This window comes from Cibotium barometz, chromosome 57 (assembly GCF_041138505.1).
Source record: "Cibotium barometz isolate CiBa-2024 chromosome 57, ASM4113850v1, whole genome shotgun sequence".
In the NCBI taxonomy this organism is placed as follows: domain Eukaryota; kingdom Viridiplantae; phylum Streptophyta; class Polypodiopsida; order Cyatheales; family Cibotiaceae; genus Cibotium; species Cibotium barometz.
Genome location: NC_141102.1, coordinates 29,019,211 through 29,163,389, shown reverse-complemented (window position 1 = coordinate 29,163,389; position 144,179 = coordinate 29,019,211). Strand labels below are relative to the sequence as shown.

The window sequence follows — 144,179 nt, the reverse complement described above, 5'->3', positions numbered from 1 at the left end:
GGGGTAATTCCATGAAATGGTCTAAGGTCGTGAAAGTGCAAGCCATGAACGTTGAATCCGTGAAATGGGGTAAACCCATGAAAGTTAAATTCGTGAAATGGGGTAAACCCGTGAAACAGAATTCGGTGAAATGGGAGAATTCCATGAAATGGAATTCCGTGAAATGGGATAAACCCGTGAAAGTTAAATCTGTGAAATGGGGTAAACTCGTGAAATGGAATTCCATGAAATGGGATAATTTTGTGAAATGGAATTCCGTGAAATGGGGTAAACCCGTAAAATTATAGGTTTTGGCTTTGAGCCGTGAACTTGTAAGTTTTGTACCTTGAATTAGTGAAGTTGTTTTCGTGTTTGAATAACTTGTTTTCATGAATGCATGATATGATTGGCCCATAGAGCACGAGGTTTTTTTGCGAGGTGAATGCATGAATGCATGATATGATATGATTGACCCGTAGAGCATGAGGTTTTTTTGCGAGGTGATTGATATAACAAATGAGATTGAAGACAAGGAGGAAATCAATGATTTCTAATCATGTGATTTTATGCTTATTACGAAGAAAAGTTTTGAAAACATGAAAAGAGAGAAAACGCAAAAACAAGGCACAAGCTCCCACCTCAAACCCGTATATGTCAATTTTACACCACTCAATGAAGGAAGGAGGAAATCAATGAGAGCAAAGCTCGATGGTTGCATTGTGCACACGATGAATGATGAATTCAAAATGACAGAAAAGGAAGGAATTCTGATTTTATGGCGTAGCCGTCGGACTGGGCAGTTGCCTTAATGAAGAATGCCATGTGTCTTCCTACGATTGGTCGAGAAAAAGTAACCGTTTCACGGTGTGAACCCTTGAGGACTAGTTCACGGCGTGAACCTTTTAGGACCAGTTCACGACGTGAACTGCATAGAATGTTTCATGACATGAAGTGTTTTGTATCAGTTCTATGCAAGATTGATACCCTATATTTCTGTTCATGCTCAAACACTCAACCATTCATTTAAAGATTGGATGAAGTGAATGATACCCATTTTTACCTTGTATCCATTTTTTAGTATAATGGATACCTTCATCTTTTTATTGCCATGGAAACCAAGGTGGTACTTTGGTACTTCTAGGCAGGTGTTATTGTTGCACGCATTTTAACTCCGTGTGAGAGTGCTTGATTCTTCCCTCCACCCAACTGAAGAGTGTTTCTATTGAGTCTTGTGGATTGGGGTTTGTATCGGTGTCTACTTGTTGCACCTTATTTTTCTTCTTTTCAATGACCTTGTCCAGCTGCTTGATCGTGGTGGGACAGGTATTGGTTTTGTTATGTTTAGCCCATCCTGTTGCATTGGCTTCTTCCTACACACCAGTGTTTGTGTCCTCCTAGCATTTGTTTTAGTCGGGAGAGCTGGTTCTGAATGCCTTTATTGCCCTTTTCTTTGTATTTGGAGGTATTTGCAACAACAACAACAGTGGCCACTGGGTGGAGTTTGGGGCACCCATACTATTGTATTGCCCTAGTAATAACCTTGTGCCATTAGCAAGTCCTTTCGAACCCACTGCACAAGGGCTTTGTGGAGTGTTGTTTTGTTTGGAGTACTGCCAGCTTACATGCGAAGAACATTTCTATTCCTTGTCTACTTTGTGTACCTTTTTCCTTGACTCCTTATGAACGCCCTTCTCATCTTTGTATAGCTGGTTTCCAAGTTGACCCTTAGGCACCCACTGCTGAGTACCCTATGACTTGGGTTGCTTTTTGCAGAGGGATGGCAGAATTGATGCCTTTTCTGCTACTTGAGCTAATGTCACCGTGCTTAGTGTTTCTATATCCTCAATCAGGGCTTGCTTCCCCTATGTTTATCAAGCTCCATAAGGGTATGGAAATGACATTGTTGCCCTCATTCAGGAGTGTTGTCCTCTTCTCCCATTGGATATTACAATTACTGAAGCTCGTCCCAAGATCATTTCCTCCTCCATCGAACCTGCAGGCATGACAAACACCTTTCCCACCAAGGAATTATTTCTGATGTAAACATTAACACTTAGAAATCCCTCAACTTTCGTAGTTGTCAAGTGCACATTGCATACTTGTGCATTGGTGGTCTCAAGGTGCGGTTTATCTAAAGCTACCCATGTCTCATATGAGATCAAGTTATGACTTGATCCCGTATCTATCAATGTAATGCTTGTTGTGCATGACATTTAGTAGTAGAGATTCCCACCCTGAGCCCTGCTGGCTCAATGTTTAGTTCATCTTCATCAAGGAGAGTTAGTGAAGCCATGTTCACATGCAACATTCTCTTCTGGAGTATCTATTTGGCCTTGGCCTTCTTTTCCTTAGCCTCTTTTTGAGCTTGCTGGATTTTTTATTTTTCAAGCTCCTTCCATTGTTTTAAAAGATGTTCTTGAAAGAGCATCTCTTGGGTCAGTGGTCCAAAATATTTTTAAAGTCTGCTTCCATTGACGTAACCCTCTATTTGTATGCCCTCAATTGTCTCAATTCTAATTGACCCCTGAGGTGTGATCTCGGACACTTGGAAGGATCCTAGACCTTTGTACTTGAGTTTCTTTTTTCTGGTGCTCCCTACACCATATATGAGGACAAGGTCCCCTGTTTCTAGTTCTTTTTGTTTTAAGTTATTGTTGAACCAATGTTTTCTTCGTAGTTTTTTGACCATAAGTCCATTTGATGCAATTAGTCTGGTTTCATCAAGCTTCTATAAATCGATTAGCCTTTCAGCTAATGCATTTTCCATCAAACGTTATTGCACTATAATTCTCAAGCTTGGAACTAAGTATTCCATAGGCATTACAACCTCAACATCATAAGCTAGACAGAAGGGAGTATATCTCGTCACTACGTTGTACAATGTTCGATATGCCCATAAGGCTGCTGTTAGCTTATGTTCCCAATCTGTTTGACTTGCTTCTAATATTTTTGTCAAGATAGTACACAAAATCTTGTTTGTACTCTCCGCTTGACCATTCTCCTGTGGATAATAAGGTGATGACTTCCGATAGACTATAATGAAATGTGAACTGTGATCACTGACTAACACTAATGGGTAGCTGAATCTTGAAATAATTTGCTCATATAAGAACTTTGCTGTTTTTTGAAAATCAGCTCGCTTAGAGGCTTTGGCTTCTGCCCATTTTGTGAAATAGTATGTGGCCCCACGATCACATATCGGGCTTGTGAGATGAATGCGCAACTGGACTAATAGGTCCAACAAAATCAATTCCCCATTGTTCGAAAGGTTGTCTTACAATATTAGGGGTAAGTGGCATCCTGTCCCTTTGCTGCGGGATAGTAAATCACTGACATTCTTGGTATCTTTTGACAAACTCTATGGCATCCCCGAACAACGTAGAAAACCATAGTCCTACTTGAAGCACCTTGCGAGTAGTAATCTCTCCAGCAAAATGTCCTCCGGCTATCTGTGAATGTTCTTCATCCTGTAAGATTCCTCCCTAACCCCTCAAGATGTCTAGTATCTTTCCCTGTAACCAAATCCCTCTTCAAGAATATAAAAGATCTTGTTTCTACTTGTTTTTTGCCTAGAGAGAGAAAATATTCTAGAGAGAGATTATTTAGATTTTAGATATTTTTGATGGAAAAATATATCTTCTTATTAAAATAAATTTCCATGAAACAGAAGTTCAAAAAGATTTTCAAAAGGTGCATTAGAAATCAATTATAATTTGTTCAAAAGGCCTTATCCTAAGGATCCGGATTTTTGAAAAATTTTAAATTAAGATTCTGAGGGGCCAATGAGATTCATCCAAATGTAGGGAGGAGATAAATAGAAGAAATGAAGAAAATCCTCCCAAAAATGAGTAAATACTCACATAAGATGAAGAGTGGACTAAGGACTAAAGGAAATACTAAAAAGCCTAAAGACTTCTCTGATGAATAGATCAACAGCTCATTAAATTAGAAAAAAAGCATTGATTCCTTCAAGTTAATTAAAAGCCTAAAGACTTCTCTGATGAATAGATCAACAGCTGATTCAATTAGAAAAAAGCATTGATTCCTTCAAGTTAAGTTTGTAATAGTTTCCCTTCTATCTGATTTAATCAGATAAAGGTTAGTTCAGTATCTTGACCTCGTTAGAGAAATTCATTAAGAAAATAAAAATGGTGGAATCGTCCCCGTTTTTTGGGTAGGAAAAATTTTCCCGGTTTTGGTTTTCGAAATGACCACCAGCTTAGTCTCATGCCCGGACATTTGAGGGCAAGGCCCCGACGAGTGAGAAACCTTGCCCCGCGAAAGAGGAAGCTACTTCCGCTGTTACCATCCGGGAATCCGGTGCGCAGAGGGGGCAGTGGGATTCTACAGTTAGTATCAGAGCCCTGTTGTTGTGAATTTACGTAACAGCAACAGAAATTGCTAAATTTTTAAAGTAAATTTAGAAATAATATTTTCACTTGTTAATATTATGTTGAATGAACTTTAAAAATTGAAAACTCATAAATTGAATTGGAAATTTTACCTCGAATCTATCTGGCATTCTTGAACTCTCCCAGAGTCAGGATATGATAGCCTTTGCATTCGAGCACCTCATCAACTCTGCTACGACCTGAGTAAGCAGAGTGAGACTCGCACGTCATTTTGAGAGTCTTTACTTTCTTGATCCTCTTGAGTGACGTCGGTATATGTGGTTCTATGGAGGACGATGTATTAATGTTAGTACTAGTCATCAGCGTCAGAGGCTTAGGCAAAATATTTCCTTAGCCATGATTCTGATAAGGCTAGGGCTTGTTCAGCATGTGCAACTCTTTAATCATTCACCCAGGAACTTCAGAATTTCATGCCAAATTTTTAGGCTTCTTAGCCACTTTATCCCTAGAAGTAGAATTACTGCACCTCTTTCTATAATGAATCATGTGTACCATGGCATGTCTCCTTCGTAGTTTTGCTTCTTTATGTGTATACGATTGAGGCAGTGATTTTGGGAGCCGTGATGCTCTATGTATATATCGAAAACTTTTGATAATAAACGATGTTTTACAAAAAAATTCCAAATTGTTTTCATGATTGTGAATGGTTAATAAAATTATCAAAGTAAGTCTTGTTTCATGAAGTATGATGAAATAATTATTTGTTTAAAGAATAAATCACAAAAATTAAATAATCATAAATCTGTTGTCAAAGTTAAGTTGACGAAAATCTCGTTTTGTCAGAGTCATGAGGCATGCGGCCCGTGCAAGGCAACCGGATCCTCTAACCGATGACAAAAAGTTAGATCCAGATGTTCGAAAAGCCCTGCACAGATCCCAACCTGGTCCCTTAAAGGGTGAAGGGGAGCAATTAGGTGAAGTAGTGGAAAAGTGGATTGAGGCAATGGAGGAATACTTTGATGTAACTGGCTACAATGAGAGAAGCAAGATGGCTCTCGCCAGGTTAAAGATTGTGGAAAAACGACCAGGGTCGCTTGGAGGAACCACCGTGAGACTATACCATCTCGACTAGAATACCCAGACCTGGACCAATCTTAAAGCTTACCTCAGAAAGAGGTTTTATCCTCCGAGCTTCCTTGGAATGAGTTCTTGGAGAAGTAAAGCAGGATAGCTGGACAATTGAAGAGTACCATCAGGCTTTTGCCCTTCTCCTTAAATATTCCCCACAATTGGATGAAGAGCAGCTCATGGCCAGATTCATTCGAGGAATGAACGAGCCATTGGACACCTTAGTGAAGAATGCCAAACCTCTCAATGGCCGAAGCAATAAGAATGGCAAAGGACTTTGCCAAAGCCTTTGTAGTTTAGGTCCCGCCGAAGCCTGCACCATCTAATTTTAAAAGATTCCAAACCCCAGGAAGTACTTCAAACTTTCCTCCCCCAAAGAGATAGCAAGGCCCAAATCAGAATCAGGATACTGGGAGATTGAGAAGTGAAGGAAGACCCTTCCCATAGAACACTTTCTCAGGAGCCCCACCTCTGTCAAGGATTTAGAGGGATGAGCTCAGAAGTGAGAACCGGTGTTTTGGATGTCAGGGTTTTGGTCACCAGCTGACTACCCGACTCCTGCCATGTCAAGGGGACAAGGAAGTCAAGGAATGAGAGTGCAGAGACCAGCCCCTTCCTATCAGTCAAATCAGGGTCCATCTCGTCAAAATCAGGGCAATCCCAGGAGAATTCCAGCCAGCCATCTGCCTCTGTCTAGAGTAGCCTCAGAAATCCTTCCCAGAACTGGGGAAACCAAAGAGAAAGAGTTCCACCTCAGACTGCAGCAGCCAGAGCAGTTACAATAGCAAAAGTAGTGGAAGAGGAAAGAGGACAGATTTATGTAGCAGTTGAGAACCAAGGGCCAAATCACCAATTCTTAGTCATCCATACTCTAGCTGAGTATCAAGGTAAGCCTCTTAAGCTTTTGATTGATTCAGGCAGCAGTACTCATTCTTTCATTTTCCCAGGATGCTTGCGTAAGCTATTCTTAGAACAGAAATCAGGGAAACCTATGCAAGTTGAATTGACCCAATGGGAAGATTCTTTTCACTCACCTTGAGACAGATCATATTCAGTTCAATCTAGATGGAAATTTAACTGACTGCTGTCAGTTCAAAGTTATACCTTTGGGAGTTTTCGACGGGATCCTTGGAATGGATTGGTGATATTTTTGGATGGAAAAATATCTCTTCTTATTAAAATAAATTTCCCTGAAATAGAAGTTCAAAAAGATTTTCAGAAGGTGCATTAGAAATCAATTATAATCTGTTCAAAAGGCCTTATCCTAGGAGTCCAGATTTTTAAAAAATTTTAAATTAAGATTCTGAGGGGCCAATCAGATTCATCCAAATGTAGGGAGGATATAAATAGAAGAAATAAAGAAAATCCCCCCCAAAAATGAGTAAATACTCACATAAGATGAAGAGTGGACTAAGGACCAAAGGAAATACTAAAAAAAATAAAATTTTGACACCTCAGAGTGGGGATTCTCCCTCATGAAGGAGGCGCCTATTTCACATGTGTGGTGGAGTTTTAAATCCTCAAATATTGAGATATTTCATCTCTCCTCTCTCTTAATTCAAGTCTAGCTCCAAAAAGTAAGCTAAACTGACCCAAAAATGGTCAAAAATTGACCAAAGTGATCTGGAAAATTCTAGAATCAGTTTGCTTGGTTAGAAGCTCACTTTTTCCTATAAATAGAAGCCTCCCTCTTTGTGGAAACTTAATAGTGTTTTATGCACTATTACTCTACTCCTCCCTAGAGCCAAAAACTATGAATTTCTTAATAATTTATTAGTTTTTGACCATTCCTCTTCTAAAGAATTGGTGGCCACTCTTGTTGCAAACAAGAGTAGATCCCTCAAACCATTAAGCCAAAGGAAAGCTCTCAGAAATTCATGTAACTAGAAATCCTACTTTTTCTTTATTCTTTTTTAATGGTTTTCTAATTTTTGTTTTCTTTAAAATGTAAAATGATGCTATGCCTTGTTGGAAAGGCTTTCCCCCTCTCTCATTCTTAAATTCAGCCTTTCTTTATCCTAGATAAGTAATCTAATTGTTGGAATTAAACTTTTTATATTATTTCTCTTTTAAAAGTGAAATTTGACTAGTTTAGAATGCTTTAAACCATTTGGGGATAAATTTTAAGTGACTTAAGGATAGGAAAATTTGAAAAATGATCAGCCATACAAAGGAGGTTATGGTAAAATTTTCTTAAATTTTATGAAATAAGTTTTATCTTTTATTATTCAAAAAGAGTAATCCCCACCGTTTGTGTATTCTAAAAGTGTTATATTCATTCTAGGCATAAAAAAATGCATAGTAGAAATATTTTTATTATAAAAGTGTTATTTTCATTAAAATCAAATTCTATACATAGAAAGATGTATATTGGTTATTTTTTTTAATTATAAAAGAGTGATTTTCATTGGATTTAAATTCTATGCATAGAAAGATATATATTGGATATTTTTTATTATTATAAAAGTGTTACTCTCGTCAATATTGATTTTTATGCATAAATAGATGCATAAAAGAAATTTTTATATTATAAAAGTGTCACTTTCACCATTATTGATTTTTATGCATAAATAGATGCATAAAAGAATTTTTTTTATTATAGAAGTGTTACTTTCATCAATATTAATTTTTATGCATAAATAGATGCATAAAAGAATTTTTTTATTATAGAAGTGTTACTTTCATCAATATTGATTTTTATGCATAAATAGATGCATAAAAGAAAATTTTTTAATTATAAAAGTGTTACTTTCATCAATATTGATTTTTATGCATAAATAGATGCATAAAAGATTTTTTTTAAATAAAAGTGTTACTTTCATTAAAATGAATTTTTATGCATAAAAGAATTTTTTTTGATTATAAAAGTGTTAGTTTCATCAAAATTGATTTTTATACATAAATAGATGCATAAAAGGATTTTCTTTTATATAAAAGTGTTATTTCCATAGAAGTTGGATTTTATGCATAAATAGATACATACATAATTTTTTTAAATATCAAAATGAGAGTTTGTTTAAATCCCATGAATATTGGTAAATGAATAAGTAAATACTCTATGAAGGAAAATTCTACTGTTTCATGTTCTCTAGGACGGTAATGAGAAAATTCAGAAGATTTATCGAAGGTCACAATTTTAGATAAATGATTAATTTATTTCTCATAGGAATACATGTTTAGTTTTGAATTCAATTAAGCAAAATACTCAATGAATGAAATTCACTAAAGTAGTAATTGAAATATTACTCTTCGAGAAAGATAGTTCAGGGAGAACCTTTCCAGACTCGAACCCTGAATCAGACTATGACCAAGACTTAATCTCCTTCGTCAGTTTCAAGAAAAGATGATGTGACCAGTTCAGAAAAATTCAATCAAATTACCCACCCAATGTGAAATTAAATTGAGACCTTTGATTTTGATTTGAGGATCAAGATTACAGAATTCGAGGAATTCTGCTTGGGAATCCAGACCTGTGATCTAGAAGTCTTAGGATACGGAATTAAGATATACTCATTGTATTCAAGAGAAAAAAATCAAAACTGAAAACTTGCATAGAAACCCTGTTTTCTTAAAGGACTGTCTTATGCCAGAATGCTGGAGGGAGCATTTGGTATATGTGTTTTTCTGAAGGAAGTTCGGTTGCAACAATAGCTGTGGTGGGGAGTGTTCAAAGGACGGCTCACGCGGCAAAAACCTGCCCAGGTCTTGACCAACCTGGGTATGGTGTGCTTCCGGTACGATGGGCGAGGGCCAACGAAGCGGTCCCTGAGTGAAGTGCCAGGACACCTAAGGAGGATCATGGAGGGTTCTGACCAGGCGTTGCACGGGCTCGCGGTGCTTAGGACACCCATGCGTATGTCGTGGAAGATATATATATGTATGATGATAAAAAATTATTGTAATTTATTACTGGATCTCATTGTTGACCTGCTGGTCTCAACGGAGAGTCTAGAGTGATACTGTTTTGTGAGAAACAAGGATTAAATGGAAATTTTGAGTTATGACATCTGTAACCAATAATTGTTTGTCAATGGATTGTTTTAAAAGTTAAAGTTTAAAGAGGAGTGTGTGCATATCTGTATTCTAAAGCAAAAGTTAAGAAAGGCATTCAATTATGGGTGGGTGGGTGAGTACTTATTTGGGTCTACCAATTCCAGTGGTTAGGCGGTGGCTAACCCATGGGCCGAATAGGGTTAGGCTAGAATCAGTAGAGTTTTAATAATAAAATTGATCAATAGGAATATGCTTAGAACTCGAGTAGTTAATTAAAAGCTTGAAGACTTCTCTGATGAATAGATCAACGGCTATGCCTGATTCAATCAGGAAAAAAGCGTTGATTCCTTCAAGTTAAGTCTATAATAGTTTTCCTTCTATCTGATTTAATCAGATGTAGGTTAGTTCAATATCTTGACCTCGTTAGAGAAATTCATTCAAGGTAAGTCTGTTATAGTTTCCCTTCTATCTGATTTAATCAGATATAGGTTAGTTCAGTATCTTGACCTCGTTAGAGAAATTCGTTTAAGGTAAGTCTGTTATAGTTTTCCTTCTATCTGATTTAATCAGATGTAGGTTAGTTCAGTATCTTGACCTTGTTAGAGAAATTCGTTAAGAAAATAAAAATGGTGGAATCGTCCCCGTTTTTCGAGCAGGGAAAATTTTCCCGGTTTCGGTTTTCGGAATGACCACTAGCTTAGTCTCGTGCTCGAACATTCGTCGAGGGTGAGGCCCTGAGTGAGAAACCCTGCCTTGCGCAAGAGGAAGCTACTTCCGCTGTTACCGTTCGGGAATCCGGTGCGCAGAGGAGGCAATGGGATCCCACACATTCAATATCGTGATGAACTCATCTTCCCTCACGCATCTCCTTAGGACATTGTCCTTACCTAGCTTGTATAGTTCTCCTGCAATCAATTGACAAGGTGCAGCAAGCTTAACAAGCCGCCATATTTTATCTTTGTTCAAGGGTCGTTCTTGTGGAAAACCATGAGCTAGATAATTGGATATTTCCTTGCTCCATTCGGGCACCATGTCCAGTTTGAACAACAAATAAGCATCAGGGAGGTCATCACACCAGTTTTTCGGTTCTCCATTTGGAAGTCTTGACATATGATCAGCCACCAACACATGCTGTGTCCCCTTTATTCATGAAGTATAATAAGGCTTGATGGTCCATAAAGAACACAAATTTGTCGGCTAATAGGTAATGTCAATACTTCTTGACTGCATAAACCATGGCCAACCCTTCTTGCTCAGTGGTGGTATAATTCACCTCTGCACCATTCAATTAGCGACTAGCGAATCAGACTGGGTAGTCCAATTCGAACTCACAAGGCTATGCCAATACACATCCAATAGCAAAGTTCGATGCATCAATATGCACGTGAAATATAAGGTCCCAATTAGGTAGTCTTAGAATTGGTACACTAGCCAGCGCGCTTGCTTCAATCTATCATATGCTTCCTGGCATTCTTCAGTCCATTCAAAGACAATGAGTAGCTTATATAATGGCCTGGCAATTTCAGCATAGAAGATTATGAAATGGTGATAATACCCAACGTGGCCCATAAATCTTTGCACACCTTTGTAATTAGTGGGTGATTAACTTGACCTTGCTGTCATATGTAGATATACCATTCTTAGAGACAATGTGTCCCAATATCACATAGATGAAATCCACAGCAATGAGTTTATCAATTTCCTCCTTTACAATCACCGCATCTTTAGGATTCATCTGATATGGTTTTTGCCTGGTTGGTCTTGATCCATCCATGATTGGGATCATATGTTGCACCACCTCAGGTGGTACTCCCTTCATCTCTTTGTAGTTCTAGGTGAAACAATCCTTAAACTCTTTAAGGAGAGCAACAAGCTCATTTTCTTCAACCGGAGCGATATAAATAGGTTTGGCTTCCTCCTCGGGTTTAGCAATATCAACTTCCTTAACTTCAGCTTGGCCATCGTATGATGTGGACAACCCATATTCCTTAACTCTTTTTGCCCCATCAGTCGAACCACCTTTTGTTCGTCAATTGTGTAGGTTTTGAAATGGTCTAGTACTAAAAGTAGGTCTAGTTTATCCTCATTCTCACTTTTTGTTTTAGCCATGACTTTCCTGGCCTCTCGCTCAGCTTCTACCAAAGCTTTATTCCATTTTCAGCGCTCAACTTTGTAAGCTTAGGCATTTTCGGTTCTTAAAGGATGACTTCCTCCCTATGTTTCCCTTCAAGGAATATCTTACTCAATTCCTCACCCCAATTCTTAGAAAACTCAGCTTCTACCAAAGCTTTATTCCATTTTCGGCGCTCAACTTTGTAAGCTTAGGCGTTTTGGGTTCTTAAAGGATGACTTCCTCCCTATGTTTCCCTTCAAGGAATATCTTACTCAATTCCTCACCCCAATTCTTAGAAAACTCATCGTGTACCTTAGTAGCTTCGAGGTATCTCAGCCACCACTGGGCATCCATGGGTTTTCTTTCATAGAGCAAGGCATTTCATCGAGCGATATATCGTTTCTGCTTTTGCCATCTTCTAAGGTGTTGGGCGTTGGTACGGCCTTGTGATCTAGCCCCTTCTATACTAGAGACCTCCTCTTCTAATTCCTCATCAATGGTTTGCCAATTGACCATACAAACAAAGGTAGTGGGAACAGTTCCAGATTCCACATATTAGGTTCCTTGGGGTTGCATCACATCTATGGTAGCTAGCACATGCATCCAGTTTTCACTGAAATATTACCGAACAGCTGCCCTTCTATGGGGTGTGCTCTCCATGTTCTCAGATCTATCTTTAGAATTTATGAATCCCTATACGAGCGTACATATGGTCGAATGCCCAATCGTGCACCAATTTGGATTCCCTCATGAAGGGTCTCTCCAATATTATGTCATATGAGTATGGTCTGGTTCATGAGGGAATCCCTATACGAGCATACATATGGTCGAATGCCCAATTGTGCACCAATTTGGATTCCCTCATGAAGGGTCTCCCCAATATTATGTCATATGAGTCTGGTTGGCGCAATTACTACAAATGTATGATGGTAGCGAAACCTAAAGAGTTTGAGTCTCGCATTCTCCAACAAAAGCCCAATGGGCCTTGAAGATGTTCCGTTTGACATTTTAATGAGATAAGATTTGCTCCTTTCAGATCGGGGTTTCCCGAGTTTTCCCAACACCGTTTCGTGATGATGCTAACCCACATCCCACCATCCAGGATGGTCGATGTGGGTGCGTAGCATTAGTGTCGTCACTTTTGTAATAAAGCCCCAATTGATTAACCGGTATCTTGATGACTTTGGTTGTTCCTTGTGTGTTTTAAGGCTCTTTCTACCACAGGTGATAGAACATCCTCTGTAGTGCTGGCTGGCCTTAGTCTGCCCTCTACCCATTCCTTTATGTCTGCCCATAATATTGGTGAACTGCGTAGCAGCTGTCCCAATGGCATTTGCACAGAAGTGGACAATACAACCACGAGGTTGCCTATGTCTTTGGTTTCTCTGACAATTGAGGGTTCCTTCCATGTGTGCGCCTCGGATCCATCCCTAGGGAATGAATGGATGAACTCATCCTGTGCATCTTCCTCAAACATTCTTGACATGAGATCCCTCTTTCGTCTCTTCTAGAATCGGAGTAGGTACGTCCAATTCCCTTTCCCTTGGTTTGTTTCTTGGATACATTGTATCCCTGACTTGGTTAGCCCTTAACTTGGCTTTGTGAAGTTGTTGTTGACACTCTTTTACTAGGGCCCTTGCTTCTTCAAGCTTCCTTATCTCCTCTTTGGGCATTTGGGTATTCAACGACTCCTTTAGGGGTTGATGGTCTTTCCCCTTGCATCTCTTGGTCAGGCTCTTTTGAATTGACCGCTTGATCCCTCTTTTCTCTTTATTGAGTGGATCTGGTGTCAATCGTATGTTCTTCATATCCATCTTGGATTGTGACCCTGGTGTCACCCTTACCCGCTTTTTTCACCCTCCTTCTCTTCCCAGTTCTGGAAGTGGTTGCATCTGCTAGGTTCTTCCCTTTGTCCCCCAATTGGGTCTGGGCTCATGTCAAGACATTGAGTGGCATGATGTTTCTAGGTTGCACACACTAATAGTCCGGACAGTGGCTTGGTTGGAAGTGGAAGTCGAACCAACTACACGGTATGGACAATCTTTGATCAAATGATCAATCCCACATTTAGTACAAGTACTGGCATGTCATTGGGCAAAAGCTGTCAATTGTTGAGGTTGGTGCGCATGAACCACATTCTTGTTTGGACATTCAGTGATTTGATATGGTCCAGTGCAACCAAAACATTATAGGCGGTCCTCTCCTCATGTTTGAGTTTATGTCCTTACCCTTCCACTGTACTGTGGTTTAAAACACATGTACTAGCGTGTTATTCTGTAAGATAGAGAATTCTGGTGTAATCTTCGTAGCTTTCTCATAGTACTCACACCAACTGATTTCTACTTCACGCACCATATCCATATCTTCTGATGGCTCTTTAATAAATAATTCATTGATTTTAGCCTATGGTGGTAGAACATGTGGAAGTAGAGGTGAAGTGTCGTGTACCCAAAACATCCCCCTAGGTAAATAGGAAGAGTTTGCATGTCTTGGAGTTGTAGTGATTTGCACAGGTGGTGTGCTGGTAAGGCCAATGGAGCTCTAGGTGGTGTCGGCACAACTGTGCTAACATTTGGAACATGTGGAAGTAGAGGTGAAGTGTCATGTACCCGAAACATCCCCCTAGGTAAATAGGAAGAGTTTGCATGTCCTGAAGTTGTAGTGATTTGCACAAGTGAATAGGGTGTGTGCGGGAACAAGCCCTTAGCAAGAGGTTGTAAAAGAGAATCTGTAAATGAGTGAGGAGCTGTGAAAAGGTGAAAGGTATCTACTGGGAGAGAATAAAGGGCAGCATGAGAAGATTTCGGATGTGTGGAGATATTCTGGGAAAAGGTGGAGAGAATCAATTGGGTAAAGCCTTCCCATAAATAATCTCAAATGGTACACGGCCCATAGCTAATTTAGGTGTATTGTATTGTTATAACCAAATTGAAGAAGGTGAATGTATTTATCCCAAATTCTAGGTTAGGAGAAATATAAACTCTAAGTCTAGAATTGTATTATACTAACTTTTTCTTGTCCACTAGAGTATGGATAAAATAATGTGATCACGAAATCCAACTTAGTGTCTAAGTTCTCAAAGAGTATAGTCCCAAAATGACTACAAAACTTAGAATCATAATAAAACACAATAACGTAGGTAAGCCATGATAGAAAAAGCTTCACTTGATAAATAAAGTGTTAAGTTGCTCTTAAATAGATGAAAGTTATGGAATTTTCCCAATGATAGATTATTTAATAAAACATAAAGGTTAAATGATAATTTTTTATAGAAAGAGAAATAAAGTAAATAAATGGCTTATCTTTCACTCGAATGATAGAAGAAAGATTTGTCCAGCCCACCTTAAGTTGATTTACCCTTTAAAAAGATGAGTTTCACTCTTTGGTCCCAAGGTAAGATTGGTGGTGTAGATACTCTAAGTGATATGATCCAAGCGGTAGAAAAATCAGAAAAGTTTTCAAAACACTTGAACAATGAAAGAAATCAGCCTTCAAATCAGCATTAGCAGCCAAGATAATTTGGTAGCTTTCTGGAGATGTTTTCCCTTATTTGTCGGGTGTAGCATTGAGAGTATGCAATAATTTTATGTAGGAATAGCCTCTTGAGGTTGACATGAACCAAATAAATTAATTGCAAAGTATTAAACAGAAAGCATAAAATAGAATAAGAATTACAGATTGGGTCCAATTCGCCCCCACACAAGAGTGAGTCCACACTTTTTCTTAGTGTATTTAAATATATTACTTGAAATAACTTGTGGGGCTCAAAATAGTGTTCTCTTACAAATATATCCACTTCTTAAAAAATAGCTTGCTTTCTTAGACGTACAAGCTAATTTACTACTAAAAAATTAGATGTAAACCTAAAACCATATAAATGTACACATCTCTTATAAAATCAAATATGTATAAGGGAGATTTCTCATGTCCCAATAAATACATATATATCATCAATAAATATAGATGATGCCCAAAATCAAAAAATATTTATGGACACTCAAAATTAATTATCTCAAATCTTTTTGATCCTTCACCAGCTTGCCTTCATTATCCAATCCAAGGATTTGCACTTACATTCAACCATGCCAATTAATTAATTAATAATATAAATAACTATACGAAACTCATAACATCAAGATAATGCAAGCAATACTCCCGTGTATATATGGATTCACTCGCACATCTATAAAGTAAGCTAACATCGCTGGAATTTATAAAGGCATCTCAATCTAAACCTGTCTAGGAAAATTCATAAATAATGAAAAATATGGGATTATAAATATTCCATGAATGCCCTAAGGGTGACAAGCAACTGTTCTCAATTGTCACAAAATCATTAATAATCATCATGGACTAGTGTATGAACATAAGATGCAATTGTCACAAAATCATAAATAATCATCATGGACTAGTATGAACATAAGATGCAATTAAGGACCAACAGGTAGTAAGGGTATGATCATGTAGCTATTGAGAATCTTCGATGGGGTGGCCTTTATACTTGACTAAATATCTCTGACAAATATTTCTTTTTCTTGTGGTTGTCGTAATAGATTTTCTACCAACTCATCCATGCTCATGTCCTTGACCACCAGGACTCTAGCTAGTATTGGTTGGGCACCCTTAGGTGTTAAGGATTTAGATGATGTATCCCCTATCTTTAGGTACGTATGGATAACTTCTACATCCTTGTCTTGTAGATTGTCTACTAATTCTATTGGCAGCAACGGCTACACTTATCAAAGATGTAGTGTCTAGAACTATGGAGATGGTCATAAATTCTCTTACTTTTGAGACCGATCATAAATTGATCAATGAGAAATAAATCATCCAGTCTTTCATGGTATTTCATAAACCACTCTATTTTTTGACGAAGTTCTAGTGAAGGAGCAAGAGCAAGACTATGAACCTCAAGGTTTGCTTTCTCAAAAGTGGTAAAACAATGTCAGACATTAGAATGTTTTAAACATTTGGTGCTGATCTAGAGTTGGGTTATCCCAAGAAGTTGACCACCACCATGACCAACAAACAAGTAGCCCAACAATCACAGCTGCATCAATCGGGACATATCTTCTTTATCATACCATTAGGAAGGACAAGTGTTCCTCAAAACACACAAGAGAAATAACACACAGTGCAAGAAAGAGTGCCACTTTCCATAAGAGCTCATTATAGAAACTTCTTCACCACAGAACCATGTTGAAGTTTATAGAGCCACTTGGTGAATCTAGAGCTCAAAGAACTGTGGTGGCTCGTGTTTCAAGGTGTTTCTTTGTTCCTCCACTCACACTTGCATTTGGTTGGCTCATCTTGTCCCCAAGGCTCCTCACTTTAAGGTGGATCCGAAGGAGTTTTTTCTTCTTAACACAAAAGCACTCTGTTAAGTGATGGTCATTTGTTGCATTCGAAGGCTATGTGGGTTTGAGGAAGTGTGGTTTGATGCACTATCGTCGACTATATTGCTGTTTCCAACAATTAGTCCAGATCGTATTTGCATCAAGTGTTTCACTCTGATGAAACTATCTCTTGTGCTCCTTGAAGCATATCTCAAACTGATTTCAGGCACATCTGTTCTACTCAGGATTTTTTTTTCAATGTTTTCTTTTTTTGGTAAGACAAAAAAGTAGGCTTTTTTTAAGTTTAAGTTTTTTGGTTTTTTGAACCTTTTTTCTTGTTAGGCTCACGTCTCTAGCTCACGTGTCCGGACTCTGTACTTTATTTTTATAAAATAAGCCTACCTAGAATACTGACTTTATGTAATAAGCTTATGACAGGGTAGGTGTACAATTATTGGATAATAATTATACTCTAATATCCTAATAATTACAAAGGACAAGAATTTTCCTTAAAGGACATGAGTAGGTATATTCTTATAAGTCTTTTTTAACGTTACTAATTAGATAGTATAATATTAGAAATACCTACCTCTAGTTGGTTGACTCACATCTCGAGACTCACGGCTCATGTGTGTTCACTCATGTCTTTTTTCGTGGGACCATGGGCTCTCTTCCAACCCGAGAGCTCATTTGGCTTGATTTTTAAAGTTTTTGAGGTTTCTTAAACTTGATTAGAGATGATTAAGGATCCTAATTCTAGTTAATAGTAGTTATGCAAGTGTTTCAAGTATTTTTAATTGTTTTTTTGTTAGTTTTGCACGCTTATAAGTTACCAATTCAAACAATGTATGAAAAAATATGAAATGCATGCATAAAAATTATGTTTCACTCTAATCCACACCTAAAAGAGCTTAATGCTCATGTTTTCAAAGTTGATTACACTTCTAAACATAATTGTTTCTAAGGTATGAAAATAGAATGCCCAAATATAAATATACATTAAAAAACAAGAAAATTAACATATCGAAAGATAAAAAACCATTCGTTTTTTGAAGTGCGACTTCCTAATCAACCGTATCTTTAACACAATAATAATTGATTGGTACAATATTAGATATACCTACCAATAGACTCATGTCTCCAAACTATTGTTAAGACTTATGGTTCACGTCTCCAAGCTCACATCTAAAAGCTCATGTTTCTAAACTCACAACTCACGTATCCAGATTCACGGCTCACATCTCTAGACTCATAGCTCACATCTCCACACTCACGTGTTTAACTTGCGTCTTTTTTCGTAGAACTATGAACTCACTAGGACTATGAACTTATGTCTCCAAACCGGAGCGCTTGTTTGACATGATTTTTAAAGTTGAACTTGGAGGTAATTAAAGATCCTAATTTTAGTGAATGATGGTTACATAAGTGTTTAAGTATTTTATTATTATGTTTATTGATTTCGTAGGACTATGGACTCGCGTCTACAAACCTGAGCGGTTGTTTGACCTGATTTTTGAAGGAGGTAATTAAAGGTTCTACTCCTAGTTAATGATGGTTATATAAGTGTTTAAGTATTTTATTATTATGTTTTATTGATTTTACATGCTTCTAAGCTACCAATTTAAACAATGTACAAAAAATATAAATTGCGTGAAAACAAAAATTACATATCCCACTTTAATCCACATGTTTCAGAGTGGATTCCACTCTCAATCACAATTGCTAAGCTGTTCCTTGGCGTAATGCAATGAAATCTAAGTCTTATGGGATCCAAAATCATGCAAATTACTAGGAAACCACAACTTTTTCCTTCCAAGGTATTGAAATAGAACATCCTAATGCAAATAAACTTCAAATGATAATCAAAAGCAATAAAGCTAACACATCCAAGGCTCCAAAACTATAGGTTTTTCGGACTGACTTCTTCATCAACCGTATCTTTAAAATGGAATAATAAATGGTTAAAACAATATTAAGCATACTTACCTCTAGACTCAAATTTGACTGACTCAATCGCTAGACTCATGGCTCATATGTTAAGACTCTAGCTCACATATCCTGGCACATCTCCAAGCTCGCGTATGTTGACTCCTGTTTTTTCATGAAATTATCGACTCATATCTCCCAACCTGAGAGCTTGTTTTGTCTATAAATACTGAACCGTATCATTGGCAATAATAATTAGTTGATACAATATTAGATATACCTACCTCTAGACTCTCATTTGTAGACTCACGACTTACGTGTCCAAACTCGTGGCTCAAAACTCCCGACTCACGTGTTTGCCTCACTTCTTTTTTCACAAGATTGTGAACTTATATCCCCTAATCCAAGAGCTTATTTAGCCTAATTTTGAAGGCTTTTAAGATCTTTTTGACTTAATGAGAGATGATTAAAGATCCTAAACCTACTTAATGATACAAGTATTTAAGTATATTTTCATTGTTTTTTTTTTATTGATTTTACATACTTCTAAACTATTAAATTCAAACAATGTATAAAAAATATTACAAAATATGAAATGCATGAATAAAAATTACATCACACTAATCCACACATAATGAAACTTAATGCTCATATTTTCGAAGTGGATTCCACTCCTAATCACATTTGCTAAGCTACTCCTTGAAAGGAGAGCTCTCTTTACCTAGATGGAGATAATAAGAAAGTCTTTCATGGTGGTTCTCTCTCCGAAAAGATAGAGCAAGAAGACAAAACTAATTTTTAAAAAAAGAAACCTACAATGAACCCTATCTAGCATGCATCCATCAAGCAAGCAAGATTCAATAGCATACATACAAATAAAGAGAAGAAAGTGAAAACCTCATAAGTATTCTATTGCAAGAAAATGATGTGTATTGCTTAATGTAAAAAATGACTTACATAGAAGTGACTAGTCTTCACACAAGGTTGGCCAAACTTTAAAATGGTCTAACCTCTACTACTAGTCTTAACCAAGTATGTACACGAACTCCTTAAACTTCCTCTATTTGATATCAAGCACAAGATAAAGCTGGTTTATATGTTACAATGCCGTCTTACAAAAGATAAGTGCTGTTCAAATGGATAAGATGGTGAAATGCCTTATGGTAGGTCGGGCGGATAAAACCATGTTAACATACAGAGTGGTTAACACAACCAATATGGCATGAGACAATCATCATCAATCTATGCATCTTGCTCTTTCCCCCCATCATCTTTTCTAACAAAATCCTCTGAATTGCAAAAACGTTTCTAAAACATAACAATTTAAATAGACAAACATTCCAAATTGTCTAATGATCAGTACTATTCTATAACATACTGAAGATTATGCAATACCAACATCATTTCTTGCTCCACAACCTATGAAAAATTAACACCCCTACAAAGTCTCATGTACATATTCACAAGGAATAATTACCCACAAGACTTTGCATGAAAACCAAAATACCACAGCATTGTTTATTGTGTGACGATCCACAACAAAACGCTTGAACCAAAATAAGAGTCACACTCTCTTTTTTTTTTTCCGAGAAAAGATCCTTTCATTAGTTAAATAAAAACGCCCGTAGGGCTACAACAGATCTCTCCTGCTCATAAGAGAAACAGAGCAGTGAATACAACAAGGCAGCCCGGGAGACTCTCCCTAGGTGCTGCAAAATACAAGCATCAGTACAGAGGACTGAGGACTAAATCATACAATAGGGGGGGGGGGGAAGCCAAACAGGTGGCCTGTAATGCCAACGGGGGGATCCCGTGTGTAAGGTATAGAAGGGGCCTCTACGCCAGGTGGTGTGAAAAGCCTGGCGCCGCAAGATCGCCTCATCCGAGTCACCCCGGATACGGTCATACTATCCTCGCAGGGTGTGGATCAACTCCTGCCAAATCCCCCGTACAGTCTCTGCTGGTGGCTCCAGTCTCCCCTCAAAGGCCATGAAACACCGGGCCCTCCAGGTGAACCAGATGGTGAGGCTGCTGAGGAGCTCCCATCGTAAATCCCTCTCCTGTGTCCAGCTGGCGGACGAGAAATCCGGTGCCGGAACCAGGCGAGGCTGGCCCCTAATGAATCTGATGGCCTGACTGTCCTGCTCCATCTCAAAGCCCATAGCAGGCCCTGACGAAGTCGACCAAGCAGCGGCACCCATGTAAACATACCCTCTGGAGAGAGGGGGGCCAGAATACGCAGCATCCGTAGCCAAATCTGCTGCGCCTGAGGGCAATCCCAAAGGCAATATCTCTGTGTCTCCATAGGGTGGCCGCATCGGACGCAGGCAGTCGGAAGACCGCTGTAAACAAGCCAGGTGCCAACTGCTGAGCCCCTGTGGACGACTAGCCACTGGAAAGTCGAGATCCTGCGGGCCTGTCGACTAGCCCAGAGCCGAGCCCAAAAATCCTCCAGGAACTCCTGTGAGAGTCCCTGTAGCCGCCAATGCCCGGTGCAGCTGGAGAGACCATCCTCCTCGCCGTCAAAATATGCCGCCCCAGCCGAACAGTATACTGGAAAAAGGTGATCTCTGTGGCCTCAAGGGATGCATAAGGATCATGCCACTTGTACTCCCCAGGGTCCCACTGTAGCCGGGCCAAGGGGCGCGCTGCATATGCCCATATGTGCCAATCCGGGAGCACATCAGCAGGGTCGGGGTCAATATGCCACTTCCGAGAAGCGGCGACCACAACCCGTATCCTCTAAAAGGTGCACTTTGCAACCAAAGGCGACTCCACCTCCACTCTCTGAAGTCTGCCCTCATCCTGAATCTCATAGTAGAGGCATCTACCATCCTCAGTGCAAGCTCTGACAGCAACCAGGATCTCCAACTGTGTAAAGGCTCCCATCCACCGTGGGGTCACTGGCTCGAAAGGCGTGAACCACTCCTCTGTGAGTGCCTCCTGAATATCATCCCTCATAATCAACCCCCCTCTGAAGTGACTCAGCCTCTCCACCTGGATCTCCTCTGAGACTGCAGAAGGCCTGCCAGTCTCCAAAACTACGTGCTGGGCCTGCTGCTAAAGGTCCCCAGGCTAGACGAGGCCGAGAACCCAGCATATGACCCTGCTCTGTGCGAACCGTTGGGCTCCAGATGAGCGGCTGTCTGGCCCGCTCCTAACACAAGAAGGTCACTGAGAGAGCCCCGGTCTCAACAGCTCCCAAGCTCTCAGGATGCTCAAAGCAAATCTATCCTCCCATCCTCTACTGAGGCCTGTCCTCCTCATCTACATGAAGATCCAGCGAATCTCTGGTGCCCAGGTGCTCCCTGCTGGGGGAGCCCGAGCCTGCAACCGCTGCAAGAGAAGCTCTTTCCAAGGCTCAGCGCCTAGAAGCAGCCCCCGAACAGAAAGCTTCCCAATAAGGCTCTACTCTGATCGACTGGATCTATAATGCCCAAGCCTCCCTGAGCCAGCGGAAGTGTAATAACTGCCCATGCAACCTTTGCCCGGGCTGGCTGACCGTCCCGCCCAGACCAAAGAAAGTTCCTGATCAGCCTCTGTACCTGGCTGATGCAAGAGCTCGAGAAGATCCAGCAAGACATAATGTACCACATGGTCGCTAACAGCACCTGATTTGCCACCACCACCCTCCCGGCCAAGGATAGTCCAATACAAAAGCTTCTTCCGAATGCTCAGAAGAAGAGGGGCAATCTGCTGCTCAGGTGAAATCTAGTCCAATCTGGCATCCCAAATACCGCACTGCTGTGCCAGGAGGAATCTATCTAAAACCGGGGTCCGGGCTCCATGCCGGAGTGGGAGCACTACTGATCCAAAAGGCCACTGTCTTGCGCCAATCGATCAATGCTCCCGAAGCTGCACTAAAAACCTGGAGCGACTGCTCTACCCGAAGAAGATTGGCCTCTTGGCCATGCAAAAATAAGCCCGTGTCGCCTGCAAACTCAGCATCGAGCAAGTCCTCCCCCCGGACTGGGAGCTGGAGTCCTCTCAAACCAACCTCCTCTGCCGTCAAATACATGCTCATAGCCTCCGCAAAGAAGAGAAAAAGAAAAGGGGCGAGGGGACAGCCCTCTAAGAAACCCCAATCAACTCTATCGTATGCCTTCTCGAAATCGAGAAGCATCACGACCAAGTCCTCGCCAAGAAATCTAGCTCGGGCCGTCGCCTCCCAGAAAGTAAAGATGTTGTCAAGGATACTGCGTTCCTTGATGAATCCTGTCTGGGTAGCATGAATCAACTCCCCCAGGAAGGACTGGATCTTCAAACTCAAGGCCTTTGCTAAGACCTTGTAGACAGTATTGAGGATCGTAATAGGCCTCCAATGCCGAATATCATCTGATACTCCCTCCCCCTTGGGGATAAGAAAGATCAAGCCCTCTGAAAAGCTCTGTGGCATCGCCCCAGTGTCCAGAACATGCTGAAAGCCCCTGCAGAGGCCTGGCCCCAAAAGGTCCCAATAGCGCATAAAAAAGGCCGGCGTCAGTCCGTCCTCCATTGGGCAACTATGTCGCGGCAGGACCCTCAAGGCCTCGGCAAGTTCAATCTCTGAAAGAGGCGCACCAAGAACTGTACGCATACGATCTGTGACCCTCCTCTGCACATGGGCCCACACAGTCTGTCTGCAAGCATCTCGATCCTAAGTGGCTGGCTCCGCTGAAAGCAGGTCTCTATAGAATGCAGTGGCAATGGCTCTGATCTCCTCGGGCTCAGTAGCTACCGATCCATCCGGTCTACCAAGCTGACGGACTCCTGCTCGAGCATGGCGGGGTCCAGTGATCTCAAAAAACTCCCCAGTCACTCTATCACCAAGCTGCGTCCACTGAGAGGCCTGGCGACGATAGTAAAACTCATGTCTCTGCTCCTCTGCCTCTCTAACCTCCTGGCGTGCCTAGCTCAGCTGTGACGCCACCCACTCACATGCAGGCTGCTGCTCTTGAAGGCACTGTAGCGAAGCAAGGCTGCGTCTCAGCCGATGCTCCCGCTCGCGAATCTCTCCTAGCCGTGTCAAAGCTGCAGCGTGCAGAAAAGAGCTAAGCTCGATGAGTCCCTGGGCACACTGGCCTGCTGCATCCTCGTCAGAGCACTGACTATCATGCTAGATCCTCTCAATGTCCTCAGCGAGACTGGGATCTGCAAGTACCCTCTCTGGGATCCTCAACTGCAAGCTGGGCTCCCGTGTCCTCTCCTCCAATGTCAGAATAACTGGCGCATGATCTGAAAATGAGGTGCCAGCGAGAATGCCGACGGAGCCCCCTCGCTCCCCTAACCAGTCGCCCACATAAAAGCGATCAATCCGTGATAGGTTAGTCCCTCCCTGCCGGCGATCCGACCGAGAGAAACTAAGACTGTCCTGAGAGCGGGAGAAGGCCCCATGCTGCCATGCATTAGTGATCCTCAGTGACATGCAAAACCGGTCCCAAGCTGCAAGCTCCGTGCCGTGCACTGTAACATGACTGCCTCCCACCCTATCGGCCGGGTCCTCAAGCATGTTGAAGTCTCCCCGACACACCAATGTGCAGCCTCTGGCAATGCATCCGTAACCTGGGTCTAGAACTCTGCTCTGGCACTAGCATGATTGGGCGCATAGACGTTGAGCACGCCCAATAGCTCATCATGCATCCTCAGAATGACATACTGTGCTCTACCAGGCACAATGATCCCTCGATCCACAATGGCCTGCCGCCATACATCTGCAATGACCATGCATACTCCTCCCTGTCCACCCGAAGGACCAAACCCTGCAGACCAAAAGGTGTCCCATCTACCAGGCATCACCGAACCATATCTCCGGATCCTGCTCTCACCCAAGTGGTGCTCCTGCATCATCAAAATATCAATGCTGCCACCAACCAGGCATCTCTGAAGCTCCTGCCTCAAGCAACCACGATAGCGTATAAAATGTGCTCCGCCAAGGCCCTGTACATTCCATGAGATGATCCTCATGGATGACCTGCTGAGGTAGATGCTGTCTCAGCCGTACGGCGGGCCTTCGCAAGCGGCTTGGATGGAGAGTAGTCCCCATCCGAGCGGCTGCGAATCTGCCCACCCGGTGTACTGCAAGAATCCCGGATCAGGCGCCAGTGGCTGTGGCCCATGGCGACTGCCTCCCACTCTGACAGAGCAACCTCGTGTATACATACATATCCAGGGTCGCGTGCTAAGTCTGCCACTATGCGAACGACCAAATGTCGAATCCCTCAGGCATCCACACTCCCGGGATCCAAGGAAAAATGAGCCGACTCCCATAGTCGGCCTATCACATCTGTCACCTCCAGATCGCTCACATGTTGAGAAAACTCAACTACCTGAGTCTTCAAAGTGCTAAGAGCGAGCTCTAGAGTCCACTCCCGGTCGCAAGGGCCACATAGAGGGAACGAGAAGGCCACTGCTGAATCAAGTGCCTCCTCCCCGCGGGCCGGAGGTATCACCACATGAACTCGGATGGGTGCTGGCTCATGGGGGCCCTCTGCTCCAAAAAGCCGTGTGAAGGCATAATCAAAAGCCTCCGAGCGCTGTCTAATGCCGAGGCGACTCAACCAACTGCGGATAGATGATATCCGTGAAGCTCGAATCGGCATGGTAGGTCTCCTCTGTGGTGCTCGAGCGAGGTCGGTGCTCAGCGCCCTCCGGACTGCAGGTGAGCGCCAGGGGTTTGCCAGGGCCTCCCGGGAAGGTGAGGCGGGCGGGGGGGAGGAGGGGGGGGCGAGGGGGGTGGAGAGGGAGCCGCTGCCGAAACCGGAGCGGGGATGGGAGGAGGCGAAGGTGGAAGCGAGTCGGTGGGGGGGGGGACGGGGGTGGGGGGGGTGAAGGAGGGGGTGCTGGCATCTCCTGGTCCTCAGTCGTCGCCGCAGGGGTCTCCTCCTGGAGGGGAGCAAAACTGTTCCTCACGGGAACCCAGTGAGGCTGAGACTGTGGCTGCTGCTACAGCGGTCTCTGGGTGTGTTGCTGTGGCTGTCTCCCTCCGCGGCGCCCCTGTCCAGGCTGCCACTCCGAGGTCTCTGTGGCCTGAGCAGGTGTCCCGGAGGCAGCCTACCGAGCCGCATCTGTGGACGGGCCATCAGGGGCCTGCTGCTGTGGTGAGGGTCGGGGTCTCCTGCGAGGGCAGGCCTTGGCCAGATGACCGACCTGCCTGCAAATGAAGCACTGGTTCGGGAGCCCCGAGAACTCCACTCTCTGATCAATCCATCCCTCCCCTATCCTAGGTAGCTGAATGACCTTAGGAAGGGAGGAGATGTCAGACACCAACACTCTGACCAAAGGTAGCCCAGCTACTCTGGCCACCACTGAAGCTGCTGTGGGGCCAGTCTCTAGTACCGAGCCCACCAATGCTCCTAGCCTAGAGAGGAGCGGAAGATACTCCCGGCGGAGTCTAGGGAAGCAAACTGTAACATGGAAAAGGCGCTCTCCCTGCTCAGCCGCTGCTGGGTCAAAGCCATGCTGCCAAGGTCTGAAAAAAGCCCGAGCACCCCTGATGCCAAGGGGACTCATGGCAAGGACCTTGGCCACGCTCTGGGCGGACTCGAACTCGATCTGGTAATGTCCACAGCCCAGTAGCTGTACGTCCAGGATCTTGCCCACATCTGCAAGAAGGCGGGCCTGGAGAAGATCCCGGATCTCCCCTCTGCTGGGGCGAGTGCCGACTATACGGCAGATGGTGGAATGTGCCTGAAGGCGTTCCACCTCTGCGGCGAGGCTCGCTTTCTCTTCTAGCGAAAGAGAAAGCCTAATGGGGGTGTCCTCAGGGGCAGGCGAGGGGGGCTGCGGATGAGTCCCTTTGAGGCGGGGCGGGAGGAACCTCCATCAGAGTCTGAAGCTGTGTCGAAGGCGGAGCGGAGACGGAGACGGAGAACCTGCACGAACCGAGCTGCACACGAGGGTGGGGGAAGGCGAAAAGTAAAAAGGGAAAAAAATAAAAAATCCCTGGGGGCGGAGAAAAACAGAAAGAAGAGGAGGGGGGGGGTAGAGGCGGCGAAGACGGATCCCAAGGGGGGGGGGCAGCAGCACGAAAAGGCGAGAGAGGGGGAACGAGAGCTGGCGAAGGGGGTGGGGCGAGGCGCTGAAGAGGAGGGGGGGTGGGCGCGATGGCGAGAGCTACGGGAGGGGGGGGGCGACGGCGAAGAGCAGTGGAGGGGGGGGCGCTTCAGCGCAGGCTAGCCAGGCGAAGGGGGGGGTGGCGAAAACCTGAGGGCAGGCGGAGGGGGAAAACGCGATGGCGGGCAGGGAGAGGGGAGTGCAGACAGCAGCGCGAGCAGGGGGGGAGCGTGGAGCTTCAGCGAGCAATCTTCCCCTAAGAGTCACACTCTCTTACAACCACTGGATCAAATTATGTACACCTGACACCTTTTGTATCAGTAAAAGCTTTTTAGCTGGAAACCTTTGAACTAATGGCAGACCCTTGACCCTTGTTTGGGTAGAGCTATGAGATACATAACACCCTCACTGAATTAGGCAATAGTTGACAACCTCAAGTAGGCGTCTACCATGTAGAAGACAGAAAATTGCTACATATAGATGTGCAGCTACCTTTTTACTTTTTCAACTTATTTCCACTGTTTAGTGAGAACATGGGAGACATCAGCAAGATCTTGCCTCGGGAGTGAGTTCAAATGCCAACGACACATTTACATGTTTATTAATGAGTAGATACAGGTTAGAATACTAAAACTAAAATTGAGGGTTTAAGACCAAAAAAAGAGAGGAGAAATTGTAGTCTAGAAGCCATATTGTCCACAACAAAAATGACCAAAATATTTATACCAGAAGAGTTGGAGAGGTTTAAGAGTGAAAAGGATTACTGATCCAAGTACTCGTAAAGATCTATCTTGAAACTACGACTTTGATGGCATACAAGTCCTGAGTAACATAGGTCGATACGACACCCTCCCCTCACAATGACTGCCTGGATGATTCTCCTCCATGAACCTCTAAAGAAATGGCTTAGCTTGACCTAGTTCTTGGTCACATAGCCATCAAAACATTCCATTTTCAAAAGAATAGTTCTCCCAATTCGCCTCTGTTAGGCAGCAAATAACTGTAACCCCAGTTTAAGGAACTTCAAGCCATCCAACTCTACTCTCAACAATCAAAATTGGTTAAGTATGAATGCCACCCAAGTAACAGCACAGGCTGTAGAACCTCTCCATCCAAGAGAAGTGCCCAAACACCACATCCTCAGACTCCGCAATGCTTTCACATACACCCCGAGAAGACTGTACACGAGAGTGTGCTTATGCATACAAGAGTTCAAGGAATCAATTACGGTTTAAAGAGTATGAATAACTCTTCTTATCTATAACTAAGTTCACAATCCGTGACTGTGGAATTGTTTAGACAGAAACCTACAAACACTGATAACTCCACCCTAAGTTGAAAGATCCCAAAACCTTTGATTACTATACCCAAAACTATTTCTCTTCAATGGAATTGGCTAGAAGAGATGATGAATATACACATATACACATCCCTCAAGGGCTCATAAGTTATTATTCACTTTTCTTCTCAAATCACTCAATTCCTTCTCAATCTCCACATCCTTAAAAGGGTAAGAGCCACTGCTTACTGCTGACCGACCAGCCGGAAGCTCGCTAGGTCTCTGCAAAATACACACCAAGACAAAGTTTTCAAAATTCTTGTTTTAAAATAAATGTTTTATTGACTAGCCATTGTGTCCAAAATCGTCCTCAATACCTTTAACATTCCATGTACAGCTAGAGATATCTAAAGACTTATGACAAGGCAGTTTCAGATACCATGTCGACTTCCTCAACCTCCCTTTGTATATCATCCTCTTTCTGAATCACCTTCCAAGTCTCTTCAACCTGGTAGTTAAATGTATGTTCAGAAGATCTGAATTGTGCCACCATGATAGTGGTGCACCCATTGTGGACATAACGGTAGATAGTCAGACTCATTAGCTTCGCTTGAAAAACTCTAGTGAGCTATGCAATATGTACACATATAGACATGCATATGCATGCACGCTCGCTCATGTGTCTATATAAATGTATGTGTACATACATACATACATACATGTGTGTATGTATTTAGATATGCATCTATATATATGTGGATGTGTGTGTGTGTGTACCCACACACACACACACACACACACACACACATCCACATATATATAGATGCATATGTAAATATATGTGGATGTGTGTGTGTGTGGGGGGGTGCGGGTGTGTACACACACACACACACATCCACATATATATAGATGCATATGTATGTATGTACATATCTATATATATGTGGATGTGTGGGTGTGTGGGTGTGTGTACCCACGCACGCACACATACATCCACATATATATAGATGCATATGGAAATACATGTACACACATACATACATGTGTGTATGTATGTATTTAACACACATATATAGATACAAATATACATGCATGCATACATATGTATGCATGTACGTATGTATGTGTGTGTGTACATACACGCATATGTATGCGTGTATTTATGTATGTATGGGGGGGGTGTGCTTATGACACATAAATGTATACATATATATGTATATGTATGAAGACAAAACAAGGTTAGGGTTAGGGTTTACAGAAAGCAAACAGGCGTGGAAAACCAAGGAGAGGGAGTGAACACGACTGCTGTATATCTCAATGATAGAAAGTGAAGTACAAGCCACATGATAGTGACCCCTAAAGGATAAGTGTTCACATGTCCGGCCATAAATGTGCCGGGTGGACCAAAACACTTATAAACTGCATATAAGTGAAACTGAACTAAACTGGGGGAAAAAACCTCCACTAACTGAAGTAAAAAGTGCCCCAGTAACCTACTGATGATCACTAGCACTCCTCTGGGTGCATACACAGCATAAAACCCAACAAACCCCCCTGGAGTGATATGTGATCACTGTACATCATCCACCAAAAGGAAACAAATTCAAAGCATTGCGGAATGCTTCAAATTTCGGACGTGGTAATGCCTTGGTGAAGATGTCTGCCACATTCTGATCTGTAGGACAGTAGATCAGACTGATATCTCCTGTCTGGAGTCTCTCCCGAACAAAATGATAGTGAATCTCAATGTGTTTCGTGCGAGCATGAAACACAGGATTCCTGGCCACAGCAATGGCACTCTGACTATCAGTATAGATAGGTGTAGGCTCCTCCACTGAAATATCCATATCAGTCATAAGACGACGCAGCCAAACACACTCAACAGTAGTAGTGTAGGCTGCTCTGTACTCTGCCTCACAAGACGAAGTGGCCACTGTGGTCTGTTTCTTGCTTAGCCAAGAAATGCATGAAGCGCCAAGGAAGAAACAATTCCCACTAGTGGAATGTCTGGTATCAAAATCACCAGCCCAATCTGAATCACTGTAAGCATGTAACTGCATGTCACCCCCCTCAGGATAAAGCAACCCAAGAGACAAGGTACCCTGCAAATAACGGAATACACGCTTCACAGCTTGCCAATGTGACAACCGTGGGCTGTGCATGAATCTGCTCAACTGAGAGACTGCATACTGAATATCTGGCCTTGTATTACACAAGTAAATGAGGCACCCAACAGCCTGAGCATATGTAGTGGCATCAAAGGAAACACTGTCATCTTGTAGTGACAGTTTCATCCCAGGCTCCATAGGAGTACTAATAGGCTTGCAATCCTGAAATTTAAACTTCTCCAGAAGTTTAGCAACATAACGTGATTGCAACAACCCAATGCCTCTGTTATCCTGCACAAACTGTATGCCCAAATAGTAATGTACAAGGCCCAAGTCAGACATGTCAAATGTCTGTTGCAGTATCTCCTTAAAAGCTGCAATTTTGTCATCATTTGATCCCATGAGCAAGAGATCATCCACATAAAGACTGATGACCAGCAGATCTGTCTCTTCTTTCTTCACATACAAAGTGGCCTCTGATGGACTGTTCACAAATCCCTGAGTGAGTAGGAAAGCATCTATTTTTGCATACCAAGCTCGTGGAGCTTGTTTCAAACCATACAAGGCCTTTTTCAGCCTGCATACTTTCCCCTCATGACCATGTTCTGCAAATCCCATGGGCTGAAATACATATACTTCCTCCTCGAGGTCCCCATGTAGGAATGCAGTCTTTATGTCCAACTGGTGAACAACCCAACCACGACACCTAAGTGTCGACATACGGGATGTAGGAGCAAATGTCTCCTCATAATCAATGCCCTTTTTCTGTGCATAGCCCTTTGCAACTAAACGGGCTTTGTACCTGTCAATGGATCCATCTGCATGTCTTTTCAACTTGTAGACCCATTTAGTACCACTGGCTTTCTTGCCTTTGGGCAGATCAACCAAATCCCATGTTTGATTCTTTTTAATAGAATCAATCTCATTCTGCATGGCTTTGTTCCAATGCACATTATCTCGTGCATCCACAAATGAATCAGGCTCATCATCATCCTGTAAACTGGCTGCCATAACCAGATTCAAATCCATGATGTGTGCATGCTCATTGGTCCTTGTCTCCCTACGAGTACGACCAGCAAGAGGACCCTCTAAATGGCTGTCCTGTAATGTCCTCAAATACCATCTAGGTATATGTCTGACCTGTGGTGCCTGCTGTCCCATATTTGGTTCAGCTTCTGGCTCATTTGGCTGCTGAATTTCTGCACCACCTACATCATTTGCTGGCTGTCCAGTACCCTCATGAGTTGGATCACCAACTTTGGAATGAAACTCCATGGGTAGTAGACCTTCAAACACATCATTTTCAGCCTGATTTGCCTCATAACCAGCCATGGATAATTCTGATTTTTCATCAAAAATCACATCCCGACTGATGAATATCTTCCTGGATAGTGGGTCATATAACCTGTAGCCCTTGCTCTCACGGCTATACCCAACAAAAATGCATTTTGTGGCTTTATCATCAAGCTTCCTCCTCAACTCTTTGGGTATGTGTGCATATGCGAGACACCCAAAGATACAAAAATGCGATACAGAAGGCTTGCGGCCATGCCAAGCCTCAAAAGGAGTAATAGAAACCAATGCCTTTGTGGGACATCGATTTAAAATATGACAAGCACACATTACTGCTTCCACCCAAAAGATATGTGGTAGTCTTTTTGCCTTTAGCATACATCTGGCCATCTCCATGAGTGACCGATTTTTCCTTTCTGCAACCCCATTCTGCTGTGGAGTGTAAGGAGTAGTATACTGATGTTTTATACCTCTACTCCCAAGAAAGGAATTCAGCACATGTGACATATATTCCCCCCCTCGGTCAGAACGGAGAGTCTTCACCTTGCATCCTGACTCTGTCTCAGCAAGTGCTACAAAGGCCAAAAATGCATCATATACCTGTGATTTCTGTGTCAAAGGATAGACCCAGCATATACGAGAGAAGTCATCAATAAATGTTGCAAAATAAAAGCAACCACCTAATGACTTTGTCTGCATGGGACCACAAAGATCACTGTGTATAAGTTGCAACTTTGCAGTTGCTCTTAGAGCCTGATCACGTGGGAAGGAAAACCTGTGCATTTTTCCCAAAATACATCCTTCACAAATGTGATCTGGAGGCTTCTCCATGAGAGGTAGATCTGTAAACATATTATGTCGCTGCATAAGCATCAGACTACCAAAATTTACATGCCCCATGCGAGCATGCCATAACTCCGCATCAACCATAGCTGGAGTAAGAGTGAATGCATGATAAGCAGACTGATCCACTGGCTGAAATGCATCCAACTCATAAAGTCCATGACATAATGTACCAGTAAGCATCAAGGTCAAGGCATTTGCTTTGTCTCTGACCATGCATTTATCATCATCAAAGTGGACTTGCATTCCACAATGTGCTAAAGAAGAAATGGACAACAAATTCTTCTTTATCCCTGGTACATATAAGGCATCTGTAAGGCGGAGAATGGAGCCATCAATGGCTGTAAGCTGTATCTCCCCAATGCCACAAACTGGATATGAAGCATTGTTGGCACACTGAACAGTTTTGCCAACAGGGGCAGGGCCAACATGACTAAACAAATCCCTGCGAGATGTGATATGCTTTGAGGCACCACTATCAAAATACCAAGTACATGCATGCTCTGTCAAACTGAGTGCCTGTGAAGACCAAGAGGCATCATAGCTGCATGTAAAAAAACAGTAATCCCTGTCCTCAACAAAAGAAGCAGTCTCTGGAGGAGCTTTAGGAGCATCATTAACAGACATCCCAGCTTCCTTTGCCTTCTCTTTGGCAATCCTCTTCCTACATTCCGTGATGTAGTGACCTGGCTTCTTACAGTAATGACATTTGCCCTTCTTCTTGGGCTGTCCATCACCTTTCTTGGTATCCTGTGAAGAACCACCATCACCTGAATTTTGATTTGCACTCTTTGGCTGAGTTTTCCCTTTCCCCTTTTGACCTGTAGTAAATGCTTGTTCAGCATTTGTGTTCATATTCATATTCTTCCTCATTTGCTCCTCTTGTAGTAAGAGAGCAACGAGTTCCTGATACTTGAGGGGTTCAACAGCATTCCTCATGCTGAGGTTCAAAGAGGTATGGAAAGCCAAGTAAGATCTTGGCAAAGAGTGCAAGATGGTGGACACAAGCTGTGTCTCAGGAATAATCTCATCCACATTGATGAGTTGCTCTCTCAAATCCTGCAGCTTGTTTAAGTGGCTAGACATATCATCTCCTTCATTCATTTTCTGATTTTCCAGCTCTCTTTTCAAAAATGAGATCCTAGCCTCATTACGAGCAGCATACATTTGCTCCAAAGTCACCCATGCATTCTGTGAAGAGCCAGCTGAACGAATATGAGGTATAATGGACCTCTGAACTGACAATGCAATGAGTGACAAAGCTTGTGCATCCCTGGCATCCCATGTCTTTTGAGCATTTGTTCTCTGAACAGGCAATGGCTGTCCTGGAGCCTGTACCTGTTGTCCTCGTCCACGAGCACCCCCTTGGGGAGGAGTCTCTGGAGCCAATGGACCTGGACGTGGTTCATCACCACTAACAAAATCCCAAAGACCTTTTGCCACAAGCACATTTTTCAGCATAAAACTCCACAAGGAGTAGTTCGTGCCATCCAATTTGTCTTCCTTAGACAAATATGTGAATACATCACTTTGCTGTTGATTTGCCATTACGCTTTACGCACAATGTTGTACCTGTTTACCAAAAAACCCAATAGCAAAAACCCTGATAACAACTGTACTCCACTGAATACAGTTCACCCAAATCTGCCTGCACTCTCAATCCTCTGAATGTGCAGCTCAATGCACCAATGACTGAGTAGAGCAGCAAATGGCGTACACAATGCCAAAATGCCCCAAATTTGCTGCACCCAAACTGTGCAAAAAACTTGTATATTTTCTTGCTAGAAAAACTGCCTGTTGTGCCTGTATATTTTTCTTGCTAGAAAAACTGCCTGTTGTGCCTGTATATTTTTCACAGAGAAAAATAAGAATGCCCAAAACTCAAAACTTGTAATGCTTACCAGCTGAGATTGCAATACGTATGAGTTAATGTTGTACTCGTAGACTGTTGTACTGTGCAGGTACTCGTAGCAAAGTACGAAAACAGTCCTCTGTAAGCAAGCAGGTACAGTACGGATACTGAGGCGACCACAGTACTGTGCAGGTACAGTCGGCGCTGAAGGTGGCGCTCACAATAGTTGTAGGCGACGACTGACTAATGCAGTACCCGACTGGAGGCGACCAGGTACGGGCAGCAGGTGCAGAGTATATCTGACGGCACACAGGTGTACGGGCTGAAGGCCAACTGGAGGCGACTAGACACGGGCAGGTGGCGCAAACTGACTGGTACACAAGCTCCGACTGAAGGCGACGTGCAGTACTGTACTGATGGCGCAGTCGGCGAACTTGTACAGAACCTGCAGTGTACCTGCTGAAGGCTGCGCAGGCTTTGTACGGGCAGGTACAGTTGTACGGGCAGCAGCTATACAGAGCTTCAATGCTCTGCTGAAGGCGGCGCAAGGATGTGTACTGGCAGGTAGTGTAGAGCTTCAAAGCTCTGATACCAATTGAAGACAAAACAGGGTTAGGGTTAGGGTTTACAGAAAGCAAACAGGCGTGGAAAACCAAGGAGAGGGAGTGAACACGACTGCTGTATATCTCAATGATAGAAAGTGAAGTACAAGCCACATGATAGTGACCCCTAAAGGATAAGTGTTCACATGTCCGGCCATAAATGTGCCGGGTGGACCAAAACACTTATAAACTGCATATAAGTGAAATTGAACTAAACTGGGGGAAAAAACCTCCACTAACTGAAGTAAAAAGTGCCCCACTAACCTACTGATGATCACTAGCACTCCTCTGGGTGCATACACATCATAAAACCCAACAATGTATACATAAATAGATACATACATTTACACACACACACACATACATGTGTGTAGGTATTTATATATACATGTGTTCAAACATACATACAAGAGTGTGTGTGTGTGTGTGTGTAACACACATATATAGATACAAATACACATGCATGAATACATATGTATGTGCATATGTATGTATGTATGGGAGGAGGGGTCTATGTGCACATAACATATATATGTATATGTATACATATGTGTGTAGGTATTTATATATACATGTGTACAAACATACATACAAGTGTGTGTTGTGTGTGTGTGTGTGTGTGTGTGTGTAACACACATATATAGATACAAATATACATGCATGAATACATATGTATGTGCATATGTATGTATGTATGGGAGGAGGGATCTATGTACACATAACATATATATGTATATATATACATAAATAGATACATACACATCATATATATGTATGTATATACGTATGTATGTACATACACATCATATGTATGTATGTATGTACACATACATACATACATACATATTTATATATATTCATTTATTTACTTATTTACATATATATGTGTATCTGTATATATGTGTACGTGTACGTGTATACATACATACATAGATATGTATGCACACACACGTGTATATTATGTATGCATGTCATGTGTGTACATGTATACATACATACATATGTACACACATGAATACATATATATTATGTAGGTATGTATGTATATGTATATACCTAGATGAATCAAGATTCAAGGAACATGCCCAAATTTACCTTATAAGAAAGTGCAATATATAACCTCATGGTAGTTGTCCACAAGACAATAAACCATCAACTCCATCATGCATAGCATGAACTAGATACTACGACGTCCCCACTAACGTCATTAGTGCTGAGTGCCCAATAGTGGGTGTAGAACTTACCAATATATGCTCCCACAAAGACACCCCCCACACGCGCACACAAAAGAGCATACATTCATACAAAGGTCTGTGTACTGAGTTTCTGTTAGAGTGTATATTATGTATGTGTATGTCTATATATTATGTATGCATGCATACATACATAACAGACACATATATACATATTCATGTGCACACCTACACAAAAATATATACAAATACATGCATACGTACATGCAATGCACACGTGCACACGGGAAATAGTTTGGTAATTCGGCTCGCTGAAGCTCCCGCCCCCCCTCCCTGCTCGCGTTGCCTACACAACTGCGCCTGTCGCCCTCCTTGCCTGTTCGCCCCCTCGCCTCCCCTTGCTCCTCACGCCTCCCCTTGCCTCCCCGCCTACCCTCGCTGCTGCGCCCAGCATTGCCCGCCGCCTTTCCACTAGCCCCCCCCCCCCCCCCCCCCCCCCCCCCGCCTACATTCGCTGCTGCGCCCCCTCCCGCCTGCCTTCGCTGCCGCCGCCCTGCTTTGCTCGCCGCCCTTTCTCACCTTCACGCCCCCCCCCCCCCCCCCCCGGCGTTCATCGCGCCTTCCTCCCCACTGCAGCGCCCCATCCCCTCCGCCGCTCGCTTTCCTCCCCTCCCTCTTACGCGCAGCTCCCACCCTCCCCCCCTAGGGGGTTTTTTTTTTTTCCTTCGCCTTCTCTCCCCCCCCCCCTTCCTTTTTCTTGCTTCCGCCCCCAGGGGGTTTTGTTTTCCTTTTTGCTCCGTCTTCCGCCTCTCTGTGTGCAACTTGGTTCTAGCAGGATCCCGCCTTCGCCGCAGCTTCAGACTCTGATGGAGGTTCCTCCCGCCCCGCCTCAGAGGCACTCATCCGCAGCCCCCTCGCCCGCCCCTAAGGACACCCCCATCAGGCTTTCTCTTTCGCCAGAAGAGGAAGCGAGCCTCACCGCAGAGGTGGAACGCCTCCAGGCTCATTCCACCATCTGCCGTATAGTCGGCACTCGCCCCAGCAGAGGGGAGATTAGGGATCTTCTTCAGGCCCGCCTTCTTGCAGATGTGGGCAGGATTCTGGACGTACAGCTACTGGGCCAGGGACATTACCAGATCGAGTTCGAGGCCGCCCAGAGCATTGCCAAGGTCCTTGCCATGAGTCCCCTTGACATCAGGGGCGCTCGGGCTTTCTTCAGACCTTGGCAGCATGGATTTGACCCAGCAGCGGCGGAGTAGGGAGAGCGCCTTTTCCATGTTACAGTTTGCTTCCCTGGACTCCGCCGGGAGTATCTTCCGCTCCTCTCTAGGCTCGGAGCATTGGTGGGTTCGGTACTAGAGACTGGCCCCTCAGCAGCTTCAGTGGTGGCCAGAGCAGCTGGTCAGAGTGTTGGTGTCTGACATCTCCTCCCTTCCTAAGGTAATTCAGCTACCTAGGATAGGGGGGGGATGGATAGACCAGAGAGTGGAGTTCTCGGGGCTCCCGAATCAGTGCTTCATTTGCAGGCAGGTCGGCCATCTGGCCAAGGCCTGCCCTCGCAGGAGACCCCGACCCTCACCAGCAGGCTATTGATGGCCCGCCCACAGAGTCGGCTCGGCAGGTTGCCTCCGGGACACCTGCTCAGGCCATAGAGACCTCGGAGTGGCAGCCTGGACAGGGGCGCCACCGAGGGAGACAGCCACAGCAGCACGCCCAGAGACCGCTGCAGCAACGGCCACAGTCTCAGCCTCACTGGGTTCCCGTGAGGAACAGCTTTTCTCCCCTCCAGGAGATGCCAGCACCCCCTCCTTCACCCCTCCCACCGCCTCGCTTCCACCATCGCCTCCTCCCGTCCCCGCTCCGGTTTCGGCAGCGGCTCCCTCTCCACCCCCCTCGCCCCCCCCCCCTCCTCCCCCTCCGCCCGCCTCACCTTCCCGGGAGGCCCTGGCAGTCCCCTGGCGTTCACCTACAGTCCGGAGGGCGCTGAGCACTGACCTCACTCGAGCATCACAAAGGAGACCTACTATGCCGATTCGGGCTTCACGGATTTCATCTATCCGCAGTCGGCTGAGTCGCCTTGGCATTAGACAGCGCTCGAAGGCTTTTGATTATGCCTTCACACGGCTTTTTGGAGCAGAGGGCCCCCATGAGCCAGCACCCATCCGAGTTCATGTAGTGATACCTCCAGCCCGCGGGGAGGAGGCACTAGACTCAGCGGTGGCCTTCTCGTTCCCTCTATGTGGCCCTTGCGACCGGGAGTGGACTCTAGAGCTCGCTCTCAGCACTTTGAAGACTCAGGCAGTTGAGTTTTCTCATCACATGAGGGATCTAGAGGTGACAGATGTGATAGGCCGACTTTGGGAGTTGGCTCATTTTTTCTTGGATCCCGGGAGTGTGGATACCTCAGGGATTCGACATTTGGTCGTTCGCATAGTGGCAGACTTAGCACGCAACCCTGGATATGTGTGTATACACGAGGTTGCTCTGTCAGACCGGGAGGCAGTCGCCATGGGCCACAGCCACTGGCGCCTGATCCGGGATTCTTGCAGTACACCGGGTGGGCAGATTCGCAGCCGCTCGGATGGGGACTACTCTCCATCCAAGCCGCTTGCGAAGGCCCGCCATACGGCTGAGACAGCATCCACCTCAGCAGGGCATCCATGAGGATCATCTCATGGAATGTACAGGGCCTTGGCGGAGCACATTAAATACGCTATCGTGGTTGCTTGAGGCAGGAGCTTCAGAGATGCCTGGTTGGTGGCAGCATTGATATTTTGATGATGTAGGAGCATCACTTGGGTGAGAGCACGATCCGGAGATATGGTTCGGTGATGCCTGGTAGATGGGACACTTTTTGGTCTGCAGGGTTTGGTCCTTTGGGTGGACAGGGAGGAGTATGCATGGTCATTGCAGATGTATGGCGGCAGGCCATTGTGGATCGAGGGATCATTGTGCCTGGTAGAGTACAGTATGTCATTTTGAGGATGCATGATGAGCTATTGGGCGTGCTCAACGTCTATGCGCCCAATCATGCTAGTGCCAGAGCAGAGTTCTGGACCCAGGTTACGGATGCATTGCCAGAGGCCGCACATTGGTGTGTCGGGGGAGACTTCAACATGCTTGAGGACCCGGCAGATAGGGTGGGAGGCAGTCATGTTACAGTGCACGGCACGGAGCTTGCAGCTTGGGACCGGTTTTGCATGTCACTGAGGATCATTGATGCATGGCAGCATGGGGCTTTCTCCCGGTCTCAGGACAGTCTTAGTTTCTCTCAGTCGGATCGCCGGCAAGGAGGGACTAATCTATCACGGATTGATCGCTTTTATGTGGGCGACTGGTTAGGGGAGCGAGGGGGCTCCGTCGGCATTCTCGCTGGCACCTCATTTTCAGATCATGCGCCAGTTATCTTGACATTGGAGGAGAGGACACGGGAGCCCAGCTTGCAGTTGAGGATCCTAGAGAGGGTACTTACAGATCCCAGTCTCGCTGAGCACATTGAGAGGATCTGGCATGATAGTCAGTGCTCTGACCAAGATGCAGCGGGCCAGTGTGCCCAGGGACTCATCGATCTTAGCTCTTTTCTGCATGCTGCAGCTTTGACACGGCTGGGAGAGATTCGCGAGCGGGAGCATCGGCTAAGACGCAGCCTTGCTTCGCTACAGCGCCTTCAGGAGGCATGTGAGTGGGTGGCGTCCCAGCTGAGCCAGGCACGCCAGGAGGTTAGAGAGGTAGAGGAGCAGAGACATGAGTTTTACTATCGTCGTCAGGCCTCTCAGTGGACGCAGCTTGGTGATAGAGTGACTGGAGAGTTTTTCGAGATCACTGGACCCCGGCATGCGCGAGCAGGAGTCCGCCAGCTTGGTAGACCGGATGGATCGGTAGCTACTGAGCTCGAGGAGATCAGAGCCATTGCCACTGCATTCTATAGAGACCTGCTTTCAGTGGAGCCAGCCACTGAGGATCGAGATGTTTGCAGACAGACTGTGTGGGCCATAGTGCAGAGGAGGGTCACAGACCGTATGCGTACAGTTCTAGGTGCGCCTTTGTCAGAGATTGAGCTTGCCGAGGCCTTGAGGGTCCTGACGCGACATAGTTGCCCAGGGGAGGACGGACTGACGCCGGCCTTTTTTATGCGCTATTGGGACCTTTTGGGGCCGGGCCTCCGCAGGGGCTTTCAGCATGTTTTGGACACTGGGGTGATGCCGCAGAGCTTTTCAAAGGGCTTGATCTATCTTATCCCCAAGGGGGAGGGAGTATCAGATGATATTCGGCATTGGAGGCCTATTACGATCCTCAATACTGTCTACAAGGTCTTAGCAAAGGCCTTGAGTTTGAGGATCCAGCCCTTCCTGGGGGAGTTGATTCATGCTACTCAGACAGGATTTGTCAAGGAGCACAGTATCCTTGACAACATCTTTACTTTCTGGGAGGCGACGGCCCGAGCTGGATTTCTTGGCGAGGACTTGGTTGTGATGCTTCTCGATTTTGAGAAGGCATACGATAGAGTTGATTGGGGTTTCTTAGAGGGCACTATGCTTCGCCTGGGCTTTGAGCCAGGATGGATCAGAGGGGTGGCGGCTCTGTATTCCACAGCTCGCAGCCAGGTGTTGATTGTAGGAGGACGGGGGCCGAGTTTTGAGCTGACCAGATCAGTCCGTCAGGGGTGTCCCCTCGCCCCTTTTCTTTTTCTCTTCTTTGCGGAGGCTATGAGCATGTATTTGACGGCAGCGGAGGTTGGTTTGAGAGGACTTCAGCTCCCAGTCCGGGGGGAGGACCTACTGGATGCTGAGTTTGCAGACGACACGGGTTTATTTTTGCATGGCCAAGAGGCCAATCTTCTTCGGGCACAGCAGTCGCTCCAGGTTTTTAGTGCAGCTTCGGGAGCATTGATCAATTGGCGCAAGACAGTGGCCTTTTGGATCAGTAGTGCTCCCACTCCGGCATGGAGCCCGGACCCCGGTTTTAGATGGATTCCTCCAGGCACAGCAGTGCGGTATTTGGGATGCCAGATTGGACTAGATTTGTCACCTTGGCGGCAGATTGCCCCGCTTCTTCTGAGTATTCGGAAGAAGCTTTTGTATTGGAGTACAGCTCGACTATCCTTGGCTGGGAGGGTGGTGGTGGCAAATCAGGTGCTGTTAGCGACCATGTGGTACATTACGTCTTGCTGGATCTTCTCGAGCTCTTGCATCAGCCAGGTACAGAGGCTGATCAGGAACTTTCTGTGGTCTGGGCGGGACGGTCAGCCAGCTCGGGCAAAGGTTGCATGGGCAGTTATTACACTTCCGCTGGCTCAGGGAGGTTTGGGCATTATAGATCCAATCGATCAGAGTAGAGCCTTATTGGGGAAGCTTATTGTTCGGGGGCTGCTTCCAGGCGCTGAGCCTTAAAAAGAGCTCCTCTTGCAGCGGCTGCAGGCTCGGGCGCCCCCAGCAGGGGGCACTTGGGCACCAGAGATTCGCTGGATCTTCATAGAGATGAGGAGGACAGGCCTCAGTAGAGGATGGGAGGACAGATTTGCTTTGAGCATCCTGAGAGCTTGGGAGCTGCTGAGACTGGGGCTCTCTCAGCGACCTCCTTCTTGTGTTGAGGAGCGGGCCACACAGCCGCTCATCTGGAGCCCAGCGGTTCGCACAGAGCAGGGTCATATGCTGGGTTCTCGGCCTCGTCTAGCCTGGGGGCCTTTAGTGGCAGGCCCAGCTCGTAGTTTTGGAGACTGGCAGGCCTTCTACAGTCTCCCAGAGGAGATCCAGCTGGAGAGGCTGAGTCACTTCAGAGGGGGGTTGATTATGAGGGATGATATTCAGGAGGCACTCACAGAGGAGTGGTTCACGCCTCTCGAGCCAGTGGCCCCACGGTGGATGGGAGCCTTTACACAGTTGGAGATCCTGATTGCTGTCAGAGCTTGCACTGAGGATGGCAGTTGCCTCTACTATGAGATTCAGGATGAGGGCAGACTCCAGAGAGTGGAGGTGGAGTCGCCTTTGGTTGTAGAGTGCACCTTTCAGAGGATTCGGGTAGTGGCCGCCGCTTCTCGGAAGTGGCATATTGACCCCGACCCTGCTGATGTGCTCCCGGATTGGCGCATATGGGCATATGCAGCGCGTCCCTTGGCCCGGCTACAGTGAGACCCCAGGGAGTACGAGTGGCATGATCCTTATGCATCCCTTGAGGCCACAGAGATTACCTTTTTCCAGTATACTGTTAGGCTGGGGCGACATATTTTGACGGCGAGGAGGACGGTCTCTCCAACGGCAGCAGGGCATTGGCGGCTACAGGGACTCTCACAGGAGTTCCTGGAGGATTTTTGGGCTCGGCTTTGGGCTAGTCGACAGGCCCGCAGGATCTCGATTTTTCAATGGGGCTGGTCGCCCACAGGGGCTAAGCAGTTGGCACTTGGCTTGTTTACAGCGGTCTTCCGGCGGCCTGCGTCCGATGTGGCCACCCTATGGAGACACAGAGACATTGCCTTTGGGATTGCCCTCAGGCGCAGCAGATTTGGCTGCGGATGCTGCATATTCTGGCTCCCCTCTCTCCAGAGGGTATGTTTACGTGGGGTGCCGCTGCTTGGTCGACTTCGTCAGGGCCTGCTATGGGCTATGAGATGGAGCAGGGCAGTCAGGCCATCAGATTTATTAGGGGCCAACCTCGCCTGGTTCCGGCACCGGATTTCTCGTCCGCCAACTGGACACAAGAGAGGGATTTACGATGGGAGCTCCTCAGCAGCCTCACCATCTGGTTCACCTGGAGGGCCCAGTGCTTTACGGCCTTTGAGGGGAGATTGGAGCCACCAGCAGAGACTGTACGGGGGATTTGGCAGGAGTTGATCCACACCCTGCGAGGACAGTACGACCGCATCCGGGGAGACTCGGATGAGGCGATCTTGCGGGGCCAGGCCTTTCACACCACTTGGCGCTGTGGCCCTTTCTACACCTTACACACGGGATCCCCCCGTTGGCACTACAGGCCACCTGTTTGGCTCTTCCCCCCCCCCCCCCCCCCCTATTGTATGATTTAGCCTCTCAGTCCTTTGTACTGATGCTTGTATTTTGCAGCACCTAGGGAGAGTCTCCCGGGCTGCCATGTTGTATTCACTGCTTTGTTTCTCTTATGAGCAGGAGAGATCTTTTGTAACCCTACGGGCAATTTTTATATAACTAATGAAAGGATCTTTTCTCGCAAAAAAAAATGCACACGTGCACACACCGCCCCCTCCCCCAACACACATGCATATGCATATATGTAATTAACACTGCGCACTCTCCCTCTCTCTCTCTCTCTCTCTCACACACACACACACACTACACATGCATGGTAGCACATTTCCCAAGGTGTGACTAATAGAGTAAATATAATCAACACTTTAGCATAAAGTGTTGATTATAATCACAACCATAGACATCACCAGTTTACATCATCCAGATAAGTTTTTCGATTTTGACATGAAGACAAACTACTCATCAAGACACCATTTTCATCTTATAGCTACACTGCCACTCAGAAAAGTAAAAAGTACACAACTTTCAGAACTTTGAAAGGATACCTTTGTCGACCCCAGCATCTCCTGCTTTAAAGCAGCTAGATCATCATCCACTGCACCACCCTCCAGCAATGCAAACTGCCGACACCAACATGCAAGCATTTAACATCCAATGGTGAAACAATTTTAAGGCCAAGAATTAGAAAGACGGCAAGAGTTCGGATACCTTTCCTGCAAGGTCGTCTGCACTGATTTGGTTCAAAGCATCTGCCTCAGCCTCTAGAGAAGTAACTGCTTGCAATCAGAGAACACACTAAGTAACAATATTTACATGCAAATGCTATATTTTAAAACATAATTCTGCTGTAGCACTTTTCAAAGAACTTAAATACCAGGCATCATGAAAGGCTTCTATTTACTAGCTCAAGTCTACTGTGTTTCCTTGGTTTTACAACATGGTATGTACCCATATAACCATTATATTAGAGTCACCCCATGGTCTTAAAAGGTAGAAGAATGGGCGCAGACACATAGAGTCGTGTTGTGAGCGCGACCCCCCCCCCCCCCCCCCGCGTTCGGTGCTTGTCTGCGCCCCAGCCCCATCTGCGTTTTGCGCCCCCCGCCCCTTCTTCCCGCTGCTCTCACTCCCCCACTTATCTCTTCGCCAACCGCCCAGCCAGCGCGCTATCCCTGGCTCCCCATCCCTCCCCCCCCCCCCTTCCACCTGTGCCCCCCGCATTTCCCCCCTTTTCTCCTCAGCCCGCCCCCCTCCCTCTTCTTTCCCTCCCCTCATCCCCTCCTTTGCCCGCAGGCAGTTCTCTCATCAGTTGGAGGTTTTTATTTATTTGGTAAGTCTTGGCTTCATTCTGGTCTTCACCCGCAGGAGGACTCCATGGCAGCCGCTCCATCATCCCCGATCGAAGCCGCCGTTACTTGCTTATCTTATTCAGAAGAGGATCTCCAGATCCTCGCTATGACAGTTGCATCATTGGAGGCATCCGCCCTCGTATGCAGGATTGTCGGTAGCCTCCCGGCACGCAAACAACTTAGGGATCGTTTGCAGGCCAGTCTCATCGGTGGGCCTGCAAAGATTACAGACATTCATCCTCTAGGATGTGGGTACTATCAGGTTGAGTTCGACTCGCCAACAGCATCAAATCGAGTCATGCAGATGATCCCTGTTGCATTGCATATGGCACAGGCCTTCTTTGCACGGTGGCAGCACGGCTTTGACCCTACGTCTAATCCTCTCGCCGGAGTCTTGAGCTTCCCAGTGACAGTCTACTTCCTAGGCCTTGGGAAGGAATACCTTCCTCTTCGATGGTGCCATCGTGATGGAATCCCCCCCCCCTGCTACCTCGACTCTTGCACAAGCAGCCGCGATTCCATCTCTTCACATCTGTGTTGCCTTGCCAGATTCTGTGCCTCATGTTATATCCATTCCATGCCTGCGGGGCGAACCTATTCTTCAGTACTCTAGCCTTCCAGGCCAATGCTTCATCTATAGACAGATGGGACATCTAGCCCGAACTTTCCCTCAACGTCAGTCCAGGAGACCGCCTCCCGTGATTCCCCACCCCCCCTATCCAACTCAGATTCTCACCAGGGGGTAGAGAGAGAGGCAGGTTCTCAAGCAAGGGAGCACCAGGTCCCGACCGTGGACAACACAGCTGCCAAAGAGTGGCAAACGGTTGGCCCACGCCTGGGCCGTCAGCCGACCACTAGGGCTGAGCGTCGTCAACATGCGCGCCAGGCTGGCAAAGCACAGCAGCATCCGGTTCTATCAAAGAACTGTTATGGGCATTTACCCCAGCACCCTCTAGTTGGTGATGGGCTCCCTCTACTCACTGAGCGGGCCCCTCCGATTTGGCGACTGATTCCCCGTCGAGAGCCCTCCCCGGACTCTCAACACCCAATGCAGCCGATAGACCCCACTGAGCCCCAGGTGAGCCTCTCCCATCAGCCTTCCTCTCCGATGGATCTCTCCCAACAGCACCCTCCCCCTTCCTCTCTATCCTCGCCCACATCTCTGTGCCAGCAGCACTTTCTTCCGCCCCACCCTCCCCCCTCCCTCCGCCTCTCCAAAGCACTCCTGTCGCCTCCTAGCAGCCCTCGACCCGAAGCGGAAGCAGCCGGCGAGTTCCGTTCGCAGATTGACTCACCACTTACTCGAGCCGGTTGAGATGACCATCGCCGCCTCTCCGGTGAGGGCTCTCCCGCCAGAGTCCCAGGAGGGGCCCCTAGATCTTAGGACAGCCGGTTATATTTTCTTCCGTTGTTTTCTGACGGAAGGGACAGATATGTTTGAGGAGACAATAGCACCGCTTCGGATATTTGTCGTTTTCCGCCACTCCAGACCCTCTATGCCAGAGAATGGCGAGATGATCTTCTCTTTCCCTTTGAGTGCAGTTCCAAGGATTGAGTGGGACTCAGACTCAATGACTACCGCCATCCAAGATCAGGCAGTTGAGCTATCTCATCATCTTCATGATCTTCGCATCACCGACGTACTCACCCATCTATGGCCATTGGCTAGGATGGAGCTTGGAGGCTCAACCCACAGAGACCAGAATGGGGAGATGGTGACCTCCAACTTGGAGATGCTGCTCTTTATGTTCATGCATTACTTCTATTTGCAGTACCTCTCCCCTCCTCTTAAAGGTACCTCCATTGTGATCGATGGAGTCTAGAGTATGCATACTCTCGTGCTCGGAAGGAGAGGCGTCACATGGAGGACAAGATCCGTGCCCACTTGGCACGCCTTTGCCCCAAGACGGATTGTGATTATTCCCCGTCTAAACCCTCGCCTAAGACTCTTCGAGTGGAGGGCACTTCCACGAGTTCCGCCTCACACAGAGATTGATATGTGGATTTGTGGAACATATAGGGTTTAGGGGGGGCTCAATACTTTCATAGACGAGGCGTCCTCAGAGAGAGCTCCAGAGAGCCCTAGTGGGGGGACCTATTGATATTCTTTTCCTTCAAGTGCACCATCTCTCAAAGGGGCGTACCCGCCGATGCGGGAAGATTTTACCAAGTAGGAGTCTAATTTTTGGTCTCCATCCTTCGGCCCTTCAAGGACTCAAGAAGGAGTTTGCATCTCTGTCTATGAGCAACTTCTACCGACCGTGACAGGCTCAAGAGTCATTGTCCCAAGGCGAGCACAATGGGTCACCATCTTGATTGGAGAGGATAGCGTTGGCTTCCTCAATGTTTATGCCCCGACCGCCGTGCAGGTAGAGCCCTCTTTTGGAGCACAGTTCGGCTGGCCCTTCCCCAGGCAGACGTTTGGTGCATGGGGGGCGACTTCAACATGACAGAGGCAGCAGAGGACAGACTTCGAGGAGGTACGGCCACAGTCTCAGGAGCTGAGTACTCTGCCTGGGAGTAGCTGATACTGGCACTTAGGGGATAGGACCCGTGGCATCTGCCAGAGTTTGGGCACGGCCTTGGGAGCCTTAGTTTCTCGAGATCGGATAGAAGGAGCACTGGCCCCAACCTTTCTAGGCTTGGACTTTACTCAGCATCACTCAGCCGGGTTCCCATTAAGGGGGCCTGTGGCGACAGATTCCCCCTTTCCGCTCGGTTCGGCAGGATTGTCCTATGGCACCTTACCTCTTCCTATTCGTCGCCGAGACCATGAGTAGTTTTCTCTCAGCCCAAGAGACTAGGCTTCAGGGATTGCATCTTCCCCTCCGCACGCAGAAGGAGCAGCTTGACTCAGAGTTTGCAAACGACACAACAGCCTTCCTTTCAGGAGATGTGGGGAATCTCTAGAGATTCGCAGAGGCGACTGAGATTTTATGTCGCGCATCAGGAGCACAGATCAACTGGCACAAGTCGTGTGGTTTTTGGGTAGGCTCAGCACCCGCCCCGACTTCGCGCCCACTTGAGGCTCTTCAGTGGATCCCGAGGGAGACTCCAGTTTGATATCTTGGTTTCCAGGTGGGCATTGATATCTCTCCCAAGCAACAGCTCGCCATGCTCCTCCTAAGTATTCGAAAGAAGTTGTTATACTGGATTTCCTATTGGCCTGGATATCAGCCCGCACCCCGAGTCTTGGGGACCCTTGGCCACACAGAGTACCAGATGGATTTCACAAAGATGCGGGCCGCAGTTTTAGTCTAGCTTTTGAGGATAGATTTGCACCCAACTTCCTTCGAGCTTGGGATCATCTCAAGCCGGCCCTTAGACAGATCGCTCCGACAGCCTCCTAGGAGCAGCTCCAACAGACTTTAGTCTGGAACCCCCCGATCCGTTTACCCAGTGGCCACATGTTGGGAGCCCGACTGCATGTATTATGGGGTGCCTTGAGCATGGGACCAACCAGGTCTCTTGGAGATTGGATCGCACACAGACAGTTACCCCCAGAGCATAGAGTTACGAGGGGCACTCCAGTTTGATATCTTGGTTTCCAGGTGGGCATTGATATCTCTCCCAAGCAACAGCTCGCCATGCTCCTTCTGAGTATTCGAAAGAAGTTGTTATACTGGATTTCCTATTGGCCTGGATATCAGCCCGCAGCCCGAGTCTTGGGGACCCTTGGCCACAGAGTACCAGATGGATTTCACAAAGATGCAGGCCCGCAGTTTTAGTCTAGCTTTTGAGGACAGATTTGCACCCAACTTACTTCAAGCTTGGGATCATCTCAAGCCGGCCCTTAGATAGATCGCTCCGACAGCCTCCTAGGAGTAGCTCCAACAGACTTTAGTCTGGAACCCCCCGATCCGTTTACCCAGTGGCCACATGTTGGGAGCCCGACTGCATGTATTATGGGGTGCCTTGAGCATGGGACCAACCAGGTCTCTTGGAGATTGGATCGCACATAGACAGTTACCCCCGAAGCATAGAGTTAGGGGGTTGTTTGAAACGGATTTCCTAAAAGTTTCAAATGGGTTTCGTAAAATCAGCCCAAAGTTTCCTACCTATAGGTTTTTGCATGTACAAAAATTCAAATATATACTGTATAAAATATGTAAAAATAACACTAAATGCATATAATACACGGAAACATCAATTTGAAGCCTACAGTCTTTGAATCACAAATAACAAAAACCATATAATGATCCATCATCAATGTCAAATTATCATGATTCATAGACCATGGTCCACTATCCTTGATCCATGATCCAATCATCCATCATTCCATACCACAAAAAAAAAAAAAACCATATATGACACTACATAAAAAACTTTATCAAAAGAGTTCCACAGATTTCGACGTTAGATCTGGGACAAAAGAAAAAGTCAAAACATCTGCTTGAAAAAAACATGTTTTCTACAAGGAAACGTTTCGGAAATGTTTCCAAGTTTCCTTCCCTATAGGAAACGCGTTTCCTAGCTACTATGTCCCAGAGGCGCAGGAGAGAGGCCTGACAGGGGTCCAAGGCAGAGATAGGCTCAGCACCAACATCAACTTAGCTATTCCTCAGGAGTGGCTGACTCCTATCCCCGCCCGACACCCCCCCCCCCCCCCCCCCCCCCCCGTGTGGCTAGGTGTGTTTACCAGACATGATATTCTCGTGGCGGTCCACAGAGTGGATGAGGACAGTGGTCTACTCACTTTTTCGATTGGATCCCATGGCAAACTAGAGAGATTTGAGCTCCCTATAGAGGACTTCAGGGGCTCCACCTTGCAGAGAGTGAGGGTGATTGGCTTTCAAGCACGGGAGTGGCACATAGACCCACCACCGGCCCAGGTAGCCAGGGAGAGATTCTGGCGACTATGGATATGGGAGTGCCAACCTCTCACGCGTCTACAGTCAGACCCGGGGGAGTGGACTTGGTATGACCCCGTTGATCAAGAGGAGGCTCTAGATGCCCCCTTCTTTGCATATACTGCGGGGCTAGGCCACAAGATCCAGATGCCAGAGATTGATGGCACCCCAGCAGCAGCCCATTGGCAGTCACAGCGCCTCTCACAGCATTTCCTTTCAGATTTTTGGAAGAGACTATGGGACAGTTTCCAACCTAAAAAGATCACCCTCTTTCTTTGACTGATGGCCCACAGGAGCTTGGCGGTTGGCACTTGGCTGGTAGTTGGAGGTAGGCCATCAGCTTGCCCGCACTGAGGCCACCCCCAAGAGTCTCAGAACACTGTCTTTAGGATTGCCTGAAAGCTCGACAGTGGATTCTCTGCATTTACACTATGGATAGGACCTCGACCCGGGTCATTTCATGGGACACTGTCGCTTGGGCCACAGAGGCTAGGGTGGTCAGGGCTTATGAGGAGGATGGGGGAGGGCTAGCCCTTCAGGTCTCTCACCATAGTATTTTGGTAGTACCAATCATATCCCCACCTGGCTCATGCCAGAGATGGGAGATTTGCAGCAGCATTGCAGCCTAGCACATTTGGCAAGCTAGATGCAACGAGACCATCAAGGGTGCCCATACTCCGCCTGCTAAGTCCATCAGGAGAATTTGGCTTGACATCATTCATAATCTCCGCGGTCAATGGGGGAAGCTTCAGGGAGGTTCTGACCTCATGTGGAAGCGGCAGGAAACTTTCTTGAGGCTTTGGAGGCCTAGCCCTTTTCTCACAAATAGAGGTGGTGACCCCACTTGGCACTACAGACCACCTGTGTGGATGTTCCCCCCCCTTGTATGAGATAGTCTTCTCCTCAAAGAGTGGCCAGCCGAAGGAGAAGTGTCTTTTCCCACTTATGATCATGTGACTCCCGCCCGTATATGATGCAAGTTTGTATCTAGCCCTTCGTGGTTGTATCTAGCCCTTTATGGCTGTTTTTCATTAACTAATAGAAGGATCTTTTTCATTAACTAATAGAAGGATCCTTATTAGTAGAAGAATGGGCCGTTAGTTTTTAAGCTTATTATCATGGAGTCGAATAGAAAGAGGTTGTCAAGTCGCACTCTAGAAAATTTCAGATCTTTTCAAGTATCATAAGCAAAAGAACTCGATTTTCATTATGATAACTAGCCAATCTAAATCATATAACCCTTGTGCTAGAATTATTAACCAGAACATGGATGCATGACAGAATACAAGGTCCTTACATAGACCCTCAGGTGGCCTAGTCAACAGGGCATGGATGCATAAGGGACCCCTAGGTGCTCTAGTCGATATGAACCAGCACATGGATGAACGAGGGAATATGGGTCTCATATAGACCCGGAGGGGCCAACCTTCAAAATGCAGAGTTGACCCTTACGACTAGCTCTAACACTGACCTTCCACACGAGCCACCAGCTACATTAATGGGTGTCTTTACCCAATCCAAGGTCATCTAAGCATACTACAGGCAACACAATGTAGGAACTTATAAAACCGTAAATCCAATGCATTGTTGAGATGTGTTTGTATCATGAAACTAACGGCCTACCTTTCTCTTCCATCCTTTCAAAAGCTGACAAAGCACCGCTAATATTGACGTTCCCAAGCATTTCATTCAACTTTGAAGCAGTCCTGCCAGCCTTTCACTAGACTTAGTGTATCTTAAAAAAGTCAATGAAGATATAGTGTAGTTCCCCAAAGAACAGGTTTAAGGAAGATAAGGAGAGAGACACACTTTGCCGATTGAGCCCGCGCCTTGAGAGTATCTTTCTTTGATTTTGCTTCTTGTATCTTACTTTCTAGAAGCTGCAACCAACAATCGCACAATGAGAGATTTCTACTATAACCTTACAATAGATTTGCATTATGTGATGGGCATTCCCAAGCAGCACAACTTTTCAAGATACCACTGAACATCATGAAATTACCCGAGTATTTGAGATTAATTTCTCAACCACCGTCTTCTGTTGCTCAAGCTGCGTTTTCAAGGCTCTAGCATTATCCTGCCAAATAAGAAGCACAAAAGCTCTCTCTCTCTCTCTCTCTCTCTCTCTCTCTCTCTCTCTCTCCAGCTTCTTCAGAGATGGAGGGAACAAGAGCAACACTGATGCACCCACTAGAACCATCCGGCTGAGACAGACCAGAGAAGTCACACGGACGCGAGCAGCAGTACTACAGCACACCAAGCGACCCCCACCCCCACGGTCTACAGATCCAGGTACAGGACATTCTATAGCAGCACCAGGCTAGTTCCACTCAGCCATCGGACTCAGTGAACCTAGGCGGCCTCTTGGCAGCTGCCCTTGATTGCCCCATGTCCAATGTTCTACATGGACCACTAACAGGGAAAGGTACAACCTAAGGAGCTTTGTACATTACCTCATCTATCACTTAGCCCTATCATTGTACCCAACTGTTACCCTTTTACATTCAGTTCATTTCATTTTTGTACTATCTAGGATGAGATATATCATGGAAACATTGTAACACTTCGGTCACATTTTAGACGTTTAATATAACTCTCTCCTCCCTCTCTCTCTCACCGAGAAGGAAGAAGGGGAGATCAATGACAACACTCTCACGGCCATCAAAGAAGAGATCTCCAAGGAGATCACAAAGGACATGGAGGGAAAACAAGCCAAGCAGTCAGGATGGGTTGAGGTGGTGAAGAAGAACATCCGTAAAGAAGTGAGGGAGGAGATTCAAAGGGAAGAACACCAAATCATTCACACCACCATGCCAATGGTGGTGTGAATGATTTGGTGTTCTTCCCTTTGAATCTCCTCCCTCACTTCTTTACGGATGGGTTGAGGTGGTGAAGAAGAACACCAAATCATTCACACCACCATTGAGAAGGAGAAGATGAGGCATGGAGGGAAAACTCGAAGCCAAGCAGTCAGGATGGGTTGAGGTGGTGAAGAAGAACATCCGTAAAGAAGTGAGGGAGGAGATTCAAAGGGAAGAACACCAAATCATTCACACCACCATTGAGAAGGAGAAGATGAGGCATGCCCGCCACCTCAACATTCGAGTCACAGGTATAGCCGAGACACCCAACTCCACTCCCGAGAAAGATGGACAGCTTCTATGCATGAAGCTCGGCTACAGGGAAGAGGACCCCTCTCCCCTTCGCCAAAGCATGGAGAGCCGGGAAAGACTCAACACACAAGTGAGCCCTCATCCTACAGTTTGCAGGAGAAACGGAGAGAGTCACCTTCATGAGGAAGAGGGTGATTCTACGAGGATTACAGGGAGATCCCATCTACTTGGATGACGACCTTACAAGGATGCAGACCTTACAAGGATGCAGATAGAACACAGGAAAACATGCATGCCGAGAGTCCTACAGGCCCGGAAAGAGGGCAATAGAGCATTCTATCGCGATGGCCGTGTCATCATAGCGCCAGGCAGCCTATGGGACATTGGCTATGGAGGATCCAGATTCACAGATACACATAGCAGTTTGGAACTGCAATGGAGCACTTTGGACACACCCTGGGAGGATGGAGGAGGTCAAGGAGGCCCGAGGGACGGGACATCATACTACTTACAGAGACGCACCAAAGCCCGTAGAGGAGGCTATCCAAAGTAGAGGGCTATCAGTGGGAGTTTACATACAAGGGAACCACACGGTAGAGCACATCGAGAGGATCTGGAGGTATAGCGGTACTCTTCAAGCGAGAGCTACAAGAGCGCCTACAGGTGGTAGCACGTGACCAGGAGGCTAGATACATGTGGATTAGACTGCAGCTCTCAGCAGACAGGGTGTTATACATTGCTCTATGCTACTTCTCTTCTAGAGGATCGAGATATGCCATGAAAACAGAGGATGAAAGTAGAGGCGAGGAGGAGGACAGAGGGCCATTGGGAGAGTCACCATATGTAGCCCTTTCAGATGAGATCATACACTACTCCAACCTGGGGGAAGTCCTCCTTATGGGGGACTTCAATGCACGGACACAGAGCCGACAGTGCGACATTTATGATTTCGAGCACCCCGAGGTGATGCACACACTAGAGGTGGAGGACACCGGAGCTTGCAAGGTGTCAGAGGACATGGAGCTAGATAACACCAGATATGGTCATCACTTACCTGAGCTGGGAGCGCGACACCATCTCGTTATTTATAACGGGATGAGACAGTGGCAGGATTCAGGAGCACTGACATGCTTTCCACGATCAAGGGGGGTAGCATAGTGGACTACATCATGGGGTCCATGGAGACCACACAGGCAATGACATCTTTCACCATCCCCCCCCCTATCCTATTGGTGCGGATCATACGTACCTCTTATTGTCACTGGCGAGCTCCGCACCAGCACCCACACAGCCCACACAGGCATCGCATACAACTTTCTACTTCACCCATGACTTGGCAGACATATATGAGCATCATGTATATGACGGGCTATTCCAAATGGATCCCCTGTCACCTCTAGACACACTCACTACCCAGCTGTCATCTCTACTACATACGGCCGCCACCCGCAGCTTCTCCCATCATACACACATTGCACACACAGATAGATCTGGCAGCATGCCCCAAAATCGGTGGTATGATGATGAGTGCAGAGAGCTATATAGACACCTCCATGCCTAGAGAGCACTGGGGACCATTACACAAAGACACGCGAGCCGACAGATGAGGATCCTCACACGCCCTAAGAGGCATGCATATGAGGAGGCACAATACTGGGATATATACCACCTACTCATGAGCAGAGATGCAACCACTGCATGGCGCAAGATGAGAAAGCCTCGCCCTCGTACCCCAATTGAGGATCCACACACATGGCACACATATGCAAAGAGCCTCTACCATATCCCTCAGCAGCCACCCATACCACAGCCACAGGAATCCCGCCCTACCACCTCTACTTTCTTTACCGCCTCGATGGTAGAGAGAGCTATCCACCGGTTACAGCATGGGAGATCGGCTGACCACCCAGGTATACAGAGTGAGCATCTTATTTATGCAGCTGACACATTGGGACCCTTTGTTGCTCACCTCTTCAATAGGGCACTAGTGGAGGGCCTACCAGCTGAGTGGACTATGCACACCATCGTGCCTCTCCACAAAGCGGGAGACATACTAGACCCCAACAACTACAAGACTATCATGATTGGTCATACATTGGCCAAACTTTATGGCACAGTGCTCGAGGCAGAGTTGAGCTCATATGCAGAGAAGGAGGGACTGCGAGCACCAGGGCAGGTTGGATTCTGACGAGCTTTCTCCCCTATTGACCATATATTCACTCTGAGATGTCTGATTGACCAGGCTAGGGCGCGGGAGAAGAGATTATACTGTTGCTTTGTGGATTTCCGCAAAGCATTTGACACGGTGCCACGAGAGAGACTCTTCCAGCGCCTATAGTCATTGGGGATCCCATCAGAGATGGTTTGGGGCATCTATGCTTTATATGAGCAGGTCTTCGGGCGCATACGATGCCCCGGGGGGCTATCTCATGTTATTGCTAGCACCATAGGTGTGAAGCAAGGATGCCCACTCTCTCCTACGCTATTTGGGCTATACATCGATGAGGTGGCCGACTTCATAGGTCACAGTGGTGGGGACAGGGTAGACATCTCAGGTACCACAATCCACATTATGCTATATGCAGATGATATTATTCTGGTCTCCGAGTCGCAAATGGGACTACAGTACCATCTCCATGCACTCGATGACTTCTGCACACAGAGGGGGCTTACAGTGAACCTTGGGAAAACCAAGGCCATGATTTTCCACACCTCAGGGCCGGTTCGACGACAAGCCATCTTCACACTAGCAGAAGGACAAGTAGAGGTGGTAGACTCATATGTGTACTTGGGATTACATTTACGACTCTGCCAGGAAGATTTACTATGGCACAGGCAGCCAGGGATAGACTCACACAAGGGTATGCACCTCGGGCCATGCTAGAGAGACAGTGTCACCAGGCACACTTCCAGGAGCCCCGCACGAAGGGGTGGTTGTTTGACACACTAGTCACCCCTGCTTTGATGTATGCTGCAGCAGTATGGACACCTGGGCTCGCCACCTCCACATGGTCTCAAATAGAGAGACCTCAGATTCTCATGCTCTCACAGATGATCCGCAGCAAACCCTCCATCCCACATGACATTTTCCGGACGGAGTTTGCTGCACCTCCTATGCTAGTAGAGGCCCTCTTCCAGACAATCTACTTCATACAGAGGATCAGAGATATACCATCAGATCGACTCTCACATAGAGCTTTTGAGGCGTCTAGGCAGCTCGCAGAGAGTGGAGATAGGAGATCATGGTATTCACAGATGATACAGTGGCTCACTCAGCATGGTCTAGACATAGATCACCTACCACCTTTCCAGTATGATATACATGCACCACACATCCAGCTCTCACAGTGAGAGGAACAGAGTCCTTTGGCAAGATTTATGGTAGCGATACACTCAAGAGACTTGGATTACACCCAGTCAGCCTCTACCGCCAAAGATGCTATACTACAGAGATTAGTTTATGCGTATCTCAGTGAATGGATTCATACAGAGACCTGGATACATGGATGTGTACATGCCTCACAGTGCCCGAGTGGTGATTGGCCAGCTCAGAGTGTCATCACACCAGCTTGAGATTGAGGCAGGTAGGGCAGCACGGATCCCCAGAGCAGAGAGGATATGCAGATTATGCCAGGAGGAGGTTGAGAGTGAGGAACATTATGTATGCAAATGCAGAGCATATAGTGTCATTACAGAGAGATACACCACCATCTTCAGTGGACATCCCTCACTCCGCCAGATCATGGAGTCCGCAGACCAGTGCAGATTTGGCTAGTTCTTGCTAGAGACACAGCGCCACAGAGAGACACTGCTACCGACTCATACCACAAGGAGAGGTGGGCGACAGCTCCAGCTCACTGATTTCTTCTAGAGATCTATCCCAGTGCCTACCCTGACACGGGAGGGAGTTACACTTCAGCGCGCTGCGGACCTCCGAGCCAGACGGAGACCGAGAGCACCAAGCTACCAGACTCCCAGACTACATCAGAGGGAGATCACACAGATACAGGCTCGACATCAGCACCATATCCAGGAGCGGCTAGCTCACTTACACTCACACCCGGAGATCATGCTCCGAGGTATTTTTGCCTCGCCATCGCCTATGTATCACATATTACACCCCCATTATGGTACTGGTTGGAGCTAGACACATCTTCATGCATTCTTGTATACCCTGCGTATATAGGTTGCATACGGAGCCTCTAGCAGTAGTGCTCCATCCATCACACCCCCCCCACTAGCTCAGTACTTTCATAGTTTATTTCATGTTCATTTTGTCCTTTTTTTTTTCTGGACATCCAAAAGACATTGACAGTTGTACATTGATTTGTCTCATAGGTCGAGTTCGACCTCTAGTAGACGTTAATACAGCTTTCTTTCTTTCTTTCTCTCTCTCTCATGGAGCTGCGCCACCACGGAGATCAACTATATAGAGAGGCACAGAGGCAGACCACAGATACCTTACAGCCCACCATCACGAGTTTCTTTTATCCGACCTAGGACACGAGATAGCCTTGACCGGTGGGCCAGTCAGCGCACACCGACAACACATGCGCCACAGGTGTCACCCCGCCTCCTGGGCATCTCCCTAGACAGGGCAATCCTGATGCAGCAAGCTAGATGCCCAAGGCCTACTAGTCTAAGGAGATGCTCCACCCTTCCAACGAGACAGGAATGCCCGTCCCTAGGCAATGGATGTGGAGAGCCTCGATACAGTTATAGATGTCAAGGACCCACTTTGATCCCATCACATTGTATCATTGTAGCATGGTACCACTGGCACTTCTAGGGCTGTTTTTCTTTCAGCTCTAGTTGGGTTTTTTACTATGGTTTTTCCATGGTCATGTCACTTTATGGACACATTGTAACACTTTTGGTCTCATACATAATGTTATGACCCTGTGCTTTTCTCTGGGCAGTATGCAGGTGTGCACGGGGACATGGTGGACAGTGTGAATGGCATTAGTTTGCAGTTTTAAAAAAAAGAAACCCATGTGTGGACAACCCCAGCAGGGTAGCAGATGGAGTGGTCTGCAACAACAGGCGATGCCAGAGGAAGCATTCCCTGAGGGTAGGTATGCATACCCAGTACCTCATTAAGCTCTCAAATCATTTCCAAAGGCCTAGCAACAAGCATGATCAATTCCGGTAGGTGACCCACCACTGTGTCAAGGTTAAGGGAAAGCAGGCATGGGGACAGCAGTGAACAGATGCTCAGTTCTTCATCAAGACTTGAAAGTGGAGATCAGGAGTGAAGGTGTTCAGACAAAAAAATCAATCAGTATAGTCAAAGTTAGTAGCAGTTCAAAGTCAGTAGAAGTCCAGGGAGGAAGGATGACAGAGTGTCCACCCCATGATCAAGTTTAGCAGAAGGGAATGTCACATGCATGCCCGTGCCATGGCTAATCTTCGGCATGAACTGTCTTAATCCTTGATTAGTACAGCAGTTAGGACAAGCATTTAGGTCACCATTAGTAGCATAAGCATCAACATCAGCATCAAAAGCATCTTCATCAGCATCGTCCTCGTCCTCGTCCTCGTCCTCGTCCTCGTCCTCAGCACAGCATCACATCATGACTGGCATCACAATGGGACTGCATGGAGGCCTGTAGACTGGCAGCAGGTCTTGTGCATGCAGGCGGCCAAGGCTACAATAGGCAGCAGCAGGTGTGGGCAATACATTTAATAAGCGCAGCAAACTATACAAGATTTTATGCATTATTTGTCCACACAAACAGGCCGACAACTGTTTGGAGGCCTGTAGACTGGCAGCAGGTCTTGTGCATGCAGGCGGCCAAGGCTACAATAGGCAGCAGCAGGTGTGGGCAATACATTTAATAAGCGCAGCAAACTATACAAGATTTTATGCATTATTTGTCCACACAAACAGGCTGACAACTGTTTGGCTGGCCGACTACTGTCCCACACATATATATAAAGCATAAGTCATAATTCAGCAAATGGATTCAGTCACTCATCCATTCAGTCGTTTTTAGTCATCAGTAGAAGATAATGTAGAAGGGCCAAGGTCACCCCTATGGGGCTAACTGTAGCCCTAAGTCATGTACAAGGATCATGTAATCTTTTTGTACCATATTAATGCAGAAAACACTGACACCCAATCTCTCTCTTCTTCTCTCTCCTCTGTCTTAATTTTGCTTTATTCAGCATCAATGTTCTTAATCAGGCATAGGGTTGTGGATCAATACAGCAAGGCTTCCGTTCATGCAACATTAGCTGTCACGTGCACGTGCGTGCCATAGCTAATCTTCGGCATGAACTGTCTTAATCCCTAATTAGTGCAGCAGTTAGGACAAGCCTTTAGGTCACCATTAGTAGCATAAGCATCAATATCAGCATCGTCGTCGTCGTCAGCACATCACATCATGAGTGACATCACCATGGGACTGCATGGAGGCCTGTTGGCTGGCAGCAAACCTCTGTCGGCTGGCAGCAGGTCTTGTGCATGCAGGCGGTCAAGGCTACAGTAGGCATCAGCAAGCGTGGGCAGTACATTTAAAAAGCGCACCAAACAATACAAGATTTTATGCATTATTTGTCCACACAAACAGGCCGACTGCTGTCCCACACACATATATATATATAAAGCATAAGTCATAACTCAGCAAATGGATTCAGTCATTCATCCATTTCATCATTTTTAGTCATCAGTAGAAGATATGTAGAAGGGCCGGGGTCACCCTTATGGGGCTGACCATAGCCGTAAGTCATGTACAAGCATCATGTAATCTTTTTGAACCATATTGATACAAAAAAGGCTGACACCCAATCTCTCTCCTCTGTCTTAATCGTGCTTTATTCAGCATCAATGTTCTTAATCAGGCTTAGGGCTGAGGATTAGTACAGCAAGGCTTCCGGGCATGCAACAAACATTGATCTAGGCATTTGTTTGCAACATTCAGCTCCACGCCTGGCAGTCAGCCAACCATAAACAACAGCCAGCCTCCTACAACAGCGAGCAGCAGCCACAACACATCATTTGTTCCAGTCAATTAGCGACACCAAGCTCAGTTTGTAAAATGCATCGAGCAGAAAGACACCACAAAAAAAATACCATGTGTCATTTCTGAGTATGGAGTCATACTCGTCCTGCATAGCATGCATCCAATGATCATCTTCATGTGCTTCCTCAAAGGAAACACGCTCACAAGGTGCTCATGAGAGCATGATCAATAAAGTGCCCAATGAGGCTCTAATACCATGAAAGCATACCAGCATGTGGACGCAACCAGTAGCACGCACGTGCAAGCAGAGGCGCAGCACGCAAAGGCCAACAACAGCCCCACCCCCCCCCCCCACCCGAACATCCCGTGAGGCCACTGTAAAGGTGCTCCAAGGTGGGGGATCAGGGGAGGCTAAGGGTTATTAAGCCCTATATACAAGGGTCATTTAAACCCGTTCCCACTATATGGGATAAACCAAGTACACATAGCAACCTGAGAATGTGGAAGGGCGAGATTTCATTCCAACAATTTTCTCTCTCAAAAACAGCATTTTACTGAGGTGTATAAGGCACGGTACACTGATGTTGAATGCCTCTTTCCAACAAGTATGCATTAATCTCTTTGGACATGTAATCCCCCCCTCAAACTGTACGTAGAGTTTGAATCTTACATCCAAATACATTTTCAGCCATGAGCTGAAAGTGCTTAAAGCACGTAAATACCTCTTACTTCTTCTTCATAGCATAGACCCAGCTGAATCTGGAAAGGCCATCAATGAACGTAACAAAGTAGAGATAACCTCCAATGGATGATGTCATCATGGGACCACATACATCACTATGTAATATGTATAAGCTACAATTTTCAGGCAGCCCTCACTAAACCATCCTTGGGAAATGGTGCCCAATGCATCTTGCCTAAAATGCAACCCTCACAGACATGCTTGGCAGGTGCATCAAGTGGCGGCAATGGGGAAACCATATCATGCCTTTGTAGATGTAGCAGACTAGCAAAGTTGAGGTGAACAAACCGAGCATGCCATAGCTCTATATCTGTCACACTAGATGTACATAACACTACATGTGCATCACATGCAGTGTTTAGTACATGAACAAAGTTGAGGTGAACAAACCGAGCATGCCATAGCTCTGTATCTGTCACACTAGATGTACTAAACACCACATGTGCATCACATGCAACTCTCTCGTATGCATCAAGTATGTAAAGACAATGACATGAAGTACCAGACACAACAATACTATCCCCATCACTCCAATCATGTACAATCCATAAAACGGGACACTAGGCCGGACCCAGCAATGGCCGAAATTGACAGGAGATTCTTCTTGATACCTGGTACATACAATACAAGAGAAGTAGTGAACATCCCACCATTTGTAGCAGTGAGCTTAATCTTTCCAACTCTTTTAACGACATAATTGGAGTTGTTTGCACATGTAATTGTGCCCCCCTCGAGAACATCTTGCAAGGAAGAGAAGAGATGACGTTGTGATGTGATGTGCTTGCTCGCACCACTATCAAAGTACCATACATCAGCATCTGTAATTGCCATACATACATCATGTAAGAAGGAATCATAGCTGCAATGTACCTGGAATAGTCATTCATCTTGAGCATAGCTACCTGAATCCATTTTGTCAGCACTAGGTGCTGATGCATCGGCCACAGACATGCCAGTGTCTTTCTTCTCCTTCTCTTTTGCAAGCCTTTTCTTGCACTCATTTATGTAGTCCCCTTGCTTCCGACAGTAATTGCATTTACCCTTCTTCTTGGGCTTCTCATTGTCACCCTTGTCTACATCCTTGCCAAAAGAGGCAGATCTCCCACCTTTAGCCTTGTAGCCACTAGATGCCTTCCCTTTATTTTTACCTTTGCCTTGAGAGACAAAAGATTGATCACCAATCCTCATTCTTGACTTGTTCGTCCGAGATTACTCCTCTTGCAGAAGCAAAGACACGATCTCATCAAAAGAAAAGGGGGATTTGCATTACCTTTCATGAGCAACCGAAGTGTAATAGCAAAGCCCTCATATGAGTCACGCAATGCACTGAGGATGGTAGTAACAAGTGAACTGTCCGAAATAAGCTCATCAATATTGGTTAGTTGTTCTCGAAGGTCTTTCACCTTCTTGAGATAATCATCCATAGAGTCACCCTCATCCAAACGCAACATGTCCAACTACTTTTTCACGTAAGCCACATGAGCCTCGTTGTGCACCTAATATAGTGCTGCAAGAGCATCCCATGCTAACTTAGCAGTGACACATGAACGGATATGTGGTATAATGCTCTTCACTGAGAGAGCAATGAGAGAATGTGCCTATGCATCTCTAGAATCCCATCGTCTTTGATCTACAATAGGAGATACACGTGCTAGTATGACTACAAGAATTATAACACCTCCTGTAGAAGCAATAGGAGAAGGGTACTGCACTGTAGATATTGGACGTTCTTCATCTCTTGTAACTATTTTCCAAAGCCCTTGGGCAACCAGTAAGTGCCTCATCATATAAGCCCACAATGGGTAGTTAGTCCTGTCAAGCTTGTCTTCGGGAGCAAGCATCCCAAATGTTGAAAGCAAGCCTTAAATCCCAGTACAAATGCTGTTGGCATGTAAACAACCTCTTAGGAAGTATTTGTGTGTTTGTGTGTGAACCACCTCTTAGAGGGGCACATAATATCTAGATATTTTATGTGGTTTGACCTAAGCAATGATGTCAATAGTAGTGCCATGTGTCAACACCATGTGAGTCAAAAGAGAAGCCCCATGGGCTATAAAAATGTACTCACTCCTTGTGTTGTCATCTCACAATAATCACATCAATATATATACCTAGATGAATCCAGGAACATGCTCAAATTCACCTTTTAGGAACGTGCATGTTATATACTCATGGTATTCAACCCACAAGACTGAATAACTATCAACTCCATTATGCATAGTATGTACTAGATACTACAACATCCCCACTGACGTCATCAGTGCCCAATAGTGGGTGTAGAACTATGTATCAAGATATGCTCTCTCTCACACACACACAGTCTTTGAGTTGTGTGCAATCATTGTCTTGTACTCTCTTTCACTCAACCATGGCTGCTCCACTATTTCAGCCACCATAGCTGAACCTTAACCGTAATCCTAAAATACCAGCATGGTATCAGAGCTTGCCCTCAACCAGTTGCTTTGCAACCATCGCCTGCTAGTCACCATCCTGTAGTCGACCCTGCAATGAGAAGAAGCCGACGCTTGCTGACTGCCATCATCTACACCTGCTGGCTGCACACAACCACCTGTACCCACTCAATAGTTTGTGCTGCCAAATGCCACCGCCAATCATTGTTCACTGGCCGCCTCTCACAGCAACCCGACTGTTGCTATTACCTGCTACCAGTGCCACCGTCTACCCGTGCGCCCCCCATTGCTAAATACACACTTATCAGCCTAAGCACACCCACTCCAGCACATCCCTATGCAATAGCTGTGTCCTTGTAGCAAGCGGCTGCAGCTTGACTGTCAACACAGCCGTCCATCGAGGCAGCCCGTGGACAAGCAAGAGACTTGCCCAGCCCGCCTGAAGAGCTTCCCATCTTGCTGTCTAAACCTACACACATTTTCAGTTGGTGGGGGGGGGGGGGGGGGGAGAAGGGAGGCTCCATGAACAAAATCAAACAAAAGCAACCTCATCAAATCAAAGGTTCCAACAAACCAGATCTCCCGACTTCTAAGGAAGCTTAAAAGATGTTGGACAAGCTCTTCGGAGCTCAGGGGAGAAACTCCAACTTCCAAGTTTTCCCTACAAATTGAATTCTATGGACTCATGATGCAGTCACATGAGAGCTTCGACGCTCATGTGAATAAGATGAAACCCCTCATGAACCAGGTTGCAGCACTCAAAGCTAAAGTAGAGGAAGATGTGGCCGTAGCTATGCTTATCAAGTCCAAGCCAGAAGAATCCTATGGTACCCTCATCACCACACTCAAAAATATCCCGACACTCACCTTGGAAGGAGTCATAAACTCCTTCAAGGAAGAAGGAAAGAAGTTCAAAGCCAAAGCAACAGGAAGGGACCTCCTCCTAAACAAAGAAGCAAAACTTCATAAGTAAAAAGTTCACAATCTGTGGCAAGACCAACCACACTGACAAAGACTGTTTAGAAGCCCCGCAAGTATTGTGGTAAGACAAATCACCATGAAAATAATTGTTGTCACAAAGCACAAGTAAATGTCACCCAAGAGGAAGAAGACTCCAAAGAAGAAGCAAACTTTGCAGAGTATGAAGCAAGCCCTCAACAACAAAGAAGTTGGTTTGACAAAGTAGCTCTTCATCAAAGGAGTGCACCAGTCATAACATTCCAATGAAACTAAGCGATAGGCTTAGATTAATCCAAGGAAGTATGTACTAGGATAACGCTTGAGGAGGGTGTTGAAAGCAAGCCTTAAATCCCAGTACAAATGTTGTCGGCATGTAGACAGCCTCTTAGTAAGTGTTCGTATGTGAACCACCTCTTAGAGGGGCATATAATACCTAGATATTTTATGTGGTTTGACCTAAGCAATGATATCAGTATTAGTGCCATGTATCAAGATATAATATCTAGATATTTTATGTGGTTTGACCTAAGCAATGATATCAGCATTAGTGCCATGTATCAATGATAACAGCCTCTTAGTAAGTGTTCGTGTGTGAACCACCTCTTAGAGGGGCATATAATATCTAGATATTTTATGTGGTTTGACCTAAGCAATGATATCAGCATTAGTGCCATGTATCAACTCCATGTGAGTGTGACTTGGTAAAAAAATAAGCCCCATGGACTATAAAAATGTACTCACACCTTGTACTTTCATATCATAACAATCACATCAATATAGTACTTGAGTTGTGTGCAATCATATCTTGTACTCTTTCACTCAACCATGGCTGCTCCATTGTTTCAACCACCATAGCCCAACCTTAACCCTAACCCTAAAATACAAACACCCAACACATCTCTATACCCAACAAAATGCAAGTGATGCAACACCCCCAAAGTACTGCAAGTATGTATGCTATTGATCGCAATGTGAAACACTCCAAGTAGCTCTCTCAAGACCTGCAAAAGTATTGAAAGGAATAGGGATAGAGATTACTTTTTGTCTCGGTTAACATATTTCAATGCCGGTACCACTGATGAGTAGCTTGAAGACTACCGCACACATCCCTATGGTCAGTTCAGCTCTGTTTTGGAACAAGCTGAAAATTTATAGAGGTGTTTTGGAGGCCCCAAACGAACTCCAATGTTGACGATTTTAGGCTTGGGAGACTTGAGAAGAAATAGGAAACATATTGGTGAAAAATATATATATTTTACAAAATATGAGATACAATGGTGGTGCTGCCTGTAACTTTTCACGATCGAGGTTAATACCTTATGAACTAATGGTGTATCCCACGTAATGTATTTCCGGTACTCCGAACTCACTCTTCTTAACATTGATAAACAACTCATTGTCCTGCAAGAGTTGCAAAACTTGTGCCACATCTCACTCATGCTACTCTGCACTCCCTTAGAAGATAAGGCTGTCATCTAGAAAGATGAAGACGCATTTGCCAATGAGATCCCGAAAAACCCAAGACATCATCTTGCTGAACGTCACTAGTGCATTGGAGAGTCCAAAAGGCGTCACCACAAATTCATAGTGGCCGTGCTTAGTTCTAAAGGCGGTTTTTGGAATGTTGGCCTCAAAGATCCCAGCCTGATGGTAGCCACTCTTAAGATCTATCTTATAGAAAAATTTTGCACCATCGAGTTGCTCTAGGATGAACTCTATTCTTGACATGGCGAATTTATGCTTAACTGTTAGCTTATTTAGCGCCTTGTAATCCACACATAAGCATGCAGTCTTATCCTTCTTTTGGACAAACAAAATGGAAGCGGCAAATGGAGATGAGGAAGGTCGGACAAATCCTAACCGGAGTAGCTGGGATAACTACTATTCTAGCTCGCTCTCCAATGCCTTAGAAAGACGGTAGGGGAACTTGCTGGGAGGCTCTAAACCAAATCTTTGCGGTTGTCCTGAGGTCTACTAGATGGGAGATTGGATGGGAGGTCATCTCACAGTATTCTAAGCCCCAGATGACTGCTAGGTAGATGATAGTTGCTGGGGCATAGGATTAGACTATGCTTGCTTAGGCTTACCTCCGTTCTTAGTCCCTAATTCTGAGTGAGGATCAGTGCCCGTGTATAGGTCTAAGGCTCAAAATTCCTAACTAGGTACCTAATGTTTGTGTCTAAACCTCAAATGAACTGTTTTAGCTTATCTTCTTCTAATATACCCAACTGTTGGGTAATGACCTTGTTAGAATAGTCAAAACAGGGGAACCACCTGAAGTGAGTTTGTAAAACTCATCATCAAGATTGGTCATATACTCCAAAGAACATTTTTGCTAGGTCTGAGAGGCCTTCTTTGGGCTTCTCTTTTTCGGCAGCAAGCTGCATCTTCAATGAATTTATTTGCTCCATCTGTACTTGGCAAAAGCATACTTTCTTTTGGTGTGTACTTCTTGCTGGGTTTCTTCTTGGTGCGATGTCTCTCCTTACATGGTTGAGGCTTGGGTGTTTTTTTCCGGACTGCAATATTACCATCCACTAGATGCTCTCACTTCTTTAAGTAGCCAAGTCGGGTCACCAACCTAATGCTCTGATACCAATGTTACATGCACTGAGGTTGATCATGGTAACACACAACAGGGCCTTCTTTATACCTTTATGTGGTGAGATCTTTACCATCCAATTCACAAAGTATAGAGAGAGAGAAGAGAATAGAAGAGAAGTAGACGACACAGTATTGGGTCCCAATTACCCACTAAAAGCCCCCCCCCCCTCCCTACAAGCAGGAGTATTTGCTTATATTAATTCTTTGGAGGACTGTTGTACAATGCTTGAGAACAAGCGATATGATTTCCCAACGCAAGGACGAGGAAGACAATACGTCGGCTAAATATCCACCAATCCAAGGGCTCAAGTCCAGATAGCTGTGGGACTGCACATATGCTAGCTGAGAATGGAAGAGGAGCTTCAATATTAGCCTCAAGAGGGTAGGGTGTGTTGGAAATTATTTCATCCCCAGATGGACTTTCCCATGCATATTCATGCTTGTATCTGGCTCCATATGAAGCCCTGCATTGGCATATCTAAGCAGAGGTTTTTCAGCATTTTTTCTACCATTTTTGGGTAATTTTAGGCATTTTATAGCATTTTTTGCTACAGCCTTGTTGTCGGCCTACTACAGCTCACCGATCAGCATACTGAGGTACTATAAAAGGGTTGGCTCCCTTTTCCATCGTATCATCTCATTTTTCGAGCTTCTGCAGTGATAGGCAGCATCTACCGGACCTCCCTCATGCTGCTCCACATGATGTACTACCTTTTCTGATGATATTCAGCAGTGATCTTCTTTTCTCCTTTGTGCTTGTTGTCCATATACAGTGTTGTACAGTTCTTGCAGCATTTCTGAGTGGGTATCTCAGCATAGTACCCATTCTTTCAGGATGCTGTTTGCTGATTTGGTGACTGAGAACTGCTTGAAACTTGCTTGAGACTCGCGGAATTTTCTCAATGATTTAGGACTGAGTTCAGCGTTTTGCTTTTACATCTTTTCCTAATGCTGGTCGACCAGGTCCATATTGGACATTAAAATGTTTTATTAACATTAAGGCTGGCGCTTCTTGATTAACTGCTGCCAGCCTGCTGGCTGACTGCACATAGCCCAAGGCAGGCTGCCGTAGCCCTCAATGGCAGCCCCTTCTGCTGGCCGACAGGGACAAATGGTTCCCTGTTGCTGTCGGCTGCCTATAATAGAGGTTCAGGGCTGTAAACAGCCCTTAACCTTTACAGCCCTTAACCAGGCTGTCCACAGGTCCACCAGCCATGGGCTGGCCTTTGGGGCATGCCATCCTGACATATATGCTACTACATGCTCCTAATGCAACCCTACTACTAAGGCTGACTGCTGCATGCACCTATCTGATGAATTCTCCAAGTGGGTTAAGAGGATTAACTCCAGACTAACCTTTATGGCTTGGAAACTGACCTACGTAGCTCGTGCCTAACTATCCCTGGACTAAGGGCTCACAATGGGATCACATCATACGATAAATATTCCTTTAAAAAAGGTATTACTTCTGTACAAATCTTGCACTGATGATGATGCCAGTGTTTCACTGTGTACCCCAGTGCAGGGTGCACGTGACAAACATGAAGGCCAAAAGTCTCCTCGGATGGAACTGGTCAGCTGGTCTACGCATCAAACTGCATCCCACTTGCATTTTCTATTGGCCAATCAGACTAGCAACTAATCCTGCTGCTCTGTTTGCTGGAAGGGGCCATGAACCTTCCACAGAGACAGCACTGCATACATCTTGTTGCATTGGTGGCAAAAATTAATTCTAAGGGTTTGAGGATGCCATGCCTGATACTTGTACATAGACCCACCTAGGTACTCCTGACAACTGTTTTTGGGCTGAATAGGCATGGCATAATTGATTTGCTACATTTGATTACACCTTCAGAACCTAGAGATTAAAAGATAACAAGTGACAGCTGATCATCAAAATCTCTTTCCATGTCCCCAATACCTCATAGTCTTTTCGCCTTTTGAGAGCGTCACGTGCAAGATTTTCTTCTCCTTTTTGCAATGCCAGTTTTGCTCTTCCATACCTGTCATGCATATGATCAGTGTATTAGAACTGAAAGAAAGCCTATGTTACATTTAAGGTGGCTTCAAAATATGGAGTTGTCCGGGCCCACCAACACATCGATGGCTGCTGGATGTGGCAGCTTTTTCACCAAGAAGTATAGGCAGGCAATGTTGTGATGAAACCACCCTTAAAGCTTCACAGAAAAAATGATGGATGCCAGCAAAAACTTATACCAAACATCAGCATTCTGTTGCACAGTTTTGTATTTGTTCTCCAGCTGCTTCTGAGAGGCCAAAACCTTCACAGACTCAAGAGTCAGATGCACACATAGACGAACCTAAGAAAGGTTGCATAAAATGATGGAAAGCACGAGAAAAACCTGTGCAGACGCCTGTCTCATTTTCACAAGATCTTCATTCATTTCAATTACAGTTTGCTCGAGAATTTTTTCTGGATCTTCTGCTGCACTTATAATGGCATTGGCATATGACTGGAACATCCAAGTAGATCATCAGCTTGGCTAATTACCAATGCTTAAGCATTAACATGATAGAAATAAGGTGGAAGAGACTCTTTACCCGAAAAATTCGTGCAACGCGCTCAAATATGTTCATAGAAGCTCCTAAAGCACCTCTTCCTGAGGAGTTCATGGGCATTCTTGCAAGCACTGATGCTCCATCTGGACAGCATATACAGGCTGAGCACTGATGCATATTCAAAATCCCAGCACTGGTTAAGGACATTAATATCCTCACCCATGGTGCTACCTAGTATGGGAAAACACAGTCCTTACCTATGCATCAAACCTCTACAGAATTGAAGTCATAACTTCTATTATGCATTTACTTCCTTGTTATGAAACTGTAACAGGGCTTTCCCGTAAGATCTAAACAATTCATTTAAAACAAGACAATGCAAATATGATATGCAATAAAAGTGTACGGTGCATGCATGTGCACTTCAGGGACTGAAAAGCCAGGGCCTATCCCCCCTCTTTGGTTATTCTATTTATTCCAAAAGTCTAGATACAATGCTTTGCAAAGGCATAGAGACAACGTCCTCAAATTTAGCATGCACATAAACAACCAATACCAAGTACCAGAAATCAACTTTCAATGTCAAAGATTACCATACCTGTCCTTTTTCCAGCAAGTTTGTATCACAGCAAGTTTATATCGACACACAAATTAGAACACATTTTACTGCCAAAAAACAATAGGTCTTTGCATTAGTATAAGAGCACTTGGTCATTAGGGCCTGCAGCTAGATGTGTGTTAGGTATTGTGTGTTAGTTTGTGTAGGTCTCTGCATATGGTTTTGCAGTAGGTCTGTGTTAGTTTACATGTAGGAGACTTGCATGCAGCAAGAGTCTAAGTGTCACCATTAGTGGGATTTGCAATTATGGATTTTCTCCATGAACAGATGGACTTCCGATTCAAGCTTCTCTTCTTCATCATCTGATGAATCGCATTGTCACTGGTAGTTGTGTCTGTTGGGCTACTTATTCGTTGAAGAAGGATAGTGTGGGAGCCTTCTCCTGTACCTAATGAGGCTGTTCCACAAACACCACATCACGGTTGACTATTATCTTCTTTGCCTCCAGACTGTATAGTCAATGCCCCTTTGACTCCATATTGTACCCTACTTCCCCTTTGACTCCATATTGTACCCTAAGAAGACACACTTCTTGCCCTTGGAATCCCACTTGGTTTTGGATGAGCTTGAAACATGCACAAAACAGTCACAACCAAATGTCCTAAAATATGCAACCGAAGGTTCTTACCAACATAAGCTTCCTGAGGTGTCAAGCCCTTCATTGCCTTTGTGTAACTCCTGTTAAGGATATGCACTGCAGTGTTAACTGCCTCGGCCGAAAAGGTATCCGGCATTCCTTCTATGAAAATATACCTAATATTGGTATTTTATCCAGCCCAAAAGGTTTATCTTGGGCAATTTTTTTGTGTCTTGCTGCCGGCCGACTGCTTGCCCTGGCCGACCAGCAGCCCAAAAGAATATATATAAACGCATCATAAAATCAGCAAAGCACAACAACAATGACTTCTTCAGGCTTGACTTCTGCTGCTGCCGGTGCCTGCTCCATTACATGCATCATCTTCTTGTTGCTGCTACCAGCACTTCTTCTGTTCCAGCCTGACCAGTTATTGCATCAGTACCACATCATACTTCTGTTGCTGCTGCTGCCACGCATCATCATCAGGCTGTGCACTTCTGCTCCCACCACTTCATCACCTCATTAACGAAATTATTGTCTGCTGTTTGCTGCCGGCACCTGCACTGCATCAGAACATCATCAGTGTTTTACAGTTTCAGCGTTTTCTTCTACAGGAGACCTCCTCTTGGGACAGCAGCCCACCCTCTGCACTTCTGCATTTTCCTACTGCAGATTATCTTGGAAAAGCAGCCCCCTCTCTGCTCCTTTACCTCGATATCGGGACGGCAGCCCTCTCTGCTCATTACTTCGGGACAGCAGCCTACCATCTGCTATGGATCATAGCAATGAAGAAACCATAGTCACAGGGGACGGAGGGGACGGACCCTTGGAACGAGGGGGGCACTGTCCCGGGAACACTATGGGACAGGGACGGACAGACGTCCCCAGCTGGGCGTCCCTCAAAAGGGACAGCGTTCCGGGGACAGATCCAGGAGGGGACGGTTGTGGGGGACGGCTGCATGGGAACGCCGCAGGTTACTGTTCGGGCAATGGTCACATTTTTTACCTTTATTTTTGGCTGTTTGGGAGGGGCTTTTCATGGGCCTTTAGCCTTGGCCCATAGGCCTTGAGCCTTTGAGGCTTTGGGCCTTGGCCTCTCTCTTGCCTCCCTCCCTATAAGAAGACACACACACACCCCCCCCCCCTCTCACACTTCAAGCTTTAGCTTCACACACACACACACTCTCTCTCCCTCAAGTGGCAAGCCTCAAGGGCCAAGGTCTCAAGTTTCAAGCTCTCACACAAGCAAGCTGTCGCCTCTCAAGACGCACTCTCTCCCTCACACACACACACACACACACACACACACACACGCTCACACTCAACTTCTCAAGTTCTCCCTCAACTTTCAAGGCTCAAGCCTCACTCTCTCTCTCTCTCAAGCTATCAAGTGACAAGGAGGCATCCAACATCCATGGCATCCCCCTTGTGGTAGTGGCTCTTCAAGTTCAAACTACCCGTAGAAGGACGACGGGATGGACATGGTGGGATGAGGTCAATCACACCCCATCCCCTCATGGAGGTGGTGCACAGCCATGGGCATGCAAGCTTTGCCCGTATAGGCGAGTGGGTGGTACTGACAAAGTAATTTTTAAGTGCCGTTCCTACCCCCGTCCCGCCCCCGTTACCGTCCCTCCTCCCTTGTGACTATGGAAGAAACACGTTTCTTTCGAAAAGAAGCGTACCGCATGTTTCTTACAATAAGAAATGTTTCTTTCATAAAAAAATGTGAGGTTTTTTTTCAATTGACTTTAGCCTTAGCAAAGGTTTTAACATTTTGACGTTTTCAATCCCCTGGTCGCGCTCTCTCTCTCTCAGCCACGTTCTCTGAGCTCGCTCTCTAGCCTTAGCAAAGGTTTTAACATTTTGACTTTAGCCTTAGCAAAGGTCTGTCAAATCCCCACGGATCCCCTCGTGATCGATCTTGGTTCGAAACTCGAATCCTGCAAACAAACGAACAACAAACAACAAAGGGGGTGCAGGCCTGACTCACCTCCCAACCATGACAGCCGTGGGCGAGCCCACAGTCTTGGCTGTCCCCACCGAGCCACGAGCTGAGCTAACTAGGTTGACGTACCGACCAATCTCCTCCTCGCGACGTCCCATACCGCCACGAAGCTGCCCTCGCGGGCCTCGAGATTGCTGCCGGCCTCGGCTGCATAAAGCAGGTGCACGTCTGCACTAGATCCAGGCTCCAAGACCATAGAGCCCTCACAAACTCGCGAGACTCTCTATGCACAATAACTAACCTTGGCCACCCTTTTATAGGCTCTTGGCCGGTCATCGGGCGTCCACACTTGGCCGCCCGCCCATCCATACTTGGGTGCCCGCCCATTAGTATATCCCTAACTCAGCTCGTCAATCAGCCTGCCTAGTTCCAAGCTTCCCCAAGCCTCGAAACTAGTCTTGCATGCGTATAGCACACGGTAGATACCCACTGTGCACATGACATACTCCCCTTCCCCTAAGAGCTCACTCCTGAGCTCACAAAAAAGCCAGGGTAATCTCTCTGAAGAGAAGTCAATGTCTCCCATGTAGCGTCCTCCTCAACACGATCCTTCCACTTGATCTTGTATTCCGTGATAAGCGTATGACGCAATCTTCGTTCACGAAATCCAAGAATCTTTTCAGGTTCGTACGGAACAAATGTCATGTCCTGGACATCTATAATTTCTTGAGGAGTAACTAACTGATCTGCTCCACCCAGTACTTCCTTAAGTCTACTGACATGAAATACAGGATGAACTTTCACATGAGAAGGCAAATCCAATTCATATGCAACTGAACCAATCCGTCGTGTAACACGAAATGGTCCACAATATCTAGGGGATAATTTCGGAGATCTACCTGTCTGTAAAGTCTCGGAATCTTTCGGAACTCGCAAATACACCATCGTTCCTTCAGAGAACTCTCTAGGTGAACGATGTCTATTAGAATAAAACCTGTCTCGGTCTTGAGCACTTCTAATAGATTCCTTTGCAACTTGTAACATTTCCTGCATATCTTGCAAAAAATTACGTGCTGCATCATGCTGAAGTCCTGAGAATCCTACTGTAACAGGTGATCTTGGTTGAAAACCGTACATAAGCATGAAAGGACTAAACCCTGTACTCGTATGCTTAGTACTGTTATATGCAAATTCTAACATAGGAAGATAATCCTCCCATGAACTTTGTCTTTTGGATACATATGCTCGAAGCATATCCTCCAAAATCTGATTCACTCTTTCAGTCTGGCCATCAGATTGAGGATGATCAGAGGAACTCAAATTCAAAGTTGTTTCCAACTTCTCGAAAACAAGTTTCCAAAAGTCACTCGTAAACTTAGAGTCCCTATCACTGACTATGTCCTGCGGTAACCCGTACAGTCTAAACAATTGCTCGATAAACTGCCGAGCTAGTTGCGTAGCTGTAATAGTCTTCCGGGTCGGTAAAAATCTAGCCATCTTTGTCAAGCGATCTACCACAACCCAAATAGAATCGTGGCCTTGATGTGTTCTTGGCAATCCGGTAATAAAATCCATGGAAATACTTTCCCATTTATTACCTGGGATTTGCAAAGGATGCAACAACCCAGCCTGTCTAAAGCGTTCAACTTTATTTGCCTGACAAATCTGACACTTGAGAACATAATCTTCTACATACCCTTTCATCTTCAGCCAATAAAAAGTGTGTTTCACTAATGATAGTGTCCTGTGTACCCCAGGGTGTCCAGCAGAAGGGGCGTCGTGACACTCCCTCAAAATCTTGGACCTAATGTCCGGGATCTGTGGTACACAAATTTTGTCATTACGGAATAGTAAACCATTCCGAATCATCCACTGACCTCCTGCAGCCTGAATAGTAGACTGCGCAGTCACCGATTCTTGGTCAATCAATGAGCTCCTGTCCTGGATCTTCTGCCAAAATGGACCAAAATAACTATCAGTCCTGCAAAGCCCTCTCAATGACTGAAATAAGTCAGTAGAAATCTCGGTGAACGACAAAGTATTCACCTCTCTAATCCGACTAAGCGCATCGGCAATATTATTCATGGACCCTTTCCGATAACGGATCTCAAAATCAAAATCTTGCATTAATTCTGCCCAACGAGCTTTCCTTCCTCTCAAATCATCCGCATCACACACATACTTGATTGACTGATGATCAGTCAACACCACAAACTTGGAGCCATATAAATAATGTCTCCAAACCTTGAGAGCATGAATCACAGCATAAAGCTCCTTCTCAAGGGTTGGCCAACGAGATTGAGTGTCGTCTAGCTTTTTACTTTCAAAAGCAACCGGTCTACCATCTTGAAATAAAGCAGCCCCGATAGCATAGTCACTGGCATCAGTTTCAAGAACATAAGGCCGACTAGGATCAGGCAATGCTAAGATAGGTGCTTCCTTGACTTTATCTTTCAAAAGTCTGAAGGCCATATCCAAATCGTTATTCCAAGTGATAGGCTGATTGGACTTACGTCCACGACCTTTCAATAAGTCGGTCATCGGTAGTGTGAGCTGAGAGTACTCCCGTACAGATTTCCTAAGAAAAACAACAAAACCGAGAAAAGAACGAAGTTGTTTCACTCTTCGCGGTATAGGCCAGTCCAAAACCTTCTGAACTCGGTCATAGTCAATGCTCAATCCATCTCTAGTGATCTTGTGTCCCAAGTAAATGATGTCGGTCATAAAGAACTCACATTTACTGAATTTAGCATATAGTCGATTCTGTCTTAAAATAGATAAGACAATCGTGAGGTGTCTGACATGATCCTCAAGAGTACGACTATAAATCAAAATATAATCCAGGAACACCACCACAAATTTTCCCAAATGTTCACGAAAAAGATCGTTCATCATTTGTTGGAAAGTGACTGGAGCATTGGTTAACCCAAAAGGTAATACGAGAAACTCGTAATGGCCATACCTAGTCCGAAAGGCGGTTCTTTCGACATGCCTTTCATGAATACGTATCTGGTGATAGCCAGTACGTAAATCTATCTTCGTGAAATATTTCGCTCCTGCTAACCGGTCAATTAGGTCATCTGATCTAGGGAGAGGATAACGGTTCTTAATTGCAGCTTGTTCAATCTTGTGTAATCTATACACATTCTCCAAGTATTGTCCTTCTTTCTCCTAAGCAACACAGGTGCACCCCAAGGTGATTTACTTGGACGGATCTGGCCCATCCTCAAATAATCTTCGAGTTGTTTAGCCAACTCATCTTCCTCAGCTTGGCTCATCCTATAAGGTGGAATACTCACAGGATGAGCACCAGGGATCAAGTCAATACGATGATCTACTGCCCGTTCAGGTGGTAAACCCGATGGCAGTTCCTTAGGAAATACATCTTGAAACGAATCAAGTATCTTCTGTAATTCTTTGCTTTCAAAGACACTTAATTCATTCACATCCATGGAAGGGATGAGAAAAGAAGAAAGTGGAATCAAGACACAATGGAAAGCGGTGTACAAAGAAGAATTCATTATATTTCCAAAATCAATTGTATTTACAAGAGGTCCCTGAGAGGGATGGATACAATCACCTAAAATACTATACTTGGTGTCCCTATGCTGAAAAGAAAAAATATGACTAGACCAATCTATCTGGACATCAAGAGTCTTAAACCACTCAATCCCTAATAACAAGTCTACATTTTCCAGATGCATGACATAGCATTCCAGAGTATCTTTGTAGTCCTGAATCTGGATTGGAAGCATCTCCACCTTGCGATCCCAAACTTGTCTGCCCGCAGGTAGACGTACCTCATAGGTATGGTCGCTGAGTGTCGTATCAAGACTCAATTTCTGCACAAGTTTGTAGTTAACAAAGTTATGCGAACTGCCAGGGTCTAACAGAATGTGAATTTTATGGCCATTCACTTCTCCATAAACTCGGAGAAGATCATGCATGCCAAATACCTTAGAATTGAACAGACAATCAGAACAAGTACTAGGGCGAGAAAGTACAGTAATTGACGTACCTGTCAAAGACAACTGGTTTGCTGCCTTTGGCTTGGGTCCTGCGTTTGACTTGGTACCCTTTTTCTTTGGGCACTCGTTACGCATATGTCCTTTTTCTTCGCAGATAAAACAACGTCCTTCCTTCTTGAGCTTCAAAGCCCTAAGGAGTCGTTTCTTCTTCGCTGGTGTCGAACTAGAATTCTTCGAAGGTTGGTCCGAAGACTTGCCTTCAGTCGTGTTAGCCATAGGTGCGGAGAACTTTCTTTTATGCTTGTTCCCCTGCTCGGTAACGGGTTTTGACTTGGAAGAGACCATCGTATCATCATAGATATGAGCTGAATGAATGGCCTCGTCCAATGTTTTACATTTGTTATTTTTAACCTGTAATCGGTACGAGTCGGGTAAACCAGCTACGAAAAATCCCAAAAGAGTAGTGGGATCCATCTTTGTAGCCTTCATCTGCAAGTCACGAAATTTCTGGAGATAGACCTCATAAGTGAGGTGCTGCGAGGTCATGGTCAAAGCTGAAAACCGGGCAACAACATCGTAGTCATCCTCTTTCTTGAGGAATTCTTTCTTGAAAATGTCTTCGAATTGTGCCCAAGTCGTTGGCTTTGGGTTTAGTTCCTTCCACCAAAGCAAAGCTTTGCCGGACAGGAAACCTGCTGCTAACTGTATCTTCTTTCCATCATCATATGGATGAAACTGAAAGTGAACTTGCCACTTGTGTAGCCAAGTGTCCACGATCTCCTTGGTTCTCTGCTTTTGCTCGCCCCCGAACGGTTCCGGAGTAATATTGGGGCCTAAAGCTGAAGCCAAGGTATCCATTCCCGAGAAAGTAGAGAGGGTAGTGGTCAAGAGAGCGATGGAGTTCTGCAAAGCCTGCATCTGGGCTGCGATTTGTGCCTGACGTTCCGATGAAGAAGCGTCGAGAGCTACTTTGAACTCTTGGAAATCTGATTTTGACACAAACTCGTCAAAAAGATCGACATCAGTGCCTTCCGTAGCCGGCAAGCCTTCGCGTTCCACGAGGGGCTCCAACTCTGATTCTTGGGTCGATATCATGAAGAGGGTACGTGGAGAGAAAATTCGATCTTTGCACAACAAAAGTGCGAGCGAACTTGAGAGCTTGAGAGCTTGAAAACTTGAGAACTCGAGAACTCGAGAACTTGAGAGATGTGTGGCAAGAAGCCCACTTGAGGGGGTTAATAAAGGTTTCCCAAAAGCCAAAAAAACTCGAAAAGCTAGACTTAGCTTTTGCTTTAGCTTTTGTGTTTTTTTTTTCTTTTTTTTTTCTTGAATAAATATATATATATATATATATTTTTTAATATATATATATATGGATATATATATTCGCTTTTCTTAAAAAAAATAAACATCTTGAAACCTTTGAGAGGGGGGGTTCTTTAAAAATTTAAAAATTTTAACCTCCCCTTAAAAAAAAAACAAAAACGAAAGCATTAAAAAAAACGTAATGCTTAACTTGTTTTTTTTTTTCGCTTCCCTCCTAATCTGCTGGCGCCTGGATTAGCCCGCCGGCGCATGCTGCTGACGAGTCCTTGCTGTCGTCATTGCTGCCGGCGCCAGGACCTGCGACGCCACCCGGATGTGGTTCCTATGCTTGCCGCCTACAGGGCGTGGTGTGGCTGGCGTAGCGCTGGCCTGGGCCGCCTGCGCTAGGCTACGTAGGCCTGGGCGCTGCCCGCTTGGCCTAAGCGCCGCCTAGGCTGGCTGCCTTAGCCTGGCCACAAGGCCACGTGGCCTTGCCTAGCCGCCGGCCTGGACTGGTTGCTTGGCCGCCTAGTCTGAGGCGCCTCCAGCCCGCTGCCTGCAAACATGCCAACGCATCCACCTGCCCGCGTAGCCACCTTCTCTCACGTGCTCACTCGTTCAAGCGTTCAACGAAAGCAACATGCTTGCGCTCTCTTTCTCGTTCGAAACAGGAAAGCAAACATGCTTTTTCTCTTCTTTTTCCTGTTTTCTCTCATGCGACTGCACAACACGACAGGCTCTTCTTTGCAAAAGCAATCAACCCTATTCAACCTACCATCTCCCATCAACATGGGGTTCTTTGATGAAGAAAAAACACATACCAACTGAAAACTGCAGTATGCACAGAAAAAACAGCAAGTTTTTTAACACATACCGTACTTCGACCTCATCTTCTCTACCTACCGACTTGCTCGTTCATGAGGTATGCTCTGATACCACTGTCAAATCCCCACGGATCCCCTCGTGATCGATCTTGGTTCGAAACTCGAATCCTGCAAACAAACGAACAACAAACAACAAAGGGGGTGCAGGCCTGACTCACCTCCCAACCATGACAGCCGTGGGCGAGCCCACAGTCTTGGCTGTCCCCACCGAGCCACAAGCTGAGCTAACTAGGTTGACGTACCGACCAATCTCCTCCTCGCGACGTCCCATACCGCCACGAAGCTGCCCTCGCGGGCCTCGAGATTGCTACCGGCCTCGGCTGCATAAAGCAGGTGCACGTCTGCACTAGATCCAGGCTCCAAGACCATAGAGCCCTCACAAACTCGCGAGACTCTCTATGCACAATAACTAACCTTGGCCACCCTTTTATAGGCTCTTGGCCGGTCATCGGGCGTCCACACTTGGCCGCCCGCCCGTCCATACTTGGGTGCCCGCCCGTTAGTATATCCCTAACTCAGCTCGTCAATCAGCCTGCCTAGTTCCAAGCTTCCCCAAGCCTCGAAACTAGTCTTGCATGCGTATAGCACACGGTAGATACCCACTGTGCACATGACAAGGTCTCAATCCCCTGGTCACGCTCTCTCTGTGAGCCACGTTCTCAGAGCTCGCTCTCTCTCGCGCGCACTGCTTCTTCTTCCTTCCCTCTTCTTCCTTCTTCTTCTTCTTCTTCTTCTTCTTTCTTCTTTTTCTTCCCTCTTCTTCTTTCTTCTTATGCTTCTTCTTCTTCTTCCCTCTTCTTCTTCTTCTTCTTCTCCCTTCTTTCTTCATCTTCTTCACCACCTCTTCTATTCTTCCTCTTCATCCCCATATGATTCTCAACTAAAAACCAATTTCTCCCAATTTGCGAACCTTGATTTTCCCCAATTATGGAATTAGCCCCAATTTTTAGCCGTTTCTCAAAATTGCCCCAGTTTTGAGCAACTCCATCGCTAAGTGACAATGACAATTTTAGCTTCTTATCGCTTTAATGTTGCTATAATGTTTAGGTCTGAAGCTAAAATTCTATATGAATATATTAAAAATCTTTTTTAAAAAACGGCATTTCTTATTTTGGCCCGAATTTTAGACACGTTTCTTATGTGTTTCATATGTTTCGGTTTCTAATGTTTCATCCATTTCTAGCTGCTATGCTATGGATCACGGCCTTCTCCGCCCTCAACATCAGCACGGGACAGCAGCCCTCTCTGCTCCTTCAGAGTCTCACACTGAGCTCTTGTACTAGATTTCATCATATATACACTCACTCATTTCATGATGTGTTGATTTGTTCTAATCTCTCATACATTTGGTTCTTTCGTCCTTTTTCCCTCACATGGTATCAAAGCTATCGTGAGCAAAGGGATTGAAGACCTTGAGAGAACACAGCATGGATCATCTACCCACGATTCCAGAGGACCAGCCTTTCTTACCAGATGTTGATTCTCCTTATTCAGATATAGACCACACGGAGCATGTGACTTCTTGTTCACTGGAGAGCCCCATTCGAGGTCTTTCATTGGGAGATGACCAGCCCATTTACACCTACTCAACCTCGTACACCCTTGGCATCTCGTCTTTCTTCTCCGAGCTTATCAGACTTGACTTCCAGAGGAGGATACATGCCTACAGCCAATGTGCCAGTACTGGACTCAGGTATCCAGCCTCATCTGGAGAGCCCTGCTGCTCAATCTAGCCGACAGTCTGGACTTCGTTATGGGACTTTTTCTCAGGAAGGACAGATACCACCTCGGTCGTTCGGAGATCCATTGTCAGGAACTCTGTCGGAGACCGCATCAGGTTCGTATGTACCTTTGAGTACTTATGTTCCTAATTCTACAAAAATGGCATGACCACAAATTCATAGTGGGCCCGTTCTGTACGGAAGGCTGTCTTGGGAATGTCCCCCTCCACAATCCGCACCTGGTGGTACCCACTCTTTAAATCCAATTTTGAGAACACCTTTGCTCCATTCATAATCAATTCAAGGCATCGGGAACCTGCTCTTGATAGTTAGCTTGTTGAGTGCACGATAATCAACACACAACGGAAGACCCATCTTTCTTCTTGACAAATAAGATCGGTGCTGCAAATAACGACACGCTGGGGCGGATGAAGCCAGCTTGCAACAATTCTTGGAGTTGGCGGTCCAACTCCGATTCCATTGCCTTAGATACGAAAACTTGCTCGGGGGTTCCAAGCCTCGGAGGGGGTCAATCCTGTGATCCTCTAGTCTAGACGGGGGGAGCTAGGGAGAGAGGGAGACTGTGCGCCTTTCCTGACTGCTCGCTTGGCTTGCAAGTGGTTCCTGACTGCTCGCTTAGCCTACAAGTGGCTTATGAGCGGAAAGTTCGGAATACTTGGCTCACACTTAATGGCTCACACATTCCGATTGATCTGAAACGTGTGCTTAACTTGTGAAACCACTGGATACCCAAAATTATGTCTGCTCCTACAAGAGGGGCAACCATAAAGTCACGCACAAACTCGATGCCCTGAATCACTAACTTAGCACCTAGAGCTTCATATTTGACGCTCGTTGTCATACCTGTGCTAAAACCCTCAACCTGTTTGTCCACCGAAGTCAGCTCAAAACGGGCACGCCTAGCGGCCTGTTCCGTGACCACATCCTCCGTGCTGCCGCTGTCAAACAAGACAACAACTCTCTGGCCACCTATGTAGCCAGAGGACTTAAGCAATTCATTGCGCTCATACTCCTGGTCATGAGCGCCCTTCTGCTTATCTTCGAGCTCCTGGCTAATAATTGCTCCAACTAAAGCACCGGGGTTTGAAGAACTAGGGTTAGCCGCTGGGGTCTATGTGGGAGTTGAGCTCACCACGGAAGCTGTGGAGGCGGCGACGGCAGCGGCCTTTGGAGGCTTCTTCGGACAATCCCGAGAAGTATGTCCTTTTGTATGACAAAAGAAACATCTACCCTCCTCCTTGTATCGAGAAAGCTCCTCAGCACTCAACTTGCCACCTGTCTTGCCTGCCTCCGCTTTCTGGTCTGGAGTAAGCTTAGACGCATTGTTCGAGTTCTTGGAGCCAGAGGCTCCTGGGCTCTATCCCGGGGAAGACCCCGTCTGGTTCTGGCTTTTGCCCCCCGAGGCGTTAGCCCTGGGAGAAGCCGGCTGGGAAGTCTTGGGCTTGCCACCATTGTGTTTCATTTCTGCACTCTACGCAAGCGAGAGTGCGTCCTCAAAGGTGGCTGGCCTAAACATACGCACCTCCCATTGGATTTGCGTGTCCAGGCCATACAAAAACTGCCCTTTCTTGTCCGTGTCAGATAAGCCTAATTGCAGACATAAAGTCTGGCAAACTGAAGGACTGGTTGCGCGTTCTGACACGCTCCCCTGAACTCGTCTTTGAGTCGCTCAAGGTAGTGGGGCGGTAGAAACCGCTGCTTAAGGTCACGGACGAACTCATCCCACACATAAGCTGCCATACCTGCTCTGGTGTGGGCATGAGCCCACTGAGTCCACCAAGGAATGGCCTCACCTTCCAAGTACCAACAACTGGCTAAGATCACTCTGTCAGTATTTGTTTTCCTAACTGCGGCAAAGTAAGCTTCAAATTGAGGTAACCATGAATAAAGAGTTGTGGGATCGAGTTTACCATTATACTTACTGAAGTTCATTTTCTCGGGAAAATGATTCGAGAGCACCGCCGGTGTCAATCTGGCGTCCAAAGCTCTGAGGTAACGCTCGTGTTCCACGCATCGCATGGCATCGTCTTCTCGTTGTCGGATCTCCAATGCATGCATCGCATCTCAAGCAAGGAGCTTGGCTGCGGCTGTGACCTCGCGAGAGGGTCCCTGTGTCGAGGACCTAGTATCTGGGATACGGAAGGAGAGGGAGGAGGAGATGGAAAACGCGACGCTAGAGAGCGGGTACGCTCCTCCACAGCCAAGATCTGCGCCTTCTCCTCATCCAACTTGGCTGTCTGTTCTGCGATTGCTCGCATCATCTTCTGGAACATGTCTGTGACACTCGAGCCTGGTGCCCTAGCTGGGATGCCTGGTGCACTCTGGTCCCATGGTTCTTGGTCTCTCTCGTCGTCGAAGCTCGCCATAGCAGGAAAATGCAATTCCTTTCCGGAGCGCAATCTGACCATCCACTATCTGTGTGGGAGACTTCCGGAGGCTTCCAGAGGCTAAAAACCAACCGTCCTTCGAGGGACAGGAGTCACTCCGAAAGGGGTAGTCCACCGGCGTCTAAAAACCAACCACACGAGCGAGAAAAAATTCTGGTTTCTTTGCTGAATCTTTGTACTTGAAGTAGGCTCGGATACCACTGTAATATGCGGAAGCTTCGGAGAAGAATCGGTAACTTCAATACTCAGAATTTAGCACTCTTTTCACGACGGAAATTAACGCACAAACTTAAAGGAGATGTGCAGAAAATAGAGAGAGAGGGAGAGAAGGAGAGGACACAGTATTGGGTCCCAATCACCCTCTGTAGGGTCCCCACCACGGATGGTGTATTTGCTTTATTAGAATGATGAGAAATCTGAAAGAAAATACAGCAATCTTGGACCTTTTCTTGGTTGGGAATACTCTGTCCTTGACCTGAATCCTTCACCCCTTTGCTTAGCACCCTCTTGGCTTTGTCTAGCCTCTTATGCTTGAGCTCTTGGTGAGGAATGAGATGAATCATTGGGATTATGGCCTCCACTATTTATACTTCTCCTCAAGAGTAGTCGGCCAGCATAGAAGCAGTCGGCCAGCCCAGAATTGTCCCACAACTGGGAATTCAGCATTAAATGCTGAAAAATCCCATTAAATGCTGGAAAAAATCCCATAAATTCTGTGCATCTCTTCCTGGCTGGCTGGACATCAGGCGCCTGCTTCTGAAGGTCTGGGCACATCTTTTGTCCACAATCCTAGGGCTGGGCAGCCTGTATGGGCTGCCCCATACTTGCCCTACAGCCATATAAAGGTTGTAAGCTCCTAGAAATAGCCTTATCTTTGCCCTAGGGCTGTCCTACAGCCCCTCCATGGCTGGCGGGTTCAGCCTGGGCCTTCCTGGCCCTCATGGGGGTGGTTCTACACCATTCCCATGCCCACACTCAGACCGGGGTAGCCCTATGGGCTGGCCCCTTGTCCTAACCACTATCTACTCAGTGATCTGGCATCCGGTACCATACCAGATACACAGAACCACTGACATCATTCTAGAGGGAGACTCAAAGCGCGGACTAGCACTATTTCATGTGCAGGACAGTGCACACTTGACCTTGGACTCATGTGCAAGACAATGCACACCTGACCTCGGACGACTGAGATGGATCCCTGGCTGACTCATCCCGGACTGGGCTCACATGGGACCAGTTCACCATCCCAGGTCCTGCACCTTCTATACAAAAATGTCTACATGGCATCCAAATGCGGGATGCACGTGACACCATCAAATCTGTTGGCACCGTTTTACTTGACACCAACACAAGCCCCAACTAGGCAACATTGAACAATGTCTATCTTGTTCCTAACTTAGGCCTCAATTTACTTTCTGTATCCCAGCTGACCCAACTCGATTGTGGAGTTTACTTCAACAAGTGAGTGTAGAGGTGATTGATGAGACTACCGGTCTCGTTGTTGCCCGAGGTCAAGCACAAAAGAATAGCTTATATCGATTGTCTACTTTTTTATTTGAGCCATCTTCCGGGGATTTTGAGTTTCATCGGATCCGTGCCTATGTGACCAGAGCTCCTTCAGACATGAAAAGCCTATGGCACTATCGCTATGATCACCTACCCTACGACACACTCTATGAGTTATCTAGAAACCAATTGGTTGAAGGCATACCCACCCTCAAACTAACTAAGGATGTCTGCCAGCCATGTCAAATGGGTAAGCAGCATCGTTCACCGTTCCCACATCATGCTACTCATCATGCTCAGGGTATCCTCAAGTTGATTCACTTCGACTTGAGTGGACAATCCCCAAACCCCCTCCTTGAATACTACTACATACTGATTGTAGATGATTATTCGAGGTACATGTGGGTGTATTTCCTAAAGCATAAATCCGATGCCTTCCAATATTTTTCCACATGGGTTCGGTTAGTCACTAACCAAATGGGTGTCTCGATGGGATCATAGTCACAAGAAACATTTCGAGGTTTTTCGGGTTTTGTTTCGAAAGGTTTCTTCGCTTTGCTAAGAAACTGCGAGGTTTCGAAAATTCAATAATTTCATAAAGTATAAATACTAAAAGAACTTATAGTAGCCATCTAAAAACATAGTGTAATGATGTCTTCTCACACATTTCGGAGAACCATCCGTATTTTGGTGAGACATTATGGAAATTTTGCTTGATTAGATACCACAAGTGGTTCAATTAAGGACTCTTAAGAAATTAAAGAAGAGAAGGTAGAAATTGGGAAAGATTTAAGACATTGAAGGATGGTATAAGAAGAAAAAGAAGAAAGAAGAGAGGAGGAGAAGAGAAAAGGAGAAGAAGAGCAAGGGAAAAGAAGAGGAGAGAAGAAGAAAAGGGAAGAAGAAGAGGAGAGAAGAAGAGAATGAAGGCAAGAGTAAAGGTGAAAGAAGTAGCAGAAGATGGAAAAGGGAAGGAGGGAGGCCGGAGAAGAAGAGGGAAGAAAGGTCATGAGGAGGATATGAACACAAAACAAAAATAAAAAAATCCCAAAAAGTCTGGGAAAAAAGCGAAACCTGAAATTTGGGCGACTGGCGCACTGGAGAGGTTTCGAGGTTTTTTTAAAACATTTTGAGGTTTCGACGTTTCAAAAGCTAGAAACAAGTTTTTTTGTTACTATGATTGGGATTGCTCACAGTGACAACGGTGGTGAGTTCATCTCCCATCAATTTACCGATTCTTCCAAGAACGGGGCATTCAACGCCAACTCACCTCCACCAACTCCCCCTCACAAAATGGAGTGGTCGAACACAAGAACCCAACTGTGATGGATATGACACGCTCCATGCTCTTGCAGCTGAGCTGCCTAAACGCCTTTGGTCAGAATCGGTCTCAACACTGCAATGTACCTTCTGAATCGTTGCCCCATGGTCGTTGTCCCTCACAGGACCCCATTTGAGGCATTTTATGGCGAAAAACCCACTGTTTCCCATCCCCGTGTCTTTGGGTATCGTGCATACACACACACACTCCAAATGACATGAGCGGTAAGCTTGAGCCAAGGAATGAGTTGCTCATTCAACCCAAAAGGTTTATCTTGGGAAAATTTTGTGTGTCTTGCTGTTGGCCGACTGCTTGCCCTGGCCGACCAGCTGCCCAAAAGACTATATATAAACGCATCATAAAATCAGCAAAGCACAACAACAACCGGCTTCTTCAGGCTTGACTTCTACTGCTGCCGGTGCCGGCTCCATTACATGCATCATCTTCTTGTTGCTGCTGCCGGCACTTCTACTATTCAGCCTGACCAATTACAGCAGCCCTCTCTGCTCCTTCAGAGTCTTGTACTCAACTCTTGTACTAGATTTCATCATATATACACTCATTCATTTCATGCTGTGTTGATTTGCTGTGATCTCTCATACATTTGGTCCTTTCATCCTTTTGCTCTCACGTTCCTTTCTCTTTAAGCATACTCCTTACCTTCTCCACAATTGTGTGATTCTTGTGCTCTACAATACCATTTTGTTACAGAGTATGAGCAACTATCAAATGTCTCTTGATCCCGTGCTCCTTGCAGTAGTAAGCATTAAATTCACTTGATGTGAATTCTCCTCCTTGATCTGTTTGAAACTTCTTCGACCTCTTTCATGTCTCACTCTCCACCAAACTATGCCGTATTTTGAATTTTCGTATTTTGAATTTTCCAAAAGCTTCAGCCTTATCCTGAAGAAAATACACCCACATCCTCCTACTTAAGTCATCAATCAATAAAACAAAAAGTAGGAAGAACCACCTAATGTAGTGGTTAGCATTTGTGGTGTAATGGTTAGCATTTTACCATAGACATCTGCATGGACAAGCTCTAGAAAAGCTCTAGAAGAGCCTTTACATGATTCTTGCTTTCTTGTGGAAATGCATGCCAATGCTGCTTGCCCATCATACAAGTTTCACATTCATCTAATATCTCAAAAAATGCTAGTGGATGTGCCACAATCCCAGTTCCTTGGATCTCTTTTAAAACTACAAAACTCAAGTGCCCAAATCTTTTATGCCATAGCTTGCTTGTCCATCATCTTGGGCTGTAAAAGCCGACAACTCATGCATCATGTTGCATGAAATTACTCTCCCCACGACATTACCGTTGGTATCTATGATGACTGCACCAGTCTTATCGATGAGAACCTTCAAGTCACAGTCAGCTATGGCCGCAAAACAAATAGCAAACACCTCTTTATGTCTAGCACATATAGGACATCGGACATCACCATTACTAGAATTAAAGAAATGGTACATGTAACTGCTCCCTACTGGAGGCCTGCAAATCGGAAGACAAAATACACATTTTCAGAGCACTTAACTAATATCATCAATGGACATTATTAGCAACATTAATACTAAAAATGACCAATAACACTTGAGACCAGCACTGGGGCCGGAAAGAGCCGACCCTCCCCTCAATACATTTGTATTTCTTGGAGTATTTATATGTACAAGTATCACGGGCCAATAGACCAGATTTCTCCTCACATGGAATGAATACAACTCAAACAAATTGGGTACTTGTCGATGAAGAGTCGAAGAAGTCCCAAATCACAAGCACACTCCCTCCTTCACTGGGTACACACCTGCCTTTCACTGGTCTTCCGAGACCGTGCACCATCAAGCACACATGTAGTAACACAGGCAAAACGGTACACCGCGGAGGGAACATTGCCTAGTTCTCCCACATAAGCTTTGCTCCCAGATTTTCTAGTGTGTCTAACCTTCACTGGCTCTCAGAAGTTCTGAGGGCGCAGTTAGCACCACCACACAAGGAAAAACTAACCACACTAGGAAAGCTTCCTGAGCATGGTCAGCATAAACATGCTTTGTTTCTGCCATGCACAAAACTTAAAGAAATCTATGCACTTAATTTAACAAATTTTAGATTTACACAAATAAGAAACATGAGGCACCTGGTACAACAAGTACAATATAGTACAAGTACAATTCAGGTACAATACTTACAGCAAGTACAATCAACTAACTACAAGGTACAACAGGTACAGTACTTGTAACTGGTGCAATCAACCAAGTACAAGGTCCAACAAGTACAGTACTTGCAACGGATACAAGGTACATTAGGTACAGTACTTCAACAAGTACAACAGATTCAACACGTGTAATTAGCAGCAACAGGTACAGCACTTGCAGCAGGTGCAACAGATTCAGCATGTGTGTAATCAACAGCAGATTCGGTACGTGGAAAATCAGCAAAAGCACGTACAGCAAATTCACCACATGGGAAATCAGCAGCAGCAAGTACAATAGGCGGGCAGCAAGCTGGGAGACGAGTACAGAACAAAATTCAACCTTTGGAAAAACAAGCGATGGAGAGAGAGTGTAGCCAGCAAACGATGGAGAGAAAGTGCAGCCAGCCACCCACATGGGAAGTAATACTAAAATGTCTCATGCAAAACCTTTTTCAAAGGTTATAAAACCTTAATACATGCTTAATACTATACCCACACTAGAAAATATCCAGCCCTTCTTAGCTTATAAATATTAAAGTTAACCATAACTTATGGATTTCACATTTTAAAAGGGCCAAAATGGTAATACTTACCACCTGTTCACACGCCACACCAATGTGTCAACAAGCAGCACTCCACGGTACACTGGGGGCGTCCCCATCCAGTGTACTGGCACAACAAAATAGGCAAACACACGCAAACAATTTATGCGAAAACAAGTTTATGCATGCAGTCATAAATGCATGTGCACATGTAATGGACGAAATCTCCCTTTCATGAAACTTGTACAGAAAGTTCTTGTCGGGCACAAAACTGGCGCGACAGATATATGAATATAAATATATGTCCTGGCCTTCCTATGGAGTGACAATCCCATAGGTAAGACGCCATCCTAGCCGTATATGGGTGGCACCAACAGGCTTCCATCCATACAACACGAAACAGGTCTCACACAAGTGACACAAAACTGGTTCTCGACCATGTGACATAGTACTGGTCACACACACGGGTGGCACGAATCTAGCTCCCATCCATGTGACACCAAAAGACTGGCCCTTTCACATGGGACACCGGCCTGGCTCTATGTGAACATGGCACAAATTTGGCTGCTCTATGAAGTGACAGTCCCATAGAAGTGGCTCTAGAAATGGAGATGGACCAAATGGTGATAGTACATGTTCCCATGGCTGGGCATTTCGCATCATTCTTAATCGCTACCAAGATGCACTCCCCCACGAGCTGATCTGACTGCTTTTGAACCCTAAAGCTGGTTGACAAATTGTCATGCACATAAGCACATAGGGTACACATCAAAAACCCTAATCCTTCAAGTGTACATTTCGGCACGTGCACAGAAATGTTCTGAAAATTTCCTACATGCCATTGCCCAAAATACCCACACAACTTACATGCCATGTTGAGCAATGAGGACCAATTGTTTTGAGAGCAATACTTTAAATACATAACAAGGTGGGATTCGAGGCTTCAAAAGTATATATATGTTATTCCATACTTGAAGGTATTGAAATCATAATAACTATATAATAATGACATTATATGGAGCACCCTTGCATAGATATAAGCACAACACAATAAATAAGAAAGTAGCATGCCAATACACTATGATGCACGTTTCCAAAAGGGATGGTTTAAAAGCGACCATGTGGCCAAGTACTGAAAGGTATCAAAAAGGTACTGTACTTCCATGCATATGGTACTGATAATTTTTTTCAATACAGATCTAAACTGCAGGATGAAATTGAGGGTGATAGATGTAGCCCCCCCTGCTCCATTTGCAGCCCAATATCCAAATCACCTGGGCAAACACCTGCTCGAATTTCCTTCCTCTCCCTGCTCATTACTTTTGTCCTATTGAAGTAACTCAATCTCTAAGACCCTACTTTGATGGGTATAGGTTGAGACCCTGGTTAGGAAGATAAAACTGGGTTATTTTTCCAAAAGCTAGGGGGAACCTTGAAGCTCGCAACTGGTTCAAACTTCATAGAGGTGAAATGAAAAACTCAAAGAAACCGAATTCGTAAATCATTCACTTACCTGGATTAAGAGCTAACACTTCTATGGAAAGAAGTTTATCCTACAACATCCCCAGGCCCTGTAGCCTGGTAAGGGATTTGGATCTCTTGAAAACTGCCGGCTGCAACCCGTGGTTGTGATGCTGACTATCACTAAATAGATACAATGCACACACACTCAAAACAATACAACTTTCAAGGGTTTGGGTATTGAATACCGCATTCTAAATGAAAGCCCTTCAACAATACAACAATACAAGGGCTTGGGCATTGATGCTGCATTCTTCTGTTAAGGATTTCTGAATCAATACAATAATTTTAGGAGTTTCTGCAATACTACAAGGGTTTCGAGGGTTTCTTCATCGACTTTTGTCCGTAGTAGGTTTTCTGCATCGGTGCTTAGGTTTAAGAGACACTGCAATGAATTCTGAACAATAAAACTGTGTACTTACCGCCGAAGAAGCTCGAGTCCAGCGTTCTCGAAATGAAGCTGCTGTGCAGGAGGGGGGTTCTGGGCCTCCTCGAAAGCCTCCGAGTGACGGGAGAACACAAGCGTGGTGAAAGAGACGAAGCCGATAGGCAGGCAGAGGACAGGGAGCTCTGGGCATTCAGAAAAGAAGCAGCAGCTTGTGAAGAAGAAGGGGTATGGCATGCCATGGAATTGCAGTTTAGGTTCAGGGTAACAGCTGTTTGCCCTGCAGCGAAGCCTACGGCAGGCATCGGAATGAATGAATGGATCGCCAGTTAACAAAACAAACGAAAACGCCCAGCAAAAGGCTCCGACCTTGTGGGAGATAGATGCTTATGTATTTAACATAGGAGAATGTCTGTTCAAATCAGCTTGTATATACCGAGACTGTCTGGAGTCTGGACTCGTGTGTTTTGTTTTGGGTGGGGCGGGGAGAGAGAGAGAGAGAGAGAGAGAGAGAGAGGAGGAGGAGGAGGAGGAGGAGGAGGAGGAGGAAGAGGAGGAGTTGGGCGAGAGAGAGGGAGTAGTAGGAGGAGTAGTTGGGAGAGAGAGGAGGAGGAGTAGTTTGGGGGGAAAGAGATCAAAAATACATACTAAAGACCCAATGGGCAATAATGTCCATGGCATATCTCATCATGGAATGGAAAATAAAATAGAAACAAAACAAAACTATCTCACTTGAGTGATACGAAATTGTCCATGGAAATCTCATCATGGAGTGATACAAAACTGTCCATGGAAATCTAGGAACATGAAACATAGATGGTATGCCACTCTCCAAAATATCAAGCATGGAGCTAACGGGTATGGCCAAGAAGTCTCCCTTAGTTACGTCACGTGTGGAAAGGTAGCTCGATGGCGATGGAGTATGTCTAGGATCTGGAGATGTTTGATGAGGGGATTATGGTGGCTGACGACGACTAGGGGGGGCCATGGACGTCGAGCATGTCGGAATGTGGAGGCTCAGTCCAAGGTAACTCCTCTTGGGCAAGGTGGGTCCAAGTCCAAGGTGGGTCCATGAGATCCATTGTATAGGTGTCCTCCTCTTGGGTCTAGAAGAAGCTAGTGACGGTTGGCTGGCAAGGGAGGGGTCGGGGTGGTTGGGGCCAAAGCTCTCTCGAGAAAATGTCCCTGTGTTTGCAGAGCTCGAGCAAGAAGAGCCTCAGGTTGTGGCCAAAGCTCTCTCAAGAAAAATGTCTCGGTGTTTCCAAAGCTTGAGCAAGAAGAGCCCAATGTTGGTTTGTGAAGTCAATGATCCTGGAGAGAGGGCAAATCCCACATGGAATAGACAGTGAAACATCTCGTAGGTCTCATAGTATACTAGGCAACAACATATGTAATGCTCCTCTATCTCAACCTTTGTGTGGCATAATCGGTACATCCTCTCCTCCCTAGGTTCTGTATAAGCTCCCCGACTCTAAAGATACGCTCAACTCTTCATATCTCCACTGTGAGGCGATGGGATGAAACCCGTATCTAACCAATCGCAATCCCCATGGCATGGGACATGTGAACATTGAGGTAGCTCAGCCGTGCTAGATGATTCCATCCTCAATGAGGATGAGGAAGTGATCTCTAGTGCATCTTTGGGGGAGCTCCGAAGGTGTGATCCATGTGCATTGGGTGTAGAGGCTGAGAAGATCTAACCGGATAATCCGGTTGGTGTCCTCATGAGAGAGCTAGAGAAAAGGGGAGTCCAAACTATACTGAAGGTGTGATCCATGTGCATTGGGTGTAGAGGCTGAGAAGATCTAACCGGATAATCCGGTTGGTGTCCTCATGGAGAGAGCTAGAGAAAAGGGGAGTCCAAACTATACTGAAGGGGTAGGAGGCGGTACATGTAGAGCCCATATCCCGAGAACCAAGTGGAAGTTCTTGCATACCATACTCCAGGGTGGCCCTCATGTGCTAGATGTCTCAAGGACTCTAGGGCAAGCCTCATGTACTTATGAGGATCCATGTGACCGATGCAATTAAGGTATGTGACTGTCTAGAAGAGTGCATTCGCTACCCCAAGGCTACAGCAAACTTTACGTGGATAATCTGTTTGGTTTATTGCAAATCATATAGGAGAACATCGTGACCTGGGGCCTCTTAACTCATTTTGCCAATCCTCATTAGATAAATCTAGCCCAAGAAGGCTACTCCATACATCAAAGGTTGGTGTGACGAGGTGTTAAAAGCCCAACCCTCCATCTTAGGCACTTAGAAATGTGCACAAAAGCACTACCGCTGCGGCTCAAGTAAGCTCAATGTTGCATATCCCCTCATCACTCTGGCATGTGTTGTAGAAGCATGGTGAAGTGCCCATTGAAAGTGACACCAAGGTAGACATAGGATGAGACAATCTCCCCAAGATCCCCTCTGTATGTGAAGGGGTATTGAAGACCATTAGCTTGGTTTTAATAATGAGGTCCCACTGAGTGCAAAAGTCCTTTTACCAAGGTTAACAACAATGAGGTCCCACTGAGTGCAAAAGTCATGCAATGTCTATGAAGCCCCTTGGTTGAATTTGAAAGGAGGACAATCAATATGCCTATCATTTATATAAAGTAGTAGATAGAGGCCAAGCGGAGTGGGGGATAGAGAGTAGCCTTGTTTCACCCCAACAGTGCTGGAAATCTCCTCCAATGTACCTCCTAGGGCTCTCACTCATCCAGTGATGGACTCGTAGAGGGTAATGATGCTCTATTGTGGGAGGTTGACATGAACCCAAATAAGTGATTGTAATAATATAAAATAACAAGAACAAATAGAATAAAGAATTACTCAAGACACAATATTGGGCCCAATTTTTTCCCACATAAGCCATACTTCCTCTTAAATATATTTCTTGAGATAGCTTTTGGGGCTCAAAATAGTGTGCTTTATAAATATGTTGACTTCTTTAAGAATAGCTTTCCTCAAAAGTAGCTTGCTTTTAAAATAGCTTTCTTGACATGTAAGCTAAACTACTTTAAAAATATATGTGAGTTATAACCATATAATAGTGTACATATCTTGAAAAATCAAATATGCACAAGGTAGCTTTCACATCTTCCAAATAATATATACACTGCAAATAATATGAGTGATGCCCAAAATAAATTAATGGTGCTTGTTGTCACAAAATCGAAAATTATTTATCGACATTCAAAATCGGTCATCTCAAGATATTGCTGACCATCACCAGGCTCGCCTCCATTATCCAATCCAATGATCTGTACTTGCACCAACTAAGCCAATCAATTAATAAATTAATTAATTAAAAATGTAAATAACCATATGAAACTTCATAGCATCAAGATGATGCAACCAATACCCCCACGCATGTATGGATTTACCCATGTATGCGTAAAGTAGGCTACGATTGCCCAGATTTAGAAAAGCATCCCAATCTAAACTCATCTAGGAGAATTCATAAAAGTGGAAAATATGGGAATGTATATTCCATGGATTAACTCCAATCCATAATAAGAGAAAACATGTATATTCCATGGATTAACTCCAATCCGTAATAATAGAAAACATGGGAATATATATTCCATGAATTAACTCCTCATAACACACCCCTACTTGCCTACATGTCTAATGGAGCCCTTTGTGAAGGATGTCCACCCTCTTGGTTTGTGCTAACACCATTAGCCCCATCCTCAAAGCTAGAGAGCCCTTTGTGAAGGATGTCCACCCTCTTGGTTTGTGCTAACACCATTAGCCCCATCCTCAAAGCTAGAGATCCACTTAATCCTAATAATTACAGGATGATCTTGATTGGCCACACAATTCTATGGATCTGTGCTAGAGGTGGAGCTCAGCTCATTTGCAGAGAGACAAGGGATGTAGAGCCTTAAGACATGCAAGATTTTGGAGGAGTTACTATCCTTGACCACATCTTCACCCTCCATGCCACCATTGAGGAGAGTAGACCATGACATCATAGGATTTACTCTACTTTGTGGATTTCTATAAAGCTTTTGATAATGTACCCAAAGCTTGCATCCTATGGCATCTACCAAGAGATATGAGTCCCATCTGGAGCATGTTATGAGGAGTTAGTTCATGGAATATATGTTCCCATGTTTTGATTGGAGTTAATCCATGGAATATATATTCCCACATTTCTCACTTTTATGAATTCTCCTAGATGCGTTCAGATTGGGACGCCTTTCTAAATTTGGGCGATCGTAGATTACTTTCTAGGTATGTGGTTGAATCTGTACATGCATGGGAGCATTGGTTGTATCGTCTTGATGATATAAAATTTCGTATAGTTGTCTATATTTTTTAATCAATTAATTTATTAATCGATTTGCTTAGTGATGCAAGTGCAGATCATTAGATTGGATAATGGAGGTGAGCTAGTGATGGTCAAGAATATCTTGAGATGGCCGATTTTGTATGTCGACAAATAATATTCAATTTTGTAACAGCAAGTGCTATTAATTTATTTTGGGTGTCTCACTCATATTTTTTAGCAATAAATATATTATTTGGGACGTGAAAGCTCCCTTATGCATATTTGATTTTTCAAGATATGTACACTTTTATATGGTTCTAGACTCACATTTATTTTTAAAGTAGTTTAGCTTGCACGCTCAAGAAAGCTACTTTTAAAGTAAGATACTTTTCAAGGAAGCTATTTTTGAAAAAGTCGACATATTTGTAAAGCACAATATTTTGAGCTCCAAAAGCTATCATAAGAAATCTATTTAAGTACACTAAGAGGAAGCGTGAGCTCACTATTCTGTGAGGGAAAATTGTACCCAATATTATATCTTAAATAATTCTTTTTGCTATTTGTTCTTGTTATTTTATACTGTTGCAATCACTAATTTGGGTTCATGTCAACCTCCCCCACAACAAGGTGCTAGGGTATCATCGGCTTGTGAGATGTGCTCGGTAGCGACTCTCTTGAGATCCTAGGCTCGTCTGTTCTGAAGTCTATGGATGACCTTGAGGACCATGCCCTTTTGTGAAGAAGATGGAAGTGGTGGGATAGGGCTCTGGTGGGGTGGGGGTAGAGATGGCTGAGGTGGGATATGATCGAGGGAGTGTGAATAGGAGTGCCATGTATCCACACAGGTCATAGGTGTGGGAGGGCGATGTTCTTGATGTTTCCTCCAAGACTCTTTTTGCAGTTCGTCTCCCTAAGAAGAGTCGGTATAACTCATCCTCTTTCTGAGCATGAACTCTTGTTTCTTGCATTGGATGAGGCATGAACTCTTGTTTCTTGCATTGGATGAGGCATTGAGAAATTCGTTGCACTTGGAGTTTCGTGATTTGCCCGATCTGTACCTTATGCTTAAGACAGGAATGTGTGGCTTGGCATTCATCATCATACCAACAATTTTGGGGCATAAAACCATAAGGTGGCTTGCAAGGTGGGCTTGTCATCATGTGCAAATGAAAGAAGTGGTGGTGGCAGATGTGTGGAGTGTAATGTGAGATGGGAGGTGGTGGTGAGGGGACGGGTGGTGTGCAAGTAAGAGTGAAAATAAGGTAGGCATGGTCAACTTCAAAGGGGAGGTAAGGGAAGGAGGTGAGGGCATTAGGTCCATCAAGACATGTTGTTAGATAACAAGATCATGTGTAGCTCCCAACTCTAAGAAATGTCTCCCATACACCATGTTGTTAGATAACAAGATCATGTGTAGCTCCTAACTCTAAGAAATGTCTCCCATACACCATGAGCTCCTCATGACCCTATGATGATCTTTGAAACCCTATGTCAATGATGTCTAGCTCATGTAGTTTGACAAGCTTTAAGAGAGAGAGAGATGAGATGTGATAGATGGAAGTACTCGATAGAGAGATGAGATGTGATAGATGGAAGTACTCGATAGAATGATAAGAAATGAGTGGAGTACAAGATACTTGTAGTCCTAGGGCTGACATGCCCAACACACTAGAGTGTGTTCACAGGGGAAAAAACCCCTGCCAACATAGGATAAAAAGTTCCCGTGAATAAGAATGTTCACACCAAGACTTCCTGGAGGTCAAAGTCTAACAAACCCCTCTAAAGTGAATGGTGTGAATGTGTACAGGTTGGCAAACTACCCTGGTAGAGGGAATAAGGTTAAAGTTTTGTGGAAAGCTTTATGAAAGACCCATCTGCCACATTGGCTAGTATAGGTACATAAGTCAAGGCTATCTCTCCTACATGGAGCCTCTCCCTGACATAATGATAATGCACCTCAATGTGTTGTGTTTGTACATGAAAAATTGGATTCCACATGACTGCTCATGTACTTTGACTATCAGTGAAAATGGTGGTAGAAGACAGTTATCTAATACCAATATTTGCCAATAGATAGCATAGCCATACACACTCCACAATAGCCGTGAATGTTGCCATGTACTCAAACTCACAACTAGAAGTGGGCATTGTCAGCTGCTTCTTGCTGAGTCATGAAATGCATGAACTATCAAGAAGGAAATAGTTACCATTGGTTGACACCTTAGTGGCATAACATCGTGCCCAGTGGCTATCAGTGTAGCCGGTCAAGCATAAAGAAGATGCATTGCTATAAAACAATGCAAAGTCATGAGTGCCTTTAAGGTAACGAAAGATACACTTCACTACTTGCCATTGCCGAGAGTCAGGGCAATGTATAAATTTGCTCAGCTATGACACTGCATACTGAATATCAAGATGGGTAGTGCATAGATATATAAGGCATCTGATAGCTTGCTAAGTGGCAACATCAAAAGGCTTGGAAGAGTTCTCAAGTGAACTGGATACCCAAATAATAATGCAAAAGCCCCATGTCTGTAATATCAAATGCATGCTATAATTCAATGATGAAAGCTGAAATTTTCCACTCATTAGGGCCAGTCCATGAGCAAATCAACCCAATTACCATCCTCGGTTCCTCATTCAATACACAAGCAACAAGGGCTATAGCAACAAAATGAGATGCATCTTGCTGTCACCTAATCAAAGTGTGGTTGATATGGAGTAATAGGGTGGGTTGTTGAATTGGTTGATTGTCACTAGTAGCAGAGCGGAAGCCTGATTTAGATCTAAAGGAGGCTCAACAGATTCAACATCGGTACCAAATAATGGCTTTAAAAAAAGATGTAAGTACTATAAACAATGTGCTATGGCACAATTTCCAATAGCAATGCATAAGCTGTTAAGGTATAAGGAATGCCAATACATTAATAAAAGAACCTTAGTCAATGGTTAAGCCGACAAGGTGATAATCATCAATGAAAATGGGCTGATATAACAAATTTTCAACATTGTGATTGGGCTGAAAATACTGAAAATAAAGGGAGAAAGAAATCCCAAATGAAAGATCAGTCAAGTGGGAAAAATAAAAGAGATGTGTAATCCCACACATATTGATGTAGAGAAACCCCTGAATTATGTTTAGTGACAAGGTAGCAAAGCTAAAGAAAATGTAACATTATGACACCATTAACATCCATGTAAATGAGCTGTAGAGGTGAGGTAACTCGAACAAGAAGCTAGGAAAGAAAGTAATACATCTCAGCAAGTAAGCATCACTGCATAAAGATATGTCTCCAAGACATAGCATAATTGTGAGGTCAAATGCATAAGTGACCAAGGACATCACCAATAGCAATACACAACATGTGTCCCCCCTCAAATGTAATAGTCATAGAGAAAACTCAGTTGACAATTTCTATAAAGCATAATCATCGGAGTACATATCATCACCATAATCTATGACTGGTAGAGCAACATCATGCAATGAAGATGTAGTGACTAAGGCACAATCATCATGAGCCCAATTAGCCTCTTCCGTTGCATCAAATTAACCAACACTAGCTGTGACAATTATGTATCTGAATCAAAGTACCACAATTAGCATCTGACAATGACAAACAAGAAGCAAGAAAATCACTACATGTGACTGTTAAGGCATACCCATCATGTGTGAAATTTGCTTCCTTGTTATTGTCAGTGGTAGTGGAGCAAGACCTTGTTGCTCCTCCCTTTTATCACTCTCTATCCGCTTTCGGCATTCCTCAATTACATGACCAGGTTTTCAACAATAGTTGCATCTCTTCTTCTTTTCAGACCTCTCCTTTTCGGACTTAGGAGGATCTGAATGGGCTTGTGCTTTGCCCTTAGGTTTAGCACGAGAAGCGGCCCTAGATTTTCCTTTGCCATAATGGGAGGTAGTAAAAGCCTAATCTGAAGTAATCATATTGTTCCTATTGGAACAAGATTGCTCTTCCTGTAAAACAAGAGAGCCACCATTCATCAAATGTGTACAAATTTGTATTCATCTTTGTGTGAGGAGGCGAAGAGTGGTAGCAAATCCTTGATAGGATTCAAGTGAGGCATTGAGAATTATAGAGACAATCAAACTATTATGTACCACCTCATCAATATTGATTAACCGCTCTCTCATATCCTTAACACGGGTTAGAAATCCATCCATAGAATCACACTCAGTCATATGCTCTAAGTCAAGCTTTTTTTTGTAAATAAGCAACATGAGCTTCATTGTGGATCTGATATAGAGAGGCATGTATATCCCATGCACTTTTAGAAGAAGTACATGAATGGATATGAGGTATGACTTGGCGTTTACACGAGAGAGTAATCAAGGCATGAGCATGTGCATCTTTAGCATCCCAACATAGTTGTTCTTGTGTAGAAATAATAGGTGCAATTGATGCACTTCTACTAGAACTAGGATCACTTGTTCCAACAGTGGATCTGCTCGACGTGCTAGCTGTAGATGCAGAACTAGTAGGCCTTGAGTCAGCACTAGCAGGCCTTAGTTAGAACCAGATACATACACCCACAAATTCTTTACCACCAATACATGCTTCATTATATATGCCCACATGGGATAGTTGGTTCCATCGAACTTGTCGGCAATAGACAACATGCCAAAAAAGTCATTGGTGTTTTTAGACATTTTTATAAATTAGATTAATGTGCAAACTGTAGTATATCTGACACAGGCAGTAGTTGTACGTGACTCGGAATACCTCAAATGTATGCCTAATGCATGTGCAAACTCACCAAACCAGCAATCTATAGGCGAAAAAGATGGATGCAAAATCTGTAAGCCAAAATTTGCTGATGTGGAATTAGTAGGTCAGATGCTAACGTGGGATCATCAGGTTAGAAGCTGATGTGGAATTAGTAGGTCAGATGCTAACGTGGGATCATCAGGTTAGAAGCTGATGTGGAATCAGCAGGTCATAAGTTGACATGGAATTAGTAGATCAAAGATAGAAGCAGCTAACACTGAATCTACAGGTAGGCGGAAGTAGTTGACGCTAAATCTATAACCCAAATGTTGAATGCCAAAGGCCGTAGGCGAAATACCAAACTTAGTAAACCCAGCCAAGAAAGTAAACCCGATCGAATGCTGAAAGCTGGGTGAATGTGGAAAGTTGAAGACTGAAAGCCAACTGCCTGCTAAATGCAGAGAGCTAAAGGTGAATACTGAATGTTTGAATGTTGAAATCTAATGCTGAATGCAAAAATCTTGAAGCCGAATGGCTGAATGCAGAATGCTGATGAACGTAGAAGTTCGATGTGCAGTAAGCTAGAAGCGGAAGGCTGAACAGTTGACCAGGCACAACCGACAAACGTAGCTGAATGGTTGACCATGCACAATTGACATATGTAGCTGAATGACCGACAAGGCAAAAACTGACATATGGAGAAGTCCGATGCCGAAAGCTAAAAGTTGAGCGTTGAGTGGCTGGCCGGGTAAAATTGATGAACACAGAAGTCCAATGTTGAAAGTTGAAAGTCAATACTAAAATAGTAGCAACTATAGTAAAACCAGTAGAAATTGATGGACACAGAAGTCCGATTCCAAAAGCTTCTTACTTACACAATCACACACAATTGTATTGAGCTGAGAGAGAGAGAGAGAGAGAGAGAGAGAGAGAGAGAGAGAGAGAGAGAGAGAGACGAGATGTGATAGCTAGAAGTACTCAATATAATGATAGTAAATTAGTGGAGTACAAGATACTTGTAGTCCTAGGACTGATGTGTCCAAGACACTAGAGTGTGTTCAAATGGGGAAAAAATCCCTACCAACACACAAGGTAAAAAGTGCTCATGTATAAGACTATTCACCCCAGGACTTCTCGGAGGCTAGCGGCTAACACATGTCTCTATACTTGTGTTCATTTTGTGTTCATTTTGTTAGGACCTTTGTGACACATAGTAGAAACAAACTAGTATCGTGAATCTTACATAAACAAAATAAAATAAACATAAGAGCTTAAAAATAAGAGAGAGAGATCACCGTCGTCAACACAAGATTGGGTTCAATCTCCCCTAGATTAGTGTGGCCCGTCATAACTCTTATCCATATTTATATGTATTAATGCCAACTTTTCAAAACTATAACTCAAAAAATAAGGCATAAGAGCCTTTTGAGCTTTGAGCGTACAAGCTCTTCCAAAATATAGCAAGTTACAATTATCAAGCCTTGGGCCTACCAAAAAGTATAAATACTACTTGGTATGTACAAATGTTTGATGCCTTAGCCTTTCAAAAATATCAATGCTAAAATATATAACCATAATTTATATTCACATGTTTTCCAAAATATCTCATTTATGTTGAGATTTGTGGCACCATTGAGCACAGGGTAAGGGCAAGACATGAGTAGAGGACTAGGATCAGGAGCATGCAGCCACATCAGACTTGGAAATTATCCCACATGAGCACATTTATAAGAGTTGTAGCACATTCATATAAAAGGTGTCATTTTCAAGCAATGAATACAAGCTGCTCTCAAGTCTTTCTATGAGTACAAGTTTCCATCTTATAACCTAACTGAACTTGAGTCAAGTTTTACTAGTTTAATTAGCTCATCATTATGTTCGTAATTAGGCTTCATCCTCCATAAGATTAGATTAAGTTTATATAGGGTTAGAAAGCCTTCATAGCCATTGATTATTAGGGTATTATGAATTTCATCATGGTATTAGAGCCTTCTCTTTCTCCTTGAGCTTCTCATTTTAGTACTTCTCTAGCATTATTTGCACTAATCACACCATTAGGGTCACTAAACCCAAGCTTATCCTCTTCTTCTCTTTTGTGACCGATCTTGCAAGGCCCCATTCTCTCTACTATTGAGCAAACCCTTTTGGCCACATCTTACCCAACCCTAGGTGACTCCCTTCATTAAATATCTTGAATGGATTCGCGTGCGCTGTAGGCGAAATTCATTATTTCTCAAGCAACGAGAAATTCATTATTTCTCAAGCAATGAGTCTTTTCATCAGTTCTTAACATAGACTCATGATTTGCCTAATCTTGTATTTGGAACTTGAAAACTCTCACATGTATTGAAATCATATCATTACACGTGTTTGTACTTAAAAAGTTCACTGTATTGCCAATTTGTAAGCAATTAGACAGTGTTGAGAATCAAACTCTAGTAAGACCTTTGCAATGGTGTTAGGCACTACCACAAATATTGAGAAGTTATTTGGGGAAGGGTTCCACACTTGGGCCGCATAAATGAAGTATCTTCTCATACACAAGAAGCTATGGAAATTAATTAAGGAGAATGTACCCACTAATCCAAACTGAGGATTGGAATGAAAAAGATGAACAAGCACTGTCATTAATTGGATTGCTCTTGGGCACCCACCTTATTCATCACATTGATTCCAAAACCACGACAAAACAAGCATCGGATGAGTTAAATTTAGTATTTGGTTCCAAGGCCAAGAATCAAGAAATCCATTTAAAAATAGAAGTTTATGGCTTAGAGGTGGAATTTCATGAGTTACTAGCACAATTCATAAGCAAAATGAAAAGCATCATGACCCAGCTAGAGGGGCATTGATGCAAAGATAGGTGATAAGGATGAACTTGCCATACTTCTAAAAAACATGCGTGAAGAATATGGTGCACTAGTGACCACCCTAAAGAATTTGTCTAAACCAACATTTGAGGGTTGTATTTCATCCCTTCTTACACATAGTGTATGTGTTGGGGATATTTTATGTGTGGGATATGCCTTTTATTTATATCATTTTTTAGGATTAATTTGTTTAATCAATTGTGTGCAGTGGTATGATATAGTCAGGATTAATATGTTGAATCGGCTTTGTGCGCGCTGACTAATATTATTTTGATGTAGGCGATGATTGAGTAGCAAACTATTTGTTAGTCTCAGTAGTAGGTGGAACATGAGTTGAACTGATGAAATTCATGATACCCTAATCAATGGCTATGGAAGCTTGCTAACCCTAATTACACTAATTAACTTAATCTAATCTTATGGAGGATAAAGTCTAATTACAAACATAATGATAAGCTAGTTAAACTAATCAAGCTTGACTCAACAGTTAGGTTACAAGATGGAAACTTGTATTCATAGAAAGACTTGAGAGCAACTTATATTCATTGCTCTTGAAAATGACTTCCTTTATATGAGGGAGTACACCTCTTACAAATGTGCTCACATAGGATAATGTCCAAGTGTGATGTGATTGCATGCTCCTGAGTGTGGTGTGACTGCATGCTCCTGAGTGTGGCTCTACTCATGCCTTGCTCTTACCCTATGCTCAATGGCACCACAAATCTCAACACCTCCCCTTGGTGCCATGATGTATAAGCTATTGCAAGGTGGTTGGATGTGAGTTACAAAAGATCCATCACCCCCCCTAGTGCAACATGCTTCTGAGTGTGGCTCTACTCATGCCTTACTCTTACCCTATTCTCAATGGCACCACAAATCTCAACACCTCCCCTTGGTGCCATGATGTATAAGCTATTGCAAGGTGGTTGGATGTGAGTTACAAAAGATCCATCACCCCCCCTAGTGTAACATGCTCCTTAAGGTGGTCAAGTGTGGTATTACAATATGTTATCACCCCCTGGGTGCATAAGTTGCTACTCTCAGGTGGTCAGGTGGTCAGGTGTGATAAAAAACAAAAGACTAGGTCTATTTATTTGAAGACCTTTTACAACCATGGGCTAAGGTGGTGAGGCTTATCGATGTAGCTTTGGTTTTAGAAGAGATGTTTGTCAGGGATCTTCTTGTTGCTTGATGAAGATTCCACATAGTTAGCTTCTTGGTTCTTTAGTCTATTGGTGTAGAGTCCACATTCCTTTGTGGTTCCTTGTGTTCCATTCTTTAGCCGCTTCTGTTCTTCAAGTAATGATCGTATAGGCATCCCCACTTGACCATAGAGGTTAGAGGGAATGTTAGTCATAATCTCTATGGTCAAGTGGGGACGCTTATATGATCATTACTTACACATGGTGTATGTGTCGAGGATATTTTAGGTGCGGATTGTGCCTTTTATTTATATTATTTTCAAGATTAATGTATTTAATCAGTTGTGTGTGCTGGTATGATATAGTTAGAATTAATGTATTTAATTAGCTTTGTGTGCTGACTAATATTATTTGGATGTAGGTGATGATTGAGTGGCGGACTATTTGTTAGTCATGGGTGAAATATGAGTTGAGCCACATTGAGATATTTTGGAAGACATGTGAATACCTATTATGGTTACATATTTTGGCATTAATATTTTTGGATAATTAAGGTCTTAAATCTTTGTATATACCAATTAGTATTTATACTTTTGGTCGGCCCAAGACTTGATAATTGTAGCTTGCTATATTTTTGGAAGAGCTTGTACACTTAAAAACTCAAAAAGCTTTTATGCTTTATTTTTAGAGTTATATTTTTGAAAAACAAGCTTTAATACATATAAAAATGGATGAGTGGTTTGACGGGCCACACTTATCCAAGAGAGATTGAACCCAATCTTGTGTTGATGGGTGATCTCTCTCTTATTTTCAAGTTCTCATGTTTATTTTATTTTGTTTATATGAGGTTCATGCTACTAATTTGTTTCTAGTCTATGGTTTGGTCTAATTTTTATGTTTGAGAAAATGAATTCTTCTCCAAGTGTCATAAAGGTCCTTTATAATCTTTATCCTAACATGTTACATAATGGATGAGCTTTACATTCTTTATCACGTTTTTTTTATTAGGAATAAAACCAAAAAATCGAGCAGGACATGGCAAAAGGCATCCTATTGAGAAGGGTATTCATCTTGCATTGCCTTGAAATTAGTGCAACCAAGTGTTTGCATGCTTGTGTGTGTGTGTGTCTATAAGTAGATTGATAGTGGACCATATAAGTATTGAGTGACAAATAGAGCTAGAGGGAGAAATAGAGCACATTTATTGCACTTCAATGCATATCTTCTGGTACGTACATTCATAAGTACATTGACACCAAACCAAATAAACATTGATTACACTACTTCAATGCATTTCTTCTGGTACACTCACATAAGTACCTTGACACCAAACCAAATAAATATTGACTGTGAGATTGAGCAATGGAGAGCCATAGGTATAAGTTGTGATAATTGGTAGTGCAAATATTTCCTAATCAGGTGGCCTTTACAACACAAAATTGAAAAAATAGTATGGAACTCAAAATGGATTCACAAGTAGATTGAGCTACATGGCCTCGTAAGCTCATGAACAAACACATTGAAACTCAAAACTTGGGTGTAAAAAACCAAGGAAGACAATATCCAAAAACTCAGCCATAGCAAGTCATGTAGAGTCACACTCATCATCATCAATAAACACGTGGCACTTGTGTGGCAATGCTCCTCATGGTCCACCTCAAATTGTGGATCTTCAGCCATGGATCTTGCCATCTCTTCACCATACTTTGGCAGTTGACTTTGAATGGAAGCAAAAGCAAAAATAGTTTTTTAAGCATTACAAAAAAGTATGTACATTCCAAACACAATCTCACACAACCTCATATTTGCGTTCCATCAACCACAATTCATTAGAGCTACATTTCACTATCACTACATCTACAACAATGACTGGCATCATGGCTTCATGACTAAGACTATAGCAACACAACTATATTGTGTTGATGTCCATTTGATGAACAAAAAAAACACACGAATCCATAATTAAAACCATAGCAAACAAAAACATGTGAGAAAGAAGAGATGAGAGAAGAGACAATGTACTCAAGAACTCATCAATGAACCACTAGCCAACTTGATTAGAAATGAACTACAATGCCTCATATATATAGGAAAGTTCCTCCACCCTTTCCTTCACCCAAAAATGTGTGTAAATAGGAAAAAATGGAAATGAATGCAACGGAAGTAATAGTTGATGGCAAGATAGAGCAACATGTATGAGAGAGAGAAAGAACACAAGATGTATAGAAAGCTTCTATATTACCTTCTATTTCAGCCACTCCAAAGTTGGCTTAACCTTCACCCTCATGTGTTGGTTGCAAAAAGTGAAGCCTCTTACCCTTTATATATAAGGTTCACCAAGGGCTAGGGTTGGGCCAACCCTAGATCCCTTTTCCACCCACATGCCCACTTTATTTGGGGTGTGTTCACACCTATATGACCTCTTTCTCTTACCCTTAATCACTTGTACATCATATATTTCAACATGGAGGGATGTGTGAGTAGTGAAATATGGGATGGGAGAGCAATGTGGGTATATGTGAGGGCAGGCTCGCGGGGGTTAGGGAGAGGGGGGTTGTGTGTGTGGATGTGAGTGTAAGTGTGAATGTGGGTGTGAGTGAGTGTGAATGTGGGTGTGTGTGTGAGGGCAGCTCCTGGGGGATAGTTGTGTGTGTGTGTGTGCGTGTGTGTGTGATGCATGAGCATGCATGTTTATGTGTGGATGTGTGAGTGTGTGTTGGATTTGATTTTTGGAATGGTTTAAAAGGGTGGTTTTGGTATTGAAGGTCAATTTTAGGCCAAGAGGTTGCCTAAGAGGGTGGTCGAGGGAGGGTTTGGGCTAAGAGGGCGTGATTGTATGAGGTGCTACATTACATATGTACAAATGGGGTTTAAGGCTTCTGGCTTAGCTTGTGAGCTCATTGAGCAAAGAGACTTTAGCTCAAGGAACGTAGAATCCACCATTGGATTTGTTTTTAAATGCCCCTAGTACACGAACATAAAATGTTACTTGAGAATCTTCCAACTATGCAGACCATGTCCCAAGCTTCTATGGAAGAGTGTCCATGGTTTCTAGAATGTACATCCAATCCTCAGGGTTGTTAGGATTTGGGAGAGGTTCATTTTAGGTACTCATATTCACCATCCATGTTAGGTTGTTAGGATTTGGGAGAGGTTCATTTTAGGTACTCATATTCACCATCCATGTTACAAGCTCTACATATATCACTTAAAGTGGCGTGAGCTTCTATGTTGCATGCTCTATAGATATCGATTGAAGTGATCCAAAAAATTGTCACTTATTGGCAAGAATGCCTTGACCCATGGGCTTCCTTATTTTTAAGTTCATAAACAACTCCAGTTTTGATATCAAAGGAGTTATAAAGATTGTGATCACTTCTTAAAATGCTAGGACAATCACTCTCTTTCAAAATAGTGTCCCAGCTTGTTCATGGGAACTTTTGGTTGTCCTTTAATCTTGGGTATAGAAGGAAAAGAGTCGTAAATGTGGTATGGTTGATCCTCATCCCCTCCTCTTTAAGCCCATCTATGTGGATTGGTAGATTCCCATTCATCTAGCTAGATAAGTCTCTCTAAATTTGAGAATTTTCTTATAAAAGATAGCTTATTGGGACTCCAACTTTAAAGGATAAGAAGCTTGTGAGGCATGCTATGTCCTACTTGGACAATATTTGCACTCAATTATTTTGTGCTAAGGGCTTGGACTTGCCAATTTGTAAGGGATGTTCACTGAATCTAGTCCATGAGATGGTGCCTCCAAAGGTGACAAAATGAAGTCATCTCACCAATCACCTAAAAGAAAATGTTATGGTGACTATGATGACCCATGGAAGGCCAATTTGTTTCTCCCACTAAGTTCTCTTTCACTGCATCTAGAAATGTGGGGGCTTGATGAATTGGTTTGAGAGACAAAAGCGTTGAAACTAGCTTTTTTTTTTTTGCTGCAGAGCCTCTTAAGAATGGTTACAGGTTCTATCAAGGTCTTTGGCATGCTTAGAAGCTCCTTTATTAGTTCTACGATTGGCTTTGGTAGGGTGTATGGGATATGCTCAGGTGGGCTTTGTGGTTTTGACCACTGCTTAAGAATAGGCTCTAATTCAACATGTACCTTCCTCATAAGCTTCTGGCTTTGTTGCATTTGCTCTTTATCCAACATAGGCCTAGGGTGCTCTTTCAATTTCTTTGGATTTATGTAGTTTTAATGGGCTTGGGAAGAGCTAGTTTAAGTGAGATCCTTTATGATTTCCACAAGGGATGTGGCTTTAGAACTCTCATCATCCGTCGAACCACTTTCAATGGTCACAATGTTACTGTCCTTGTGCATTGCATTTTTGTGCACTTTCAATGGTCACAGCATTTTGGTCCTTAACAACTCATCGTGCATTGCATTTTTGTGTACTCTTTAAGGTCTTCTTCTTTTGGATCTCTAAATCTGGTTCATTAGAAATTTTAGGAAACTACTGTAATTCTTGGGGCTTATGCTCTTAGCAGCTTGCTTTGAGCTTGAAGCTTAAGCTTTCTACTTATTGAGAGTCTTGGATGTTCCTATGGCAACTCCCCTTGTCTTGGCTTAGAGCCTTATGATTGCATTAAGGGGGATTGTATGGGTAAGTCCACCTTGCACACTCTTAAGGATTGTCAAAGTGGTTGATGCTCCAACCACTCCCTAATGGTACTATAAAAAATACATGTTCCAATTACTATAATTTTGGTTGTTGGGCTACTTGGCCATGGCAAGTTTGGCAACTCCGAATTAATAGTAAAAACATTTAAAACATTTTGGCATCCGTCGATATGGTTTGTGAAATTCTTGAGGGAGAGCAACCCTTGATGTTCATGGTCCTTATCCCTCTCCTTCAATAAAGCTTTTCCCAAAGATAGAATGATTTAACACTCTTAGCACAAAGTTAACATGGTGATATTTATTGAGCTAGTTAGTTAATCTAGGGTTGTGAGGATCATGGAAGCTCCCATTCCTAGAGGTTATGTTGTTCTTCCACTCAGATCTAAGTATAATTGGCTCATTTTGTCCCAAAGCTCCTCGCTTGAGGTTTGATCCAAAGGAGTCCCACCTTTTTAATAGGGGAGGGAAGCACTCTATTTAGTGTTGATCATTTAAATAAACCAAAGGCTGGGTAGGTATGAAGAGGTATGATTTGTTGCTCTACAATTGGCTAGATTATTGTTTCCAACAATTAGATTGGAACAAAAGTGTTTCTCTATGGTGAATTGGTCTCGAGCGTGTAGGTTTGAATGGTTTCAACCATGTGTTCTGCACAAGCTCCAAAAAATAAGTTTTTTTGGTTTTTGGAGACTTTTGTTTTGGGTGTGTTGACTCACATCATGCTTTGTTAACTCATATCTCACACCTCATGTCGTGTCTCATGCCTAGTGGGATCATGTGAATTTAGATCAACTTGGCTCATGCAAAGTTGTGGGCTCACGTCTCATGGCTAGTTGGCTCACATAGTGGATTTTTGTATAAAATGATTCATGTCTCATTTATGGTAAGCCGGACTTATGGGTCACGGCTTATGGCTCATATTTTAGGGCTAATTAGGCTCACCTCTCATGGCTAGATGGCTCACAGATTTTTATGAAATGTCTCACATGAGTCAGTTGAGCTTGACTCATGGCTCACATCTCACGGCTTCACATCTTGTTGGGTCATATCTCACGGTTTACATCTCATGACTCACACCTCACATGTGGCTAGACTCACAGATTTTTTATAAAATGGGTCTATGAATTTTTTTCTTTCATGAAATAGCCACACTTAGTGAGCATGGATTCCAAGTGGTGTGTGGGGTATTATGCCTCAATCAAGGTTAGTGAGCAATAATTATATATAATGCACCAATAAGTACAAATAACAAGAATTTATCTTGGAAATTGATGCTGATACAGATAGTATAATAAAAAAATTAATTGGACATGGGTATGTGTGTCATTACAAGTATTCAAGGCAAGTTTAATTGGCATGGTACAATATTGGGTTCAACTACCCTTAGACTCATGCTCACATTTGATTAACTCCTCACGCTTATTATAGCTCACGCCATTATATCACTTAAGTAATATAGTATTCTTCTCTATCTTGTTATTGTGCAATTTGAGTTTTAAAGTTTTTTTGCTATGAAAGATCCTACTTCTTGTGAGTATTCCCTTATATACACCATATGTTGTATTCTCTAACATGGTATTAGAGCTTTCGTTGTTGCATGCATGGAAGCCTTTTTCTATGATCTAACCCTAATCTTGGATTATGAAGCACCTATAGATGCTTAATGAAATGATTAGACAGATAAGAGAGAGAGAGAGAAAGAGAGAGAGAGAGAGAGAGAGAGAGAGAGAGAGAGAGAGAGAGAGAGAGAGAGAGAGAGAGAGAGAGAGAGAGAGAGAGAGAGAGAGAGAGGTGTCTATTAGTATAGTATATTACTATGTTACAAAAAGATGTATGACTTTACAACTTCATGAGGCCTTTGGCCTACCCAAAAGGTGGCTGATGCACTTCTACTACCTACATGATGACCTAATCCTAAAGAAGGGAATAAACAATTTCTACAAATTATGCCTAGTTCTTATATAGGCCTAAATATGCTTGTCGGCTAGATGGTATTGATAAAGCCCATATGGTGCCTATGCTAACCCTAAATGCTATCTAAACTAGGGAATATGTTGAATGTGTTGATATTATGCCATGGCAAGGGTGTGCATGTGACATCCCCTCCTACTAAACTTAATGACGGGGTGGACACTGTCATCCTTCCTCCCTGAACTACTAACTTTAACACTTTTATTGAACATTGTCCACTTTTGAAATCCACTTCTGGTCTTGATGAAGAACTGAGCATCTTTCCCATTTTTATCTCCCATGCATGCTATCCCTTTCCCTTAACATGGCACATGTCACCTACCAGAACTGATCATGCATGTTGCTAGGCCTTTGGAACTAATCTGAGAGCTAAATGATGAAATGGTTTTGAGTACATACTCTTTAGAGAATGATTTCCTCTAGCTTTGCCTATTGTTTGATAGACCACTCTATTATCTATTGCTAACATGGCTACATTCTCTTGATAGATCTGCGCACCTTCTTGACAGACACTTTGCTTAGTGAGCTAAGCCTAAATTATAGTTTGATACCAATATTGCATGCATGGAAGCTTTCTTCTCTGTGATCCAGTCCTAATTTATTTATAGACATATGTAGATGCTTATACATGTATGACTTTACAACTTCATGAGGCCTTTGGCCTACCCAAAAGGTGGTTGATGCACTTCTACTACTTGTGCATGATGACCTAATCCCAAAGGGAATAGATGATTTCTATAAATGATGCCTAATGCTTATATAGCCCTGAATATGTTGCTCGACCGGATGGTACTACTATCGGCTTGTATTTGATCCATGACTTTGACCTATCAGCTTTCACACGTGTGGGATATGACGTCGATTTATGTGTACACGTTGCCTGACCCTTGATAAAGCCCTTATGGTTCCTATACTAATCCTAAATGCTATCTAAACTAGGGAATATGCTATCTAAAGCCCTTATGGTTCCTATACTAATCCTAAATGCTATCTAAACTAGGGAATATGCTGTCTAAAGCCCTTATGGTTCCTATACTAATCCTAAATGCTGTCTAAACTAGGGAATATGCTGAATGCGTTGAGATTATGCCACGCATGTATGCACATGATATCGGCTTAGTACAAAACCTCTTTTCTCTAGTAGTCCCATAGAGAAATGGCATCTTTCATAAGACCCCACCCACCACCACCATTCGGTGTTGCTGATGAAAAAATTAACAGCACCAATTCTAGAAGTTTAAGATTAAGGCTATTCTTTCCTCCTATGAGCTTTAGAACACCATCATTAGTGTTGATGTTTACTCACCAAACCAACAAGGGGGATGCAGATGGTAACCCTTTGTCGACCTATTGTCCAAGCTTGGAGAAAACAGGATTTAGATTCTCTCTATTCCATCATTGTCCATGAGCATGGAAGATAGTGTGTTAACCATGGTTCAGTATGTCTCCTGCAACAAGCGGTTGATGCATGAACCTTGTTACACATCTAGTATGAGACCACAAATCCCTAAAGGATTCAGAATCTTGAATATCATCTAAACCAAGAGAAGCTAAATGAAGGTGAAACATGTGGGAGGATTCAAAATCTTAAAAATCATCTTAACTAAGAGAATTTGAATGAAGGTGAAATAGGTGGGAGGTGTTTCTCACCAAATCAAAGATCTCTATAACTAGATGGCTGCAATCATCATGAGTGTGCTCTCCCTAGATCTTGCTCGTTCACTATCTAAGGGTATTGTCTAAACTTATTGTCGTATAAGGATGATAGTTTTGTTACATCTTTGAATGTTAATGTCACACCTTCTCCTCTCATATTTGAGGAGTTTAGCTCATTACTTTGGGATGAGGAGATGAGGAGAAGATGAGGATGTAATGTCGCAATGGTGGGGGACCAAGATTTCTTTACTAACACAAAGAAATAAGGGTAAGGATTCTAACTCTTTCAATCAAAAGTAAAAGGTAAAATGTTTTTACTATAACAAGAAGAAGGGTAAGGATTCTAACCCTCCAAATCAAAAGAAAAAGGTTAAATGTTTTTAATGTAACAAGAAAGGGCATATAGGCAAAGAATATAAGAAAAAGCAAGTAGATGCTAAGAATGGCACTTTAAAGACCAAGAAAGAATCCAGTCATGCTAAAAAAATAGAGCTATTCATTGCCATTGATGAAGAAGTGTGCAAGAAGTGTCCAATGAGATGTTATAGCACACATAATGATTCTTGGATCATTCGATAGTGGGGCTTCTAAGCACATGACTAGTCAAAAGGATTGGTATTCCTACCTAAAGACTATAATGGGAGATGACATCATGACGAATATGGGTAATGATCCTAAGTGTACAATAAAAGGTTCAGGAACAATTTCACTATATAAAGCTTGCATGATGGGTAAGTGGCATCGGCCAATTTTAGGCACATGACTAGTCAAAAGGATTGGTATTCCTACCTAAATCCTATGGGGGAGATGACATCATGGTGGCAATGGGTAATGATGCTAAGTTCACAATAAAAGGTTCAAGAATTATTTCACTATATGAATCTTACATGATGGGTAAGTAGACCAAAAACCTTTTCCCAATCTCATAAGGGACCAGTTTTAGGGCCAAATCTTCTCTTTAGCTAGTACATGGTTGATCTCTGTGTGGAAAGATGCATATAATTATACTTGAAGGCCAGTTTTAGGGCCAAGGCTTCTCTTTAGCTTGTACATGGTTGATCTATATGGAAATATGAGTACAATTGCACTTGGAGATTCTTTCTAATTTTTCACATTGATAGATGATTATAGTAGGAAGATTTGGGTGTATTTTCTTAAGGAAAAGTCTCAAGCCTTTGGAAATTTTAAGTCATGGCTTGCATTGGTTAAAATTGAGTCAGGAACAAAACTATAGTAGTTAAACAAGGAGGATAATTCATGTTCAATAAATTCTTGGGTTTCTGTAAAGAAAGAGGCATATAGTGGTAGCTCACTATTGCTCACACTTTCCAAAGATGTTCACCAAAATGAACATACTTCCTTGCACAAGAGAAAGAGAAGAGCAAGAAGACTATGCAAGGGTTGGTTCAAGAACTAACAATTAGCCAACCCTAATAAGGGTTAACTCCTTGATGTGAAGGCTAGGGACTCACTCCTTAATGTGAGGGCAAGGGGATCACTCCACCTCCATTGGTGTCACTCAAGCGGAGCTCCCACAAGCTAGGAGAGGAACTATGGAGAGCTCAACTCCTACTCAATTCCTTCATGTGTGTGTGTGTGTGTGTGTGTGTGTGAGAGAGAGAGAGAGAGAGAGAGAGAGAGAGAGAGAGAAGAAGAAGAAGAAGAAGAAGAAGAAGAAGAAGAAGAAGAAGAAGAAGAAGAGGTAAGCAATGAGATCCTCACCTACATGCACACACCACAATCAAGCAAGCAAGCATAGATATACACAAGCTCACCACCATAGCCACAAGAGAGTGAGAGAGAGAAAGAGAGAAAACTCAATTGTAATAATGGGATTGTGTCTTTTCATATTTCATAAGTTACTTATATACATGAAATCTATTTTTACAATGGCTAGATGCCCATTCTACAATTGAGGGCCCAAAATTGATTCTTCTAGCTTTATGTACACCTAGGCTCATTCTCATGGGCTGGCATTACACAAGTCGTAAGCTCGGTTATCCCATATATCTTTTACATGAAGCGCTTAGCGTAGTTACATCAAAATGAGTTACATGAACCATAACCATGCTTAAAATAATGTTAGCCCCAGTGTGATTAACAACCAGAAAAATATCTCACAGACACAACAATGCTTAGTGTAGAGTTTGAGATGATAGAGCTTGGGCTCATACATTATTATTTTTTGGAGATTGAGGTTTGAAAAAAGCTAGATAACATTTTTCTCTCTCAACAAAAATATAGATACTTAAGACTTTTTGCATGACTAAATGTAGGGTAGTTGGTATCCTAATGGAGGTTAATCTGAACCAGTCTATCAAAGACACCTCAAACCTTGTGGATGAGGCCTTATATAGAAAACTGGTTGGTATTCCTATCTTCTTATATAATACTACTTTATGGGTAGGGGAAGTATATGGTCATTGGTCTCTATGTGGATGACTTCATCTTTAAAGATAATGTGTGTGTGAGAGAGAGCTTAAGTTTCTTGCAAGCAAACATACACACATAAGAGAGAGCAAGACACAAGAGAGACGGATGGTTGAATTTTATTCTATCTTCTTCTCTTCTCTACAACCATATAACTAAAAAGATAAGAGTACATACTATAAGGGAAAGTACTCTCCTATAATAACATACAATGGCCGGTCCATAGTGTGAACTCAACTATATAAGTTGACACTATAACTATGCCATAACTCTAGTACTCCAAAGTGGCTGTCACATAGCCTTTCATCCATTAGCAGCGTATTAACCATAATCTCACCAACTATGCCAGTGGCATAGGTGCGGAAGCTATCACCTAGGCGAGTTATCAATGTCTGCAACACTAGTTGAGGTTGATATCTTAACTCCCCCCTCGAGCTCAACTCCACACATTGCACTCCAAGTAAGTTCCTAAACCCATGGAGATTCTCTATTCCCAATTCCTTTGTAAATATGTTAGCCACTTGATCCCCTGTGTGTTGACATATCCCAGATTTACATTGCCTATTAATAGAACCTTCTTCCTCACAAAGTGATAATGCACCTTAATGTGCTTCGTTCTAGCATGGTATACTGAGTTACTAGCTAGCTGTATGCTACTCATATTGTCACAATAAATGACAACTGTCCTATATCCACATGCTCATCCATATCACCAAGTAGCTTTTGAAACCAAGATACCTCACAAGATGTCATAGTAGCACCCCTCTACTCTACCTCTATACTCAACAAAGCAACTATTGGTTATTTCTTACTGCTCCAACTCACAGTAGCACTCCCAAACAAAAACATAAAGCCACTAGTAGACCTCTTGTCTACCACGACACTACCAGCCCAATGAGCATTTGTGTATCCATGTAGTTGTATCTCTATTATACTAGCCTTATAGAAAAGTTTATAATCAACCGCTGTGGACTTTATGTACTTGAGAATTCATCTAGACACATCGAAGTGTGGTTTCCAAGGGACCTACATAAACTGACTCACAAGTTTAACATTATAGCTCAAGTCTGGCCTAGTAATGGTCATGTAGATCAAGATATCCACTATGCACTTGTACATAGTGGGGTCCTCTAAAATCTCACCTGTATCTATGGAAAGCTTATTATGCTCCAATGGCATTGAAATAGGCTTACAGCCTATCATACCATACTTGGACAACATGTCCAAGCTATATAGCCTCTGTAATAAAAAAATCCCATGAGGTGATCTCACCACCTCTATGCTTAAGAAATATGACAGCTCACCACCTCTATGCCTAAGAAATATGACAGCTCACCTATGTTCTTCATCACAAATTCTACTTCAAACGCCTCTTGACATCATGTATGTCAGCATCACTCTAGTGATTATCAAGTCATCCACATAGATGACTAATAGAATGATCCCTCTATCTATCTTTGTCACATAAAGTGAAATATCTGCATTGGATATCTAAAATCCAATGGCAAAACGATACAACGATCTTGATTGACCATGCTTTGGGTGCCTGCTTCAAGCTACATAGGGCTTTACATAACCTGCCCACAAAATCTGGGTGTGCATCACTCTCATAATTTGGTGGCTACATCATGTATAACTTTTTACTATACAAATCACCATGCAAGAAGGCATTCTTTATATCCATCTGATGTAAAGACCAACCCTTTGTTGTAGCCATAACAATGATAGCTCTCACAATTTCCATTCTCATAACCGGGCTAAATGTCACCTCATAGTCAATGCCATAGGTTTGCGCATAGCCCTCGGTGACTAATCTCACCTTATACCCACTCATTGAACTATCTATGTTATGCTTGACCTTATACAGCCACTTACATCCAATTGCCTTATTTTCCTTAGACAAAGGTACTAGCTCCCATGTTCCATTTGTATCCAATGCTGCCATCTCCTCATTCATGGCGTCTTCCCATTTTTTATTTCCATGTGCATGCTCGAAACAAGTGGGCTCCGACTCCTGTATTGCTTTAACCATGAAAGCATAATGATGGACTATATATCTATCATTCATATCTCAACCTATTAATAGGGTACCTAACCCTTATAGACATGTGTACACCTAGATCACTGCCATTTGTCCTCAAAACAACCCTCATTCTCCTTAAAATAGGAGTGACCACAGATGGAATGCTAAGTTCCTAAATAATTAAGATGTAATAAGTGGGTAATTAACAAATAGATTAATGTAGGCATGGATACTCAAAAACTAGCAAATTCTCATTACGGCAATGCCTCAATTTATAGAGTTTACATCAAGCATCAAATCCCACTGATTTCTCCATGATTCACTCCACCTCTTTTCCCGTTTCTCTCCACCTCTTCACTTTTCCCAGAATATCTCCACACTTCCCAGAATATCTCCACACTTCCTAAATCTTCTCATGCTACCCTTTATTCTCTCCCGATAGATTCTTCTCACCTTTTCACAGGTTCTTTCACATTTACACATCCTCTTTTCTTGCCTTTGTGTTGGTTTGGACGTCTGCACCACTAGGTTCTGCCATGCAACTGCTAGAGTGTTGGCATCTTGTATGTGTCCTATCATTGTGTCTGTGGTGACACTGATTGAAAGCTAATACATGACTTTCCTTGCACCAAGGTTCTAGTCCTTGAATGCCTTTATATCTATTGAAGTGGCATTCTCTTTAGACAACTCTTGAGGCTCCTCATTATCTCCTTGGACATAGTCCCAAAATCCTTTACCCACCATTAGGAAATTGGTCATTTTGAACTTCTAAGCATGGAATTTGTTCTTATCCAGCTTCTCATTGACAATATGATTGAGTCCATCAGACATTTTTACTTGCAAAGAAACTTGTAAACAAATAATTTCTATATGTAACCTTTAACACAACAGTATCTTCTATGACTATTGTTGTGGTGCCTTAGCACGAGGATTACCACCAAAAATCGAGCGAAGAAAACCAAGCAAGGATGATAAAGTGAGAAAAGAAAACGAGCGAACACCCCCACAATCCAAGTGTATGGGAGCCTAATATATTCAATAACAACGTAGTGGGCGAAACGATACAAGTGCAGGACAACACAAAATATACATAAAATGGTACGGCACTATCCACATTCATTCTAGGCATTTCTATCACACAATGCAATACACAATTCCATTTTGGACAAAGTCTCTTGGTAGATGAACTGATGCATCACCTCATGAAGTCTTGACACCTTGATGAACACATAGTACAGGTGTTTTCCTCCTCTAAAACAAATCCTGTGTTTTTTAAGTTCTCTCTCCTCCTTTGTCACCATTGCATCCTTGACAATTAGACAAATTCTCGGTGTAGTTCCAGGAAAAGTAACGATGGAATCATGCAAGGTCAAAGTATGCATGACATTGTCATGTTGCAAAACCAAATGTATTACCATGTGGTACCATTGGGATGTTGCCTCCTTTCCTTTTAAAGGCAACCAAAACATGTGACCTCGCTCCTTGGTTCTATCCTGCGGATAGAACAAACTGGGCTATCCTGCGGATAGCCCAGTTTGTTTCGTGGGACAATACTCTTCTTGCATATTTTTAGATGCTCATCTTGCACTTTTCTTGGTTTTCTTTGTCCCCCAACCACCCTTTTTACTGTGATTGTTGAGTATTCTGGTCTATGACTATCTGTTGGAAGTATTACACTAGGATCCGCACCACCTCTCTTCCTCCTCACACTTCTCTCTTTCACAAAACCTATTAGAAATAGTTAAGGTTGAAGTGGATAAGGCCACTGCCAACAAAGAGGTTTTCATAGGTAGAGAACCTAAAACCTTTCAGAAATAGTTGAGATTGAAGTGGATGATCACCCCCCCCCCCCCAAAAAAAAAACCATTTGGAAATAGTTGAGGTTGAAGTGGATGATCACCCCCCCCACAAGCTAAAATCAATCATGCACAAAGGGAAATCAATCCCCAAACCCTTTTGGAAATATAAGTTAAGAGTGCAGTGGGTAATCACCCACAAGCTGAAATCAATCGAGAGAAGCTTTGGGAAATTGATCAAAGTGAAATAGGCAATCGCCCGCAATTTTAAAACCTTGAAAATTTTGATGAGAATGAAATGGGAGTCGCCCACAAAGAAAACCTTACCGAATTGGATCAAAACAAAATGGGAAAATCACCCACAAACCCAAAACATTGCAAAAATTGATGAGGGTGAAATGGGTGATCAACCACAATTAGCTATAATTAACCCTCATAACCTTAGAGAAATTGAACAAAATCAATCGGCTAATCGCCCACAACCCCAGAACCTAAGAGAGATTGATGGGGATAAAGCTGTGGGCGATCACCCCCACAAGAAGAAATCAAGTCCCACAACCCTTCTCTCTTTGCTTTGATGATGAACAGCCATGGGATGTTAAAGCAGCTATTGTAGATAGAGTAGCACTCACTGTTTGGGCAAAGACATGCCCCTCATCATAGTGCACAAAACAGCATGGGCAGTTGAAGAAGAGATTAGCCTGGCCATTGGTGTGGCCAGTGAAGCTGCCATTAAGGCTCCCAAGTATGGCGACCTCACCAGCCTGGAGTCCGGCTCCCCTGATTACAACTTAAGATTCTAGAAGGTGTGTTCCATAGGGTTGTTTCCATGTGGGGCGTAGGCTTCAAGATTTTTAACGATAGCAACTACTCTCTATTTGGCTATGAAAATTCTAAACCCAACTCATAGATTAGGATTTTCTTTCCACAAAGTAAAAATTCTTCCCTCTTTAAAAAAAACACACATATGCAATGTATTGGGTGCAGATCTTTAAGATATATCTTAAGACAAGGTGTGCTAAGAAGGTGCGCTTGGAGTTTCATATGGAGGAGGATGTGGGTGATGCCTACAAGGTGTTCGTCGTCTCGTAGATAATCCATTTGATGATTTGTGAGGATCCACACTCATCACTACTCTTCTTAACATACATTGCCATGTTTTCATTTATTCGTTTGTGCTACCATGGATAGATTTTATTTTGGCATGGATTAACTTTGTTATTACTCACTTTCTTTTTTAGGCACTTATAGACATTGTGCAAATTAGGTTTGTTGAAATAGTTATAGCTTCGCTGAATAATGCTATTATATTGCTGGGAATGCCATCGGAGATGTGTAGCTCCCAAAGCTACCCAAGGGGTGTTGTACCTAAATAATAAGGGGAAGAGATGATGATGCTCTTACCCATGTACTACTTACTTGCTTGATTTTTTATTGCCTCTCTTGCTTTCCTCCTTAGCTCTCATACAATCCGGAGCTCTGATACCATAAAGAGAATGTGGGGGGGAGGGAGAGCTTGAGCTCCTTGGTTGTAAGCAAACACACACACAGAAGAAAGAGCAAGACACAAGAGAGATGGATGGCTTATGAATTTTTATTTGTTGAGGATTAAGGTCTAGCAAAAGCCAGATAACATTTTCATCTCTTAGCAAAGATATGCAGGTGAGATACTCAAGGCATTAGCATGACTAATTGTAAGGCATTCGATACCCCAATGGAGATTCTTTAACGGAGGTTTATCTAAAGCTATCACAGACACCTTAGACTTTGTTCTCCAATAAGCCCTAAGAGAATCATTGGAAGTGGGTGTTGTGAGATACATCCAAGGTACTCAAGAGTATGGCATCACGTATGCTATGAGCAACCCCCTCAGTGGCTTTTATGACTCAAATTGGGTGGGTGACATTGACACCAATAACTAGGTATTATTTTTCTCTTGATTTAGGATGTATTTCTTGGATCAATAAGAAACAACCATAGTTGCACTATCATTGAATAGAGACTTTGTATAAAGCTATATGCTTTGCATCATGTGAGACATTATGGCAGAAGAGGACTCTACAAGATATGGAAATGGTGCAAAATCAGCCTATAATGTTGCAATGTGATAATCAGAGTTGCATGCCTATTCCTCAAAATGTTATGTTTCATGCTTACACGAAACACATTGAGATTCATTATCACTTTGCGTGAAAGAGCTCATCATGTTCAGGATGGTTGAGATGGTCTATTGCATGACAAAAGAGTGCACACATCACAAAGGCTCTTAGCAAGGATAAAAAGGAGTGGCATCTTCATCGACTCGGCATCAAATCATAGGGGTAGTTCTCCTTTGTGGACATTGAGGGGAGGGGTGTTGGATATGAATACTCCACCATCATATTATATTATCCAAGCACCAGCTAGCTCATGTTTGAAAGGGCCCCACCCTCATATAATATTACCCAAGTGCCGGCTAGCTCATGAATTCTTCATCTTCATCATTTTATATTGTCTAGGCACCAGTTAGATTATCTAGGTCATGTTTGTAAGAGCCCCATTAAGAGGAGTATCCATGGTTGAGTAGGTCAGGCACCCAACATTCCTATATTCACATGGGAAGGGGGCCTATAAGATTGGTTTAGAGATGTCTTGGATTAGATTTCACACACTACCAAATAGGCTGCATGCTATACTAGACCATTGTCATAAGGGTCCACACATGCAGTAGGTATACTTTATTCTTGGTGGGGTTACCTTCTGGTCCTAACATTTCGGGGCCTGAATAGGGAAAGATAAGCATGGATGGCCGTGGAGGTGGGGACTTGTTACATATTTTTGCTATGCTTGTTGCTATGCAATTTCTAGTACATCTTTATGGACAACCGAGTCTACACCATGGGAGGATGGCACCAACAATGACTATACGGACCTACATGGTCATGTTAGGGTTGTCCTTATATAGATACATGGTCATGTATGGGCTATGCCTATATAGATACACAGCCAAACCCTTCTCCACATAGTTCATCAATCATCATCACAATGTGACTTTACTCCCTATCTTCTACTAGCATATAGCCTCAATCTTATCATTTTTAGATCAACCATGAAAGCTACCTTCATAGGAGCATATAAGTGTGGGGATTTACCATCTATTGTATCAATTAATTAGTAATACAATATTCTCCTCTCTCTCTCTATTATTGTGCAATTTGAGTCTTAAAGTTTTGTATTATGAAAGATTATACTTCTTGTGTGTTCTCTTGTATGTTGTAATCTCTCTTGCAATGAGACTCTCCCTATACCATAATGAAAATGCATCTCAATGTTCTTTGTATGTGAGCATAAACACTCATATCCTCTCAACATCTAATGCACTCTGGCTATTAGTGAAGATGGAGGTAGAGGATACTTAGCTTCACAACTTAAAGGGGCCACCATTGTTAGCTGCTTCTTTATTGAGCCATGATATAGATGAACCCCACCAAGACAAAAGCAAAAGCCACTAGTGGACATTCAAGTGTCATAACATTTAGCCCAATTGAAATCATTGAAATCATGCAGTTGAATATCAATTGAAATCATTGAAATCATGCAGTTGAATATCAATCCCTTAAGCATACAATAGGCCACTAGTGGACATTCAAGTGTCATAACATTTAGCCCAATTGAAATCATGCAGTTGAATATCAATCCCTTAAGCATACAATAGGCCAAGGGATTGAGTACCCTATTACTCACTTGGCAACCTACCACTGCTTACTTCCAGGATTGTATATAAACCTATTCAATTGGGAGAACCCAAACTAAACATATGGCCTCATATCACATAGATAAATGGGGCACCTAATAGCTTGTTGTTGAAGATAAAGTGGTGTATCAAATGGTCCACCTGTATCCTCTAGAGATTGAGCTTAGCACCAATCTCTATAAGTGCAACTAGCTTATAGCCTTTTATAAATGCTTCACCTGCATCCACTAGAGATTAAACCTAGCACTGCGTATGGCTGACGTGGCACAGGTGGCTATGACTGTAGAGGTGCTACCACGTGACAAAAGGTGGTTGGACTGCAGGTTATGCGGGATGGCGAGCCGATGCACAAGTCAGGGGCGAATCCCTAAAAAGCAAGAGAAAAAGCCGCGCAACTAAACGCAAAGAGAAATACGTTGGGCAACAAATCGTGAAGAGAGAGAAAGCTGCGTGGAATAAAAAAAACGCATTCGCTAGCTTAAGACCAAACCGTGTAGCAATCTCTGTATATATTTTGACTATAACATCACAACACCATCATCATGTTGTATAAGTTATATGCCTAAATAATTATGCAATGAGCCCAAATATGTTAATTCTATGACACATGCAATTCAGCCTTAGGCTAAAATCTTCTCCTCATTAGGACTTGTGAAGAGTAGTATGCAATTCCGTCTTAGGCTAAAATCTTCTCCTTATTAGGACTTGTGATGAGTAGCATGTCATCAACATATAAAATGATGACGAAAAGTAATCTTTACTCCTCTTTACATGGAGGGTACTCTCATTTGAGCTATTGCAAAAATCATTTGCGACCAAGTAAGCATTTATCTTCTCATACCATGCTTTGGGAGGAGCCTACTTTTAAGGCCATATAAAGCTTTTCTTTACTTACATATTTCCCCCATAGTATGTACTCTTATCTTGTTGGTTGTATGGTGAAGAAGAGAAGAAAATACAAGAAAATTAGTCATCCATCTCTCTCTTGTGTCTTGTTCTCTCTTATGTGTGTGTGTGTGTTTGCTTGTAAGGGACTCAAACTCTCCCTCTCCCCCACACTCTCTGTATAGTTTCCAAGCTTGGTTCAAGCTAAGGGGCTAAGTGGCAAGCAAAGGAAGCTACAAAGGTAAAGGAAGATGTGCAGGGGTAAGTGCATCCTTATCTCTTCCCCTTTTCATTTAGGTACGACAGTCCATGAGGAGCTACACATCTCCAATGGAGGAGCTTTCTTCGTAGGCATGGAGGTTCTTATAAGGTGTAGAGTACTATGTATTGATGTTTTTCATCCAAAATCGTGGCACATATTTTGGTCTCCGTTTGGTCATTGTTTGCAAAATGTTTTCAGGGTAGTTCTAGTTGAGAACTATCTAAATAGGTATCATTGTAGATATTGACATATGGCACAAGTGCATTAGTCATGTGAATACACAATAGATAAAGTCTATATAGGCCTAAAATATTGTTTGCAAGTTTTCCAAAGTTTAAGGTTAATGGTATGCATAAAGTATGTGAAGCATGCCAACTTGGTAAGTAGGCCAAATATGCTTTCTCACATGAAAAGCATGTTAGTGCAAGGCCATTAGATGTATGCGGACCAACCAAGATTACAAACAAGTAGGTATTATGTTACATTCATTGACAAACTAGGAAAGTGTGAGTTTATTTCATGAATGAGAAAAGTGAAGTGTTTGCTCACTTTCAGAGATTTAAAGTCTTGATCAATTAAAAAAAAGGCATACAAATAAAATTCTTGAGATCAGATGTTGGGCGAGAGTATTTCTCCAATGAGTTCAGTGATTTCTTAAGAAAGCAGAAGGAATCAAGAGACAATTTACATGTAGGTACACTCTACAATAAAAAATAAGCACATTATAGAAGTGGCATGAGCCTTGTTGTCTGAAAAGAATATGCCATGTTGGGGGAGAGTATTTCTCCAATGAGTTCAGTGATTTCTTAAGAAAGCAGAAGGAATCAAGAGACAATTTACATGTAGGTACACTCTACAATAAAAAATAAGCACATTATAGAAGTGGCATGAGCCTTGTTGTCTGAAAAGAATATGCCACAGTATTTTTGGACAGAAGCGGTAGCAACTACTATGTACATTATGAGCAAGACCCCCAGTACAACAGCTATTCATGGTATGGCACCTAAACATAAGTTTATAGGCATAAAACTAGATGTGTCTCACTTGAAAGTGTTTGGGTGTATTGCATATGTACATGTTCCCAACGAAGTGAGAACAAATTTGGATCCAAAGTTAGATAAATGTATCTTCATTGGTTATGCTTTAGAGAAGAAAGGTTATAGATGTTATAACCCTACCACTTGTGGGATGTGAGTAAGCAAAGTTGTTGTCTTTGATGAGATAAGTAGCTTGTATATAGCAGTGAAGGCAACAAAAGATGTAGATGTAAGAAGTACTGATGTTGCACCACATATAGAGCAGCATAGTAGATCACTCATATGTGGATGGTGACTCTAGTTCTGAGCATAGCCTTGATGAGGAGCTTGGCATTCTATGTGTGGTTACTCCTAGTGTAAGGAGAACCAGGGCTATTTTGAGGACACCTAGTAGTGATCCAAGTGTACACAAGTCTACGAGGGTTAGGTACCATTATTGTTGATAGGTTAAGATATGGTCGACATACAACCCATCATTATGTTTACATGGTTAAATCTATACATGAGTTGAATCTCACTTGTTTTGAGCAGGCACCTAGAAATAAAAAATGGAAAGATGCCATGAATGAAGAGATAGCAGCATTGGATGCAAATGCAGCTTGGAAGCTAGTAAGAAAATGAAGGCAATTGGATGTAAGTGGGTGTATAAGGTAAAGCATAATGCAAATGGTTTAGTGAGAAGGGATACGGTGAGATTGGTTGCCAAGGCCTATGTGCAGACCTATGGCATTGACTATGAGGAAACATTCAACTCGGGTTGCAAGAATGGCAACCATGAGAGCTACATTGCTATGGCGGCAAAGGGTTGGGGGCCTTTACATCAGATGGATGTAAAGAATGCCTTCTTGAATGGTGATTTGGAAGAAGAAGTATACATGATGCAACCACAAGGTTATGAGAGTGATGCACAGCTAAATTTTGTGTGCAGGTTACGCAAAGCCATGTATGGCTTGAAGTAGGCACCTAGAGCACGGTCAAACAAGATCAGGTAGGATATTGTTGCCATTGGATTTTAGAAATCTAATGTAGATTTTTCACTTTATGTGAAAAAGATAGATAAAGGGATCATGCTAATAGTCATCTATGTGGATGACTTGATTATCACTGGTGTGATAGTAGTGAAGCTAGCATACATGATGTCAGGAGGCTTTTGAAGTAGAAGTTTGAGATGAAGGATTTGGGTGAGCTGCGGTACTTTTTGCGCATACAGGTGGTGACATCACCTCATGGTGACATTCTAATATTACAGAGGCATTATGGCTTGAACATGTTGTTCAAGTATGGTATGACAGGCTATAAGGCTAATTCAGTGCCATTGGAGCAGAACACAAAGCTTTCCCCATAGATACAGGTGAGCTTTTGGACGACTCCACTAAATAAAGGTGCATAGTGGGTAGCTTAATCTACATGACCATTACTAGGCGGCCCAGACTTGAGCTATGCTATTGGACTTGTGAGTGAGTTTATGCAGGTCCCTAGGAAGCCACACTTGGATGTGGCTAGATGGATTCTCACGTACATAAAATCCATAGTTTACTATGGACTTTTCTATACATATGTACGTAGATATGTACGTAGATGCTGATTGGATAGTAGTGTCGTATAGACAAGAGATGTACCAAGCATCTTTATGTTTTCATTTGGGAGTGCTGATGTGAGTTGGAGTAGTAAGAAACAACCAATAGGTGCTTTGTCAAGTAAAGAGGTAGAGTACAGGGGTGCTGCTATGGCAGCTTGTGAGGTAGCTTGGTTTCAGAAGCTACTCGGTGATATGGGTGAGCCTATGGATAGGGTAGTTTACATTTATTGTTGTGACAACATGAGTAGCATACAATTGGGCTAGTAACCCAGTATAGCATGCTAGAACAAATCACATTGAGGTGTATTATCACTTTGTGAGGGAGAAGATTATAGGGTGATGTATATGTATTGGTATATGTCAACACAAAGGATCAGGTGGCTGCCATCTTCATGAAGGCATTGGGCATAGAGAAGCTCCACGAGTTTAGGATCTTACTTGGAGTGCAACGTGTGGAGTTGAGCTTGAGGGAGAGTGTTGAGATATCGAGCTCAACTAGTGCTATGGACATTGATGGCCCACCTAGGTGATAGCTTCCACACTTATGCCACTAGCACGGTTGGTGAGATTATGGTTGATATGCTGCTAGTAGATGACATGCTCTGTGATAGCCACTTTGAAGTACTAGAGTTATGGTATAGTTATAGTGCCACCTCATATAGCCACTTTGAAGTACTAGAGTTATGGTATAGTTATAGTGTCACCTCATATAGCCGAGTTCACACTATCGACCGACCATTGTATGTTATTGTAGGAGAGTACTTTTCCTTATAGTATGTACTCTTATCTTTTTAGTTGTATGGTAGAGAAGAGATGAAGATAGAAGAAAATTAAGTCATACTTCTCTAGCTTGTGTCTTACTATCTCTTATGTGTGTGTGTTTGCTTGCAAGGAACTCAAGCTCTCCCTCACCCCCACATTGTCTTTATTTTTAAATACCCTTTGAATACACGTTGTTTGTAGGACTTTCTAAAAGTACACCCTCGAGGAACTGACTGAGACTACAACAATTGTTGAAGGTATTATGTTACATTCATTGATGACTAGGAAAGTGTGGATTTATTTTATAAAGGAGAAAAGTGAGGTGTTTTCTCACTTTTAAAGATTTAAAGCCTTGATAGAGAGGAAAAAAGGCATGCAAAGAAAATGCATGAGACCAGATGGTAGTGGGGGAGAGTATTTCTCCGATGAGCTCAGTGATTTCTTGAGAAAGTAGAGAATCAAGAGACTATTCACATGCAGGTACACTCTCTCGATGAAGCGAGAACAAAGCTAGATCCAAAGGCAGAGAAATGCATCTTCACTGGTTATTATTTAGAGCAAAATGGTTATAGATGTTATAATTCTACCACTCATGAGATGCGAGTATTAGAGATGTTATAATTCTACCACTCATGAGATGCGAGTATTAGAGATGTTAACTTTAATGAGATAAGTAGCTAGTATGCACCAGTGAAGGTGATAGAAGATGTATATGTAAGAAGTAATGATGTTATAATTCTACCACTCATGAGATGCGAGTATTAGAGATGTTAACTTTAATGAGATAAGTAGCTAGTATGCACCAGTGAAGGTGATAGAAGATGTATATGTAAGAAGTAATGATGTTGTCCCACATGTAGAGCAAAAATTACAGGTGCTTTATTGGACTTGGAGAGTCCTCTAGCAGCGGATCCAATGTTAGTCCATGGTTAGGCAGGTTGGAATAGATGTATGTACACATGTATTGTGTAAAGGGAAGGAAAAGGCAGATCAGCCTTTTGTGCTTGATCTGTCTCAGTAGGTCAGTCATATGTAGATGGTGACTCTAGTGACTCCAAGCATAGCCTTGATGTGAGGAGCTTATTATTCCATCAGTGGGATTACTCCTGGTGCAAGGAGAACCAGGGCTGTTTTAAGGACACCTAGGAGTGATCAATGTGTATTTAGGTATATGAGGGTTACATACCCTATTGGACAGGTTAAGATATAATGGATATATAGCCCATCATTATGCTTACATGGTTAAAGTAATACAGGATTTGGAGCCCACTTGTTTTAAGCAAGCACTTGGATATGCAAATGCAACATGGAAATTAGTGCCTTTGCCAAAGGAAAAGAAGGCAATTGGATGTAAGAGGGTGTATAAGGTCAAGCATAACTCAGATGAATCAGTGAGCAGGTATAAGACAAGATTGGTTATGCCAAGGGTCATGCACAGACCTATGACATTAACTATGAGGAGACATTCAGTACAATTGCGAGAATGGCAATAATGATAGCTATCATTGCTATGGCTACAATGAAGGGTTGTTCTTTACATCATATGGATGTAAAGAATGATTTCTTACATGGTGATTTAGAAGAATAAGCATACACGATATAGCATGTCATGTGCAAGACATGTGTAGGCTAATTCCCAAGGCTATTCCTTGAAGGGCAACAAGATAAAGAACAAGATTAAGGACCAAATTTTGGAGCTTGTGCTACTAGTTTGGGCAAGAAGACCTTGTGGAGGACACGAGAGGTTGTTAGCCAGTTTATGAAGGAGTATGTCTCTATTGATTGTAGCATTTTAATGGAATATTTGGCCAACATTAGGTTAGCCAGTCCATAAAGGGATTCTAGCCCTATAAAAGGGCACACTTGCTCCCTCAAGAAGGTTTAGACTGCTCACTCTTCTAGGGAGTAGGGTCACTAGATTAGATGTAGACTAGGTGTGTTTACCACCTTTTGATGGTTGGGGAAGGGTTAGCCAAGGCTTGTACACCTTTTTGTAATAAGTTTCCCATCCTCTCTACCATAGAGCTCATCATGCCCTCTAGTACTGCCCCATATATTTTGGTCATCGTGTGACCAATCATGATAGTCTTGTAGTTGCTTGGGTCCATGGGATCTCTTGCTTTGTGGATGGGGACAATGCTGGTAGTCCAAGAGGGTGGGAAGCCTTCAAAAAGTGCTATGTTAAAAAGACTGGCAAGAATGGGAGCCAATATGTGGTACCAATGGGCAAAATGTTCCGCACATAGATCCTCATGATCTTTTGTTCTCCCATTCTGCAACTTTTTAAGAGCCCTAGTAACATTGCGGAAATCAAAGACATAAGATGACGTAGGCCGAGAGATGTGACATTTGTGGTATAGGTTGGTTTGGCACATCATACAACTATCGCGCATAGGGTGTGACATTTGTGGTATAGGTTGGTTTGGCATATCATACAATTGTCGTGCATAGGCTTTCCCAAAGGCTAGGATCTGTGATAGGTGTAGGTGATCTTTTTTCTTCACGAATGCACCAAGCTTCTAAGTTGTCCTTGCTCAAAAAGAGCTGGTATAACTCTTGTTCTCATCTAGCGAGAAATGCCCGTTTCTCTTGGTGAGTGAGTGTATGGAAGATGTGTCGCATCTTATCAACCCATGTTCCCTCTCACGTAAGAGGCGAAGCATTTCTCGTTTCTCTTGGTGAGTGGGTGTATGGAAGGCGTGTTGCATCTAATCAACCCATGTTCCCTCTCAAGTAAGAGGCAAAGCCTGGTGGTTTTGAGAGAGAGAGAGAGAGAGAGAGAGAGAGTGTGTGTGTGTACATCAGCCAACCACTATCATTCTTTGTTGATGCCCAGGCTTGCTTACCCTTGGAGTTTTGGTTGGAGCACTGCTTAAGTGGTCAATTGGCTAGTTGATGGTATTATGCAGTTTTAATTCTTGGTGACCTGGACAAAGCTTTCCTGCTTAAATAGCTTCCTGTTACCCCAGCTGTGTTACTTATCATAAGAGAAATGCCAATTACAGTGAATCTTTATTTATAGCCTTGGCAGTGTGACTTGCCTGGCTTGGTCGGAGACCTGCAGGAGGGGACCACAAATTTGTCTTCTGGGCTTCCATCCACTCAGGCTCATCGGTGGTTTGGCAATCCCCTTTGGCTAATTGTATAAGGTTAAAACCTCACACGGCACAAAAAGCACATTCTGGTGCATACTATGGATGACGGTAATGATTGGCTGCATGTGTTTCACTTACTTAATACAGCCAAGTTAATCTTGAATGGTACCCGGTTCAGCGGCAGTGTTCTTTCTGAATTCTTCAAGGTAAACTATGAATACACCTATGAACCGTACTTGAACTCAAAATAAATTTTCCTCTCCCAAATTTGCATTAACTCGGCAAGTCATCTCATGCTCACCACAATATCAAAACAGGCAGACTTGCCCATGCAGTTGAATCACCCCATATTAACAAAGCCCTAACTCTGTGCTACACAATCCCACATTGCGAAGATGGCAGCTGACATAGTCTAGCCACATATGCCCAGCTAAGTCAACTGGGGAGATAGCTGGGTCACCTATCTCATCATCCAATCTGGAATGCCACATCGAGGGCACAGGCTTCTCCTCCCTCATCAGTCAAGAGTCATCTGCACACTTCCCACTATAGTCCCATGAACAGTAGAACAAACGTCCTTTCCTTCCAAACACTACTTCCTTGAAGACATTACAACTGCCAGTGGGGCAAGTCTCGAGCCCTGTGATTCAATTTTTAGGGGGGAGCAGGGCAGAGTACTTGAAGAAGAAAAGTAAAACTGGATTCTGAACCAGCATGACCCTGAAACATAAAAGTCCATAAAAGATCACTCATCATGCCACCCATCAGAATAATGCTTAACATCAATGGTTGTAACACCAAAGGCACAAGGTTTAGCCATTTAGTTCCTCTCCAAAGTAATGGGATGTTGTCACATCTACAACTTAGAAACAAGCGCCACAATGGCATTGAATTTCCATCCAGTCAACTGCCAAGGGGGCGACCTCATCAGCACTAAGAGAGAATACAAAAAGGCCATGTCTTGCATCCACTAGACTTTGAGAGGGAGGAGTTTAGCAGTCACGTCATCAAAGCACTCATTGAATCAATCCCATCTTAGCTGTATGCATCAAATGATCTCACATCCATCCAATCTCCCCAATGGACATAGAACTTACCTTAGATAAAAAGGCAGGTAACCAGAAGATGGAGGTAAGCCACTACCGTGCTGGTAACTGTTGTTAGATCCTGAAGTACCAGGGTAAGAGGTAGTTGGCACATTTGACACAGAACCACTCAATGAAGATCCAAATCCATCTATTGAAGGATAGGTGTAAGGGTTGGGTAGTGAGACTGGGCTCCTACTACCAAATCCATACCCAGAGCCATATGCAGATTCAGGCCTCCTTTCATACTTGTATTGACTGTTTAAACCATATGAGGAAAGGAAGGACTGTCCAAGGTCTGTGGGTATGTATTCCCCTCTGATAGATCGTCCCAAATCAGTAGGCACATACTGGCCTCTGTCAAGAGCACCGGCAGAGCTTACAGGCTTTGCTAGTGCAGAATCATCATGGCCCAATTGGGTATCAGTTCCAACCTCCCCAGTAATGACACCATCAGGCCTACCTGATTCAGAATCACGAGCACTTTTTCGAAGCTTCCTTTCTTGCTTGAGAGCAGCGTTTGTCCTTTTCCTCTCTGCTTTGTCTTTCTCCAATTCAACAATGCGCCTACGCAAGTCCTCCAAGGGAAGGTATGAGCTCAAATTATACTCTTCTATGACTTTTACTGCATTCTTCAGTGCTGTAATCTGCTTGAGATGTGCATCATTCTGAGGCCCAAAAGAGACAAAGCTCAGATCAGAGAAAAATAAACCTAAATATCCCAAAGGAGAAGACATGGAGTTGAATGCACATCACTACATACCAGACCAGCTGCCTTCGTTGCAGCTTTCTCAACCAACACCTGGGCTGCCTTCTGAGAATCATCCAAATAAGACTCCAGCAAAGAGCCTGCGTTATATTTCTCCAAGATGCCAAATGAGGATGCAAAGGCAATTGCCTCTATCTGCTTGCCTTCTTTCGCAAGTTTGTCCACCAGCACTGGTCATTATAAGAGGAACCATTGGAACTTCAGGCTAATTCCAAAAGGTAACTCAAACATGTTTTTGAACAAAAAATGTTGCTTTCTTCCATCTTTCAGTAAAATTTAAACTGATTACTTTGCAAACCCCCCAACTCTTGCTTGACCAGACACCGTAGCAAAATCTGATCATGAAAAAAAAAATAATGCACCAATGTAAAGTTATGCTCTCACTAACCTGGAATCCTCTCTGTAAGACCAAGAGTACGGCACAACGCAGGCCCTATACCGCGGCGGGACATGGAAACTACATAAGTCAGTAACTCGTCATCGCTGTACTCTGTCCCAATCCCGAACGTGGCAAGCAGCTGTAAAAATAGGTGGGCATCCAGAGTGTAATCATCCCTGCCATGAAGCTCGAGTTTTGAATGCCAGTGCCTGGCTAAAGTCTTGGCCAGCTCTCTAACATCAGAAGGCACCACAGGGTAGTCAGCTCCTAGAACTGGGTCTGCTACCACTTCAGAGAGGCTTTCCAAAAGAAGGATGCAAGCATGGCAGCCCTTGTTGTTCACAGAAACCCTTTTCGTGTCTTGGGATCCTTCAAGAGCTTTCAGTACCAGGCGGCAAGGGTCACTAGAGGCCTGGAGAGCAGCCTGCAACTCTGCCCGAAGCTCAGGTGTCTCTTTTCGACGGTGGACGAGGAACTCTCTCAGTCCTTCACCGTCCATTTTCTCAACAAAAGATTTTATTTGCATAGAGTATTGGGCTTCAGAAGCAAGCTTTACCTGGTTAATGGCCTCCTCAAGGGTCGTTGCACCATTAGAGCTTCCATTGTTAAGGACTTTTACCGTGGTAGCCACCGATGAAGAAGCTTCCTTTAAGCGCTTTGCTGCAGCTTCTTCTGCAGGCTTAGCGTCTTTCCTCTTGCTCAAATGCTCACCCTGCCCTTCCTTCCTCTGCACAACCTTCTTCTCCACATCCTTCTTCTCCTTCTTTTGTGGTTCCTTCTCCTGTACTTCTTTTTTCTCCTCGTAGTGAGAATCTTTGGCGGGATCCTTCTTCTGCACCTTTTTCATCTCTTCGAGATCTGTTGCTATGGCGTGATCGTTCTTTTGCGCTTCCTTTCGCTGCACTTCTTTTTTCTGCTCATGATCCTTTTGTTCTTCCCCTTTCTGTTTCTCCTTATGACCTGTGGCTCTAAAGGAAATTATACTCTCACCCTGCTCCTTGGCGCCAGAAACATCCGTCTCCTTCATCTTCTCCTCTTTCTTCCTCACCCGTTCCTCCTCCAGCTTTTTCCTCTCTTCAAGAATAGGGGCTAAAGCGGTGTCCTTCTGTTCCTTTACTCGGGCCAAAGAGGCTTGCTCGCGGCCGGCGATGGACTCCTCTCGCTTGTGCAAGACAGCCCTGGCCTCGTCCATCCTGCTGTCAAACTCCTTCTCCCGCTCCGCAAGCTCCTTGAACTTCTGCTGGAGCGCCCTCTCCGTCACGCCGAAGCTGCGCTCCAGCTCTTGCCAATCTGTGATGCAGGATGAGATGAGGTTGCGATGGCTCTCGAGAGACGACAAGGCCTTGGCGGCTTTCTCTTTCCGGCTGGAAACGGAAGCTAGAGCTGTCGACATGGGCTCGGCCGCCATAGCCGCAGGGGAAAACCGAACTGCAAACCCTGAACAGGAAACCGTCAGGAAGAAGAAAACCCTATGTTGCTTGCAGCAGAGGGAAACCCTCGACTGGACTGTTTGTTGAGAAAACCCTAATCAGGAAAAAGAGACACAAATGAAGAACCTTGCATATAGAAAACCTATATTTATCAATATAGGCTAATCTTATCAATTAATTAATTTTCTATCCACTCTTAGTGTAAGGTTCTAAGTAAAATTTAAGGTTTTATTTAATTAAAAAGTCTCATATTAAATTATAACAATTTTTGAAATTAAAGATTACAAAATTAGTTTTAGCAAAGATGAAAGAAAATTAAATTTAAAAAAGATTATAATAAATAGTTTTTGGAGATCAACACGGGAAACCTTATGTATTATGTACATATATTCTTATAACATATTGCATAAAAGCTACCCCTTGCCTTTTCGGCTAGACAAAAAGGGCACAAAATCATGAAACTCGATAATAGCCTTTGTAAGGTAGATTTTCTTCCACACGGAATAATATTTGTCAGCATAGTCGAGGCAAGAAGCTTCATCATCATCACTATCCAAGGATATTGGGTTGCCTTAACTACCAAGCACATCATTTTCTTCGTCTTCTCTTTCTTCTTGGAGACCATCACCATAGCATTCTACCAAGACCACGAGCGTCCTTAAAGTACCTAAAAGGAACATTTTCAAAAAAGAAGATTTCATCAATGTTTATGCATGCAGCATTTCATGGCTTTCCACACTACTACAATCCTTTTCTTATCCATGCCATTGCCTAACTTCGCAATTCATAGCGAGGTAGTACTTCCCAGTACAAAGCATGTGCAACAAGGCCGACTCAAGGATCGCACCAAGCCTATTTGGTTTGTAATTGTCCATGTACACATATGCTCAATCAAACAGGTTGGTAGGCAACAAAGAAACTTTGTTTTTTAATCACCTTGCCTAGAAGGTGCATATTGCTCACGTCCCCTTGTGATTTCTTCGGAAATGACATTGTGGCAAAAGAATCTAAAGTGAGGTATATAAAAATCCTTTATACAATAGCCTAGCATGCCTTCATATGTGTGCAAGCAAACTTGCCTAAGACCCTTACACATGATAATCTAGCCCAGTGGTTTAGACACATCCCAACCCATGTACTTCTTGATGAGCTTGCCAATACTTAGCAAGAAGGGGCCCATGACCCGAACAACCATTTGAAAATCCTTCATACAATAGCCTAGCATACCTTCATAAGCGTGCAAGCGAACTTGCTTAATACCCTTACACATGATAATCTCGCTCGATGGTTTGGACACATCCCAACCCATGTAGTTCTTGATTGGCTTGCCAATACTTAGCAAGAAGGGGCCCATGACCTAAACAACCATTTGAAAGACTCCATGTACCAGCCTTTTTCAATACTCTTGCAAGCACGCACACACACACACACACACACAACAATGTAGAAGACACACACACATATGGAAGGTTGGAATCTTCTTCTACTTATTGCTCTCAAAAGAGGTCTACAAAAGATAAGTGAAAACCAACATAAGTACTAGAGTACTATGTAAAGTGGTCCATAATGTGAACATGCTAAGTAGGTGAGTTGGTAAGATAAGTATGCCATAACTTGATTGGACTAGGTAGGTGTAGCCCAGCTATAGAATCACAGGCAAAGATCTATCATGTGTTAGCTACCAAATGTGCCAATGGTGTACATGTGGAATGGTCACCTAGGTACGTCATGAGTGTCAGTGCGCAACTCATGTTGAGCTTAATATCCCAACACTCCCCCTCAAGCTCAACTCCATCTCTACTCTTCTCCCAAGGCCTTGGTGAAAATGTCAGCTACCTACTCCTCCATGCTGTCAACATCTCCTGCTCCTCTGTGCTGTCAACATCTCTTGCCAAGACCTTCTTCTCTCTTATGAAGTGATAATGGACCTCTATGTGTTTGGTCCACATATGAAACACTGGGTTCCTGGTTAATTGTATGCTACTAAGGTTGTCACAATAGATTACAAGTGTTCACATGCAGCACCAAATCTCCAAGTAACTTACGTAACTAAGTTACCTCATATGCTACCAGTAGCACCCTTGTATTTTGTCTCTATACTTGATAAGGCAACTAGCCGCTTCTTGTTGCTCCATGTAACAGCACCACTTCCAAAGAAAAACATATACTCGGTAGTAGATCTTCTGTCCAATGCTACCATCAAGTGTATCCATACACGTGCAACTATATACTAACCTCGTAGAAGAGGTCATAATCCATTATGGACCTCACATAGTATAGTGTGCATCTCACACTACAGCGGCTTTTGAGGAACTTGCATAAACTAGCTCTCCAACCCAATTGTGTGGTTCATGTCTGTCCTAGTGAGATCATCATATAGATCAAGCTGCCCACTATCTTCTTTTACATAGTAGCATTCTCCAAAATCTTACTTGCATTTGTATTCATCTTGCCAACCATACCATATTTGGACAACATGTCCAATGGATATTGTCATATGCCAAGAAAGTATCTCAACTCACCCAAATACTTTATGCTAAGAAAGTATCTCAACTTACCCAAATACTTTATGTCAAACTTCTTCTTAAAGAGACCCTTTACATTCTCAACTTCCTCTTCATTGTCACTCCCAACTGTTAACCCATGGCGGACATTGAGTCGTACTATATTTCACTTCATTAATTTAAATATTCTGAGTCATGGGCCGGGCTTGTCGGCACTATATGTTAAGGATAAAGGGATTGGGTGATCGCCGATGAGAGGCGCACCTTGGATATCAGTAGGATAAGGGTTAGGGTCGGCCGGCCATGTATGGGCGCCCAAGTGTGAACGGCCAAGTCACCTATAAGAGTCAAATGTAACCCTAAAATCCTTATTCTCATGTGTTGTGAATACAAGAGTGCTCTTGCCTTATCTCTTTGGTTTCCTTCTCCTGCGTGTGAGAGAGAGAGAGAGAGAGAGAGAGAGCGTGAGAGAGCGATCGAGCGCACTGTGTAGCGGCACGGTGGCGGCGGTGAGGCGGTAGAGCGGCGACGGCGGCTCCTCCTTCACGGTTGCGACGCAGGAATCCTTCAAGGCGGCGGTTGAGCGGTGAGTGACACACCCTTTGGCATTCTGTTTGAGCTTCCTTCCCTGGTTGTATGCTTGTAGCCATTCGTGGCTCGCAATACGGTGTCTGGCAAGTCCCCAGCTACGACCTGTGCGGCAAAAGCGCACATTTTTGGCGCCGCTGCCGGGGAGTTGCCCTGCACCAAGCTCCAGTTTGCAGCTCGGCTGCTGCGTGAAGTTTAATCTACACTGTAGGAAAGCGACTGTGTGTTTGTTGTTAAGGTGTTTCTGTGTTGCATTTCTGTTTCTTTTGTTATATTTTCGCTCCGCGTGTGGGTGTGCGTTTTGTTATCTGGTTTCTGCGTGTGAGAGGGATTTCTGAATCCCCAGATCTGCGCTGTGTGTGCGAACTGCGCCGCAGCCAAGGCTGAACCCTAAGGAAACCCTAGAGAACTTATCTCACAAAAAAAAAACAGAAAATAAAAAATAAAAAAATTATAAAAAATAAAAAATTCAATTTTATTTTCAAAGAAAGAACCAAACATGTGGAGAGGAAAGATTTTCTAATTGGAGAAAAAATTTTTGAAAAGAAAGAACCCCAATTGACCCACGACCCCGGCCTCGATCTCGGTCTTTTGATATATATATATAGGAGAGTGAGCCTCCATAGCTTTCTTTCAAGTGAGAGCTTATGGGAAGTTGTGCCCTATATGTAGCCCACTCCCCAAGGAGTAAAGTGAGCATGTGGGATAAAGCCCTCACCCTTTCCTCCACAAGCAAATAGGCTTTTGCCCCTTCCCCCCAAGGGAAACGGACTGTTTTGAGGACTACAGAAGCTCTAGATAGGCGAACACGGTGCTGTAAAGCACACTAGGACCCTTTGAACGATACGCTCGTTTCGAGCTATCACACGCCCTAGTCCAGGTTCGACCGTAAGTAAGGGGGTCAAAAACGGGTTAAAAACAACACAAAAACAAGTAAAAACGGGGTGCGAAACACCTAAGAAACCACTTGTGTGAGTTTCAAGGGTAGTTACCAACGCACGTAGGGTACCCACGTCACATGCATCTACGCTCTGGTCGGGTGCTGGAGTCTGAGCCACTAGAAAGCGTTTCAGTCTACGCAGGCTCACACCATCCTTCCACGTTAGCATCTTGGCCTTCGGCTGGAACCCAAGGGAGTGCAACCCAAGATCCACGAATAGTGGATAGTGACTCATCCTCTGACTCAGAAGCCATGGAAGGGCACCCTACCAAGAACCCTAAGGAGACAGGCCAAAACATGCCAGTGTGGGCCCCACAACCCGGATCTAGCATGTTTAGTCGTCTAATAGAGACCTTTAGTAGAGCTACACGCTCTGAACATGCGACAAGCGAAGTAAATGAGGAAGGAGGGGTAGTAGATTCGCCATTCACATCTTATGTAGACCCTACCCTCCCAAAGAGTGTCCATGTGGATATTCTACCCACTTCGTTTAATGAGGGCCCTACTGAGCTACCACATTCCGATGCTCTTCCTAAAGTAGAGGTCCCTAGAAGCCAAACCATAAGAAGTGACATTGCGTCCACTTCAAGAGAGCCGTTTGGCACACCAAGTCTGGATGGGATATTTCTCAATGAAAATTGGGAATATGATCTACACACAGAGACTCTAACGGACCTATACACGGGTTACACCTACCATGTAGGTTGGTTAGAAGTCCTACGATCTACATCTAGCGCCACTAATCTAGAAGAGCAGCAGCAAATGATATGTGAGGTTATTCATAGAATTATCCAAATTGAGAGGCAAAATAGGGGAGTGAACTTAGGTTCCACTGGCCCTATGAGATTCTTGGATACAGGCAAGGCCAAATAACCAACCCTATCACAATTGGAGACTCCCTCGGTGAGTCCCATAGACCCTTCATATGTTGTTTCGCCTGGAGTCTCAATGCAGGTTGAGCCCACGAGCAGTAACTTTAGCTTCCCAACCTTGGCTCAACTTTCCATTAGGGAATCCACAATGCCTACCCCAATGATGAGCATAGCTGAAAGTGCACCTGTTACCGCTGTAGTTAGTACGACACCGCTACCTAGTGGAACAGTACCTACAACAGTGCGTGCCAGTGCCTATCGGCCTTATGTACCTATTGCTACTCATGCTCAAGTAGCTCCTACGCCTGTTGGTATGCCAATGGCGTATGCTCCACGACCGCCTTATCCAAGAGGAGCTAGGCCTAGCCACATATCATATCCTACGTCATTTGCCAACCTACTCAGACCAACGCCAACTCCTATCAGCCAGGCTATCCCAGAAGTGCCTCCACCAACTATGCCTGCTCACTTAGGTGATCTCGCAGCATTTGCTCAGACGATCGGACGATCCATTGCAGAAAACATGCGGGGTATGCCTGAGAGAGAACCTAGAAGCAAGGCAGTACAAGTGGCTAAGCTCACTCAAAACTTCAGTGGTAACGAGGATGTTAGGAAGCACATTGAAGTCTTTGAACACGTGTGTGATTCCCTGGAAGAGCACAATGAGCTGCATAAGTGTAAAGCTTTAGGCTTAACCTTGAGTGGGAAGGCCGGAGATTGGTATCGAACCTTAAGGGTTGAAGAGCGCACTCACTACCCCACTCTCAAGAGATTGTTCTTGAAGGAATACATACGTGAGGGTGTGCTTTGGGGAGTAGCATCTCAACTCCAAAAAGCTGAACGCGAGGAAGGGGAGTCAGTGAGAGACTTTATAAGTCGATTGAAGCATCTAAATTCTCGCTGCACTCCCGATGAACGCTTCAATAACAACCAACTCCTCGATAGATTCATCCGAGGATTGCGCCACGAGGACATTTACAATGGCCTCGTCATTAGAGGTCTTACAACGTCGGAAGCAGTCACGGCCAATGCAATCCAGTTAGAAGACAACTTGATGATTGCAGGTAAAAAGGTGTCTTCAGAAACAAAATCTGTTAGTTCGCAAGTATCTGGGCACGAGCCAATGACGATAAAACCTATTGCCAAGGAGCCCAAGATATCTGAAATGTCTGTGACCGACCTTACTAAGGCTCTCCAAGAATACTTTAGGGGTAATCGAGCTCCTCAGAATAGCCATATGTACCCAAGGAGAGAGCAACAATGGTGTTCGGTGTGCTTAGGACCACATAGTACAAGTGAATGTCCCACATTCAAAGTCAAATTCAATGGGAATTGCAATGCATGTGGTAAGTATGGCCATCAATCTAAAGATTGCCTAACACTTAAGCGAATGTTGGCAAACCAGGCACCACTAGCTTGGTCAAACATACCTCAAGTACCCGCGCTAATGCCTGCACAACCTATCGAGCAACCGTCACAGCACATAGTTCCAAGGAATCCGAATGTAGTCCAGTCTGTGCCATTACCACCGCCAGTGCTAGGACCACAACCTCCATATCCAAGGATTACCCCAATAAACCAGATGGGTTGTGAGTCACATAGTGCATGTGGGGATTATGAAGAGGAGATAGACCCTACTGCTCCATACGGGATTGATACGTTTGAAATGATTCCCCAGTACTACATGGAGGATCATCTCGGGCAAGTCAAGCCTGTATATCAAGCGGCTGCTCTCGCCACAAGAGGGCAAAACCTTAATACCTTGGCGAGGAGACCACCTCTTCAATGCTACGAGTGTGGTGGACCGCATCGTGTAGCAGAGTGCCCTAATAGGCTACAGAAGATCGCTACTCAAATGCAACCAAATCAAGGGAGCACATCGGGAATGCCGGTACTTACATGTAATCGTTGTGGCATAGATCATTTGATCGCTCAATGTCCACATAATCCTAATGCACCCAAGATTACGCCATTGAATTTGGTTGAGGTCACCAACCAAGCACGAGGAACCACACCTGTTGTACCCGCGAATGTAGTTACACGATCGATGCTTCAAAATCAAAACTACATTCTTGAAGAGAGGGATACTGCATCAATCGCTCAGGCAAAGAAAAAGAAAACACGGCGGAAGAGATCGCTTAATGCCACGAGCTCCAAGCCTAGTTCAAAGACTAACATAGGGACAGGAGTTCCAAGCCTACTACCAAGGGATTAACTCTAAAGGGAATCCTTGATGGTGGTGCTGGCGTGAGCATTGTGACTAAAAACTGTTGGGAATCTATGGGAAGGCCTCACCTCGAAGTCACAAACATAGTGGTTAAGATGGCAAACGGAACCATAGCTAAACCTATTGGAATGTTAAGGGACCTTAAGATCAAGGTCCTGGGATACAAGGTAAAACATACCTTCATTGTAATGGATTTCTCCAAGCATCCTATGTCATATCAAATGAACTTAGGACGTCCTTTCATGAGGGAAGCACAAATGGTGCATGACTGGTCGAAAAACCATGTCTATCTACAATTCCAGGACTCTGTCATTCGAGTTGATCTTGAGAATGGTCGTGCGCATCCTTTAGGAAGCAAGGTTATCATTGATAATTGATCGGATACCACTATTCACTCTGCCCCATTAAGATATTGCTATACATGCAAAAAAGAGACTGATGATGGGAAAGATTCTCCTTATATGGATGTTCTACCGGGTATGACTGAGTCGGATAACGTGGATTGGGTACACCTAGCGGCAACCATAGACACATGGGGGAATAGAGGCACAAGCTGGGTAACACCTGAGGGGCAAGATATGCCACCGTTAGTGCCAATAAACATGATAGGTGTTATGCACTTGACTCCTGATGGCGAGAACGTGGCAAACTCCACCGACATTGAAAGTAGCGAAGACTCTGATCAATGCAACTCTGAGTATGAATCTCAAGAAGAAACTGACCCTGAGCTTGATGGGAAAAATGAATCAAATATTCACCCAAATGTGGAAGCAAGGTGCTCAAGGCCTAGGACAGTGGCCTCCTGCAGTTCAAGTGAAGATCGACCAAGTGAGTCCGAATCTGATAGAAACAAAAATCAAAAACTTGGTAAGAAGAAAACGAGACATAAGCGCCAACGCTATCGAGCTAATGTACGCACTGCAATAAACAAGGAAAGATCCACTGCAGAATGGCTCAGTTATGTAGGAGCCATTGATGCTCATCGAAAGATAGCTAATAATTGGGGACAATATCTCCAAAGTGTCATGTGGTGTATTCCGCAACCTCATGACGTCGCCTAATTAGAAATCGAAGAGAAGCCGAAACTAAGTCGTACTGCAAGAAGGCGGCAAAACCAAGAGTTGGCTCAGCAACAAAAGGAAGCGGAATTGAAAGAAAAAAGCCTGGCACAACAAGAACCAGTAGACTTACACCCCGCACCCGAGCATTTCAAATCATTCACCACAGGGGAACGTAAAGTGGTCTACACAAAAGCCCAACGAACGCCTACCAATGGGAGTAGCGGTGTCTACGATGGCCCTGCGGTAGTTAAGGAGATAGACTTAGCAGATCCGGGTGAGGAGTCTAAACCAGTTTATATTGCTCAAGACCTCACCAAGGCGGAAGAAGCTGCACTTACGAAGCTTCTTAAAGAATTCAAGGACATATTTGCTTGGACATATCATGATATGAAGGGTGTTCCACCCTCGGTGGTGCAACACACGATTCCAATGATTAGCACTGCTAAACCAGTCCAGCAACGTCCCTACCCAATGAATCCTAAGTACGCAAAGATTGTACAAGAGGAAATTGAAAAGCTTGTAAAATGTGGATTCATATACCCTATTGAGCACTCAGAATGGGTGTCTCCGATAGTCATCGTACCAAAGAAGAATGGGAAACTTAGAGTGTGCGTTGATCTCAAAAAGGTTAATGCAGCCACCAGAAGGGATCATTATCCCTTGCCATATTCTGAACATGTGCTTGAAAGAGTGGCAGGCAAGGAGGCATATAGCTTTTTAGATGGGTACTCGGGTTACAATCAGATCACAATTGCAGTCGAGGACCAAGCTAAAACAGCATTTATCACGGAGTTTGGAGTGTTTGCCTTTCGCGTCATGGCTTTTGGCTTGACCAATGCACCTGCAACGTTCCAACGATTGATAAACACGGCCTTTAAGGAATATCTAAGGGACTTCTGTGAAGCTTTCTTAGATGATCTTTGTGTTCATTCCTCTTGGGATGAGCACTTGATGTGTTTACGAAAAATATTTGAAAGGTGTAGATTATATCGCATCTCCTTGAATCCTTTCAAATGCCAATTCTGGGTTAAACACGGAGTTATCTTAGGGCATATAGTGTCCAAAAATGGCATTTCCACGGACGAGAGTAAAATCAAGGTCATTCTGGAATTGCCACCACCCACCAACTACAAGGGAGTCCAACGCTTTATGGGCCACGTTGGTTATTATCGAAGGTTTATTCTATTCTTCGCCGAGATAGCTCGACCATTGTATAAGCTTCTCATCGAGTTTATTTGGACCGAAGAATGTGACCGTGCCTATGAGCTATTAAAGAAGGCCTTGGCGAGTGCTCCAATCTTGAGAATGCCTAACTGGGATTTACTCTTCCATGTGCATATTGATGCATCAAACTTTGCTATTGGGTGTGTGTTAACTCAACCTGGAGAACACAAGCTAGACTACCCCATTAGCTTTGCCAGTCGCCAGTTGAACGATGCTGAGATGAACTACACCACTACGGAGCGAGAAGGGTTGGCAATGATATATGCAGTAAGGAAATTTCGTTATTACCTCCTTGCCACCAAGTTTGTTTTCTATGTGGATCATCAAGCATTGTTGTATCTGGTAAACAAACCATGCTCCACAGGAAGAATCACACGATGGCTATTGATTCTTCTTGAGTTTGATTTCACTGTTGTTGTGAGACCTGGCAAAAAACATGTTATGGCTGATCATTTGTCTCGCATACCAAATGGTGAGGCTCCTACGGGGGTTGATGATGACTTACCTGACACTTCCCTATTCATGGTGGAGACAATGCCTGAATGGAGTGAGAAGATTGTTAACTTTTTGGTTAATGGCTTTCCACCCAAGGAGCTTCGTAAAGATCTAGCTCGAAAGCTGATCAAGGAATGCGAACCCTATTGCCTGATGGCCCGGACTCTTTATAAAAGAGGAAAGGATGACGTTCTTAGGCGTTGTGCCCGAGAGGATGAGTATCTATACATTTTGCAAGAGGCACATATGGGCGTAGCCGGTGGTCACTTCTCAGGAGACTTAACTGCGCGAAAGATCTTACAATCAGGGTATTGGTGGCCCACTATGTTCCAAGATGCATCACTCTTTGTGAAGGGTTGCGATGAATGCCAACGATATAAGAAACCCCAGAGGAAAGATCAGATGCCCCTACATCCAATCAAAGTAAACTAGCCATTTGAAAAGTGGGGTTTAGACTTTGTAGGTCCGATTAGCCCAGCGGCCCGAAACACACAATCTCGCTATATTATTGTGGCCACTGACTATATGACCAAATGGGCTGAAGCGAAAGCGACACGTAAGGCAGATGCGAGGACAACAGCCAAGTTCCTCTTTGAAAATATAATCACACGCTTCGGTTGTCCTTTTGAACTTGTGAGCGACAATGGTACGCATTTTATAAATGAAGTGATTAAGGAGCTCACAACAAATTTCATGATATCCCATCATAAATCTACTCCTTATTATCCGCAAGCGAATGGCCAAGCCGAGAGTACAAACAAGACATTAATCTCTGTTTTGACAAAGACAGTTGAAGCTCATCGCGCGGATTGGGATCTAAAGCTCACGACAGCTTTATGGGCCTATCGTACTGCGTACAAAGTGGCTATTAATTGCACACCATTCAAAATGGTATATGGCCAAGAAGCAGTCATGCCGTGGGAATTTGTCATTCCTAGTCTTCGTGTTGCTACTCAAGAGGGTTGGGATGGTAATCCCTTAGTAGAGCGTCTATATATCCTTGAGCGGCTAAACGAAGAAAGACAATTGGCTGTATACAATGCCCTTGTGGAGAAGGATAGAAGGAAAAAATGGTTTGATCGCCATCTAAAGGACAAGGACATCAAGGTTGGGGATAAAGTCCTGATATATGGAGTGCGAAATGAAAAGAAGAAGCTCAAATATGCTGGTAAGGGACCATATAGAGTATGTGAAATTACCCTGCAAGGTACCATTAGAGTGGAGACTCTCGACGGAGTTGAAACCATTGGATTCCTTAATGGGAGTAAATTCAAAAGGTACTATGACCCCCTGAGCCAAGAGGAGTTACATGCAATCCATCAAAAGAAGGCAGCTAAAGAACAGGCTGAGCTTAAAAAGATACAAGCAAGAGTTGAAGCCAAAGAACGTCAACAGCGTGCTAAGAGACAACGAGAAGCCAACTTGGGAATTACGCAAGTATTTTTCGAGGAAGCAGAAGAGGATGCACTGGAATCTGACCCACCTCTAAGGTACCCAATTGTTGAGTTACAGAGTCCTTACGGGGAGGTGCTGTATAATGCATTATTGGATACAGGAGCTCAACACAATTTGCTATCATATGGCGTGTGGTGTCAACTGGGAAAACCACCTTTAACCAAGAGTTCTATCCAAGTTCAAGGAATCAACAAGAAGAAAACCCCTGTCTCAGGAATTCTGCACACTCCGGTTGCTTATGACAAGGGAACCATAATTCAAAGCTTTTTGGTTATGCCTGCTGGTACCATGGAAGGGACTGTAAACTTAGGGCGCAAATGGATGATGGCCACCAAGTGCAATATCGATTGGGCAACCAGACGAGTCACAACGCAAGAACCAACACTCAGTTTGACCGCTCAAAATCTTGCACCTAAGTCATTCACTCAAATATTAGATAACAAAAAATCACAAAGTCCAGTGGCAAAACCATCTTCGATTGTTGGCCACCCCTCTAATGCTTCAACGCCAAGAGTGGAAACAGGCAAGGTGGTCCCTAAAGCTTCGCTTACTATGCCAAAGAGTACATACAAATGGGTCCCCAAAGCTTCGTTAGCAGCTACTTCCCCTGCTCAATCTCGTTCAGCCACCAAGAAGCCTCGTAAAAGGAAAGTAGCTACCCACCCGAGAAAGGGCAATGTAACATCGCGATGGATCCCTAAAAAATTATTAGTAGCCCAAGGGTACTACGAGGGGAATGACCAGATTTGGGTCCCTAAACATAAGGTGAATCCCTCTACATCACCTGTAAAACCTTGCAAACCAATTGTTGCCACCCCAATGACAATTCAAGACCGTGGTAAGGGAAAGGTAAT

General features: G+C 43.9%; 2 protein-coding genes across 8 annotated transcripts; both read right to left on the bottom strand.

The window, feature by feature from the left end:
• Positions 1–27,900: 27,900 nt before the first annotated feature.
• On the bottom strand, positions 27,901–89,969 carry LOC147606636 (membrane-associated protein VIPP1, chloroplastic-like). Of its 7 annotated transcripts, none has more exons than XR_015264925.1 (12): positions 89,475–89,969; positions 68,583–68,683; positions 68,384–68,494; positions 68,238–68,302; positions 67,942–68,023; positions 51,228–51,302; positions 51,035–51,105; positions 50,849–50,931; positions 43,744–43,799; positions 43,572–43,650; positions 28,358–28,419; positions 27,901–28,277 (listed from the first exon to the last, which is right to left on the bottom strand). XR_015264925.1 is itself a non-coding variant. In XM_086791660.1 (12 exons), exons 1-12 carry the CDS (start codon positions 89,740–89,742, stop codon positions 28,232–28,234), a joined length of 1,104 nt encoding a protein of 367 aa, XP_086647786.1. In that variant the 5' UTR covers positions 89,743–89,967; the 3' UTR covers positions 27,901–28,231. The 7 variants fall into 7 exon arrangements, 6 of the variants coding, with proteins under 6 accessions (XP_086647786.1, XP_086647788.1, XP_086647784.1 ...); XM_086791660.1 differs by having other exon boundaries at positions 43,572–43,646; positions 43,735–43,799; positions 89,475–89,967; XM_086791662.1 differs by having other exon boundaries at positions 27,901–28,419; positions 89,475–89,968.
• A 39,076-nt stretch (positions 89,970–129,045) lies between these two features.
• Positions 129,046–132,163, bottom strand: LOC147606635 (uncharacterized). Its single transcript, XM_086791657.1, has 3 exons — positions 130,539–132,163; positions 130,145–130,320; positions 129,046–130,049 (listed from the first exon to the last, which is right to left on the bottom strand). Exons 1-3 carry the CDS (start codon positions 131,935–131,937, stop codon positions 129,390–129,392), a joined length of 2,235 nt encoding a protein of 744 aa, XP_086647783.1. The 5' UTR covers positions 131,938–132,163; the 3' UTR covers positions 129,046–129,389.
• Between the last annotated feature and the right edge of the window lie 12,016 nt (positions 132,164–144,179).

Coding starts and splice junctions, on each gene's coding strand:
- LOC147606636 (XM_086791658.1), bottom strand. CDS start 89,742: ATGCCTGCCGTAGGCTTCGCTGCAGGGCAAACAGCTGTTACCCTGAAC. Junction 51,106..51,227: donor AATTAATCTCAAATACTCGG/GTAATTTCATGA, acceptor TGTTGGTTGCAG/CTTCTAGAAAGTAAGATACA. Junction 50,932..51,034: donor GCGCGGGCTCAATCGGCAAA/GTGTGTCTCTCT, acceptor AAAGGCTGGCAG/GACTGCTTCAAAGTTGAATG.
- LOC147606635 (XM_086791657.1), bottom strand. CDS start 131,937: ATGGCGGCCGAGCCCATGTCGACAGCTCTAGCTTCCGTTTCCAGCCGG. Junction 130,321..130,538: donor TCTTACAGAGAGGATTCCAG/GTTAGTGAGAGC, acceptor TATAATGACCAG/TGCTGGTGGACAAACTTGCG. Junction 130,050..130,144: donor CAACGAAGGCAGCTGGTCTG/GTATGTAGTGAT, acceptor TTTGGGCCTCAG/AATGATGCACATCTCAAGCA.